The following is a 123,542-nucleotide window of genomic DNA, read 5'->3' on the forward strand; positions in this document are numbered from 1 at the left end:
CACCACTAGCTTAAGTGATTAATCTTTTTCAGATTTTCAGTATTTTATACAACTTACTGCCACATCCTTATACTTTATTACTTTTCTGTCGTCTTCAACCTGGGAGAGACCTTGAATTTAAATGTTTTCTAATCAATAGTATTTTAGCTTTCTTTATATTTCTATTTCACTCTTGTTTCTAGGGTTTCCTTTTTTGCAGTTTAGGAACTTTTAGGAATGTCAGGACTTTATCAGCAGGGGTAAAACTACCAACTAGCCTAGCCTAAGTAGGAAGTGAAAAGATAATTCACCAAACAATGATTAACCTGATAGAAGTTCTATTCAGGAGGAATATTGTTTAAATTACCTCTTTTAGCCTGAATACATGGATTCTTTTCAAATCAGGAAAGATTAGAAAAGGAACCCTAAAAATCTTTTAACAGCGTGAATCTTAATAGTATGTGAAAATGAGAAGAAGTAACAGATTGTAATTTGGTTTATTGGATGTGATGGACATGCTGAAAGGATGATCGAATGGGAAAAAAAGACTGCATAAAATTTGCTATAAGATAGATAGAGACTTATTTTCTTTCTTAAAGTATTCTCATAAGAAAACATGGCTGAGCACAGGTGGCTCATGCTTGTAATCCCAGCGCTTTGGGAGGCCGAGGCGGGCGGATCACAAGGTGAGGAGATCGAGACCATCCTGGCTAACATGGTGAAACCCCGTCTCTACTAAAAATACAAAAAGTTAGCCGGGCTTGGTGGCGGGTGCCTGTAGACCCAGCTACTCAGGAGGCTGAGGCAGGAGAATGGCATGAACCTGGGAGGTGGAGCTTGCAGTGAGCCGAGATCGCATCACTGCACTCCAGCCTGGGCGACAGAGCGAGACTCCTTCTCAAAAAAAAACCAAAAAACAAAACAAAACACAAAACAAATGAACAAACAAAATATATATATATTTGTAAAAATGACCAAGTGTCAAGTATTTGTGCAGTCAGAGCTAACTTGTAAACTATTCTTGTAATATCTCATTATTCTGAAAGATTTATGTAATGAATTCTGGATATATGACCAATAAAAATGATGAAACAAACAAAAAAAGTTATAGTAAGTTAAGGTTAATTACTGAAGAAAAATATGTTAAAAATAAATTTAGTGCAGCCTAATGTACAGTGTTTATGAAGTCTACAGTAGTGTAGCCTTCATGAGACGAACTATAATGTCCTAGGCCTTCATATTCACTCACTACTCACTCACTGATACCTAGAGCAACTTCCAGTCCTATAAGCTCTATTCACAGGAAGTGCCCCATATATGTGTGCCATTTTAAAATGTTTTATACTGAATTTTTACTATACCTTTTCTATGTTTAGATATATTATGATACACAAATATTTACCATTGTATTACAATTGCCTCTAGTATTCAGTACAGTAATGTGATGTACAGGTTTGTAGCCTAGAAGAAATAGACTATGCCATATAGTCTAGCTGTGTAGTTGGCTATACCATGTAGGTTTGTGAAAGTATACTCTATGATGTTACAAGGACAAAATTACCTAATGATGCACTTTTCAGAACATACTGCTTTCATTAAGTGACATGACTGTAGTTTAATTCACCACATTATGGGAAGAGGAAATTAAAATATACAGATGTTGAATGACTTACACAGGGACCAGGATTTTACTCCAGTTCTGCCGACTCCAGTACTGGATCTCTTAAGCTGGATCCTAGCAGATCTGAGAAAAAAAGGGAACTGTGTAAGGAAAGTCAGAGAGGTGGGAAAATGTTCTCAGTTTAAGTAGGTGAACTGACTTGCTTATGGCAGAGGGTTCGTTGAAAAGAAATTGGTGATTTGGAATTTCATAACTACATGATGGCAGCCTTTAGTATTAGGTTGCATTTGGATTTCATCTTTTAAGCAATAAAGGAATTATGGGAGGTTCTTTTTTTTAGACAGAGCCTTTCTCTGTCACCCAGGCTGGAGTGCAGTGGTGCGATCTCAGCTCACTGCAACCTCCCCTTCCCAGGTTCAAGTGATTCTCCCACCTCAGCTTCCTGAGTAGCTGAGACCACAGGTGTGCACCACCACGCCCGGCTAATTTTTGTATTTTTAGTAGAGACGGGGTTTCAGCATGTTGCCCAGGCTGGTCTCAAACTCCTGACCTCAGGTGATTCAACTGCCTCGGCCTCCCAAATTGTCGGGATTACAGGCATGAGCCACTACCCCCAGCTATGGGAGGTTTTTGATCATGGTAGTTAAGTCTGGCTTGAGGGTAAAGATTAATCTGGTAGAAGAGACTGTATGGTTCAGAAATGAGAGATGGTAGGCAGAAACTAGGTGGGAAGCTGGGGTTCTTAAAATAGCAGTATTGGGAAACAGAAGTGGACAGATGAGGAAACTGGTGTCTTTGTGCTACTACAACAAAAACTTGTGTGGAGTAATTTATAAAGAAATTTTTTTCTCACAGTTCTGGGGGCTAGAAGTCCAATGTCAAGGCACCAGACTGGTTGGTATTTGGAGAGGGCTTCTGTATGCTTTCAAGATGGTGCCTTGTTGCACAACCTCCAGAGGGGACAAATGCTATATGGCCTCACATAGGGGAAGTGACTGAAGGGCAAAAGAGGCTTAAAACTCCAGGCCTTTTATGAGGCACTAACCATTTGTGAGGAATGAGTTCTCATGATTTAATCACTTCCCAAAGACCCCACCTCCCACACCACCACAATGGGGATTAAGTTTCAATATACGAATTTTGGGGACGTTCCAAAAGCAAACAGAAAAAGAAAGATCCAGTGAAACTGGTGACTAGATACGGGCAAGGGACCAGTGGCTACATTCCTTAAAGTGGTATTGTTACTTAACTTACATGTAAGCTATTAGGGTGTGCAGAGGGGGATTTCTGACATATACTCAGTAGTCATGAACACAAAGCATAATGTAGGTTGAATGTCTGATGAAAATAGCCTATATCTTTAATACAAACTCAATAAGTAGAACCAGAAACTTTGGGGTTTGCAGTGAGGAAGTCCAGATAGAAGGCCTGAGGGTAAGAGTGATCCAGAGAAGTCAGACCTATTTTGAGAAGAAATTAAGGGTCTTTTAATGTGGCCCCAATTACTGTGACTTGGCTCTCACATTTAAGTAGAACATCTTCAAAATAATCTCCTATTTTACAAGGAGCCTATATCTAGGTGCTTGGCATGGGCCCTTACTTTTCTGTCAGCCAGCAGGTGGAGGAAGAGAAAGGCCCCTGTGGAGGCCAGCCGCCCTCCCTCCTCACTTGCCCAGGGCCCCTAGCCCATCCCTTGGTGGGAATCCCAGTAGGTGAGGAGGGGCATGACAGCTAATACTGCGGGGTGGATGAGGAGCCTCTGGGCACTACTCTCTGGACGTGCTCCTGGCCCGTCACACCCCCAGTAGGCTGGCTGGGACCACCGCAACATGGTGGCTGTGGGCACTCCTAGAAGATGAGGGCCGGCAACTGCCACAAACTCCATTTGACAGCTTTTGGGTGGAGCCGTGGGTGTTGGGTGGGGCGGTATTTAAAATAAGATCAGCGAAGAGCAAGAAGAGCTTGGTGTCCTGGAACTGGCCAGCATCTCCTAGGAAACATAGTCTGCGGGGTTGCACGCTCAGGGCCACACGGTTCCACAGTTGGTAGGAGTTGCCCCAGGCCACCATCAGCGAGGTGAAGCAAATGCTCAGAGCAGAGAGCTGGGCCGGTTGGGTCAGCACGCCTTCCCTACTATCAGGAGCAGTGTAGGGTTAGAGACAACCAGGTCCACGCATGTGTGTCTTTCCACAATGTCAGGCTTTTACTAATGCTATTCCAGTCACAAAAGTCATGAGCTACATGCAGTTCCCAAGGTGGCAATTCTCCTTAGTACTTCCCCTTCACTCTGTAGTCAGAGATATGGGCACACAGGCATAAGCCACTCCATAAGTCAGTCAATATTGTAAATATTGACAAAAAGAGTCAAACTCTAAAATATTTGAAGAGATTTATCCTAAGCCAAATATGAGTGACCATGGCCTGTGACACAGCCCCAGGACATCCTAAGAACATGTGCCCATAGCTTGGCTTTATACATTTTAGAAAGACATAAGACATCAATCAATACATGAAAGATGTACATTGGTTTGGTTGGGAAAGGCAGGGGCTTCCAGGTCATACATGGTGAGAGAATCACTTGAGCCCAGAAGTTTGAGGCTTCAGTGAGCTATGATTATGCCACTGTACTCCAGTCTGAGTGACAGAGCAAGACCCTGTCTCTGAAAATAAATAAATAAAAATTATATGGCAAAGGATATGAAGGAGATAGAAAGTATAATCATAGGATAATAAGATTTAAGAGGCTAGGCGTGGTGGCTCATGCCTGTAATCCCAGCACTTTGGGAGGCCGAAGCGGGCAGATCACCTGAAGTTGGGAGTTCGAGACCATCCTGACCAACATGGAGAAACCCTGTCTCTACTAAAAATACAAAATTAGCCAGGCGTGGTGGCAGATGCCTGTAATCCCAGCTACTCAGGAGGCTGAGGCAGGAGAATCACTTGAACCTGGGAGGTGGAGGTTGTGGTGAGCCAGAGATCGTACCATTGCACTCCAGCCTGGGCAACAAGAGTGAAACTCCGTCTCAAAGAAAGAAAGAAAAAAAGAAGAGATTTAAGAAAATGAGTTTGAGGGAACTCAAGATAGTTAAATCCATACCTTTTATGGTTTGGGGAAAAGCTTTAATTTTTATCTCAGATTATAAAACCAGTCAAATTCATTTTAATATTCTCTCAGAAATATTTAAATTGATAAAACATAATGTTCACTCATTTTTAATTATGACAAATTTAAAACATACACAAAATTAGAGAGACTAGTAAAATGGACTCCTCTATGCTCATTGTTCAGGTTTAACAGCTATCAAAATTTTGCCACATTTGTTTTATTTGTCCCTTTTTTTTCATTTTATTCTTTTGATATTTTAAATAAAACTGAGACATCATGTAGTTTCATTCCTACATATTTCATTATGCATTTCTAAAAACCATGGACAATTTCTTACCTAACCAAAATGCTACTATCATACTTAACAAAATTAACAGTAATTCCTGGTATACCCTTCATTTTGTAAATAAAACATAACTTGACTTACATCTTCTGTTTGGGAAATTTGGAAGGAACAAAGGTAGCCCTGGGTCTGGATGTGGATCCATGCTAAGTTTAGGGTTTGAAACTGGACCTTTCTTCCATTTGACTCTCACCTTTTCTATTCAGATCCTGGAGTAGAACTGCATTAGCTGAACTCAATGGATCCTTCAGAGCATTGGCTTCCTGCTGGGGAGCCGGAGATTTGAGATCTCAAGAACTACTTTCTAATATTCTTGTTCACTATGCATCTTCTCTGATAAGCCTGGTGCCATCATTGATAATTTCCTCACAACTTCATAGTCTAAAATTACTCATTGAACAATGAACACGTGGAAACCAAAATTAAAAGTATCTAAACCATCAGCAAATCCTGTTGGCTTTACTTCAAAATTGTTCTAGAATCAAGCCATTTGCCACCATTTTCACCCTGAACTAAGCTGCCACCATATCTCTGCTAGACTATTGCCTAACTTATCTCTTTGCTTTCATCCTTGTCCCTTTTAACCACCCCCATCGCTCATACAGCCTATTTTCAACACAGTAGCCAGAAGAATCCTTTTTAATTGTTCGTTAAATCATGCTGCTCCTACTCAGAATCTTCCAGTAGCTTTTCCTCTCACTCATAGTAAAAGCCAAAGTCCTTACAGTGACCTACAAGGCCCCACATAGTGTGGTCCTTCATGACCTCTTGAGTCTAATCTCCTATTGCTCTATTCTCTTTCACTTTACTCTAGCCACACTGGCCTCTTTGTTATTCTTAAACATACCAGGCCACTCTTGCCACAGAACTTTCACATACGCTATTCCTTCTGCTTGCAGGGCTTTTGCTCAGATATCCAGATGGCTCTTTCTTTCTCTCACCTTCTATGACACCTTTTTAATAAGCTGTTTCTTGTTACCCTATTTAAAATTATGATACATATCCCATTGGTGTTTTGTATCCTATCTTGCTTTATTTTTCTTCATAGTATATACTCTATACTTTTTAAAGATTTTATTATCTCCCCCTTCCATGAGACACAAGTGAGAGTTCCCCATAAGCAGGAAGGGAGGTTAGCAAACAACAGTGTTATCTAAATGCAACTTTAAATGATCTCTCCTGGCCTTTACCCTTTGGAAGTGAGTAAGGTACAGGAAAATTACCTAAAACACCCATGGGCTCATGCCTCATGATAGTATGTGACCCTGGGCAAATCATTTAATCTCTTTGAGGCTGTTTCCTAAAATGTAAAATGTTGTTAAAAGTATCTTCCCTTCCTACCTCACAGGGATATTTTGAGAGGAATATGAAATGACAGGAAAAGTCTGTAATGAGCAGTAACCATCTGTAATGAGTATACAATGGGTTGGTTGTAATCTCAGGCTATTGATGAGCTGGCTATAACTCAGTGGGGGCTGTTGGTGGGCTGAGCTACTCTACAGTTGGTTCGGGAAGCCCAAAGAGAAAAGGACTCTTACATAAGTCCTGAGTCAGACATCAACTTTATGCTTCTAATGAGTAATCGTTGCTTAGAAAGGTTATATGATACTCTATTTTTCTCTATCTTGGTTTTCAGCTAGCCACATTTTAGTAAAAAAAAAAAATTATCAAAGAAAAATTTTAATGTAGAAAACCTTCTGTAATTATATTTCTGTTACTGGAAAAGACTGACACTGTTGGAACTTTCAAGAAAAAAATGCTTTTCTCTAACTTTAGGAACTTCAGTGTTCTAAGGACATGAGTTTGAGAATTATTGGCATAAGAGTTTAGTATATGAGGAGAGGAGGTTTTTCTTGGATGCAATAAGGAATTAAAGAGACTGACTGTAACATGGAGTTAGTCTCAGGTTGCCAAGGTCTACCATATACTTTATGTTTTGGAACGTTTCTTACCTCAGAAATCCCATTACTTCCTTTGAAATACAGGGACTAAAAAGCTGTTCCAGGCTTCTCTTATCATGTAAAATGAGTCAAGACATTATAGCGGTTGAAAAAGTGGGCTCTGAAGTTGGAATCCTGGTTCTGTCATATATTGGCAGTGTGACCTCAGGCAAGTTATTTAATCTTTCTGTGTCTGTACTAGTTTGCTAGGGCTGCCATAACAAAGTACCACAAACTGGGTGGCTTAAACAACAGAAATGTATTGTCTCACAGTTCTGGAAACTAGAAGTCCCTAATGAAGGTGCCATTAGGGATGCTTCCTGCTGATGGTTCTGAGGGAGAATCTGTTCCAGACCTCTCTCCTAGTTTCTGGTAGTGTCAGTCATTATTTTGCTTGTAGATGGCATTCTCCCCGTATCTTCACATTATCTTGCCTCTTTACTTGTCTCTCTCTGTGTCCAAATTTTCCCTTTTAAAGGATGAGTCATACTGGATTAGGGCCCATCCTAATGACCTCATCTTAACCTGATTATCTGCAAAGTCTATTTTCACCATCTTTTGGGGAGGACACAATAAAACATATAACAGTGTCTTAGTTTCCTTGTCTATAAAATGAGAATGGTGATGGCTGCCTGATAGGACTATCATGAGAGACTTTTGAGTTAAGAGATGGCATATGTTTAGAATAATTTCTAGTCTATAACAATTACCCAAAAGGATAGAGGGTAAGGTTTACTTATGCAGACTTGGGAAAATGAATAAACCTAAATTGAAAGGCAGATCATCTAGCATGGATATCTGTTACCAGGGCAGATTTGGCTCATCACACTTCCTAGTCCTTTCTCCCTATCTTCTGTGGAACAAGCCTACTGCCCACTTCTCTGGTATCATGACAATATCCTAACAACCATGAGAAGGACTTGCCTTTAGTTTCGGGTGTGAGGATAAGTATACGTCTCTGTTTGAATCTCTCCTCCCCTTATTTTTCCCAATCATGGGACAATATTCAAAAGGCATCAGGTCCTTCAAATATCATTGGGTATTTTAGGAGAGCTGAGTGTCAACCTTTGCCAGTCATTCCCAGGGTGACCCTAGACAACTCTTTCTCTTATTTGGATCTCACTGACCCCTGCTATAAGAGTTTCATTATTCACATTTACATAGCACTTTGGAATTTTTAAAGTAATTTTGTTATGAATTTGTCTTATTTAAGCCTCACAGCATCCTATTGCAGTAGGGTTATTATCATTCCATTTTATAATAATATTGAGGTTTAGAGAGATGATTTAGTTGAACAAGATGACACAGATAGAAAAATCCCAAATTATCAAAATCTAGTCCCTCGACTCTTGAGTAGAGTGCTTTTTGCATTATCCTGCTGTGTCTGAGGGTTACTTTGTCTTCTCATTTGCCTAAGACTGAAGTAGTGGAACATCCCCTTGTTAGAATGGGAAGACCAATCCCCGAGGCATTTAGTCCATGCCTATCCCAATTCTGGGGATCATGAAAGAGTTAAGGCAGTATAGCAAAAAGAAAAAAACACTTCCAAAATGCTTTGAAAAATAAGTATTTTCTAGTTTCAAAGTGACTCTAAGAGGAAATTACTGCACATTGCAAAGCAAAAATGTCAAAAAATATATTTTTTCACACCTCTTTCTGATTTTGATCCCCATTTTTCCTATCTCCTTCCTAAACTCTTTATCAAAACCCTATTTCAGCCTAATTTTTCATTTGCTTGCTCGTTCCCTTTCTCTCTAGACAATTCTGGTTTTTTTTTTTCCTCAATCCTTTCAGGGTTCCAGGGATGTTGGACTTTTATCCCCCATTTTCTGAATTCCCATGTCTCATGAGACTGCCTCCCAAACTGGTGTTGGACAGAGGAGGGAGACTGGCTTTCCACTTCTTTTTCTGACCTTGGCTCAGAACTTTGAGAAATCCTGCAGAAGAGTCCAGGACAGCCTCTGCTTGCCAAACTCTATATAATCATGCACACATCCTTTCTTTTCTGGTCCTCAATTTGCCCATGTGTAAATAAAGAGATTGGATGGACTTCATTGCTTGAGGCCGATTCTGATTCTGAGAGTCTAAGCAGGACAACTTCCTCCAGACAAGCAGGGCTTTAATGGTGAAGTGAGAAAATGCTCATAAGAATATTGTTAAATAGAAAACCTGAACACTAAACTACGTATGTAGTATAATTTCAGCTATGTAAAACAAAATAATTTACTAATTCAACTTATATGTACTGAGCACTCCACAATCTACAACCTTTTCATTTTGCTTCATGTTGACACTATAGGAGATGCTTCACTAGTGTCATATGGACAGGGGCTGACCAACTAAACCAAGTTTCGTGGGCTGTGAACCTCAGCCCCATAGGTCCAGAAACTGGGTATTTTCCAGGGCACTGATGTTACAGAGTCTCTTGGGGACAACTCACAATAGCAAACCTCACAAAAGACAGTTCCTAAATATATTTTGCTGAATGCTAATGGAGGCTGTATCTTTCCAGTGAAATAATTCATGGGTTCCATGTTTTAAGGTGTCAGAGAGAAGACTGCTTGTTGATCCTTGAGTCAGAGGCCAGGGAAAAGGTAATCATGAGGGAGAGCCTATTCAGGCCACAGGGGCATGTTTATGTGTCCCCGTGCCATAACACAGTACACGTTGCTAGTGACTAATATGCTCCTGGGTGGACTCCACATCTCTCCAGCCCTGGATAGGACCTGGCAGATCCCAGTCCTTGAGTTCCAGAGTTTTTGGCTCCATGATGACCATCTCCATTTGTTTAATATATTTTGTCCTGAGATTGGCACATTCAACTTTTCATTTTTATTTCAATTCATTGATTAGGTAAATTTGTATTCGACTTACAGTATGTATTTGTGCTGTTTTCCTCCATACTTTTTCACATTTGATATTGACAATAATTTTAATTTTTTCTGCCTAATAGGGAAAATGGTATTTCATTGTAATTTTAACTTGGATTTTTCTGACCCTAGGGAGTTGCACATCATGGTATAAATTTACTGCAGATTTTTTTCTTTTCTGAATTTTAATTTATATTTTGTATTCTTTTTGCTATTTGGTTATGTGCCTTTTTAAAATTGATTTATAAACATTACTTATATAGTCTGGGTATTATGCCTTTATTTGTTCCACATTCTCTTCACAGTCTGTAATATATGCTTTAATTTGGCTTCTGTCATTTTAAATACAAAGGTGCTAAATTTTAATGTAGTCATGAGTGTTTTCAACTTTTAATTCATGAGTATTTTTATTTTTTTTTGGTCTCATGGTGTCTTCCCTACCCCAAAAATGTAAATCTAGTGTCCTATATTTTAAAATATATTTTAAGTTTGTTTCTTCACACTTAGAACCTTTAATCCATCTGATATTTATCTTGTTAATTGAGTAAGGCGATTAACTTTTTTTCTATATTCATAGCTAATTTTTCCAACCACTTTTTAAATTTTAATTTTAGTATTTATTTATTTATTTTGAGACAGTCTCACTCTGCTCTGTTGCCCAGGCTGTAGTGCAGTGGCACAATCTCGGCTCACTGCAACCTCTGCCTCCCAGAGGTTCAAGCTATTCTCATGTCTCAGCCTCCCAATTAGCTGGGATTACAGGCCTGCACTACCACCTTAGCGAATTTCTTTCTATTTTTCAGTAGAGACAGGGTTTCGCCATATTGGCCAGGCTGGTTTCAAACTCCTGACCTCAAGTGATCCACCCACCTTGGACTCCCAAAGTGCTGGGATTACAGGCGTGAGCCACCACACCCAGTTGCCTACCACTTTTTTAGAGATATTCATTATCTTCCTAAGATTTGAAGATCCTAATTCAGACCTTGTTTTGTGATTCTGTATACTTTCCCTGCAGGATACATATCTATTTTCAATATTCAAATAGATAGATAGATAGATAAATAGATAGATAGATAGATAGATAGATAGATAGATAGATAGATAGATTCATAGATAGATAGATAGATGATGTCTAAAGCTTTCTTAAGCCCAGGCTAGTATCTCCATACCTTCAACAGTGAAACCCAAAATCCTTGATTTATCAGTGACTCATCTCTTCTCACGCTCCACAACAATCTTACAGCAAATCCACTAAAATATATGTAAAATCTGACCACTTCTCACCACTTCCACTGTGACTACCTCTGTCTGGGCCACTGTTATCTCTCACCTGGATTCCTGCACTGCATTTCTCCCAGCTTTCTCACTTCCCCTCGTACCCCTCCACAGTCTCATCTCAGCTAGCAGCCAGAAAAAATCCTGCTAAAACTGAGTCCGATTGTGTCACTTCTTTGTCCCAAAGCCTGCACTGGCTCCACATCTCACTTGGCTATGCTCACTCCTTGGGTCCCGAAGCCACTATTCCCTTTGTCTGGAATCCTTTTCCCTTTCACATGTGCATGGCCAAATGCTTTATTGCCTGTCAATCTTTGCTAAAATAGCATTTTCTCAAGAAGCCTACACTGCAATTGCAACCCTGGTTACTCTCCACAACCAATCTTGATACTCTACATATTTTCCACAGCATTTATTGCCCTCTAAATTACTAAGTATCCGATAAATGTTTCTATGGATTATAATATTCCCAGGTACCCAACAAACATTTGTTTAATGAATGAAGGAACCACCTACTAAATACTTCCTTTTGTCTCTCAGGCATTTCACATTCAGCCTGTTCAAAATTCATTAGTTTTTCCCCAAAACTGTCTATTCCTCTATGCTAGGTGGCTAAGAGTCAGTTTCTTTCAACTCCCCCTTGCTCTCACCATGACAGTCTTCTCTGGCCACAACTGTGCAGTCTGTGAGCACCAAGCCCTGCTCCTTAATCCCTCCTCTCCCTACTGTCTCTCCATGCCCAATGTTAGCTACCCTGGTTGAAAGGCACATCACTAATAGTTGCTGGTGTCTGTGAAGAATGTCCCGCCACACCATATGTCCTCAGGGGAATATAAATTAAAATAATAATGAGATACCATCATACATCTATGAGAATGGCCCAAATCCTGAACACTGACATCACCAAATGCTGATGAAGGATGTGGACAAATAGGAGCTGTCATTCATTGCCGGTAGAGATGCAACATGGTACAGCCACTGTGGAAGACAGTTTGGTGGTTTCTTATAAAACTAAACATACTATACAATTCAGCAATCGCACTCACTGGCATCAATACAAAGGAGCAGCTTTATTCACAATTACAAAAACATGGAAGTAACCAGTATTTCCTTCAGTAGGTGAATGTATAAACAGCAGTACATCCAGACAATGGAAGATTATTCAGTGCTAAAAAGAAATGAGCTATCAAACAATGAAAAAACATGGAGACAACTTAAATGCATATAAATATGTGAAAGAAGCTAATCTGAAAAGACTGCATACTGTATGGTTCTAACTATATGACATTCTAGAAAAGGCAAAAACAGACAGTAAAAAGATCAGTGGTTACTAGGAGTTAATGAGGAGGGAGGGATTAACTGGTGAAGCACAGAGGATTTTTAAGTCTACTCTGTCCATACTCCAATGGTGGATACATGCCACTACACATTTGTTCAAATCTGCAGAATGTACATCAAAAATAAATCCTAATCTCAACTATGGACTGTGAGTAGTAATATGTGTCAATATAAGTTCATGAATTGTAACAAATGTACCATTGAAGGAAGTTGATAATGAGAGAGGCTATGCCTTTCTGGGAGCAGCTGGTATATGGAACATATCTATACCTTCCACAGTTTTGTCATGAACCTAAAACTGCTATAAAAAATAGAGTCTATATTTATCCAATCTTAGGACCAAAAATAAAAAAGAGATGAATTAATTAATCAAGGCAATGATCATCAAGGGCTGACAGCATAACCATTACATACCTCCCAATATTAGTATATGACACCACCTATGAAGTATCTGTCCATGTACATATATATGACGCTAATCAAGCCCCTTGAATTTATTAATTTATAGGAAACATGAACAAAGATATATGTTAAATGACATTGGAGGAATATAACTAACAAAATACAGTACAACTATGGGAAACTATATGACAACCCAGCTAATTCAACAAAAAACTGAAAGATGGAGTTTGGTGATTGCGTGGTCCCCTTGAACCGTCCGAGGCAACTAAGCATTTTCTCTAGAAATTCAGAGAGCAGGCCTGGTGTGGTAGCTCACGCCTGTAAATCCTGGCACTTTGGAAGGCTGAGCGGGAAGTGATCGCTTGAGCCCAGGAATTTGAGACCAGCATGGGCAACACAGGGAGACCCTGTCTCTACAAAATATTTACAAACTTAGCCAGGCTTGGTGGCACATGCCTGTGGTCCCAGCTACTCAGGAAGCTGAGGTGGGAGGATCGATTGAGCCTAGGAACTTGGTGGCACACGCCTGTGGTCCCAGCTACTGGGAAAGTTGAGGTGAGAGGATCGCTTGAGCCTAGGAGGTCGAGGCTGCAGTGAGCCATGGCTGTGGCACTACACCCCAGCCTGGGCAACAGGACGAGGCCGTACCTCAAAAAAAAAAAAAAGAAAGAAAGAAAGAAAGAAAAGAAAAGAAATTCAGAGACCACTGTGGCACATACAGCAGAGTCTAACGACAAATGGTCTGGACGACCTGATGTTGGGGGTGACTGTATAGATTCCACACATTCCACTAATACCCCAGCCTGAAGCAACAGAGATGTTCCTTTTCCATGCTCTTTTTAAGGATTCTGAGATGTCTGTTTTTCGCTTTTTTGCCCTTTGAAGATTGATTTCTTCTTCCCTTTAACCTTATCTTTCTGTAATCCATATCCTTCTGTGAGGCTTGGAAACAAAACGACAGAAAAAAATCTCCCACTCACCACCTCTTTGATAATTATGGAGGATTTTGCCGTTTTACCTTAATCCTAATCTTCCCTGGTAAAGCAATCAGAAATGGCTTCAATACCAGCAGTTTTTGGATATGTTCCTCATGTGATTCTCCTGTTTCCCAAAATCTCAAGCTGGAAAAGCTCTAGGTCAGGTCTGTTTTTCCTGGAAAAGATTCCTGTTTCCCAGAGGCAAATCAGCACTATGAACGCCATACAGTTACTATCTGTTCCCCGCAGTATCGCCCAAACCCGATACACTGAGCTGCACTTTTCCCCATTGTCAAACAAGGGCTCCAAACCTAGTTTCAGAGTCTGACACACAGGAACTTTCGTATACCAGGAATTTCTTTCGTATACAGCACCCGGTTATACACAGCTTTCTCCCTCGTCCGCCGGATTCAGTGTCTGCCGTTATTGGGTTCATAATCGAGATCCTAGGTCCCGCATTCCCTTTAATAGCAGGCAACGGCGCGCAGAGACTCAGGTCCCTTCTCCCAAAGTAGAAATGGCCTTGAAAAGAGGCTGAACTTCGGAAGTGGCCTCGGAGGGAGGCCTAGCAACCGCGTCCTCCTCTTTGAGCTGCCTCTTGGATGCTAGTCGGGTACGCGGCCTCAGTCTGCGAACTACAATTCCCAGAAATCTCCGAGCTGCTTATCGTCACAGTACCTTAGACTCCATTCCCCAGAAGTCTTAGGATTTCCACGCGCCTCAGAAACCCCGTGTGAGGTCATCGGCTTTCACCCTAAGAATCTAAAGGCTAGCTGGGTGGGTAAAGTGCTGTCTCTGAAGTGGGTCTCGTTTTGCGGGGATTGTCCAACAGGAATCGCTTCTTTTCATTTCTTTTTCTAACAAAGTGATAATTCAGAATGCTACCTTTGTCCTTTTTTTGTTAGATTTTATTCACATGTATTTTCCAAGCCTATTACATTCGTCTACATCTCTGATTTGTGGGCTGTGAGATTGAAGAAAGATGAGCCACTAGATAAAGGTTTTCACTATCATTATAATAATTCAGCCCATCAAAGGCGGCTTGATCCTTCCCCCAACATTTTCCTTGCTAACCCCTCCCCTTCTCTGTTCTCAGCAATACGCACAAATACACACCCTGAAAAACATAAAGGGATGAAAAGCCAAAAAAAAAAAAAAAAAAAAAAAAAAAACAACACCGCTCAGATCATCCCTGGGCATGTTAGTATATACTTTCAGCCCTTTAACAATTTAGATATTTATATAATCTATATACAATATATACAGAGAAAGGTTATGTGTATTAGGTTTATGCTTAACAAAAATGTCATAATTTATACTTAACAAAATGTTCACATATTCATTTTAAGCTTTTTCCGATGTTAATATTCTTTTACAATGTAATTTTGAACTCTTATACCACGTATCAGCATTTCTTTGCAGGCTTTCTGTTTATTTGGAATCTCTCGCACATGCTTGAGTCTGCTCTTGTTGAAACATTGTAAAATTATTTTATTAGTCGTTGTGTCTGGAAATGGTGGGTTTTTGGTCTCACTGACTTCAAGAATGAAGCCACGAACCCTCGCGGTGAGCGTTACAACTCTTAAGGTGGCACGCCTGGAGTTTGTTCCTTCTGATGTTTAGATGTGTTCAGTTTCTTCCTTCTGGTGGGTTCGTGGTCTCCCCGGCTCAGAAGTGAAGCTGCAGACCTTTGCGGTAAGTGTTGCAGCTCTTAAGGCACCGCGTCTGGAGTTGTTCGTTCTTCTCGGTGAGGTCTCTGGTTTCAGGAATGACGCTGCAGACTTTTGTGATGTTTTACAGTTCATAAAAGTAGTGTGAGCACAAAGAATAAGCAGCAGCAAGATTTATTGCAGAGAGTGAAAGAACAAAGCTTCCATAGGGTGCAAAGAAACCCAAGCGAGTTGCCACTGCTGGCCACGCAGCCTGCTTTTATTCTCTTATCTGGCCCCACCCACATCCTGCTGATTGGTAGAGCCGAGTGGTCTGTTTTGACAGGGCGCTGATTGGTGCGTTTATAATCCCTGAGCTAGACACAAAGGTTCTCCACCTCCCCACCAGATTAGTTATAGATACAGAGTATGGACACAAAGGTTCTCCAAGGCCCCACCTGAGTAGCTAGATACAGAGTGTCGATTGGTGCATTCACAAACCCTGAGCTAGACACAGGGGCTGATTGGTGTGTTTACAAACCTTGAGCCAGATACAGAGTGCCGATTGGTGTATTTACAATCCCTGAGCTAGACATAAAGGTTCCCCACGTCCCCACCAGATTCAGGAGCCCCGCTGGCTTCACCCAGTGGACCCCGCACTGGGGCTGCAGGTGGAGCTGCCTGCCAGTCCCGCGCAGTGCGCCCACACTCCTCAGCCCTTGGGTGGTCGATGGGACTGGGCGCCGTGGAACAGGGGATGGCGCTCGTCGGGGAGGCTTGGGCGGCACAGGAGCCCATGGAGGGGGTGGGAGGCTCAGGCATGGCAGGCTGCAGGTCCCGAGCCCTGCCCCCTGGGAAGGCAGCTAAGGCCGGGTGAGAAATCGAGCGCAGCGCCGGTGGGCTAGCACTGCTGGGGGACCCAGTACACCCTCCGCAGCCGCTGGCCCGGGTGCCAAGCCCCTCGTTGCCCGGGGCCGCCAGGGCCGGCCGGCTGCTCCGAGCGCGGGGCCCGCCAAGCCCACGCCCTCCCGGAACTCCAGCTGGCCCGCAAGCGCCGCGCGCAGCCCCCGTTCCCGCTCGCGCCTCTCCCTCCACACCTCCCTGCAAGCTGAGGGAGCCGGCTCTGGCCTTTGCCAGCCCAGAAAGGGGCTCCCACAGTGCAGCGGTGGGCTGAAGGGCTCCCCAAGTGCCGCCAAAGTGGGAGCCCAGGTAGAGGAGGCGCCGAGAGCGAGCGAGGGCTGTGAGGACTGCCAGCACGCTGTCACCTCTCATTGTGACAATGACCTCATGGTTATGTTTAAAGGAAGAAAAAATCCTTACATGCTAACAAGTCAAATAGTAAAATGTCTGGAACTTTAAAATACTTCAGGAATAAATGAAAGTGGAAAGTAGGGGCAGGGATTGCTGGCAAAGTATTGATCATTGTTGATGTTAGTGAAGGATACACAGGAGTTCACCATACTGTTCTATTTTGTGTCTATTTGAAATTTTCTGCAATAAACTTAAAAAAAATGTATACCAGCATTCCTCTTAGAACAAGTGAAACCAGCTAATTCTTTCCTGCCTCACGTTCAGGTCGTTCTTGGTCACTGCTCAAATGAATTTTCACCTCCGCTGTCATCTTACTTCTCAGTGATTCTTTTCCCTGGGACCCATCCTCTTCCTAGTGTTTCCACAGTACCTCTGAAACTAAATAAATCTTAACTCTTCCCAGAACACCGTTTCTATCTTCGGGCTGTCTCCCAGATCTCACTCTCTTCAGATACTGCTTCCTTATCAAGATCAGAGTTCTTATTCTCCTGAGTCCAAAGACTGTGGTGGTATCCCATAGATTGCCTCTACCAATTTCAAGCACACTGGTGTATTTCTACTACAGGTTTCTAAAACCACATCTCCTTTGAGGTACAAGGCACAATAAGGAACAAACCATCTGGCTCTTGTACCCCTTATCTCCCCTTGTCACCATCACCTATACAACTCCTAATCCCTCATACATACATCTAGCATACCTCTGTCATCTGGCTTATAGCCTTCCACTCTATCTCATGTCTCAGTTAATCCTGAGTGACATCAATGTGCCTGACAGAGTAGATGCCCAGTAAATATTGAATCAATCAATATCCACGTGTATGAATCATCCAGCAAACATTCGCTTTTTATTTGCATCCCTGGGATCTGGCAGGCAGGAATCCCCACGCCTGTGAGTGATGCAGCATCTGCGGCCTGTGCTTTTCTCCTCCCACTGGTGAATCTAATCCTTCTCTTTTTAATTCTTGTTCCAAAAGTCCTCCTCCTCCTCTGCCTTTAGAAGGTGCCTGCCATCTGCTCCCCACCCACAACCTTCTGTCCTTCACAGTGTTCACACCCACCACTTAGCTCCTATCCATCCCAACTGCCAGAGATACCATTTCTTTCTGCCTCCTGTGTGACTTTGCCCTCAAACTCTACAATTTTCAATCTCTCCTTTTCTAGTGACTTATTTCATTATCATTTTAAGCAGGTCTAGATAAGTCCCTACTATTTAAAAACATCTTTATTAAACCCACACGCTATTAGTCAGCAAGCTAATTCCTTTTAATACAGTCAGATTTCAGTTCCTTTGGACTATTACCATTTCCTTCATTCTCTTCCTTGCCATCCACTTATTCCATAGCCTCTTAAATTTGACCTATCTCTCTGAAACTCAATTATGTCCTATCTTAGGGAAAGGAAAATTAAAACTACACTGATAACATTTCACCAATCAGATAGGCAAAGATTCCTGAATATGACAACATAGTCTTTGTCAAGACTGTGGAGAAAGAATCAATTTCATGTGTTGATGGTAGGGGTAATAACCCCATGAATATCTGGCAAACTTACAAATTTCTCTACAGAAACCTAAATGGCAAACAGCTAATGAAAAAGAATGAAGCAACTCTCTATATGAAAAGATTTCTAGAACGTATTATTGAGTGAAAAAGAGCCAGGTATATAACACTCTATGTAAAAAAAAAAAAAAAAAAAAAAAAACAATTAAAACAAGAAAGTATATTTATATTTGCTTATGTCTTTACCAAAGCTCTGGAAGGATGAACAAAATAATTAAAGTGGTTACTTGGGGTTCTTAGACAGATGGAGAACGGGGTAGGAGTGACAAGTTTTTCGTTTTTGTACTTTATGATTTTTGAACCACATGACTGTTCAAATTTATTCAAAAACTTAACTTTTCTGAGCACTCCACTAACGCCTAGTTGGTAAAGCTATTCTTCCTGGTACAAATTCTAACTCAGTAGCATGCTATACCACCAATCCTTCCTTGGAATTTCCTCATCTAGCTTTTGAGGGCTTTACCCTCCTACTTCTCTGACTTACCTTACTTCTCATTCTTTGACTCTTCTGTTTCCTGAGTGCAGACATTTTCCAAAGTTCTGTCTTTAGCATCTTTCATCTGTCTCTCTCTAGTCTCTTTCTGCTGCAACTTAAACCATTACCTCTGTGTACTAGGTCTACATCTCTGCACAGGGCCTTCCTCCTGAGCTCAAGACCCACATTTCCAGCTACTTCCTAGTTGTCTCCAGATCCATATCAGCATTCTGTTGGCACCACAAACTAATGTGTCCAAAAAGGAGCTAATCATCTTCAATCCAGCTTTTTCTATTGGCTACCACGTTTGGTGGCATCACCTAGCCAAAAGAGGGCATTTTGGTGGTCACAATAGCTGGGAGTGCCACTCAAATTTAGTGGGCAGAAGTCAATGATGACAAACATCCTCAAAAGTCTGGTAAATGCCAATAGGGTAATTACCTCACCATCTATACCAACCTCTTGGTTCAAAATCTGATGTCATTTACAACTCTTTTCTTTTTCTTACACACATATTTAGTTGGTCATCAAGTCCCATAGATTCTATCTCTGAAATATCTCCTCCCCTTCGCTCCTGTCACTGACTTAATTCAAATATGAGCTCTCAGCTACAACTTTGTCAAAGCTTTCTAAACTGGCCTCTGCCTTGAATCTTCCTTTTCCTACTTTCACATTGCTGTCAGAGTTCTCTTCCCCCAAAACATCTGATCATGACCCTCTTCAATAAACAATATAACCCAAGCTCTAGCATGAAAGCCCAGTTTTTCATCTTTCTCTCCACTTCTAATCTGTGTGGGCAAAGGCAGTTATTTCCACTGCCTCTTTACTCTTTTCTGGAAAGGGATGAAGTCATGAGAAATAACTGGTCCTACTCAGGATTTACTAGGATTCCCATGTAAAAAATCACCATGCACACGTTTATTGGAATCTCCCTTTCTTCCCTACAAAGATCAAGGTTCACCTCCTTCTGGGACTTAAAGATGGACCAAGGACATAGCATCCAGTGTCAATGAATAAAGGTCAAGTCTGGGACACAAGACGTGTCTGCTGAATCTCTGTATCTATTCCCATCTGACCCAAACTCCACTGGTAAATGGAAGACACTCTTTCCTGAAACCTCCCTGACTCAAGAGACATTTGAGGAAACCAAATGCTAAGTAACTTACTAATTAGGTATGTGAAACTAAAATATTAGTTTCACCAACTGGCATGGTCTGGAAAAAGGCCGCAGGCTCAGGAAACCCACGTTTCTAGTTTCTGTGGTACTACTAACCAGTTATAACTAGTGATACGATATTACATAATGAGACCTGAGCCTCAGTTTTTCTCATCTGCAGAAATGGAGATAATACTCCAAGTCTTCCTGTGGGAATATGAGAAAATGAATAAAGTTATGATATACTGATAAGGCAAACACTCCCCCAACTTTCATTTAAGTCATAAAATCTGGCTAAGTGTTGGTGAGTGAGCAGGCTGTGTACTCCTTCCTGCCTCAGCAGCAGACACAAAGGGTCTCTTCTCAAATTTCAGGAACTTCCTCACATAAGGGAGAACTTGCTGGGAAAGCCTGGACTGGATACTGGAAGAATAATATTAGCTAAATTAGCTTATACAGGTAGTGTTTACTATGAACCTGGCACTGTTCTAAGTTTTGTCTTATCTAATCCTCACAACAGGTAGGTACAGTAGTGGTTTGGAAGATGTTTACAAATTCTCTGATACTTTCTTCAAATGGTGAAGCTTAACTTCCCTTCCCTGGAGTGTGGGCTGGCCTTAGTGATCCCTTTCTAATGCATAGAGAAAAGTGGATGTGGCAGGGTGTGACCTCAGAAGCTAAGTCATAAAAGGTGTTGTGGTTTCCTCCTTGCTTTCTTTCTTGGGTCACTTACACAGAATACCTCCATCCATTGATTATTGTGGTTATGAATGCACACACTTATGTACATGAACCTACAGAAGTAATAGGGTTAGGACCTCTGTCTCCACAATTACACATTAGAAGTCACATTCTTTGCCTCTCTTCCTTTTGCGACAAACTTGCTTCTACTTTGTTGTATTCATCATACTGGCAAGAGCCTGGCAGTCATTAGAGAAGCAGCCTGGTCTAAAGCATTCTTTCTCAGATTCACTGAAAGTTCTTCCCCTCTTTTCTGCACTCAGCAACGTTAACCTATGTCCCTCTCTGGATGCTTATTATCCTCTATCTTTTGGTGCCCTGTGTTTGTGCTTATCTTTTTCAGATTATGTTGTTAGCTTCTTGTGGGCTGAGCTCTCATCAGTCAGTGGTGCTCTGGTGCCTGGTGCCCCCAACCTGAAGGTTTAATAAATATTGTTAAGTAAATGAGTGAATGGTTGATGGATGATTGCCTCCTGACACTCCCACTGTGCCTCATTTCCTTACACACCCAGTTACAGCTTTGCACTATTCTCTTCTTTTTGCCCCTCCATGTGCATTCTTTACTCTCCTCTGAGCCCCAGCAAAAGGCTGATCTCTATGGATTCTGTGGGCAGGGGGGCAAACTTTTACCTCTATCCTCTTAGTGTACTTGTTTGTTTGTTTGGCTCGGCCTAAGAATTAAATTGACATAAGTCAGATCAATGGAGAAAAACATACAAGCTTATTTAATACAAGTTTTTTGTGGCACAGAGCCTTCATAAGGAAATAAAGACCCAAAGAAACAGTTAAAGTTGAAAACTTATATAGTGAATTGGACAAAGAGTAGTAACTTGTGAAAATGTGACAAGGCAAAGGGGGTTGGGCTAGAGAAGTTAATTGGGTGGAGAAGTGACTAGGAAGATAAGAGTTAATTTAACAGGGTTTGTTTGTACAGATTTCCCTCAGCCTCAACTTCTCATTCTTGATGACAAGAATTAAATTTTCCTTCCTGTATAGGGAGGACATCTTTCACATGGGGATTTTATCTTCTGCATTTAAGGTCAGAGTGATCTTATGCACCTGCTGTATTTCAAGTGCCTTTAACTCAAAATAGTCAATATCCCAGAGTAGCATATTTTAGGATGGTATGTTCTGAACTGTTTTAACTGCATAGGTGAGACAAGAGACAAGTCATGGTATTATTCCCCACCCACCCCCCCCGGGTCTGCTTACACTAACCCCTGGAACCCGTGAATATTATTTGTCAAAAAAAGGACTTTGCAGGCATGATTAAGTCAAGGATCTTGAGATAAGGAGGTTATCCTGGTTAGCAGCGTGGACTCTAAAAGCAAGCACATGTATTCTTGTAAGAGGGAAGGCAGAGAGAGATTTGCTGACAGACACAGAAGAGGAGGGTACAATGGAGGCAGAGATTGGAGTGATGCAGCCACAAGCCAAGGAATCCTGGCAACTACCACAAGCTGGAAGAGGCAAGGAATAGTCTTCCCTGGAACTTGCCAACACCTTAATTTTGGCCCAGTGAAACTTAATTCAGACTTCTGGATTCCAGAACTAATGAGAATAAATCTCTGTTGTTTTAACCAAGCATATTTGTGGCAATTTATTGCAGTGTTCATAGGAAACAAATATATTCTTCTTTTGCCCTTGCTCTTTCAGGGTCAGGAGTGTTCATGTTTTACTACAATTGCTAAAAGTTCGCGTCCCACTGACCTTTGTTTATACTTTCTTCAATTAATGTAGTATCACTTTCTTGCTGGGACTCTGCCAAGAGATGCAGTGAAGAAAATAAAGGCACAAACAACAAGAGGTCCCTGAAAATACCTTATTTCACCAATAGACCCATCCTTTAATTTTCATTCTTGGGCATTGCTGGGGCCATCAGCTCCTCAGAACTGTTGTTCCAGATTTCCCTTGGCCCTGTGTATTCTCCTCAGAACTACATTTCTCAGAGGCCACAATCAAGATGAATCCCCTCACCTCTATTCAGGGATGGGTTCATCCATGGCCTGGAGGGGCCTATCTGAGGCAAAGGATGTGTTCAAGACAGGATCTAGATACAAGTCCCATCCCACTGTGAGGTCATTCATGTTGGTCCCCCATTCCCTCCCCTCACCACATTATCTTCACAGCAACAAATCCAGAGATAGATACATGTCTCTGACCTTTCTCTTGTATCAAACTATTTTTCCTGGGAACAACTCTCTACCATCAGTTGGACAGAAATAAAAATTTAATAATTATAGTTGACAGGAGGAAATGTTAATGGATTGATTTTTTTCTCAGCATTAACTTATTCTGCGATATTTCTTAAACCTTTAGCAACTGCCAACACTCTCTAGTACTGATAGACCACAGAATAAAAGAACAGGAAGCATAAGTAACAGTATGTCTTGTTCCAATCCAGCAAGTAGGCATGGTTTTAATTTTACACTGTGCTTTCATAGTAGAGCCAGAATTTCTATAGGGAAACAATTTGATTCCTAACATCTGTGTGTGAAGATTTCCAGTTGAAATCATGAGCTGTGCTTAATCAAGGACTCACATTGGGGTGGTGGGATGGCACCCCACAAAGGCAGGATGGATGCCCAACAACCACCCCAAATTTGGTTTAGATGTCAAGACTGATGACTCCACACACACTAAAGGAGTAAGAAGGTTTATTATTCACACAATGAGACTCACAGGTAAAGTATGGCAGGCTCCCAAACTAGTCCGAAAATGTATTGAGAGAAAGCAGGGAGAGGTTTCTAGCTTGGAGTTTTATGGTGGTTAGGGGATGGGACTGGGATAAGGGTTTCCCATGCAAGGTAGGGCTTATATAGTTTGAACAACTCCCACCCCCATCTTGCTAGGACACCAAGGGAGACAGCATCCAAACTTTCTTATCAGCTGTCCAGATGTGGTACAGAAAGGAAGAAGGGTTGGCTTGAAAGCTGTCAGCATTAAACTATCATAAAAGGAAACAGACAATTACAGGTAGTTTCTGCATGATGGGCCAATAACTTGTAGAAAAGACATGAAAGTGGATTTGTAGCAAGTGTGAAGGACAGAGGGCCAGTAGCTGAAGTAAAGCATGATTTTGAATATCCACATCCTGTTTGATATTTATACAATCCTCTTTCTCAGCTGCCTGAACTGCAGAAAGAAGGAACAGTAATAAAGGCTAAGGAAAATTTCTTAATTAAAGAGCGGCTTCTTAAAAAAAACTCTATTAGCCCTTTAAGGCAAAGGTAACATCCCTGCTTTGTAGCACAAGTAACAAAAGATCTCAAGAGATGATGACAGGCCTTTTCTGAGATAGGAGAGGCTGCAGGGATAGGGGTCTTTTTTGTGCCTTCTTCTTGGAACGCTCTTTCTCCCAGATCTTTCTGTGGTTGCCTCTTCTCATCCTTCAGGACTGTGGGAGATTCTACTTTCCAAAAATGGCCACAGCAATATTTGCAGTCCCAAATGTTCTTCCAGAACCTTGCTAGTCTCTGGTAAGAAGTGAAGGCTATTCTCCCATTCCACCTCCCAACCTGGGTGGGATATTTTTACTGCATCCATGAATAGTATTTGACAGAAGTGCCAGTGAGTGACTTCCATGGCTAGGTTATAACAAGTGAGATGTCATCTGATACCTGACTCTCTCTCAGGATGCTCACCTTTGGAACCCAGCCACCATAACGTGAGAAAGCCCAGGCCATCTGGAGAGACAATCTGTGGATGTTTTGGCCTATGGCAAAACTAGGGACTCAGCAGATAGCCAGTGTCAACTGCCAGATATGTAATTGAGTGAGCCTATAGATGACTTCAACCCCAGCCTTCAAGTCTTCCAACTGAGCACCAGACAGACATCATGGGACAGAGACAAACTACGCCCTCTGTGCCCTGTCCAAATTCCTGACCCACAAATCCATGACCATAATAACTGATTGCTTTAAGCCACTATGTTTTGGGATAATTTGTTATATAGCTGTAGTAAGTGAAACTCAGTTAAGATGTCACCTCAGAGGCTTTCTTGACATTGCTCACCAAAATCACATGCACCAGTCATTCTCCATCACATTACCCTATTTCATTTTCTTTATATTTTTTACTGTGGTAAAATATACATAACACAAACTTTCCTATTTTAACCATTCTCAAGTGTACAATTCAGTGGCATTAAGTACATTCACAATGCTGAGCAATCACCACTGTTCATCATTCCAAACAGAAATTTTCTGTCTATTAAATAATAACTCCCCATTCCCCTCTCCTCCTAACTGCTGGAAACTGTAATCTACTTTATGTCTCTGTAAGTTTGCTTATTCTAGATACCTCACCTAAGTGGAATCATACCATATTTGCCCTTTTGTGTCTGGCTTATTTCACTTAGCATAATGTTTTCAAGGTTCATTCATGTTGTAACATGTATCAGAATTTCCTTCCTTTTCAGCTTGAATAATATTCTATTGTATGTGTATACCACATTTTGTTACCCATTCAATTATTAATGGACAATTGGGTTGCTTCTACCTTTTGGCTATCATAAATAATGCTGTTATGAATATGGATGCACAAATATCTCTTCAAGATCTTGCTTTCAATTTTTTTCCTTCCTTCCTTCCTTCCTTCTTTCCTCTTTCTTCCTTCCTTCCCCTTCCTTCCTTCCTTTCTTTCTCTTTTTCTTTCTTTCTTTCTTTCTTTCTTTCTTTCTTTCTTTCTTTCTTTCTTTCTTTCTTTTTCTCCTTCCTTCCTTCTTTCCTTCCTTCCTCTCCCTCCCTTCCTTCCTTCCTCTCCCTCCCTTCCTTCCTCTCTTTTCTTTCTTCCTCTCTTTTCTTTCTTTCCTCTTTGTTTGAGACAGGGTCTTGCTTTGTCACCCAGGCTGCAGTGCAGTGGTGCAACCATAGCTCACTGCAGCCTCAGTCTCCTGGGCTCAAGTGATCCTCCCGCCTCAGCCTCCTGAGTAGCTAGGACTACATTTGCTTTCAATTCTTTTGGGTATATACCAAGACATAGAGTTGCTGGATCATGTGGTAATCCTGTTTAACTTTTTTGAGGAACTACTGAATGGTTTTCCACATAATCTGCACCACTTTACATTCCCACCAACAAAGCATGGGTTGCAATTTGTCTGCATACTAGCTAACACTTGCTATTTTCCTTTGCTTTAATAGTAACCATCCTAATGGGTGTAAAGTGGTACCTCGTTGTGGTTTTTATTTGCATTTTCCTAATGGCTACTTATATTGAGCATTTTATTATGTGTTTATACAGTATATCTTCTTTGGAAAATTTTCTATTCAAATATTTTGCCCATTTTCGAATTGGGTTTTTGTTGTTGAGTTGTAGGTGTTCTTTATATATTCTGAATATTAATCCCTTATCAGATATATGATTTGCAAATATGTTCTCCCTTTCTGTGGGTTGCCTTTTCACCTTCTTAATAGTGTCCTTTGATGCACAAAAGTTAGAAACTTTGATGAAGTCCAATTTATCTATTTTTTGTTTCCTATGCTTTCAGTATCATATTCAAGAAATCACTGCCAAATCCAATGTCATGAAGATTTTCTTGTAGGGGTTATGTTTTCTTCTAATGGTTGTATATTTTTACATTTAGGTCTTTGATCCATTTTGAGTGAATTTTTTAGTGTGGTGTAGGTGAGGGTTCATCTTCATTCTTTTGCATATGAACATGCAGTTTTCCCAGAGCCATTTGTTGAATAGACTGTCCTCTGCCCAGTGAATGGTCTTGGTGCTTGCTCTTGTTGAATATCAATTGGCCATACCTGTGAGGGTTTATTTCTTTGCTGTCTAGTCTCTTCCATTGGTCTATATATCTGTTTTTATGTCAGTATCACATTCTTCTGATTACTGTAAATTTGTAGTAAGTTTTAAAATCAGAAAGTGTTACAACTTTGTCTATTTATTTATTTATTTATTTATTTATTTGCTATTTGGGGTCCTTTGAGATACCACGTGAATTTTAGGATGAGTTTTTCTTATTATCTAGAAAAAAAACAGTATTAGGATTCTTACAGGGATTACATTGAATCTGTTGGTTGCTTCGGATGACGTTATTCTGTTAGCAATATTAAGTCTTCCAATCCAATTCAATGTCTTACCATTCATTTATATCTTAATTTCTTTTGGTAGTGTTTTGTAGTTTTTAGTGTACAAATCATTCACCTCCTTGGTTAAATTTATTTTTAAGTATTTTATTTTTATGCAATTGTTAAGTACAATTGTTTTCTTAATTTCCCTTTTGGATTGTTCATTGTTAGTGTATAGCAATGCAACTAATTTTTGTGTATTGATTTTGTATTCTGCAACTTTGCTGAATTCCTTTATTAGCTCTAGGTTTTTTTGTGGAATCTTTAGAGTTTTCTGCACATAAAATCAAGCCGTCTTCAAACAGAGATAATTTTAGTTCTTCCTTTTCAATTTGTGTAACTTATCTTTCTTTTTCTTAACTAACTACTCTGGCTAGAACTTCCAATAATGTGTTGTAAATTCTGATGATTTTATGTTGCATGACCTCGGAACTCTTACCTGCTTGTTTTAAACCCATCAGTTAAAACTCCCTGAGAGAAATCTGTTTCGATAATGCTGTAGACCCAGTAAAGGTATTGGCCCAAGGGTCCCTCTTTCTCTCCCGCTACCTGCATTCCCTGACCTTCATATGCCTTCAGTCATGCCATGTACCTGTCAGGACCTGCAAGAGATAAAATCTTTATTTCCATCTTGTGTCTCTCTTAATCATTGAAGGGGGTGTCCTCCAGCTTAATGATCCTAAATTAAAGAATATGTTAAATAGATAGTGGGTCCAAGTAAGCATCTTTATCTTATTCCTGTTCTTAAGGGAAAGGGTTTTGGTCTTTCACCATTGAGTATGACGTTAGCTGTGTGTTTTTTATATATGGTTTTTATCATGTTAAGGGAGTTTTCATCGATTCCTAGTCTATGAGTGTGTGTGTGTTTTTTTGTTGTTGTTGTTGTTTTCTGAGACTGAGTCTCACTCTGTCACCCAGGTGGCACGATCTCAGCTCACTGCAACCTCCGCCTCCCAGGTTCAAGCAATTCTTGTGCGTCAGCCTCCTGAGTAGCTGGGACTACAGGCACACGCAATCACCCCCACCTAATTTTTGTATTTTTAGTAGAGAAGGGGTTTCATCATATTGGCCAGGCTAGTCTCGAACTCCTGACCTCAGGTGATCTGCCTGCCTTGGCCTCCCAAACTGCTGGGATTACAGGCATGAGCCACTGTGCCCGGCCTTATGAGTTTATTTTATTGTGAAAGTATATCGAATTTTTCAACTGCTTTTTCCTGTATTAAGGAAGGTGATCATGTAATTTTTTTTCCTGCATTCTATTAATGTGGTGTATCGCATTAACTTTCAGTTGTTAAACCATTCGTACATTCCAGGAATAAATTTCACTCATTCATGATGTATAATTCTTTTAATATGTTGCTGAATTTGGTTTGCTAATTTAGTATTTTGTTGATCTTCATAATTTTTCTCAGTATTTGCATTATCTTACTTATATATGTATGTGTCACTTGAGAATGTAAGCTCCTTGGAGAAAAGGAACACTGCTTTGTTTATTACAACTAGGATCATGACCAGCTCAGTACATTTTTCTTGACTGCCAAGAAATGGCAATTTGGCAATGAAACATCTGAAAAAGCAGGACATGAAAAAGGCATTTGTGGGTACCTTTGGAGGCACAAATAAAATTCTCCCTAAGGAATCTCAGAAGTAGGAGGAATTTGAGAAGATCATAGTTTTCACAAAGTAGGTAGAGACAGGACTATATAAACATTCTGTGTTAACCTTCAGGTTTTTGTGGCCTGATAAAATATATTATACAAGTGTATGTCAATACTCATAGTCAACTATTGTGGTAGGAAGAATTGTCAGATGATTCCCATGGACCCTTCCGTTTCTAGTATTACTTACATAATTATGCTAGGTTACATGGCAAAATAAATTTTGTAGATGTAATTAAGATTACTCATCAGTTGACTTTAAAATAGATTATCCTGCTGGGCCTATCCTGGTCAAATGAGCCTTTTAAAAGCAGAGAGCTTTTTCCAGCTGGTAGCATGAGAAGGATCTGACTGTGGTTCATAGTTTTGAAGATGAGGAGGACTCCGTGGAAAGGACCTGAAAGGGGCCTTTAGAGCTGAGATCAACCTCTAGTCAATAGCCAGCAAGAAAATAGGGATCTCAGTCCTTCAATTACAAGGAAGTGTATCCTGTCAATGATCTGAATAAGCTTGGAAGCAGATTCTTCTACAGATCCTTTAGATGAGAATGCAGCTTGATCAACACCTTGATTTAAGCCTTGTAAGACCCTACAAAGAGAAAACCAATTGAACCTACCCAGACTTCTGACCTACAGAACTGTGAACTATAAATTTGTGTTGTTTTAAGCCACAAAGTTTGTAGGAATTTGTTATGCAGCAATAGAAAGCTATTACAGCTGTCATCTGAACTGTCTTGACTTACATTATTTCTAGCTTTGGTGTCTTTGCAACTAAATCAGCTTCTTTAACCTCTTAAAAAATATGAAGCAATCTTCAAGGCTGAGAGAAATCAGAATCAGAGGCTGTGTCTTGCAGTGGCCTTGGGCTTCTACTTATCCTGGACAATTTGAACAAGGAGATCAAAAGGGTAATTTTTATTCTCTGTAGGAATAATTATCTGCTGGTATCAATGTCCATTTTATTCCTAGGTAGTTAGGTCAAATCCAATTACACAACATCATCTTCTATCACTCTATGCCATGTATCCCACACAACAGCAATTATAAGACTACAAACTCTTTGGGAATTCACCATAAACCTTCAAACCTTTTATCATGTTGATTTATATTCCCAGAATGCACTTCCTTCCTTTCTTTGCTTGAATAGTTTCATCAGGGCCCATATTAAAATGTTACCTTTACTGGGAAGTTTACCATGGAGTAAAATGGCTTGCCGTTTCTTAGCCAAGTACATCACTTTGTTTACATGTTTAGTACAGGTGACATTTCATTATATAATTTTAATTGTTCCATCTATATGCATGAATAGATTGTGAAGTCTTGAGAACTAATTATATTATATTTGTATCTGTAATTTATAAGAAATATGAGTGCTCAATAAACATTTGTTAAATAAATAAGAAAAACTACAGGAAAAGGAAATACTGGATTTGTTCTCTGAGGAGGAAGTGATAAATTCCACTGTAGGAGTACTTAATTGGACATGCCAGTGGAGCATTGGACATGCTTTTTTTAATTGGACATGCCATCTGAGTAGAAATGTCCAGTAGGCAGCTAGGAGTACAGGATGGCAGCTCACAAATGAGGCAGTACAGATCATACTGTCCTTTAAAGTAATCTCTTCTAGGCATCATGACTTTGTTTATACTGCTTTCAGTAATTTTATTCTTCCATGTCAGATCTTTCTGCAAACCAAGTAACTTGAAATATCCCAATATTAGCAAATTAAAATGAAAATTATAGAGCTTTATAATTAAGAATTTGGGGGCCATTTCTTTTCTGTTTTAGATGCTTCTAAATATCACCTTTTAAATATAATGTTAGTCATTTTTAGTACTTATTCAATTCCTCAAATTTTGTATTTCTAGCAGCCAAAATTATAAATTTTAGCATTCTATGTGTGATAGGATTTCTTTGGCCACTTTTGAGTTTTTTTACAAAGTTATTTTTCATTTTGCCAATCTCTAAAAGCTTCACTATTATTTTATCAATGTCTTAAATGGCACATTCGCTTTAATTTTTTATTTCTCAAAATTCATAGCCAAAACTTTGTTATTTCATATTGAAGAAGTCACTGTAGTAACTAGTATTTTAGAGTGTAGTATGCAGATCAGCAGCATCACCTATTAGAAATGCTGAATCCTAGACCTCTTTCCAGACCTCCTAAACAAGACCCTGAATGATTCATAAGTACTTTAAATTTTGAGAAGCAACACCCTAGAATGTTTCTTGGCAAATTTATGGTCCATGTCTACCAGATTTGTACAGTAGCCCCTGCACTATCTGTAGTTTCCCTTTCCAAGGTTTCAGTTACCTGATGTCAACTACTGTTCGAAAATATTAAAAGGAAAATTCCAGAAATAAACAATTTGTAAATTTAAAATTGTGCTTCATTATGAGTAGCATGACAAAATCTCATGCCATCCAGTTTCATCCCCCCGGGACATGAATGTCTTTGTCCAGCACATCCACGACATTGTCTGCTCCTGACATCCAACCATGGACATTGCCATGGCTTCATGATCCAGGATCACCTGAAGCAGATGCAACTCCTTCTGAGGTATTGTCAAAAGGTCAAGAGTAGCCTAGCACTGTGTCACAATACCTACCTCATTCACCTCAGTTCATCTCATCACACAGGTATCTTATCATCTCGCATCATCACAAGAAGTATGAGCACAATACAGTAAGATATTTTGAGAGACCACACATAACTTTTACTACAGTATACTATTATAGTTGTTTTATTATTGTTGTTAATCTCTTTCTGTGCCTAGTTTATAACAATTAGACTTTATCATAGGTATGTATGTGTAGGGAAAAGCAGTACAGTATGTATAGGATTCAGTATAATCCACAGTTTTAGACATCCACTGAGGGTCTTGGAATGTATCCTCTGTGAATAAGAAGGGACAACTGTAGTACTAATCTTGTATGAAAATTTTTTTGTTACTGAGTGCAATTTTACTTTTTGCATTATTTATTAGGAGATGAAACTGACTTCTTATCCTTAACTTTCTCCAAGTTGAACATTTCTTTATATGCTAAAAAAAAATTGGGCAGCTGAAATTTTAAAGAAATGTTTAAAACTATCAAAACTCATGTATCCAATATTTTCACTCTTATCATTGCCTATTTTCTCCTTTTGCCCATACTTTCCAGTTAAAGAAACACGTTTTTGGTAAATCGATAAAGTGGATGAACTGATTTTTAGCTAATTGTTCATTCATTGATTTTTGTCTAATTGATTTATGGATTTTACTGATTCCACAAAAGTGAAGCTCTATTGAGAGGTAGTGTAAAGTTGCTCAAGCACCCAAGAAAGTCAGTTTTGGAGAGTCTAACAATATTCATTTTATAATTCTGTAGCTCTCTGATGTACAAAAAAGTTAAAAACCTAAAGTTTCACTTATGGTAAGTGGTAGTCCTGAGATTTGATCCTGGATGTAAACAGCAATGGTACTCTGTTCATTTCATCATGATCATTACATTACAGACACTCATTAAATAAGCAGTGATCATTTGCTTTTTTAAATTAATTGAGGGTACACTGGCAATCCTCTGGTATACTGACACAATGAAGAAATTTTACCTTGATCATGATAATGTGATCTGTTTAGATTTGTAAAGGTGTTGACAAGGAACTTCACCAAAGTTATGATTTTCTTAAGAAAACGACACATTGGATTTGGGGGGAGCTTTGTAACAAGGGAAGTTCAGTGAGGATAGAACACTGGGTGTATAGAAGAGAAGGTGCAGGCCGGGCACGGTGGCTCACGCCTGTAATCCCAGCACTTTGCGAGGCCGAGGCGGGCGGATCACGAGGTCAGGAAATCCAGACCATCCTGGCTAACACGGTGAAACCCCGTCTCTAATAAAAAATACAGAAAAATTAGCCAGGCGTGGTGGTGGGTGCCTGTAGTCCCAGCTACTCGGGAGGCTGAGGCAGAAGAACGGCATGAACCCGGGAGGCGGAGCTTGCAGTGAGCCGAGATCGCGCCACTGCACTCCAGCCTGGGCGACAGAGCAAGACTCTGTCTCAAAAAAATAAATAAATAAAATAAATAAAATGAAAAAGAGAAGGTGCAAACTATCATGAAGTTTAAAAGAGGCACTTCGCTATGTGTCCTTGTTACTAAAAGAAACCCAGTTGGCTGACCACTCAGGATATAGCATTATCTTTGGTGATTTACTGATAGGCATTGTGATGAGGTGGAAAAGCATGAACTCTGAAGCAAGTCAGAACAGAATGTGGTTTTTCTGTTTGTTTGTTTTTCTTTTCAGACAGGATCTTGCTCTGGAGCTGGAGTGAATGACACAATCTCAGCTGACTGCAACCTCCACCTCCCAGGTTCAAGCAATCTGCCCGCCTCAGCCTCCCAAGTATCTGGGACTACAGCCCTATCACCACACCTGGCTAATTATCTGTAATTTTTCTAGAAACAGGGTTTCATTATGTTGCCCAGGCTGGTCTCAAACTCCTGGGCCCAAGCAATCCATCTGCCTTGGCCTCCCAAAGTGCTGGGATTACAGACAAGAGCCACTGTACCTGGCCAGAACAGAATCTGAATGCTGAGTCTACCACTTTCTATAAGATTGACCTTAGGAAAGTTACTTACCATTTTAATTTCAACTTTGTCACTTATAAGAATAGGTATGGTGACACAAATCTCCTAGGATTCTTATTTTAAAAATGAGATAAAGCATGTTAAGCTTACTGACATGTTGTTATTTAATAAATGGTAATTGTTATTGCTATAGTCATAATCCAGGGCCTTGAAACTAGATGTTGTCAGAAAATAATTGATAGGCTGATTCACATTAACCAAACTCACTTGAAACTGATGTATAAAACAATGCTAATTTATTAATTAACAATGAGAACTGCAACTATTATGAAGACTGAAATACTTAGTGAACACAAACATTGCATTCTCTTTTCGTAGTCATACCTATAGGGTAAACCAACTTGTTATCAGAAAAGAAGGGTGTATAGGAGAAAATCAGCCTAAAAAATGTGAAATTAGTGCAAGGGAAGTTAGATGTGTGATTCAAATTATTTTCATCATGCTAAAATAACCTGATAGAGATCACACCAACATTGTCATATGTGCCTCTAATTCTTTAAGCCTCCTAATTAATCTAGGCACTGTTCCTTCATGGGCCCTGTGCCCTTCTATTTTCTCAGCCTCTTCTTGGTTTCATTTCCTATTCTCTACAGCCTGGATTCTGTATATTACCTAGGGACTTGGGCCGTGATTACTTTCTCCTAAAACAATAGGATCATTATGATGAAAACTGAAGTCGTTTCCCCCAATAATGTATTTGCCGTACTTACCTTTCAACCAGTTATGCAATTTTAAATAATAATGGGGGTCAGCCAAACATGGTGACTCATGCCTGTAATCCCAGTATTTTGGGAGGCCAAGGCGGGAGGATTACCTGAAGCCAGGAGTTCCAGACCAGCCTGGGAAACAAAGTGAGACCCTGTCTCTACAAAAAATAAAAAAAAATTAGCCAGGCATGGTGGCACACACCTGTAGGCTCTGCTAGTCAGGAGGCTGAGGTGGAAGGATTGCTTGAGCCCAGGAGTTCGAGGCTGCACTCCAGCCTGGGCAACAGAGCCAGACCCTGTTGAAAGCAAGAAAGCAAGTACACTAGGAAGCAAGCAAGCAAGAAAGCAAGCAAGAAAGAGAGAGAAAGAAAGAGAGAGAGAAACAGAGAGAGAGAAAGAAGGACGGAAGGAAGGAAGGAGGGAGGGAGGAAGGGAGGGAAGGAAAGAAGGAAGGAAGAAGGAAGGAAGGAAGAAGGAAGGAAGGAAAGAAAGGAAGAAAGGAAGGAAGAAAGAAAGAGAGAGAGAGAGAGAGAAAGAAAGAAAGAAAGAAAGAAAGAAAGAAAGAAAGAAAGAAAGAAAGAAAGAAAAAAAAAAAAAGAAAAGAGCCCATCATTATGAGGTAGTGGGTCCAGGGGCTTGGCCCTCTTCCACTGCCTTTCTTCTGCCTTTTTACTGTAACATTTCAGAGCCCAGACTCTGTGCTCACTATTTTTGATTCAAAATGTTCCCAAATTATCAAAGCCACTTTCTCATTTGCATTTGTCACAATGATGGAATTCGCAAGAAAATATATTACAGACTCTGAAAACAATTCTCCAAATAATTTTGGCACCTCTTCTGGAACATTTCCTTCACCTTTGGGTTCTTCTTCTCTTGCATCTCTCTCATGTAAGCAGTGGCTGCTTTGTATTCCACACCTGACTTAACTGGGCCTGGAGGGTGAGGTAGGTGCCCTTTTTGCTCCTCATTGCCACATTCAGGCCATTGTTTCTCTCCCTAGAGCCCCCTAGCTCCTCTAAGACACCTGCTATCAAACTAAACCACTTACTACCCCTTGCTGAAGTAATCTACTAATTCCCAGTCACTTCTTCATTTGTGGGAGATGATAGCACCTTCCTCACACTTCCCATGACTGCTCAGACCATTATACTTGGTGATTTCGATATGTATGTAATCAATCCATTCAATATCTCAGGCTCTCAGGCCTTTGCCTTCCTCTCTTCCAATGATCTTGTTTTCCCTTCCACCTCAGACATCCACACCAATAGTCAACAACCTAGACCTCGTGGCATTACCAATAAGCACACTCCTCAAAACCTCAGTTTCAAGCATTCCACTTCCAAGCTACCAGGCCCTATCTTTTCAACTTACTCTCCTCCCTTTAATACTTCAACTATAATTTTTTCAGCTCCAACAAAACCTAAAATAATAAAATTATGGATTTATTTTTGCTTTTCTAACTCCCTTCCCACCTCCCTCCACCCCCACTTTAGCTCTTACTTTCACTTCTTCTCACTTTGAATTCCACAGGACATCACTATAATTTATTTCTCATAAGCACCCTTGCTCTCTTACCCCTCTCTCTTGGGTCACACTCTTCTGGCAAAATTCTAGCTAAATCCAATTTTCAGCTTACTCCACTCCTGCTCTCATGTACCTGAACATAGCTAAAGAAAACTCAGTGATGATGATTTGTCTCATTTTGAACTCACGACCCAATTATCTGAAAGGAGATACCCTTTGAGATAATTTGGTACTACCCTCCAATCCTACATTTCTTTAGTCAATTCACTTTCTTATTCTACAGGAGGTGACCTGATCTCCTCTTCTTAAACTTCTAACATCCCTTTATACCTACTTCTCATTCTCAGGTTATGATCTAATTTCTATGAAAAAAATAGAAGCAATCAGGACAGAACTTCCACATCCATCCTCCACCAACCCATTGCAACCATAGCCAAATACTCTTTGTTCCCTCCTATTTTAACCACCATATTATTTATGCTCCTATTTTCAGGCCAACCCTTCTGCTTGTGGCCTGAAGCTCATCTTATCTTGCTTCCTCAGAAACTCCAACCTATTTATCCCTTCTCCTTTCTGAATTATCAGTTTTTTTCTCTCTATTCATTCAATCCCAATAGGATTCAAACATACTATAACATTGAATATTTAAAAAATCCTCAACTCCATGTCCTCTTCTAGCAACTACCCCAATTTTCTTTTCCCATTATGGAAAACTCAAGTATTCAAATTTGTGTTCTCCAGTGTCTTATTTCCTATTCTCATATTAAGCCCTCCCATCAGGTTTTAGTTCCACCACTCTACCAAAACTGCTCCTAAGATCACCACTGACCTTCTCACTGCCAAATCCAATGTCAATTCTCTCTTCATCTTATTAAACCTCTCAGAAGTGTTTTACCTGAATCACTTTTTTCATTCAGCTTCTGGGGTACCACACTCTGCTGATTATCTTACTACCTCACATGCTGCCTACCTCACACATTGATCTTCATCTTTCTGATTTCTTTTTTTTTAGACCTCTTCCTCATACCCCAGACTTGCATATCCAACAGTCTTGATATCTCAGCTTGAAGGTCTAACAGGCATCTAAAACACTTTGCTTAGATAGCTAAATCACAATGAAAACGTTGGCAAAGATCTGGAGCAATGGAAACTCTCAAACATGGGTGGTGGGAGTGTAAATTGGTGCAATTCTTTGGCAAAACATTTGTCAATGTCAACTAAAGCTGAACATATGTATACCCCTGTGACACAACAATTTTACTCCTAGGTTTATACCCAACAGAAATGAGTACACACTACATCAAAAGACATGTATAAGAATGTTCTCAATGGCATTATTCATAATTGCCTCCAACTGGAAACAATCCAAATGCCTGTCTGCAGCAAAGTGGGTAAATAGTGAAACATTCATATAATGGAATATTACAACACCCACAAAAATAAATGAACCACAGCTATTTGCAATAACATGAACAAATCTCACAAACAGTAGGTAAAAAATGCTAGACACAAATGTATAGGGTATGATTGCTGTGGTTTGAATGTCTCCTCCAAAACCCATGTTAAAATTTAATTGCCATTGTGATGGTAATAAGAGATGGGACCTTTACAGGGTGATTAGGTTATTAGTGATCTGCCCTCATGAATGGATTAATGCCATTATTGAGAAAGTGGGTTAGTTAGCATTGGAGTTCTACTCACTTTTTCTGTCTCAAGTGCACTTGCCCTCCCTTGCCACATGATGCCTTCTGCCATGGGATGATGCAATATGAAGGCCCTCACCATTTGTTGGTGCCATGCACTTTGACTTCTCAGCCTCCAGGACCATGAGCCAAATAAACCTCTATTCTTTATAAATTATGTAGTCTGTGGTATTCTGTTATAGCAAAAAAAAAAAAAAAAAAAAAAAAAAGACTAAAACAGAAAATTGGTAAAGGCTATTTTAATGAGGTCCTAGATGGAAATGAGGAGCAAGGTATTGGAAACTAGAGTAAAGGCCATCCTTGTATACAGTTGCAAAGAACTTGGGGGATTGTGTCTGCGTTCTAGGGCCTTATAAAGTGCAGAACTTAACAGTGACGAACTGGGATATCTGGTGGAAGAAATATCTAAGCAGCAAAGCATTCAGACTGCTGTGTGGCTGTTTTTAACTGCATACAATGAGATGTGAGAGGAAAGAAATAAAGATGGAATTTATAATTAAAAGAGAATCAGGGTAGAAATATTTGGAAAATGTATAGCCTGGCCATATAAATAATAGAAAAGTATGTTCAGGAGAGAAAACTAAGTGTGTGGCTAAGTGACTTTTTACTAAGGAGATAAACATGGATAAAAGGAAGGTGCTATTCATTAAGACAATGGGAGACAGACCATAAAGCATTTCAAAGATCTTCAAGTCTGCCCCTACAATCACAGGCCCAGAACTCTAAAAGGGTAAAATGATTTAGGGCAAAGGCCCAAGGCACCCTCCATGGACTCAGCTCAGAGCTGCCTCAGGTCTGCTCCTGGGGTTCCAGAGCAGCACTCTGTGGCCACTCTAGCCATGGCTCAGGTAGGCCCAGATATGGCTTGATCCAGAAAGTGCAAGCTGTAGAGCTTGGCAGTGTCCATGTGGTGCTGATGCAGCAGGCATGCACAATGCAATAGCTGTGAAGACCTGGCTTCCTCCACCTAGATTTCAAAGGATGTTGCTGACAGTCTGGGGTCCCAGGCAGAGAATTGTGCAGGGACACAGCCACTGCAGAGAGCCCCTACGACAATGACAAGTGGAAATGCGGGGTCAGAGCTGACACAGAGTCTCCACTAGGGCTGCCTAGTAGAGCATGGAAGTAGGGCCACTCTTAGGACTCCAGAATTGTGGAGGTAACAGCATGCAACACCAGCCTGGGAGAACTACAGATACAAGACTCCAACCCATGACAGCTACTGCATGGACTGAACCATTGGAGCAGGGCTGCCTGAGGCCTTGGCTGCCCAACCCCAACCCCTAGATGTAGGACAAAGAGTCAAAGGAGATTATTCTCCCACTTTAGGACTTAATGTTGGCCAGGCACAGTGGCTCATGCCTGTAATCCCAGCATTTTGGGAGGCTGAAGCGGGTGGATCATTTGAGGTCAGGAGTTCAAGACCAGCCTGGCCAACCTGGTGAAACCCTGTCTCTACTAAAAATACAAAAATTAGCTGGGCACGGTGGCAAGTGCCTGTAATCCCAGCTACTCAGAAGGCTGAGGCAGGAGATTGTGCCACTGCAATCAAAAAAAAAAAAAAGTCTTAATGTTTTCCCTGTTGGGTTTTGGAAAATAGGTAACTTGTTTGATTTCACAGGCTCATGAATGGAGAGAATTTGCCTCAGGATAAATCATACCTTGACTACAACCCACATCTGATTCAGATGAGACTCTGGACTTTGGAGTTGGTGCTGGAATGAGTTAAGAATTTTGGGGCTACTCGGATGGAATGAATGTATTTTCTATGTGAGAAGAACATGAGTTTTGAGGGTCACGGGCAAAATTCTATGGTTTGAATGTCTCCTCCAAAATTCATGTTGAAATTTAATTGCCATTGTGATGGTTTTAAGAGGCGGGACCTTTAAAAGCTGATTAGGTCGGCCGGGCACAGTGACTCATGCCTGTAATCCTGGCACTTTGGGAGGCCAAGGCAGGCAGATCACCTGAGGTCAGGAGTTCAAGACCAGCCTGGCCAACATGGTGAAACCCCGTCTCTACTATAAATACAAAAATTAGCAGGGCATGGTGGCAGGTGCCCGTAATCCCAGCTACTCGGGAGGCTGAGGCAGGAGAATCGTTTGAACCCAGGAAGCAGAGGCTGCAGTGAGCCAAGATCACGCCATTGCACTCCAGCCTGGGTGACAAGAGTGAAACTCTGTCTCAAAAAAACAAACAAAAAAACAAATAAAAGCTGATTAAGTCATAAGGGCTTTGCCCTCATAAAGGGATTAATACCATTATCACAGGAGTGACTTAGTTATCATGGGTGTCTGGCCCTTTTTTCTGTCTCACACACTTTCACCCTTTCTCACCATGTGATGCCTTCTGCCATCAGATGATGTAGCACAAAGGCCCTCACCATATCTAATTGTTGGAATTAATACTCAGGATAATAGTCACCTTTGGGGAAGAAGAAAAAGGCTGTGATTTGAGGGGTGAAATAGCATTACTGGAATGCCAGTAGTGCTCCATTTCTTGACCTAGATGATAAGTTTACAGATATATTCACTTTGCACATTTATATTTTGTGTTCTTTTGTTTTTTATTAAGTTAAAAAGTTCCCAAACTGAATTCTGATTCCTCATCCCCTCTGTGAACCTACTGCGTACTTGGTATTCTCTATCTCAGTACATGGCAAATCCTTTCAAGTTGCTAAGGCTGAAGTCCTTAAAGCCACCTAACTTCTCTCTCACTTTTATAGCTAACCCATAGGCAAACCTTACCTGCTGTACATTCAAAATACAGCCTCAGTCCAACTACTTCCCATCGTTTTGTCAACAATATCTTTGTTTAAGCCACCATTCGATCTTACCTGGACTACTAGCATTCCAACTAAATTCCTGCCTGTACTCTTAACCCTTTATAATTTATTCCCTACATTACAGCAAGTGACCCTTTTTAAACAATTCAAATCTGTGCCCGACACTCTCCAATGACTTGCCATCTCATTCTGAATAGAATGCTAAATCCTTACCATAGCCAAGAAAGTCCTGAGGAACTACACCCCCAGCTCTCTCTCTGACCTCATCTCCTACCCTCACTTATTACAATCCAGCCAGTGTTTCTGAAACTGCCAAATGCTCCTATCTCAGGATACTTGTGGCTCCTAGTACCTCTGCCTGGAATGTTATCCTCTCAGATATCTACCTAGTTCATTCCTTCACCACCTCCAAGTGTGTGCTCCAATGACAAGTCATTAGAAATGCATTTCCTTTTTTTTCCCCCCCACATCAAGCATGCGAACCCAAGAAAGGCATTTCCTAACCATTCTGTCTACAATAGCACCACCACAACCCATGATGGAAGTCTTGCCCAAGCCCTTCACCCTGCTTTATTATCTATGTTTACCACCCTTGGCATTTTACAACTTTCTTTATAATAGGATGTGAGCTCTGCAACAGAATATTTGGCTTTGTCTATTTCTGAACCCCTGCAAATATAATTAATTCAGCCACCTCATAAGCATTGGCTGTGGTTGAATGACTTTTTAATGAAGACTTAAATGTTTAAGGATGAATGACTAAGTTATGTGACATTTTCTCTCTTTTCTGCTTCCCTCACAGTCATTTAGCAAAAACTACTCAAGTGGTTTAATATCTATAATCTGGCAGACATGGAAAGTGCCAATCTAGGACCTAGAGGAAAATGCTTAGTCTCTATATGCCCAATCTTGGACATTGAAACATCCAAATAAATTACACATGAAGGTATTAGAACTTTTTGTTAATAGTAGACAATTCCTTGCCTCATAAACAACTGGCTGGCTTTACTGATAACTTCCGAGGTCTTTTTATTTCTGGTCAGTTTGTTAGCAAATGTTAAACCTGTAAGGGAATCCTTCTGTTATTTTTCTGGATTCATTACAACTTCAAGGAAAAACTTATAACTTCTGCCAATTCTCCCCTTTCGATTTTAATTTGGGGCCAAGGGTGGTGACTACACCTGTAATCCCAACACTTTGGGAAGTCAAGGCAGGAGGACTGCCTGAGGCCAGGAGTTGGAGACCAGCCTGGGCAACATAGCCAGACCCCATCTCTACAGAAATTTAAAACAATTAGCCAGGCATGGTGGCATGCACCTATAGTTCCAGCTACTTGGGAGGCTGAGGCAGGAGCATCCTTTAAGCCCAGTTTGAGGCTGCAGTAAGTTATAATCATGCTACTGCACTCCAGCCTGGGTGACAGAGCAAGACCCTGTCTCTTAAATTAAAGAAAAAAAAAAAGATTTTAACTTTGCTCTACTCTCTCAGTATGGTAAATATTAAGAAACTAATGTTGGTATTATACTAGATGTTTATGGCATATATGACTTGTATATTACAATCAAGAAAAAAAGACCAAGAAATGGTTTAAAATAACTTCCTCCCTCTGCTCTTAAAATAGAGGTAAGGAGAAAAAATTGTAAATATGTGACTTAGTTCACCAAAGTGTAGTTAGATAGACATGTCTGAGCAAAAGGAGCAATTGTAAATCCACCTGCTTTGGGAAACAGGAATGTGGTCTGGAATAGCTAGTGGAGATGTTTTTGAGAAACACAAAAAGGAGATACAAAAACCAGGATCATGTGAACTTCTGTAATCTCACTGACTGTCAAAACAAATACAAGCCAATTTTTCTTTCCAGTGTACACATTAGGAATTTAAGAAAAAACACTTATGCCTGGGTCCTATCTCCTAAGGCAATTAGTCTCTGGAGTTGTAGGGCCTTGGCAAGATAATTTTATAGAGTTCTCCAGGTGTTATGGACTTAATATGTTCTCTCCAAATTTCTATGTTGAAAGCCTAATCTGCAATGTGATGGTATTAGGAGGGGGGCCTTTGGGAGGTGATTAGGTCATAAGGGTAGAGCCCTCACCAATGGGATTAGTAGTCTTATAAAGAGATATGAGAGGTTGCTGTGTCTCTGCTTAGCACCATGTAGGAACACAAGAAGAAGAGAGGTGTCTGCAAACGGAAATGGGCCTTCATCTGACACTGGATCTGCTAGTACCTTGATCTTGGACTTCCCAGCCTCTTCCAGCTTTAAACAAATTTCTATTGTTTAAGATACCTAGTCTATTGTAATTTAACATAACAGCACAAATTAAGACACCAGGTGACTCCAATATGCAACCAGGGTAAAATAACACCAGTTTAAGTTGTAGAAGTGGAATTCTATAGTTGTGGTAAACTCCTAGAATATTAAAAACAGACTAGAAGAAGAATAATAGTAAGTTTTAATATTCTTACTGAGTTAGGCTATTATATGCAATTGGATTGTTAATTTGAGGGTATTTTATAATTCTTTTTATTAGGAATCAGTTACCTAAACAATGTAAATGCATTAGACCAGGAGCATACTAGATCCCCGATCTAGTTACTGAAGCACAAATTCTATTGGCAAAACATGCATAAACACACACATTCTAGATGCAACACAGCAAAATGCTGATGTATAGTAAACCCATTCAAGAAAATATTGTAAATATACAAAACTGATTATAAAACTCCAAACTACCTTTGAAATAATCTACTCCAAATCCTTCATTCCATAAAGGAAACTAAAGCTTAAAACAGTAGAGTTTTCTAATGTCACAGAGTGGCTTAATAACAATTGGATTAGTTCAGCCCAATGTACTTTCCATTCCATAACATGATAGTGAAAATTTAAAAGATTTCAAGGCAGTTTCTAAATCCACTCTGATTCTTCAGTACTTAACAAAAGGACAAACTAAAGTAAATATCTCCCCTAAATTTATGATGTTCCTAGAATTGTCATATGCCAGGATGCAGTCTCTGATGTTTGTTGAGAGCAGAGCGATATCTGAAGGATTTTCCACAATCATTACATCCAAAAGGCTTCTCTCCTGAATGAATTCTCTGGTGCTGAATGAGATATGTGCTCTGGCTAAAAGTCTTTCTGCATTCATTACAGTTATAAGGTTTCTCTCCAGTATGAGTATTCTGATGTTCAGTCAGATGAGTGCTCCGGCTAAAGGCTTTGTCACATTCATTGCACTTATAGGGCTTCTCCCCAGTGTGAATTCGTTGATGCTGAGTTAGATGGGAGCTCTGGCTAAAGGTCTTTTCACATTTATTACACTGGTAGGGTTTTTCTTCTGTGTGAGTTTTTTGATGTTGAGCAAGAGATGAACAATGTCGAAAGGCTTTACCACACTCAGCACACTCATAAGGCTTGGCTCCTGTATGAATTCTCTTATGCTGTGTAAGGTGTATGTTCTGGTTGAATGCTCTCCCACACTCATTACACTTGTAAGGTCGTTCTCCAGTATGGATCTTCCTATGCTGAATAAGGGATGAACCATAACTGAAGGTTTTCCCACATTCATGACACTGATAGGGTTTCTCTCCAGTATGAATTCTTTCATGCTTAGCAAGAGATGAACTCCGAATAAAAGCTTTCCCACATTCTTTACATTCATAAGCTTTCTCTTGAGTATGAGTTTTCTGATGCTGATTAAGGTTTGAGAGATAACTGAAAGCCTTTCCACATTCACTGCATTCAAAGGGCTTTTCTCTCGTGTGAATTCTCCGATGTTGAGTAAGGGATGAGCAGTAACTGAAGGCCTTTCCACATTCATTGCATTTGTAAGGTTTTTCTCCAGTATGAATTTTCAGGTGTTGAGCAAGGGATGACCAGTAACTAAAAGATTTTCCACATTCTGCACAATCATAGGGTTTCTCCCCAGTATGAGTTTTTTGATGCTGAGTGAGGTTTGAGTGCTGGCTGAAGGCTTTCCCACATTCATTGCATTCGTACGGTTTTTCACCAGTATGAATCATATGATGACGGATAAAAGTTGAGGGCCCGTTGAAGGCCTTTCCACATTCATTACATTTATAGGTTTTTTCTCCAGTATGAATTTTTTGATGTTGAGTAAGGTGTGTGCTCCTGGTGAAGGTTTTATCACATTCATCACATTTAAAAGGTTTTTCTCCTGTATGAATTTTCTGATGTTCCATAAAGTGGCCTCTCTGGCTAAAGGCTTTTCCACACTCATTACAAGTGTATGGCTTCTCGCCAGTATGAATTCTCTGATGCTGAACAAGATGGGTCCTCTGACTAAAGGCTTTCCCACATTCATCACATTTATATGGTTTTTCTCCAGTATGAATTCTTTGATGTTGAGTAAGAGATGGACCCTCAATGAAGCCTTTTCCACACTGATCACATTTATATGGTTTATCTCCAGTATGAATTCTTTGATGGTTTATAAGGTTTTCACTCCGGCTGAAGGCTTTTTCACATTCATTACATTTGTAGGGTTTTTCTCCAGTATGTGTTCTCTGATGGCGAATAAGAGCTGAACAATAACTAAAGGCTTTCCCACATTCATTGCACTTACAAGATTTCTCTTTTTTAACTGGGTTTGAATTCTGTTTGATGCTTCTTTTAGTAGAGGTCTCTTCTGGAGATGGTTCTTGTGTTACAAGGTTTGAACTCACATTGACGCTTTTCCCAAATTCATTATTTACAGGGCCTTTTTCCCAACTGAGTATTGTCTTTTCAGTTACCTTTATTTCCTTTGGCAGTGTCTGTTGGTTTGCCTGCTGTCTCTCTAAACTGCCTTCATATTCCCAACTTTCTAGCAAGTTGGAACTCCAAGAATCATCTCTTTTGTGTTTTTCCACTATTACCTCTGGAGATAGCTCTTCTTCAGAAATGTCAGGCTCTGGGGCTGACACACTATTTTCAAGTCTTGTCTCCCAGTCTAAAAGAAAAAGAAAATTCCAGTGTTCTCTGAATAGAGAAAAAATAAACTGCTATTGTGGGAATAATATAATGATACTAAAAAATAAATCCCTCAGATTTATGGTTTTCAAATATATAGCCATATTATTTGGGGAGAAAGTTGGAAGGAGCTAAGGAGAATTATAAATAAAATACGAAAGTGGCAAAAGAATGTCTAATTCCATTTCATAGATAATCTTCAAGAACCAGTAAGGAAATACATTTAAGGTAATAGTTGATTAAAAAGGTGACAACAGAGATGGCTAAGAGTAGACAGAGATGAACTGAATCTGAAGGGGGCAGTTTGAATTGGGATTCCTTGCTAATAAACAACAAAACAAAAAATCCAAGAACCATGATTTAAAGACAGAACAAACAGGAAAGATTTATTAGCTAAGACCCCATGTGTTTCAGCCTGGAACACTGAAGAAATAATCACATCATTGCTAGATATGGGAAGAGTTGTAAATAGTAGAGAAATAATTTAGCAGGGAGAAACTAACAAGTTCAAGTCTAGGCATTTTAAGAATTAAGAAAAGAAATGGAGAGCTGGACTATAGTAGCATTTGTGGAAGTGAAAGATGCCAACATCAGAATAACAAGGATGTTCAAATGTAGGATGAAAAGTATCAGCTCAAAAAAGGAAGGACAAGAATAGCTAAAGCCTTAGAAATATATGTGAAAAAGAGCAGAGGCAGAGGGAAGATCCTTGAGAATAGTCAGGGTAACAGAATTAATAAAATATACCGATGAAAGAAAGCAGTTTATCAGCAAACACATAAAACAACAGAAGAAACATAACCAGGAAAGTACATAATCAGGAAGTAAACTGTTGCCCAAAACAAAAGAGATGACAACTAAAAGAAGCAGGGTAGTCAATGCTGGCAATATTCTTAAAGAACAGAGTCAATGGTATCAGGAGTTTATAGCAGACCCCAGAGGATCCTGAATCTTTCCCATATTGCAAGCCCAGTCACTATCACTACCACTACCACTATCACTGCAAGCATGAGCAGTGCGGCAGACCTCAGAGCTGCCTAGCATCCCCTCCACACCTGGCACTACAGGTAACAGCACAACACGTATTAGTGTAGGCAGCCTCACAGCAGTAGAATTTCTACAGGAGGGATGAGATCAATACAATACAGGGTTTGGAAACAGCCGATTGTTCAAGAAATAAATATGTTTTCATCAACAGAAATGACACCAAGGAAGGTATGTTTGCAAAGCAGGTAGCCATAAAGAATACCTCTGGAAGTACTTCACAATGAAAGATATGGAGACCATGGAGTCTGATGCTGTTAAAGAACAGTGCATGGAAGTGGCAGATCTCCAACCCTGGTTGGAGTTCCACTCAAAGGCAACATGAAACAGGCCATGGCCAATGTTATCTATATCGTCATGTCCTCTACTCAATAACCAACAGAATTACTAGAATATAAGGGGCAGGGCAAAAAATGAAGGGATGGAGAAAGTTCCCAAAGACCAGATTGAAAAATACCATCCCTATTGCAGAAGCAATTCTCCCTTTACTACAAACAAAGTCTACAGACATTGACTATACTATTCTGATGTCCCATGTGTGGAGAAGTAATCGAGGGTGTTGACAACCAGGGGACAAGAAAACAAGATAGACCAGTGAGACAGATACATATCAGGGTTATAGATCATGATCCTGAGGGTCAAGATCATCAAGACAGCTCCGAGAAGATGGCAATAAAGAGGATGAGGGAAATTATGTAGACTAGGCCCAGGGCTAGTGGCCAACTCAACATAGGTACTGTCACAATATCACTAGCTGTAAAGATATCTACAAAACTATATGACATTTTTATAAAGACAAAAGCAGCCAACTCACCAGCTAAGAATAAATCTATTCTAGATGCTGATAAAGATAGACTTGAGGGCTGATTTACCAAGACTATCATCATCAGGTCAAATTCCAGCAATAAAAAGTAACCAAAAGAATGGAGCTAAATATCTCAAGTGCTTGCCTTCTGTTCACTGACCAGGTAAGTGGAACTATAAAAATTATCTATGCAACATGGGGGTGGGGGTTATTATTTTTGCCTAAATAAATCTTTCTGGTAAAAAGTAGTTTTTGAAAAGCCTAAGTTTTTCAATATACATTTTAATGGTTTAAAATGGTTTTCTATCTGGTCAAGTAAAACTTCATTTTTAATTTGTAATAAAACTTGACAACTTGCTTTTTCCAAAAGTTAACTAACCATAAGCCCCAGTTATTAAAGTTCTTCTTCTTTTTTTTAAATTAAGCTTTCTAAAGTATGTTCCATGAAACCATTCTAAGAGAAAGATTTTACAGATGTGATATGAAAAAAAGTATTCATTGTTGGAGGCAGGGCGGGGGTTGGGGGATGTTACATTCTATGCAACCCTGTTGAGCATTCATAACACCTAACTGCCTATTTAAAAAAAAAATCTCTGAGTGGTACTCCAGTTAGAAACTTGCTAAAGTTTGAACATGGCATACATTTTTCCCCCATAAAGAAGAACCTCACCTACAACCCATTAACTCTAGAGACGTATCCCTTACCTAGAATGACTAGGTTTGTTTGTTTTTCCAGGGTCAGATCCTTAGGTTACTTCATGCAGTTTGGAAACTGATGATTTAGAAGAAAGTTATTCATAATTTCAAAAACTGTATGATGAAGTGATAAAATCAGAAGCTAGCTAGGTGCAGTGGCTCACACCTGTAATTGCAGCACTTTGAGACGCTGAGGCGGGTAGATCACTTGAGCCCAGGAGTTCAAGACCAGCCTGGGCAACATGGCGAAACCGTGTCTCCACTAAAAATACAAAAATTAGCCAGGCATGGTGGCGTGCACCTGTAGTTCCAGCTACTCGGGAGACTGAGGTGGGAGGATTACTCGAGCCTGGGAGGCAGAAGCTGCAGTGAGCCAAGATTACGCCACTGCACTACAGCCTGGGCAACAGAATGAGACTTTGTTTCAAAAAAAGAAAAAAAAAAATCAGAAGCTATACATGTTACTAGGTAAGAATTAGGTGATAAAGAAACGAAGCCTGCAGTTATGGAATTCATTTTTGTTGAGTTTGCTTGGGAAAGAAAAGAGAAACTGAATGGTGGCCATAAAGATTCATATTGTGGAGTAAATCTATTTGGAAATATAGGTTATGTATTTCTATTTAAAAGTACTGGGAATGGAGCCCGTAGATCCAAAATAAAAAATTGTAAGGACTGAAAAGTACGGTGATAATTATGAGATCATGGTCCTAAAGGAAGTAGAAAGAGATGTAATTCAGAGTCCAGTTCAAGAGGTGGATTTCATAAAAAGGTAGGAAGGACATCTCCTCAAAAAGGGGCATAACATAGAATATATATTGCAACAATTAGTGACATAACAAAGCATAAGAAAGTCCAGAAAACAGATGTTTTCCCATTTCTCCACAGGAAATACTTTAAAGGGAAGAAAGTACATCTACACTTCAGACATAAAATCCTCTCTTATCAGGCTGACAGTCGGAGTTAATGATATTCATCTGCTGGCATCCATGACTTACCTGCACAGGTACCTACTGGAATGCTTGGCTCCATGATCCATGGCTCTGTCCCTTGCTCTAACTGGGAAATCACATCAGGTTTAGAAACTTGGAGTCCTGTTCATTAGGGAAAAAAAGAAAGAAACCTGCAGTAAGGGGAAAGTACCATATCAGAATTCAATCACCACTTTGTCTTTAGAAGAAATGATATGTAGTAAAAACCTGATGGGAGTGGATAGCATATCAAGCTTTAGTGTTACCAGTTCCCAGACATGGTGGGAGTATAATTTGGGAACTGATTGGGGTTCAGGAAAATTATTATTTTGTCCCTCTGCTTGCTAGGATGGTAGAAACCTTTTCAAAAACTAGAAATTTAGAAATTGTTGGTTACTAAACTTAAAGGCAAACTCCCCTGAGCACAAGAGAGAACCCTCCTCCTGCACACCCCTTGATATTAACTCAGAGAAATTATCCTTACCTATAGAGACCAGGTGTGTATAATTTTCCAATGTCACATCCCTGAACAAATCTCTCTGGCCAGGGTCCAGCTGTTTCCATTCTTCCTGGGTAAAGTCCACTATCACATCCTTGAAAGTCACCGATTCCTGAAATACCAAACATATTTCTGCTTAGCCGTAAGCATTTACTTAGGAAAGGGGTAAAGTTAGCAATACTGACAGAAGTAAGGCAGTCTATAGGATGTCTGCAAAATAATCTTGACATTTTCTCCTTTATGAAATAAATGTAAAAACAGTGCCTTATCCATTGGGTTATTGTAAGAATTAAATAAAACATTCCATGTGAAATGCTTAATTTAACGTCTGGCATATAATAAGTGCTCAGTCAATATGGCCATTGTTGTTGTCCTTCATCATCATCATTACCATCATCATCTCTGTGTTCCAAGGTCTGCTAAGTATTAATGGTTTAACTATTATCATCAATATTTTTTACTACCTACAATGTGCAAGAGCACCCAAAGGTTTTTTGAAAAAGAGAGGTGGAAAGACTTGCCCTAATACATTTCAAAAGATAAAGTAATTTAAAAATGGCCTAGTCTGGAATAAAACAAAATGAAATAAAATAGAAAATCCAGAAAGAGATTCATATTTATAAGAGTTAAAAGGCATTAAGCAGCTTTCAAATTGGTTAAAAGTTAGTTAAATTAAAAGTAAGTTAAAAGCGAAATTAGTTAAGATGGATTAGTCACTAAATCATGCCATAACAAACGACTGTCTATGAAAAAAAAATTAAGGTGAGATCCTTACTTCACAACACACACAAAAATTCCTGCCAACCTAAAGATGAAATTGTAAAGAAAAAGTCAAAATAAAATAGAATAAAAAACAGGAAAATATTTGTATAAGCTTGAAATCTGGAAGGCCAAATTTACATGATGGAGAGAGAGATCGATAGATATAACCACATAACAATGTAAAACATCTATAAGACATCATAAACAAAAGGCAATTTAACTAAAAAGCTTCTGCACAGTTAAAAAAAAAAATCTACAGAGTTCAAGACAACCTGCAGAAGGGGCAAAAATATTTGCAAACTATTCATCTCACAAGGGACTAATATCCAGAATATACTCAAATCAACAGCAAAAAAATAAATAATATCATTAAAAAGTGGGTGAAGTATCTGAATAGGCATTTCTCAAAAGAAGACATATAAACACCCAAATATATGAAAAAATGCTCAATATCACTAAATGCAAATCAAAACCATAATAAGATATCATCTCACCCCAGTTAGTCAAAAAGACAAAAAAAAATAACAAATGCTGGCAAGGATACACCACTGGTGAGAATGTAAATTAGTACAACCATTATGGAAAACAGTTTGGCACTGTCTCAAAAAAACTAAATATGGAACTACCATATGATCCAGCAATCCCACTAATGGGTATTTATCCAAAGTGAAGGAAATCAGTATACCAAAGAGACACATGCATCCCCATGTTTGCTATGGCTTTACTGACAACAGCTAAGATATAGAATCAACCTAAATGTCCATCAACAGACGAATGGATAAAGAAAATGTGGTATATATACACAATGGAATACCATTCAGCCATTTTAAAAAAGAATAAAATCTTGTCATTAGTGGTAACATGGATGTACCTGCAGGACATTATGTTAAGTGAAATATGCCAGGAACAGAAAGATAAATATCGCATGTTCTCATTCACATGTAGGAGCAAACAAAAACAAAACGAGCTCATAGAGAGTAGAATTGTGCTTACTAGAGGCTGGGAAGGGTAGAGGAGGGAAGGCTAGGGAAAGACTGGCTAACAGTTACAAAGTTACAGGTAGATGGAAGGAATAAGTTCCAGTGTCTATAGCACTATAGCGTGAATATGGTTAACAATAATTTAGTGTATAATTATAAGAAAGTAGAAGAGAGGATTCGGAATATTCACAACACAAAGAAGTGATAAATGTTCAAGGTGATGGATATGCTAATTATCCTGATTTTATTATTACACATTGTATTCACGTACCAAAATATCACTCTGTATCCCATGGATATGTACAATTATTACATGTCAACTAAAAATTAAGGGAAAAAAAAAAAAGATCAACTACCCACAACAATAGCAACAATAAAGGCCAACAACCCAAATAGGCTAGTCACCGAGGAAAATGTGAAACCATGAAAAGATGCTCCCCTCCCCTAAAAATATAGTTAAACAGTAAAATATCAGACTGGGTAACACTGCTAAAGTGCTCATGTGTACTATGGTGGAAACAGAACCCAAATGCAATCTATCTGGGGGCAATCTGACAAGATCTATCAAAACTTTAATGGATACACCATTTGATCTGGTCTTCCTACTTCTAGGAATTTATTCTTCAGAAACACTTCTAGGTACAAAGACATATGTACAATTGCCATTTCAACATCATTTGTGTGGAAGGAAAAAAAATCAAACTTACATGTCCATTACTAGGATAGTGGTTAAAAAATATATAGTACACCCATACTAAAACACTTTATATAGATAGTTATCAAATGATGTATATCTATACGTACTCATTAGAAAATATGTACACAAGAGGACAGGCATGGTGGCTCACACCTGCAATCTCAACACTGTGGGAGGCCGAGGTGGGAGGACTGCTCGAGCCCAAGAGTTCAAGACCAGCCTGCGCAACACAGTGAGACCTCATCGGCACTAAAGATAAAAATAGAAATAAGCTGGGCGTGGTGGCACGCACCTATAGTCCCAGCTCCTCAGGAAGCTGAGGTGGGAGGATTGCTTCCACCCAGAAGTTCGAGGTTGCAGTGACCTATGATCATACCACTGAACTCTAGGGTACAATCCTACTTTTCTTTTTATGAATAGGAAGAACGTTTATATGTAAATGAACAGAAAAAAATCTAAAAGAATACTCAACCAAATACTATTGGTGGGACTGGGTAGTGGGACCTATAGGCAATGCAGGCAACTTCCTGCTTTTTTTATTGCTATGTATTTAAAACTAAGTGAGAGAGCAATAACTTTGTTTAAAAACTATAAATATATTAAATCATTAGGACTTTTCCCTGTAACCATGACAAAGCAACTGGACTAGCTCTTCCAATATAAATAAAACTGAACAATATATCTGAAACAAGTGTTTTCATATTTTGAACAGCAGGCAGGACAGAAGTGATACGGAGAGAAGGGAAACACTAACATGAGCCCCAGAATCCCCTTAACTTTTTGCCTGAGGCACTGTCCAGACTGCAGAGCAGGGAGGCAGAGCTCTACCAAAGCAGTGGTCTTACTGAGCTGAGGAGACAAAGTTGAAAGTTCAGAACTACTGAGACAGGGAATTTGCAGGATAGATACTGGAGAGGAGGGAGCTGCAGAGAAAAGGAATACCACAAATCTGGTGTAAATACAATCTCCATGGGCAATGCAAAGTTACCAACATGACATAACTGAATAGAGTTGAGAAGTTATGTGCACAGTCGGCTCCCACAAACAGTTCCAGGACACTTTAGGAGCAGGGCAAGTCTAGACTGTGAGGAAAGAATATAAGCAGCAGGTCTGGTTGGCTCATTCCTTGCTAAATTCCAGGGATGCCTAGATCCTTGGTTCTGATCCTTGAACAAGCTCTGAAAACTAAACCTTTGAACATTTCCATGGTCACTAATTATCGACATAATTCTGTGTGCCTAGTCACTGATTAATGACGTTATTCTGTGTGCCCAGTGCACTGGGACAAGATGTACCAAACTGTCAACATCGTTTAAAGAAACACGGAAATTTATGAGTGTACCAGGTGCCGAGTGTGGGGTCTATACTATAGCTGGTCATATGGCAGGTAAAGGCCAATGTGATCAACAACCTTTATGAATTCGGACTCCAAGACTCAAGCAGGATTCCCTGGGTAGACATTTTTCATGTTTCTGTGGCTCACAGTAACAGAGAAAGTGTATCTGTATAATCATCACAGAGGGAGGACTCAGAAGCCTGTACCTGATTTCTCTGGACTCTGATTATGAATACCCTTTTCCTTCTGATCCTCTTTTGTATGCTTTGCTGTAATATTTGTTAGCCATGATTTATGCTACTGAGTCATATGAATCATTCCAACAAATCACTGAACTAAAGCGTGGTCATGGGTCCCTGAAACACAGCCCTAGATTAAGGCTACACTAGATCAGCCCTAACAATGCTTACAGTTTAAAATACAAATGTCAATGGAATCAAGCTGTGGCCAAGATGCAATTAACAATAATTGGATTTACTCTCCTACATGAAATAAACAATACATTCCAGACAAAATGAAACAAAAGTTTCCATCACACTGAACCTCAGGTAGCAAAGAAAAGTGATCCCTGAGAATCAGGAAACAAATGAGGTGAGCCCTACAATTGCTCTAGCTTACTGCCTTGAGAGTTTCCAAACACTGGTGTAGGGAGGTGGAACCTAGGAGGAGCCCAGCAGATTTCTGGAACTCAAGAGATAGAGCTGAGAGTTTGGGAAAATCAAGGTGACTAGAGTTCACAAGACACAGTACTGGAGCAGAGAGAGCTACACAAAGAGAGAAGCAAGGAAAACTGCAGAGGTTCCCTCTTGAGTATTCAGAAAAGTACCAATCTGTGCATGGGTGTGATGAGACTACCTGAGGCCAGTGAAAGAATCACCTAAAGGAGTCAAGGGACCAGAACCAGCACTCAAAAAGGGTTAGAAATACATTAGCCAAAATGGAAAACTTCATAATTCATGAGGCATTGGGTAGAATACTCAATGGTCCTGACTCTATGGTCGGGAATAAATAGGCTGAGACTAAATGCTGTTCTGGGCCCACTTAACAAATCTTTTGGCCTGAAAGGAACACACTGTTTCCAGTAACTTAACTGCATCCCAGAATAAGGTTCAAGAATTTTTTTTTTTTTTTTTTTTGAGACGGAGTTTCTCTCTGTTGCCCAGGCAGGAGTGCAGTGGCGTGATCTCGGCTCACTGCAAGCTCTGCCTCCCAGGTTCATGCCATTCTGCTGCCTCAGCCTCCTGAGTAGCTGGGACCACAGGTGCCCGCCACCACACCCGGCTAATTTTTTTGTATTTTTAGTAGAGACGGGGTTTCACTGTGTTAGCCAGAATGATCTCAATCTGCTGACCTCGTGATCCACCCACCTTGGCCTCCCAAAGTGCTGGGATTACGGGTGTGAGCCACCGCGCCTGGCCAAGAATATTTTATATGAATATAAAAATATTCAGAACCCAATAAGGTAAAATTCAGTGTGTGGCATCCAATCAAAGACTATCAGGCAGCTGGGCACGGTGGCTCACACCTGTAATCCCAGCACTTTGGGAGGCCGAGGCAGGCAGATCATGAGGTCAGGAGTTTGAGACCAGCCTGACCAACATGGCAAAACGCTGTCTCTACTAAAAGTACAAAAAAATTAGCCAGGCATGGTCTTGCGCACCTGTAATCCCAGCTACTCAGGAGGCTGAGGCAGGAGAACCGCTTGAACCCAGGAGGCAGAGGTTGCAGTGAGCTGAGATTGTGCCACTGCACTCCAGCCTGGGCGACAGAGTGAGACTCTGTCTCAAAAAAAAAAAAAAAATTATCAGGCAATGCAGAGAAGCAGGAAAATATAACCCATAATAAAGAGAAAAGTCAATCAACTGAAACCAACCCAGAAGAGATGTTAGAGTTAACAGACAAGAACATCAAAAGTTTTTATGACTGTATTCCATATGTTCAAAATGTTCAAAACGTTAGGCAGAGATATGAAAGACATTTAAAAAAAAAAAAGAGAACACATGGACACAGGAAGGGGAACATCACACTCCGGGGACTGTTGTGGGGTGGGGGGAGGGGGAGGGGGTAGGGGGTAGGGATAGCATTAGGGGATATACCTAATGCTAAATGACGAGTTAATGGGTGCAGCACACCAACATGGCACATGTATACATATGTAACAAACCTGCACATTGTGCACATGTACCCTAAAACTTAAAGTATAATAATAATAAAGAAAAAAAAACCTAAATGGAACTTCTTAGAGCTGAAAATGAGAATGTTTTGAGATTTAAAAAAATTCACCAGTTAGTATTAACAGAAGAGTAAGCTTTGAAGAAGAGAGATTAGTAACTTCAAAGACACAGAAATCAAAGCTATTCAAAATAAAAGAAAAAAATAATTTTAAAAAAAGAGCCTTGGGGAGCTCTAGGAGAACTTTAAGTTGCCTGCTTTATGTGTGATTGGAGTACTGGGGCGGGAGGCGAAAGATGAGAGGGGACCAGAAATCATTTTTGAGGAAATAACAGCTGATTATTTTCCAAACTTGATTTTAACCACAAAAAATTGCACCAAAATACATCATAATCAAATAGTTTAAACTCAGTGATAGAAAAAAATCTTACAAGTAATCTGAGGAAAAAAGACACACAAATATAAAAAAACAAAGATAAAAACAACAGTAACTTTTTTGTTAGAAACAATGGACACTGGAGCAATATCAAATACTGAAAAGAAGAAATCTGTCACACTAGAATTAATAAACAAAGGCAAAATAAAGACTTCTTTAGACATAGAAACCTGAAAGTATTATTCACAGCAGACCTACACTACAAGAAATGTTAAAGGAAGTCCTTCGACCAGATTAAAAAAAAAAAATACCAGATGAAAATATGGTTCGACACCAGGGTTTCTCAACCTTGGCGCTATTGATATTTTGGACCAGATGATTCTCTTAGAAAAGTGTGGGGGCCTGTCCTGTGTATGGAGACATCACTGGTCTCAACCCACTGGATGCTAATAGCACTCCCTACCAAGTCATGACAATCAAAAAAGTTCCCTAACACTCCCAAATGTTGCTCCTTGGGGAGCAAAATCACTCACGACTGTGAACTACTGATTTATAAAAATGAATAAAGAATACCGAAAATGATCATTACACAATGAGCATTGTAATAATTATACACAATTATTTTCTTATTACTTAAATCTCTTTCAAAGATAATTGGCTGCTTAAAGAAAATAACAACAAAGTATTATGGGATTTATAACATATGTAACAAGTAAAATATATGGCAACAATAGCATAAAAACTGTGGTGGGGGGGAATGGAAATACACTATTCTAAGTAAAATGGAATATCACTTGAAAGTAAATGGTGATTAAAACAAATATGAATCCCTAAAGCAACGAGTAAAATAGCAAAGAGTTATGGCTAATAAGCTAATGAAGGAGATAAAATAGAATCATAAGCATATTCAATCCAAAAGAAGGTAAGAATAGAAGGAAAAAAAGAAAAAAGACAATACAAATAGAAAACAAACAGCAAGGTAAAAGACTTATCCATATCAAAAGTCACATTATATTTAAATGTAACACATTACATGTAAGATCATACTGAATACAAATGGTCTAAACACCCCAAGAAGCAGAGATTTCCAGACTGGATAAAAAAAGCAAAACCCGGCCGGGCACAGTGGTTCATGCCTGTAATCCCAGCACTTTGGGAGGCCAAGGTGGGCGGATCACGAGGTCAGGAGATCGAGACCATCCTGGCTAACACGGTGAAACCCCGTCTCTACTAAAAATACAAAAAAATTAGCTGGGCTTGGTGGCGAGCGCCGGTAGCCCTAGCTACTGGGGAGGCTGAGGCAGGATAATGGCGTGAACCCAGGAGGCGGAGCTTGCAGTGAGCCGAGATCGCCCCACTGCACTCCAGGCTGGGTGACAGAGCAAGACTCTGTCTCAAAAAAAAAAAAAAAAAAAAAAAGAGCTTCTATCATGTGAGGACATGAGTAGAAGGCACCATCTACGAACCAGACACAGAATCTACAGGCAGTTTGATCTTGAACTTCTCAGCTTACAAAACTGTGAGAAATAAAGTTCTGTTATTTTAAAAAAAAAAAAAGAAAAGAAAAGAAAAGAAAAACTTCGGGAGGGCGAGGCGGGCGGATCACGAAGTCAGGAGATCGAGACCATCCTGGCTAACACGGTGAAACCCTGTCTCGACTAAAAATACAAAAAAATTAGCCGGGCATGGTGGCAGGTGCCTGCAGTCCTAGCTACTCGGGAGGCTGAAGCAGGAGAATGGCATGAACCTGGGAGGCGGAGCTTGCGGTGAGCTGAGATCGCGCCACTGCACTCCAGGCTGGGCGACAGAAAGAGACTCCATCTCAAAAAAAAAAAAGCAAAACCCAACTACATGTTGCTTGTAAGTAACTCACTTTAAATATAAAGATACAAATAAGTTAAAAGCAAAAATATATAAAAATATATACCATATGTCAAAGTAAATTTCAAGGCAAAAGATATTACCAGGCATTAAAAACACTGTTTCTCAACGATAAAGGAGTCAACTGATTAAGAGAACATAACAATCCTAAATGTTTATGCACCTAATAACAGCGCTTCAAAATATATTTGCGAAAATTGGTAAAACAGCAAGGAGAAACAGACCAACCCACAACAGTCTGAGATTTCAATATGCCTTTCACAATAACTGATAAAACAAGCAGACAGGAAATCAGTAAGGATATAAAAGACTTGAACAACACTATCAACCAAGTTGACCAAACTGATATCTGTGGTATACAGAACAAAGCCCTCCCAAAGATGGCCATGTCCCAACCCCTGAAACCTGTGAACTTGTTACCTAACATGGCAAAAGAGACTTTACAAATGTGATCAGATTAAGGGCCTTGAGTGGGGAAATTATTCTGTATTACATAGGTGAGCCTAGGGTAATCACAAGGGTCTTTATAAGAGGGAGGTAAGCATATCAGAGTAGGAGACAGAAAGACAGAAGACAAGTCAGAGTCAGAGGGAGAGAGAGAGAGAGATAAATTTGAAGATGCCACAGTACTAGCTTTGAAGATAGAATAAGTAGACAAAGAACACAGCAGCCTCTAGAAGCTGGAAAAGGCAAGGAATAGATTCTTCCCCTAGAACCTTCAGAAGAATGCTGTCCTGACAACCTATTTTGGACTTCTGACTTCTAACACTGTGAGTAAATTGTGTTATTTTATGCCATCTAAGCTTATGGCAATTAATTATAGCAGCAATAGAAAACTAATACATCTATAGAACATTCTATAAAACAATAGCAAAATATACATTCTTTTCAAGTGCTCACTGATAGTTTACCAAGATGTACCACACTCTGGACAAAAAAACAAGTCTCTATAAATTTGAAAGGATTCAAGTCACAAAAGGTATGTTCTCTGATTATGGATATTTTCACTCTCTTGCTTGTGGTAATGGTTTCATGAATGTATATATGTCAAAACTTATCAAATTATATATTTTTAAATATGTGCAGTTTACTGTCACAATATACCCCCCAATTAAAAAAAAATACCAAAAGTACTTGGGCTGAAAGTGGGAAGAACTGGTACCATTTCTTTGTTAAGAAAATTCAGTTATGGGACATGAATTAAGCAGGGGGGAAATTTTAAGAAGGAGGAGGGCTTGAGGTTGATTATGGCTGGTGAGCAATTGTTACCTTTTTTGTCTAAGTTCTCAATCAGTCCAGGTCACTTTTCTTCCATTAAAAATCATTAATGGTTCATAAATGGCCTACACAATAAAGCCTTCAACTTCTCATCCAGGTATTCAAGGCTTTCATATTCTGACTTCATTCAATCATTTGTGTACCACTTGCCATAAACCATCTCTTTCAAATTTTTCTGAATCTTGTGTAACATCTGTTAATCCTTACTTATGAACTTCTGCTTATAATCTTCTCTATACCTAGAATCCACACCTCCAGCCCCACCACCTTACTTGTTCAAATATCCAAATGTCACCTATTGTTTTAGAGGCATCCCAAGTCCCCCATCCTCCATGAAACTCTCCTAATCCCTCCAGACCACATACATTTTTCCATTCTCTAATATCCACATTACTCATTTCACCTTTCTTACATTTACCTGTTTTATTTTCTAGCAGTCATTTTGGCCTATTAAAGGATCAAGTTTTGGGGCCTGGCGTGGTGGCTCACACCTGCAATCCCAGCACTTTGGGAGGCCAAAGTGGATGGATCATGAGGTCAGGAGTTTGAGACCAGCATCACCAGCATGATGAAACCCCGTCTCTACTAAAAATACAAAAAATTAGCCAGGCATGGTAGTGTGGGCCTGTAGTCCCAGCTACTCGGGACACTGAGGCAGGAGAATTGCTTGAACCCGGCAGGCGGAGGTTGCAGTGAGCGGAGATCACCACCATTGCACTCCAGCCTGGGCGACAGAGGGAGACTCAATCTCAAAAAAAAAGGATCCAGTTTTGTACTTCTTTTGCTCTCCCATCCCTGGAGCATAGCAAGATACTAAGCAAGTGGTAAGTGGTGAATGTATTAGTTAAAGCTGGAGAGGCACAGCTAGGAATGCGGTTACTAGACAGATGAGAGCCCAGAATGAACTGCCAACATTGATTTTTGGATAAATAGAAAAAACAAAACAAAACAAAAAAACCACAATCACCCTCTAAAGAATAAAATGGCATTTCAAGAAACCACATCTTACCTGAAAACTGGCTGATGAGAGTAGATTATGTCCCCCTTGGAGAAGGGTGGAGTCTGGAGAGGACAGATCTAGGGGAAGAAGCAGGAGCCATATGACTTCTGTTCAATTTAGCTATTCCCAGCAATCCATAAATTCCATTTACTCTTCTATTTGAAAATAACAGAAACTATGCCATTTCCTTTATATTTTAGAATGCAAAAAAAGTTACAAGATAACTGGGGCCCTGGTACCCTCCTCAGTAGGCTTAGGAGGTAAAGCATTGCTTTATGATTCAGTTTTGTACCTAGACACTTAGAAGTCATATGTATTATATGACTCAATCTATGTTCCTCATTAAATGAGGCAAACTATTTCTGCTGGCCTTTCTCTGCTACATATAAAATATGAAGAAGTAATCCGATTACTTTCCAAAAGCCTTCATAGGCCCTTTGAAAACTTTGCTATTAATGCAAATTAAATATCACAATGACATATGCTACTTACTCTACCCACCCAACAGAATGTCTTAAATTAAACAGACATGGTCAATGCTAATTGCTGGCAAGAATATAAAGCAATTAGAACTTTTTAGATTGGTATACGGTATAAATTTATCAACCACTTATGAAAACTGGTAGTTTATACTAAGCTAAACATATGACTATCCTATGACTCAGCAGTTCCACTCCTGTCCTTACATCCATAGAAATGCTTATGTCCACCAAAGACTTCTACAAGGATCTTCACTGCAGATTTATTCATAATATCTCAGAACTAGAAACAACCCAAATGCCTTTCAACAGAACACAGCATAAACAACCATGGTATTTTCATACAATGGATTATTTCAAAATATAAGAAAGAGCTACTAACATAATTAACAACATGGATGCATCTCTTAAACATAATGTTGAGCAAAACAAGCAAAACAAAATAATGCATACTGTATGACTATATTTATATTAAGTTTAAAAACCAACCAAACTGATCTACAGTAATGAAAGTTAGAATAGTACTTCTGGAGGGACAACTGACTGGGCAGAGGCACAGGATACTTCTGGGGCATTAGAAACATTCCATATCTTGGTTATACTAGTTTATACATACATGAAAATTTGAAAAGCTATATATACTGTACAGTATTTGTGCACTTTACTGTATATAACTTATACCTTAATAAACAAAACAAAAAAAAGCTTTGCTCTTGGGGGAATCCACTTAGAGTACTGGTTGACAGGAAAGCCTGATTCTCAAAATGACTCGTCTGGTAATTAATTATGTATAATTATGCAAGTCCCTTGTCTTCTTTAGGCTTCAATTTCCTCATCTTTAAAAGACTAGAGGCAAATGTCTGACAAACATACCTTTCAAAATCCTCTTGAAGAGGAGATAGCGGTGAGGAAAACCAAACTAGGCACACCTGTTTCCACAAAGAAGTAAGACAAGAAGAATTTTCTCCTCTTAGAAATTTAATGTATGCAGAAAGACTAGTGAGGGAAGATGTCTCTGGATATAAAATTTGAATGAGACTGGCTGGGCAGAGTGGCTCATGCCTGTAATCCCAGCACTTTGGGAGGCTGAGGCGGGCGGATCACAAGGTCAGGAGTTCGAGACCAGCCTGACCAACATGGTGAAACCCCATCTCTACTAAAAATACAAAAATTAACCAGGCGTGGTGGCGCGTGCCTGTAATCCCAGCTACTCAGAAGGCTGAGGCAGGAGAACTGCTTGAACCCGGGAGAGGGAGGTTGCAGTGAGCCGAAATTACGCCACTGCACTCCAGCCTGGGCGACAGAGCAAGACAGCGTCTCAAAAACAAAAACAAAAATTTGAATGAGACATGAGGTATGAAATAGACTAGCAATGCTGTAAGAGATGCTTGGTAAAAACTAAGAAAAAACAATCAAACAGGTAAGGGTCAAGATGGATATTTATGACCACACAGAGATGCGTGAGATAGTGGCAATAAGCCAAGTGAATGTACACCTGAAAAAAAGAAGGGAAACTCAATATTTTAAGCATTAACCAAGGCTTGTTGGGTTGGAAGACCTAAGACCTTAAAACTATAAAAAAAAAATCAACTAAGGGACTAAATATAAAGACAGTGGGGAACATGAAGAATAAAAAGAAAAGCTAAACAATCAAATGGACAGAACCCAAGTAATTTCAGGGAATCTAAATTGCACCACTAAGGTGCAAGGGCAATCTCTTTGGGATACCACCATTAGGGTAGGTCAGTGCCATCTGATTTTAGTTCCAAGATTCAAATTCCAGAGACAGCTAACTGGCCTAGTGTGGGTTTTATGACCAAGCCTTGTTTAAAAGAGAGCTGGGTAAAATTTACACAAAATGATCTGATATAAAGAGACAGACTAAGAGATGGATTATTGTATGTGATGCAATAATCCTGAGTGTGAAACCTGATGGAAATTGTAGATAAATCGAAAGAAAGAAAGAAAAAAAAACAAAAGTAGCGCCATGCTGGCAACAGTGTGCCATAGACAGCTTAGGCAGGTGGGGGTGATGAATAATATGGAGAAAAGCAATTTCAACTGTTTGGCTAAGTATGTAAGTTTCATTTTGTAAAAAATGTATTAATCAAGAAATTCTTAATTTATATTAATGGTGTCATGCCTCAGAAAGTAGAGGAAGCAATAAAGGGAACTATTATGCTCAACTTGATCTTGACCAGTAAAGAAAAACTGTTTTGTAACAGAAGTCTTAAGAAAAAAATGAAGATATTATCTTGGAAGTTCTTAACAGTGAAAGAAAATGTTCTAAATGCACAGACAGGTACCTAAGACTTTAGGAAAACAGAATCAAGAGAAATGTCTCAGGTAAGATGCTTTTTATTCCAAATAACAGCAACCAACAGAACCAAAAACAGCAACAGTTACAGAAACCAACTGTGTGCTTGGCACATAGTAAATGCTCAGTATGTGCTACAAAAGTTATGATTACAAGGAACAGAGGCTCAGTAAAGTTAATCCTAATGATAAAATTGTGAGAAATCCACAAAATAAAGAAAAAACAAAGGCTTTTAATGAAACTACGTTGGCTGATTTAATTCTGAGAAACTTAGAATATATATATAAAAAAATCCACTGTAAAAAAGACTTGAAGTACAAAAAATTGAAGAGAAGTATGGACCAAACCTACATTATTCACATGACTAATATGAATAATGTTAAGACTTCTAATGATATTATCTTTAACAAAGGCAAAAAAAGGACTGCATGATAATAGTTAGGTTAAACCAAACTTGATTGCACAGCCATACCTAAAGAATGTAAAGACAACACCAATGCAGAGAGAACTCTATAGGGACACGTCATAAGCCTCTGTCCTTACCCTGACCTGTTCAATGACATGTAGGAAGAAATAGAAGGAATATTCATCAAATCCACTAGTGGCATTAAGTTAGAAAGGACAGTTAAGGCACTGAATAACTACATTAGGATTCATAATCATTCTGAAAGCCTAAAACATGTGACCAAAAAATTGAACAATCATAAATGTAAGTCATGACATTAAGGATAATAATAATTCCATTACACAAAAATGGTGTAAATCTAGATCACTGCAGTTTATGTAAAAAAGATCTAAAGTTTACAGTACATCACTGATAGTTTTTAAAGCAAATGTGATCTAATGCCAAACAGCGGAAGTATAATCCGAGTCAAAGGAAGTAGTACATTATTCTCTCAGGTACTTTTCAAAGCACATCCAAAGAACTATGTTTACCATTAGGCACTGCATTTTAAGAAAAATGCTGACAAGCAGGAGAGTTTTCAGAGAAAGGTCTAGATACATCACATAGACCAATCAAAAGAAGTGAGGCTATATTGCTTAGAAAAGAATTTATGAGGAGGAGTTGTAACAGCTGAATTCACATATCTTAAGGGCAGCAGTGTGAAAGAAAGAACAGACAGTTTCCTTTTCTTTGGAGGACGAAGTACTAAGATCAACACAAAAGTTACAGGGACAAGTACATCTGTTTAATAGAAGAAACTAAAAAAGAAAGCCAACAAGGGAATAGTGTGCACCCAAAATGGCGAGTTTAATGCCACACTAGTTCGGGTACAGGGTTGACAGACAGCCATCTGCCAAGGAGATTTCAAAACTGACTCTTTCATTGAAGGGATAATTGCCAAGATGTCTTCTGACTTCAAGATTATAATTTTAATATTTAATATTCAGAAATCATGTGGGGATCACAGATATTCTGAATGACTATGTCTTTTCATTCCCCAATGGAACGAAAGAAAAAAATAAACTCCTCTCCCAAGTATCTCTCTATAAAAAAGAATCTCTCCCTACAATGTAATTCGGTTTCTTTGCTAATCCCTAAGCATACCGTTCCTTCCTTCCAAATCTCCTGCTCTGATCTCAAGTATTTGATCCTCCAGTCATGACTGTTCTCAAGCCTCCATCACCCCGCTCTCCCCCAAGTCGACCCCACTACCTTCCATCTCAGGAGCTCATCCCGTTCCTCTGGAACTTGAACACCAGGGTTCGCCAGGCAGCGTTCCTTCAGCTGGTACCTCGGTCTAGGACTCAGATGTCTAGCTCCCCTTGCAGGGAATCTGCAACACGCTGAGGTTGTCTACCCTAAAAGACACAGGATGGCGTCAGCAGCATACGTCACACAATCACACATCAGAGTCTTGCAAAGTGACCAAGAGGTGCTACACAAGAGAAGTGCCCCAAGAGAGCACTAGAGAGGTGTGTGGCACTCCGATGAACAAAACAGAGTGGAGATCGGGTACGCGGGTTCTGCTTCAGATCCAAAAAACCCTTGGTGCCCACCCTAGAATCTGGCCGGGGCATCCACAGACCTGGTGTGTTCCCTCTGTGCACACTTGTGACTCACACCCCTGCGAGCTTGGATAACACGAAGACACACCTGTTGCAGAGCGTTAAAGCTGGAAGGTGGACAAGCAGGGCGGGGCCCGGCACCCGACTTCCCCTTAGGCCAGAACAAAAGAACAAAGCCCTCCAAGGGATCAGGGCGGGACCGCCCCGCACAGAAGGAGGCGAGGTGCGCCCCCTTCGAGGACTCCCCAGCTTTCTCCCGCAGAGGCCTCTAAGCGCGAAATCAGAAGGGTGACGTCACGAGTCCGGAGGGCTGGCTGTTGCCATGGTGATACCTGAGCTCCCCTCCCCCTATAGCGATCCACACACTCCGATCCCGGGTCCGGAAGCGCATTGACCGCCACCAGACCTAATGCAGGGAGCCGAAGCAACTGGACTTCCAGAGCGCCAACCTCTTTCCACGCCTACAACCGGCTTCAACGGTCACTTCCGGTCGTTACGAGCGAGCCCCGCCCCGCACGCCGGCGCCGGGCGGGCACACTGGACCAGCGTTCCCAGAACACTCCGCGAAGATGTTCCTGAACTTCATTTCCCAGAGGCTTTAGCTAACGTGTACTTTCGCCCTGCGATGGGCCGCACATTTTCGCCGCCAGTCATTTGCTCCTGTTTCAGGTATGCGTGTGCATTGTAAACTTGTCTGACTGAACTGATTATAAGAAATGCACGTCTACTGACCGGGCGCAGTGGCTCACGTCTGTAATCTGAGCACTTTGGGAGGCCGAGGTGGGTGGATCACTAGGTCAGGAGTTCGAGACTCAGCCTGGCCAATATGGTGACACCCCGTCTCTACTAAAAATACAAAAATTAGCCGGGCGTGGTGGCGCGCGCATGTAGCTACTCAGGAGGCTGAGGCAGAAGAATCGCTTCAACACGGGAGGAAGAGGTTGCAGTCAGCCGAGATCGCGCCACTGCACTCCAGCCTGGGCGGCAGAGCGAGACTCCGTCTCAAAAAAACAAAACAACAACAAAAAAAAAAAAAAAGAAAAGAAAAAAACAGAAATACACGTCTACACACAGTTTTAAAACGCAAACAATCGTTACCTTTATTACATGTTCTACCTTCTATTTTCTGTTCTACTCTTTTGTCGTTTTGAAAATACTGGTAGTTACCCATTAAAATTGTTTTCGCGACTTTCAAATGAGTGGCGACCAACTTTTTTTTTTTTTTTTTTTTTGAGACGGAATCTAGCTCTGTTGCTCAGGCTGGAGTGCAATGGCGCGATCTCGGCTCGCTGCAACCTCCACCTCCCGCGTTCAAGCGATTCTCCTGCCTCAGCCTCCCGAGTAGCTGGGATTACAGGCATGCACCACCATCCCCGGCTAATTTTTGTATTTTTAGTAGAGACGAGGGGGTCACCATGTTGGCCAGGCTGGTCTCGAACTCCTGACCTCAAGTGATCCGCCCGCCTCGGCCTTCCAAAGTGCTGGGATTGCAGGCGTGAGCCACTGCGCCCGGCCCCAACATGTTTTTCTAATGCTTAAGGAAACCCGGAGATAATATTCCCATGTTTTGCCACTTAGTAAAGCATTTTATATGCCTGTGTCAGCGAGCACATAGCTGCAAGTGTAGCCCATGGCCAGTCTGTCACTGTGTCCTTGGCAGAAAAAAAGAATCCAACAAATCGGTAGGTTTTTATATTTAAGACATGGCACTTGCATTTTATTATGCTGGCGTGCATCCTCAGCATTTGGATAAGGGGCCAAGGTCAAGTCTCTCAGACTGTTGGCTGACAAACATTAAACCTGGAAATCCTAACACTGAGTGTATGAAAAACAATTACAGTCAAGGGAACATGATAGAGAAAGCTTCGGTCATCTTAGAGAATGCATATATTGCCATGAAGAGAACATTGGTTTAAAAAAAAATGTTCAAGAGAATGAAAAGACAAGTCACAGACCGGGAGAAAATACTTGCAAAGTACATATCTGATAAAGAACTGATATCCAAAACATATAAGAACTCTCAAAACTCAACAATAAGGAGACAAACCGATTAAAAAAATAGGCCAAAGACCCTAACAGATGTCACCAAAGAAGATATGCAGATGGAAAATAAGCATATGAAAAGATGCTCCACATATGTCCTCAGTGAAATGCAAATTAAAACAATGGGATGCCACTATGCACCTGTCAAAATGGCCAAAATCCAGAACCCTGACAATACCAAATGCTGACAAGGATGTGGAGCACAGGAACTTTCATTCATTGCTGGTGGGAATGCAAAATATTAGAGTTACGTTGGAGGACAGTTTGACAATTTCTTACAAAACTAAACATACTCTTACCATATGATCTAGTAATTGTGTTCCTTGGTATTTATGCGAAGGAGTTGAAAATGTATGTCCACACAAAACGTGCCCAAGAATGTTTATAGCAGCTTTGTTCATGATAGGCAAAACTTGGAAGCAGCCAAGATGTCCTTCAGTACATGAATGAATACATAAACTATGGTACATTCAGGCAATGAAACATTCAGTAAGGAAAAGAAATGAGCTATCAAGCTACCAAAAAGGAAGAACAGAAGAACATTAAGTGCGTATTGGTGAGTGAAAGAAGTCAATCTGGAAAAGGCTACATACTGTATAATTCCATCTACATAACATTCCTGAAAAGGCTAATCTATGGAAACAGCAAAGATTGGTGGTTGCCAGGGGCTTAGGGGGAGGGAAAAAGGGAAGAATAAGTGACATTCAGTGGATTTTAAGAGGGAAGAATAAGTGACGTTCAGTGGATTTTAAGAGGGAAGAATAAGTGACGTTCAGTGGATTTTTAAGGCAGTGAAACTATTCTGTATGATATTGTAATGGCGAATACATGTTGTTATACATTTGTTAAAACCCATAGAATATACAGCACAAAGAGTGAACCGTAATATAAACTATGGTCTTTAGTTAATAATAATTTATCAACATTGGCTCATCAATTTTAGCAAATGTACCACACTAGTGCAAGATGTTAATAATAGAGAAACCGGGGGAGGAGGGGAGAAGGAAGGAGTATACTGAAACTCTACTTTCTGCTCAATTTTTCTATAAACCTAAAACTGTTCCCAAAATTTTCTATTAAATTTAAAATATAAGAATGTTAAATATGCTTATGGTAAGGTCTCAGAAGGAAATTAATGACATGCAATTAGAAACTGAAGGAATGGTTATCTTGTTATAAAGTGGGAGAGACTTGGCTGAATTGTATTCTATATTTGGGTAGAAAACAGAATTTGTACATGATGAACTTGAATATTTAGTTAAGAAGACTTCCAAGTAAAATGTGGAATGTGCAACCTGGTTAGTTATTGCTGCTTATGGTGAAATGCATGAGGAAAGAAATAAACTGAGGAAGGAACTATTCAGCACAAAGGAACCACCACTCATGATTTGGAAAACTTTTAGCCATACCTTATACAAATGAGGCTTTCAATACATGTTGAGGACACAGAAAGATATAATTTTTGTCTTCAGTGACTTCTCTATATGTTGCCCAAAGTGGCCTCCAACTCCTGACCTCAAGCAATCCTCCCACCTCGGCCTTCCTAAATGCTGGGGTTACAGTCCATAAGCCACTGAACCCAGCCCTCAGAAACCTTTTGTGCTTAAAAAAATACCTCAGCAAAATACAAAGCAACTAGTGATATATTTGAACTGAAATTACTAATCAACTTTGGCTAGTTTTACTGTAACAATGACTAGGGACTGGCCACAGCTGCAATCTTACTTGTTTTACTGGGCTGAAAACAAAAACATAGTAGAATGGATCTCAGTAAAGGTAGAGAGTCAGGACTTAGTTGCAGGAAACAAAAACCAGTCCAGTTTCTACTTTAGCCCTAAATTGGAAACAAATCAAATGTCCTTCTATACTTAAAAAGGCAAATTGTCAGTTTTTCTTCAAATACAAGCAATACAAAGAAAATACATTTTTTTCTACAAAGAAAAAAAAATTAGCTAGGAGTGGTGGTACATGCTTCTATTCCTAGCTACTCTGGAGGCTGAGGCAGAATGATGGCTTGTGCCCAAGAGTTCAGGTTACAGTAAGCTATGATGGTGCCACTGCACTCCAGTCTGTGTGATAGAGTAAGACCCTGATTCTAAAATTTTTTTAAATTTCTTAAAAGAGATTTGATATTTCTTTTGTATCTAACTTTATTCAAAGCTGGAGTTGCAAATGATTTCATCAAAAAAAAATAAAGATATGCTTGATAAAAATATGTCCACCAAATAAAAAGGATGTGATATGCATGAACTATGAACAACAATCTATAGCACAACTTATATTTGTATGGACACCTGGCTACCCCATCAAACTGCTTCATGTCTATTCCCTCAAATTATGGTCTTCCATAAAACTAGTGAATTTCTTTTAGTCTTCTTTTGAGCCTGTAGGGGTGAGAGAATCTTTTTTCTCCCTTCTGGAGGTTGGATATTTGAGTCTGAGAAATAAAGCTGCTAGTAGACAGATTAACAGAAGAAAAGGCATACACATTTATTATGCGCATATGCACAGGGGTCCCAGAAAGTGTAAGTGAGACTCAAAGAAGGGGCAGATGGTTGAAGCTTAAATAGGACTTGGAGCTACATAAAGAAATAGGAGCTTGAAGGCTCCTGGAAGGTGGTGGCGAGAAGCAATGTGAGGGTCAGGGCATGAACAGCTCTGGGAACAAAGCTTGTCTTATTATACAGATAAAGTCTCTCAAGTAGCAGCCCTCAGAATAGGTGGTGAAGAAAAGAATTGAAGTCTGGCTGGGCGAGATGTCCCGGGCATGGAGACATTTAGTTTTCTCTCCTGGGATCTGAGTTAATCTTCTCTGGTTAATACAGATTCCAGGAGAGGGTTCATGACAATCTCTTTCCTTCTGGAGGAACTTCCGTAAGTCAAATAAGGGAAACTTCAGTGAAAGCCGCTCCCTGCCATTCAAGAAAGAAAGAGGATCAGGAGGCAGTGGGGCTGCGGAAGGTCAGAGAGACTTTGATTCTGAGGTTGCTTCTTTAGTTCAAAGTACTCAGCACTTCCAAGAGCCATACTTTGGGGTATCGTTTTCTGAGCTCTAACAAGGGTCCTCAGAAAATCTCTGTCTCTTCCCTTCCCGCTCTTCCTTCGTTTCTCCTCTTCCTCTTCCTCCTCTTCTTTCTCCTTCATCCTCTTCTTTCTACCTCCTGTCCCTCCTTCCTTTCTCTCTTCTCCTTTCTGGTCAGTTTCTTCTTTTCCTCTTCCTTCTTGTCCCTCTTCCTCATTTATCTACTTAGTCGACATGATTTCTTAGCTTGCGATTGTTTCCCTCTTTTCTTAGATTAGTATATGGTTCCAAGAAGTAGATGAAAGCCAATTACAATAATCTGTGCATCCGAAGGGCTCAGGGAAACTCCAGGACCGGCAGCTTTAGACTTCAAGACGGAAGCACAAGAGGAAAAGAAAACATACTGCGTGGGTTAGAGTTTGAGAGAAGGAGCGTCTGCCTTGGCCAAAAATCAAAGTAGGATCTTCCTTTTGATAGGTAACCTGGTTCTATGGGAACTCATGAACAATCTATAAATTTCTTTCTTAACCCAACTGAAGCGTGGAAGCGCATTGTGAAATGCAAAATGCCGTGCAAACGCGACCGGGTAGATATACTCCCTTGGGTTGGTGTGAGCGTAGAGACTTAGGGACCTCATCAGAGCAAGAAAGTGCAAGTAGGCTTTTCTGCATCATTTTCTGGCCCTCCAGTTCAGACACAAATCAAAAGTTAGTCCCTTCTTGAAAGCCATTAGCATTCATCAAGGAGCCTCAATGAGAGGAAGTTTCAAACAAAAACTAAATGTGTCAGGCCCAGATTTAGGGTGAGGGTCTGATTCCACTTCCTTGCGGGGTCAGTTTGGGTCCGGGTGAGAGAGGTACAGTGGTCTCTAGTTTTCTGGAAACGGTACTGCTGATAGGGCAAGGACTCCTTGCGGCTGACCCAGAGAGGTTGGCTTGTCTTATCCAACTTGCACTTCACGTCAGAGTTTCTAATGAACTCGCAGACTCCAGTTTCTTGCCCAGGAAACCATTTTTACCGTATTTTGTTCTTTTGACCTTTCCTTGTTAGCTGGTGTAAATTCTGTTTAAAGACGTGAAGGGCGCTTTCTCCATTCGTGTAGTCGTGGCCGAGTGGTTAAGGCGATGGACTAGAAATCCATTGGGGTCTCCCCGCGCAGGTTCGAATCCTGCCGACTACGCGATGTTTTACTGAGAACAGTTCTGCGAGGAAATAGGATCTCACATTTGTTTTCAATTTGGGAGTAAAGGAACTCGTGATAGAGCCTCTGCGTGCCACCTAACATAGCCTGAACTTTTGCCGACTTCGGGATGTTTTACTGAGAACAGAGAGGAAATACGATGTCATATTTGCTTTCAGTTTGGGAGTAAAGGAACTCGTAATAGAGCTTCTGCGTGCCACTTAACGCAGCCTGAACTTTTGCCGACTTCGGGATGTTTTACTGAGAACAGAGAGGAAATACGATGTCATATTTGCTTTCAGTTTGGGAGTAAAGGAACTCGTAATAGAGCTTCTGCGTGCCACTTAACGCAGCCTGAACTTTTGCCGACTTCGGGATGTTTTACTGAGAACAGAGAGGAATCGTATTTACTTCAGAGAGGAAATACGATGTCATATTTGCTTTCAGTTTGGGGGCGAGGGAACTCGTGATAAAGCTTCTGCGTGCCACTTGACGCATCCTGAACTTTAAAAATACATCTGCAGACTCTATCTATTTTACCTCAACGGAGCGCAGGTATTGGTCCCACCTCTGCTTTTTCTGTCTTTGAAACCAACCGATGCACCTTTCGGGATTTGTAACTCCTATGTTAGCTAGGGCTCCAACCATGGTTGAACATAGACGGAAACCAGTGCGTCACAAAGGAGGCTAGCGAGAGTTCTTTTTTAAAAGGGTCTGACAAAGCGTCCGAGGAATGAAGGAGGAACTGGAGAGGATTCGCGGTTGGGCGGAGACACTTTCGCTGAATTGCCTTGCGTATATTTGGTAGGGGAAACGTGTGACTACAGAGCAAAGAAAGATGGACAATAGCGAGTAACTTCACGGGGATTTCCTAAGAACGCTGCTTTCATGTCAATTCCTCGTTAGTATAGTGGTGAGTATCCCCGCCTGTCACGCGGGAGACCGGGGTTCGATTCCCCGACGGGGAGGAGGTATGAATTTTTTTAGAAAAGCACACTTCCGGTAAACACAGTCTCTAGTCTTCTGGGCAAATGTTGGGTTCTCTCTTTCTTTAGCAGAGTTCTTTCAAACCAACGAAATACTGATCGCAAAAACCATAAGCTGTAGAAATCATGAGGTTCTGTAATAGCAAGAAAATCTCCACTCTCCACTGTAATCTCCATCACAGTGGAGAAACCGGGTAGATACCATCTTAACCAAGTGATTGAATCAGTATTGGGACGAATCTACATTATATACCTTTTTTATAGGATGTGCTCATGAGAGCACAACGTCACTTTTGTGGTATTCTTGGCAAAAATATGTAATCTAAATCAGAAAACATCAGACAAACCCATATTGAGGGAGATTTTAACAAAATAACTGACTTGTACGCCTCAAAAACTGCAATTACTTTTGCATCAACCTAGTAACAGGCAAGCAGGGAGGAAAAATAAATAAATAAATAAACAAATAAATAAATAAAATAACAAAGTTACAGAACACAAAGAAAGGCTGACTAAATAGTCCACATTATAGAAGATCTTAAAGATATGACAGCAACATATGATCTGGAATTTTTATCTTAAAGGACATTATTGAAATAGTTGGTGAAATCTCAATAAAGTCTATAGATTTTATATTATGAATGTGAATTCCTGATTGTATTAATTGTTCTATGGTTATAGAACAAAATGTCTTTAAGAAAATTCACACCTATTTACAAAATACGTATTTAAGGGTAAGGGGAGGTATGTGTCTTCAAACTCACTGTCAAATAGTTCAGAAATGTAAATGTATGTATATATATGAGAGAGAGAAGGAAAAGAAAATATAGGAATATCCTTAATGTGCTAATATTGAGGGAATTGGGGTGAAGGGTGCTCAGGAATTATCTGTATTATTCATGTACTGTGTCTGTCAGTCTAAAATAATTTCAGAATGGAAAGTTAAAAGGAGAAAAGCCTAATAAAACTATAAATGAAAATATACGAATTAAAATGTAAAAGGGCAAATATACAATTTTGAACAATACATATGACAAGAGTGATGACTACATTAATGAATAGGAATTTAGAACTGATGAAGGAGTGGGATTCAAAATGTTATGAGTGAGCAAGAAAATTCATAACATGTGACAAAAGCTACATAAAGAGTGAATGCCTGAAACAACATTGTTTCGTAATGATTACATGTTGGAATACGAAAACAAATGGTACTAAATTTCAAAACAGCAACGACAATATAAAATGGAAAGGTATGGTGAAATCCAAATCATTCTAAGCTCCTTTATAATAAGGTAGGAATTAGAAGTGTACCTAGTATATACCCTCGACCAACGCTGAATGGATGAATATTAAAAGCAATATTTTTGTGAGCCATAATCAAAGCCAACAGCATTGCTTCTTTAATGAAAGAATACTCTTCCAGCATATAATAATACGTCTGATTTTGTTTTAAAAATACTTATTGGCCAGGCGAGGTGGCTCATGCCTCTAATCCAAGCACTTTGGGAGGCTGAGGCGGGTGGATCACCTGAGGTCTGGAGTTCGATACCAGCCTGGCCAACCTGCTGAAACTCCATCTCTACTAAAAATACAAAAATTAGCTGGGTGTGGTGGCGGGCACCTGTAATCCCAGCTACTCGGAGGCTGAGGCAGGAGAATCACTTGAACCCGGGAGGCGGAGGTTGCAGTGAACCAAGATTGCAGCATTGCACTCCAGCCTGGGCGACAGAGCAAGACTCTGTCTCCAAAAAAAAAAGAAGAAAAATAATAATTATTAACATTTTGTCATGAAATTTTGGCCATCAAATTTAAAAGTTAATATTATTGTGCAACACTTTCAGCCAATGGATTCTTCTTTTCGTTAACACTATTGCACAGTAGAGTGATTGATGCCCCATCCTTTTCACCTAACATTGAATCTCGTTTGTCTCTATTACTTCCTTTTAATCTATTATTTCTTTTTTAATCTAGAAGAAAAATGATTCTTCGTGGATAAGAACTATAAAGCAATTGTTTTGTTTGTTTGTTTGTTTCTGGCTTTTTTTTTTTTTTTTTTTGAGACAGATTCTCGCTCTATCGCCCAAGCTGCTGTGCAATGGCGCAATCTTGGCTCACCACAACCTCTGCCTCCTGAGTTCAAGCCATTCTCCTGGCTCAGCTTCCCGAGTAGCTGGGATTGCAGGCGTGTATTTTGAGTAGAGACAGGGTTTCGCCATGTTGGCCAGGCTGGTCTTGAACTCCTGACCTCGTGATCCACCTGCCTCAGCCTCCCAAAATGCTGGGATTACAGGTGTGAGCCACCAAGCCCGATTTAAAGCAACTGTTTGAAGGCACTGATAAGCTGTCAACCCAGGCAAGGCTTGACAAACTACAATCCTTGAGAGAAGGGAAGCACATTATATGAGTTTGCACATTTGAAAGTGCTTTCCTCCTGAAGGTGTGTCCCGTATTGCACCATTGTGGAATAGACCTCATGTGGAAAGAGGCAGTTGTGCTGGACTAAGGAGATACTGGTCAGAGTTTGGGGCTACCAACGTGCATAGAACTTGATGATCAAAATTCAAGTGATGAGGGAACCACAGAGAAAGATCTCAAATTTGTGTTATAAATTCTCCTTATATTACTGGCTAATTCCTAAGTTGTACCTACACAGGAAGATGTTCCAGTACAGGAAAGAGCAACTGGAAGGCTAATGATCTGTAGAGATCCAGTAGCTGCATGGTTCTAGGGAGACAGAGGTTGATGATCATGCCTCTCCCAGTTGGAGCCCCATTGGTAAAATGGCTGTTGTTTTGAGACTTCAGAAATACTAACCCTTAGCACTAAGTGATAAACCTTTAAAGTAAGGACCACATAAAAGGAGTAAGGCTATGCCTTCACAGCAAGGAAAAACTAAACTAGACAAATTGTAACAAAGCTTCAGTCTTTGTTGTATCCCGGAAAAACTACCAGAAGACTCTGAATGTTTGGAAATAAAGCAGTTTGTGTCCTACACTCTACAGGTCAAAGAAGAAAACACAATATAAATTTTTAAATGTTTTAAGCTGAAAGATAATGAAAATAAGACGTATCATAATTTGTCTAATGCATCTAAAGCTGTTTATAGAGAACAATTTTTACTTTTAACTACACGTATTACAACAATAGAAAGATTGAAAATCAGTGATCCATCTCAAGAGACTATAAAAAGCCAGCAATTTAAATGCAAAAAGTACAAGGAGCTATTAAAAATAAGTGCAGAAATCAATAAAATGGAAAGCAAACATACATCACAGAATATCAACAAAGTAAAAGTTTGGTTCTTTGAAAAGATTGATAAAATGAATGTACCCTGAATAAGACTGATTTTAAAAAGAGGGTAAGATAACACATGAATACTAGCATTGGGAATGAAACAGATTATATGTGTGTGTGTGTGTGTGTGTATATATATACATGCACACATATATACACCCTAAAGATATTTTAAAAACGAAAGAGGTATTATAAATGTGTTTATGTCAATATATGTGAAATATTTGATGAAATAGATACATTCCTTGAAAAACACAATATGGCCGGGTGCAGTGGATCACGCCTGTAATCCTAGCACTTCGGGAGACCGAGGCAGGTGGATCACCTGAGGTCAGGAGTTTGAGACCAGCCTGGCCAACATGGTGAAACCCTGTCTCTACTAAAAATACAAAAATGAGCCAGGCGTGGTGGCACATGCCTGTAATCCCAGCTACTCTGGAGGCTGAGGCACAAGAATTGCTTGAACCCAGGAGGCGGAGGTTGCAGTGAGCCAAGATCGCGCCACTGCATTCCAGCCTGGGCCACAGAGTGAGACTCCGTCTCAAAAAAAAAAAAAAAGAAAGAAAGAAAAAAAGAAAAAAAGACAAACAATATGCCACAACTGACACCAAAAGCAATAGGAAATCTTTATTGCCCTGTACTTATTGGAAAAATGAAATCCATAATTTAAAGAGCCACTCATATGCACCTCCAGGCGTAGGTAGATTCACTTGTGAATTCCCACATACAAGTAAGAGATAAATAATATCAGTCTTTCAGAAAGCTATTCAGAGAACTGAAAAAGAGAAAACAATGTTCAGCTAATTTAACTACACAGACATAATTCTGATACCAAAACCCAGAAAGAGAGTACAAGAACAGAATATTACAAGCCAATATTTCTTTTAAACATAGACTCAAAACTTTTTACCAAAATATTAGCAAAGCAAATAAAGCATATTATTTTAAAAGTCAAAACATTATATTCAAATCAGATTTACTCTAGAAATGGAAATTTGGTTTAACTTTTTAAAATGTAATTTGCCACATTAATAGAATAAATATAAAAACCAAATTTTCATCTTAGTAGACATAGACTAAGCATTTGATAAAATTCAATAATTCATGTTTAAAAACTCTCAAAATGAGAATAAAGGGGAATTTCTTTAGTCTAATAAATCTTAACTACAAAACACCTACGATGAACCTGAGTTTGGGAACATGACAAGAATGCCCACGATTATCACTTCTATTCAATACTATGGTGGCAATAGTAGCTACTGCAGTAAAATAAGAAAAATAAATGATTGATATTAATATTGGGAAATACAGCCTTCATTATTAGAACTTGATTATGAGTGTACAAAACTGAGAAGAATCTAAAAAATGATTGGAATTAGTAAATTTAGCATGTTACTGACTTCATGGTCAACATACAAAATATCAAATATACTCACATATACTAGCAACAAACAAATGAAAAATGAAATTTTAAAAAGTCAGATTTTGAGGATGAGTGCAGTGGCTCCCACCTGTAATCCCAGCACTTTGGGAGGCAGAGGCAGGAAAATCTCTTGAGCCTAGGAGTTTGAGACTAGACAATATAGTGAGAGCCTATCTCTACAAAAACATTGTTTATAAAAATTAGCCAGGTGTGGTGGTGCACATTTGTGGTCTCAGCTACTTGGGAGGCTGAGGTAAGAGGATCGCTTGAACCTGGAAGGTCAAGGGTGCAGTAAGCCATGACCATGTCACTACACTCCAGCGTGGGTGACAAAGTGAGATACTGTTTCACAAAACAACAACAAAAAGTTCCATTTACAACAGCATTAATACATGTAAAAAAGTGTGCAAAAAAACTATAATAAAAACTAAAAAACATTACTGGGATAAATTAAAGAAGACTTAAATAAATGAAGTGATGTATCAGGTTTATAATTAGGAAGATTTAATATTGTTAGGATATTAATTTTTCCTAAATTGATCAATAGATTCAATGAAATCCCAATCAAAATACCAGCATGTATTTTTGTGGAAATTAAGTATATTTTTGTAAATGCAAAGGAATTTGAAAAATCATGTCAATATTGTAGAAGATTAACTAAGCTTGAAAACTTATGCTGCCAATTTACAAAATACATAGGTCAATTCAGTCAAGTAAGAATGATCTTTTTAATCACATAGAGTAAAAATAAACCTTGACCCCTATGTCACATTATAAACAAAATTATTTTATTATATAATAGACATCAATGTGATAGAAAAAAAGATAAAATTTCTAGAAGAAAACACAGTAGAACATCTTCATGATCTTAGGCTAGGCAAAGATTTCTCAAACAGTACATTAGGAACATAAATCATAAAATAAGATGCATTGGGCTTATTTTAAATAAGGGATGTATTGGCTGCAAAAGACAGCATTAAAAGAGTGAAAACACAGCCAAGGAATGGAAACGGCATTTACAATATCTATATCTGTATCTGTATCTATATCTATATCTATATCTGAAGCCATCAAATAATTAATATCTAGATTAATATCCTATATAGCCTAGGCTGGTCTCTAACTTCTGGGCTCACAAGATCCACCTGCCTCAGCCTCCCGAAGTGCTGGGATTACAGGCAGGAACCACTGCACCAGGCCCAATCTGTTTTGTTTGTTTGTTTGTTTGTTTTTGAGATAGAGTCCCACCCTGTTGCTAAAGCTGGAGTGCAATGGTGTGATCTTGGCTCACTGAAACCTCCGCCTCTTGGATTCAAACAATTCTCCTCCCTCAGCCTCCCCTGTAGCTGGGATTACAGGCATATACCACCACACCCAGCTAAGTTTTGTATTTTTAGTAGAGACAGGGTTTCACAATGTTAGCCAGGCTGGTCTCGAACTCCTGACCTCAAATGATCTCCCTGCCTCAGCCTCCCAAAGTGCTGGGATTAAAGGCATGTGCCACTGTGCCCGGCCTAAACATTTATTCCAATCACTGTACGCAACTCTTTCACTTTTTTTTTTTTTTTTTTTGAGTCTCCCTCTGTTGACAGGCTAGAGTGCAGTGGTGTGATCTTGTCTCACTGCAACCTCTGCCTCCCGGGTTCAAGCTGTTCTCCTGCCTCAGCCTCCCGAGTAGCTGGGACTACAGGCGCACGCCACTATGCCCAGCTAATATTTTGTATTTTTAGTAGAGATAGGGTTTCACCATGTTGACCAGGCTGGTCTCGAACACCTGACCTCAGGTGATCCGCCCGCCTTGACCTCCAAAATGCTGAGATTACAGGCATGTGCCACCGCGCCCAGCCAAACTTTTAATTTTTAATTTTCACTTGTTTGTTTTTAATATACAAATACATTTGAATTTTTGTATCTTGATCATGAAACCAGCTACCATGCTAATTCTTTTATTAATTCCAACTTTCAGATTTTTCGTTTTACTTTAGCCTCGAGAAAACCCTTTGTTGGCCGGGCGTGGTAGGTCACACCTGTAATCCCAGCACTTTGGGAGGCTGAGGCGGGCGGATCATCTGAGGTCAGGAGTTCGAGACCAGCATGGACAGCATAGTGAAACCCTGTCTCTACCAAACATACAAAAGTTAGCTGGGCATGGTGGCGGACCCCTGCAATCCCAGCTATTCAGGGGGGTGAGGCAGGAGAATCACTTGAACCCGGGAGACGGAGGCTGCAGTGAGCCGAGATCATGCCACTGCACTCCAGCCTGGGTGACAGAGCAAGACCCTGTCTCAAAAAAAAAACAAAAACAAAAAACAAACAAACAAAACCTTTATTATGTCTTGTAATACACATCTATTAATGAGATATTGCCTCAACTTTTGTTTGACTTAAATTATCTTTATTTTTCACCAGTCAGATCACATTAGGGCCCACCTTAATGGTCTCATTTAAACTCAGTCACTTCTTTAAAGGTTCCATCTCCACATACAGTCATATTCTGAGGTACTGGGGGTTAGGACTTCAACAGGTAAATTCTGAGGGGACACAATTCAACCTATAACACCTTCAGACAAAGCAGGCAAACACTATGCAAAAATGGCTTCATTGCTGAAATCTTAAAACGTTAAGGAAGATCTAATATACACATACTCTTACGGAAAATAGAAAAAATGAAAACTCTTCACAATTCTTTTTATAGGGCCAGCATAATCTTCATACTAAAACCTGACAAGGAATTACTAAAGAAGAAATTACAAGTCAATCTTTGTGTTAAACATTCTAGATATAAAACCACTAAAGATGGTAAGAGCAATCAGACCCAGTAATATGCAGAAAGAACAGTCAAATGTTAAGCTGTAATGTGTGTTTCAGTAACACGAATTTTTTAATATAAAAAATCAATCACTTTAAATTTACCACAAAGTATAAGAGAAAAAACCAAATAATCATATCAGTAGATGCAGTAAAAGTATGTGACAAAATTCAACACCATGTTGGTTAAAAAAAAAAAAGCAATCTATGTATAGAAAGGAAATTTCTTAATCCCAGAATGCATATATATACAAAATCCTACATTTAATAGCCTAATTATAGTAAATATTTAACACTTTCTCCCAGATATTGGGACCAAGACAAGCATGACCACTATCACCACTGCTATTCAACATTGTATTGGGGATCTTAGGCCATTACATAAGACAAAGTATTAAAAGATATTAAAATTGAAATGAAGAAATAGGACTGCCATCATTGGCAGATAATGTATTTATGTATTTGAAAAATCTCTAAAATCTACAAATCATTAGAATCATTAAGTGAAAATAAGTTTGCTGGGTACAAAAACCAATATTCAAATATATGTTGTATTCATATATACTTTGAAAAAATAGACAATACATTTTAAAACTGTGATTTACAATATCAAGAACACTATCAATAACCTAATAATAAATACAATAATAAATGTAATAAAAATATGTGAGTGGTACATTAATAGCTACAAATCACTGTGCACAGAAGTTTTTAAATATCAAAATAAGTGGAGGGATATAACGTATTCATTGATTGAAAGGCTCAGATTCAATGTAATTGAAATAAAATATTGAAACAGGACTTTTGGTAGAATTGACAAGTTGTTTCTACAACACATGTGCAACTGGAAAGGACCTAGAATCACCAAGGAAATCTTTCAGAGGAAGAGCAAATCTGAAGGACTTTCACTACCACATAATGAGATTTATTTTATTCTGAAGATACACTGATTAAGAAAGAGTGTTACTGACATAAAGATAGAGACCAGTGAAACAAAATGGATCTACCTATGTAAAACCACATACAATGCAATTCAACCAGGGAAAGAGAGATTTTTCCAAAGGTGGTGCTGAATCAACTGGATATACAAAGGAAGACAATGTGGGCACTGACGTCTTCCTTAAATTATTCCCTAAAAAAATTCAAGATAGATTAAAAATCCAAATGTTCAAGTTAAAACAATAAAAGTTATAAAGGAAAACAATGAACTATCTTCATGAACTTTGGGTTGGCAAATACTTCCTGTTTAATAAGCACAAAAAGCAATAACTATAAAAGAAACAGATTGATAAACTGACTTTCTTTTAGACTTCAGAACTTCAGTCATCCAAAGACACCATCAACAATGTAAAAAGGCAAAGCACAGAATAGAAGAAGATATTTGTAATACATATTTATGACAAAGGATTCATGTCTAGTGTGATGGTTAATACTGAGTGTCGATTTGATTGGATTGAAGGATGCAATATTGATCCTGGGTGTGTCTGTAAGGGTGTTGCCAAAGGAGATTAACATTTGAGTCACTGGGCTGGGGAAGGCAGACCCACCGTTAATTGGGTGGGCACCATCTAATTAGCCACCAGCGAATATAAAGCAGGCAGAAAAACTTGAAGGGACGAGATGGGCCTAGCCCATCAGCCCACATCTTTCTCCCATGCTGGATGCTTCCTGCCCTGGAACATGTGAAAATGGACTAATACACCAGTCTGTTACACTGGGTCCTCTTTCAAGGACAGTGAAAGTTCCCCCTCAGTGCAATACTGACATTATTACTTTTAATCCTCTGGGAAGGCCCTCTATTTTGGCAAAACATTTCAGCCTCAACATCTGTACAGGGTATAGTAGATTGGTAGTAACCATCTCCATCTCCTTCAAGTGAGCCTTCCTAGACCAGAGGCTAGAGAGAACAACATTTCTCCAACTCTTGCAGTTAGGGTTCTGGGTGTGATTTAAGCTTTGCCTCAGGATTTTCAAATATGGAAATAAGGAGCCTTCTGTTTCTGTTTTTTATGTTCACAAGCATTGTCATGGACTCGAGGTTTTCTGCAGAGGAACACAACATAAGGAGCATCAGTTTGCTCATTCACATCTGGGAGGCATGCTGTGCTCTGCAAAATGTGATTCTCAAAGTATGGTTCCCAGACCAGTAGCAACAGAATTTGGCAACTTGTTTAGAAATGTAAATTGCTTTCTGACTGCTCTGTGTTTTCTTTGAGCCTGTATTTGTCTATTTGGCATCCATTGATCCATTTGGCATCGTTGATCAGAGGGGCCAAACTATAGCCAAAGTTATTTACTTCTCCTGCTATCCAGAGCCCATACTTTGAATGACCTCCTTTATCTAACTCACACACTAAGCCAATATTTCCCCTGGGGTAAGTCAACTAAGGGCCAAATATCAGACAACCAGGGACAGCCTCTATATCCAAAGCCTGCCAGAATTATTCAAACTAGCCAATTCTAAACTGTTTACCCTGATCTGCCCTGCCTTTCCCATGGAAACCCCAACAAAGACTTTAATTTATACCTTCCTTTTCACTCCTTTCTGCCTCCTGGGTGACACTGGTACTTCCCAATGTGGCCCTGCGTGGTGTGCTGCACTTCTTGTTTCTGGGGAAACTGTGAATAACATTATAATTTTCTTTCAATGGCATTGACCTCTCTGTCTTCACTCCATCATCTTTATAAATTAAGACCTGGGCACAAATCACTGACAGACTTACCTGAAATGAACAATTCTAGTGAAAGCATCTTGAGTTCCTACTTTCTTGATTGTGGGAACAACAACAGCCTCGATGGAGACTATTTCTTCGAGGTTATTTCGGGAACAATTCCTGCAGAATCAAATTAGAACTGATACCTTCCTCCATCCCTCTCTTCTAAAAATTTTGTAAGCCTCTATATTCTTTATTAATCCTGTTTTATTTAAAATAGTTTGAGAGGTTTTGATTCTTAGGTACAGTTTTTTTATTATTTAGTTTGGCCGGGCACAGTGGCTCATGCCTATAATCTCAGCACTTTGGGAGGCTGAGGCAGATGGATCACCTGAGGTCAGGAATTCAAGGCCAGCCTGGCCAACATGGTGAAACCCCGTCTCTACTAAAAATACAAAAATTAGCTGGGCGTGGTGGCGTGTGCCTGTAATCCCAGTTACTCGTAGGGCTGAGGCAGAAGAATCCTTTGAACCTAGGAGGCGGAGATTGTGCCACTGCACTACAGCCTAGGCAACAGAGTGAGACTCCATCTCAAAAATAAAATAAATAAATCAATTAATTAATTTAATTAATTTTTTTTTTGTAGAGATGAGAGTCTTGCTTCGTTGCCCAGGCTGTTGCCCAGGTTGGTCTTGGATGCCTGGCCTCAAGTGATCCTCCCACCTCGGCCTCCCAAAGTGCTGCAATTACATATGTGAGCCACCACACCTTGCCTAAGTACATTTTTAGTTGACATATAACACAATATTGATACAGAAAGGTATCTGTATCATAATTATACAGCTCAAGAAATTTCACAAAGTGAACACAGCTATGAACCCAGAACTCAGACTGAGAAATAGAACCATTCCCACGATCTCCAACAAGTCTCTTCATGGCCTTTCTCAGTGTAATTACCTTCAACAATCACCTTCCTGATTTCTAACACCACAGATTAGTTTGTTTTGAGCTACAGTACATATGAACAAAAGCATGTATGCCTTTGTGTATGGCATCACTTCAATATTATGTTTGTGAGATTCTTCCAATTTGTGTGTAATTGAAAATTCTTTGTTCTTATTGCTCTACTGTTCCTTTGTATGAAAAACAACTATATTTTCTATTGTTGATGGACTTTGGACTGTTTTCAGTTTGGGACTAAAATGTCTAGAATAGTTTTGTTTCCTACAAGTGAACGCGGATTCATTTGTTTTACCTGAATCTATTCTGCCATGCTTTGGTCCACACATATGAATGAGGAGAAAAAAAAAAAAACGATAGAAGCTATCACAAGTCTCTGTTCAGTTTATTCTAAGCAAAACAAGAATTGATTCAATAAATTCAGTTCATATTAATATTAATCACAGCAAGTTTCCTTTTTTAATGATTTTTTTAAGCCTGAAAAGTCTGTTATTTCTTCAGTATTTAACTCCCTTCAAACTAGAGTTCTGAAGGAATCTAATTAAAATGTTATATGCTTGTTAAAATGTGTAGACCAAATAAAAGGCATATGATATGACTATGGAAACACCTTCTATCACAACTTATATTTTCCTTTAAATTTGTATTTAGTCATTTCATAACTTGACACGATTTTTAAAGGAGGTTTATGTGACTGATACTTATTTTAACAAGAAAGTTTAAATAACAGACTCCTCAGTTAAACACGGACTCTGGTTCTCTTACTCCAAACTCAGCTTAATACTCCCCTCAGAGCAGACTCCCTTTCGTTAAACCATGGGATTTCTTATAGTTGGTTTTATTAATATTTCCATAGCAAAGCAATATTTCTTCACTCCCCCTTACCCTGCCTTCACTCTTCTCTTCACCCCACTCCTCTCCTTCGTTCAGATGTCACAATAGACCCCTCTGTCATCGTTCTCTTCTCCTCCTCTGCCCACTCTCCCTTTTCTCCTCTTCCTCTACCTCTCTTTCTTCTTTAGAAAATTAGATTAAGATTCTCTAAGCGGGGTAGACAAAATCACTCTTAGGTCTTAGGAAAACACTGTTATTGAGATATTAAGGTCAAAATGTAAGAGGGAGAAAAAGAAAACTTGCTGAGTTGACTAAATTTAGGGCAACGCGGGAAGCGCTTGTGTCGGCCAAAACTCAAACCAGATTCTGAGCCTAAAAGACTTAATGTCACAACGAAGGGACACAGAGGAGACTTTTCCACATAATTTTTCGCTCCCACCACCTAAGACACAAATCAGCGGAAGCGATTCCTTGCCTGGAATCCCCTACGAACACCGTCATTCACCGAGGAGCTTTGGGCTCCTGGAAGTCAGAACATCCCGGATCAGAGGAGAGTTGGCCATGACTCCCCGTCGGTACCGGCTAGGTGTGGTGCCAGCGATGGCGAGTACAGAAGCCTGGCCGGTCCCGGGGCAGGCAGGCGCTCGCTGGATGTTATTCGACTGACTGGATATTTGCTGGAAACGTTAATGCTTATGCGATGAGGACTCTCTCTAATTGCAGGGCGCTCAATTACCAAGGATATCCTGACTTCCTTTCCTAGAATTCTCATTTCACCTTAGCATTTCCAAAAAACTCACCAAAGACAGAAGTTTGCACACGTCACCTGACACGTGATTTCACCAATCTATCAAAGGCTGAAGTTTCACAGCTGTAGTCGTGGCCGAGTGGTTAAGGCGATGGACTAGAAATCCATTGGGGTCTCCCCGCGCAGGTTCGAATCCTGCCGACTACGGGCTGATTTTTGCTCCCAGTGAGCTAACTTAATTAACCCATCCGTTTGACAGTGTGAAATTACCTAACAAGGAAATCCTTACCACCCATTTCCTACCACAAGGGTGCAAACTTCTTGACTTGACTTGTCCAGATGCCTCGCTCATTCAAACCTCTACTGCCACTGGGTTCCCATCGTGCCAGTGATCCCAACATAACTTCTTATTTGCCTAAAAATAAGCAATATTTTCTATGAGCAAAACGCAGGTCTTGGCGATGCTGCCTCATTTCCTGTCTTCGAACCCCCTGCCTCGAATTTCCCTCACGGAATTGCGCCCGGGAAGAAAACGAATGTTTATATTCATAAGGTGTCTCTCATCTTTGTGTTCACAAATATGTCTCACTTGGAAAAGTAGGGCTGGGCGCGGTGGCTTACGCCTCTAATCCTAGCACTTTGGGAGGTCGAGGTGGGCGGATCGCTTGAGGCCAGTTCAAGACCAGCCTGGCCAACATGGCGAAACCCCATCTCCACTAAAAATACAAAACTTAGCCAGGCGTGGTGGCGCGCGCCTGTAATCCCAGCTACTTGGGAGGCTGAGGCAGGAGAATCGCTTGAACCCGGGAGGTGGAGATTACAGTGAGCCAAGATTGCACCACGGCACTCCAGCCTGGGCAACATAGCGAGACTCTCTCAGAAAAAAAAAAAAAAGGTAGGTCCCCTCAATCCCTCAATTTGAATTTGTCTGCTATTTCCTCCGAGTTATATTCAGATTATTTTGGCAGCAATACCACAGAAGTGAAGCAAGGTCCTTTACCATTCTTCAAATCCAGTGGCACATGATGTTAATTCGTACTGATACTCGTATGTTAACTGTGATGAATTAAGATGATGTCTATTAAGTTTCTCCACTGTCAACTTACCTTTTGTATTACTCATTACGTGATTTATGCAGCTTACTTATTTTGCATTATATTTGGTTATTTTGAAAAGCATAAGTTAAAGGAAGAAGAAATTGAAGAAGTGCATTGAATTCTGAATGTTAAATCAGCTTTTCTGTGAAGCCACCGTTGAAGTCTGTAATCAAGGAATACCCTTCTTGCATATAAAATAAATCTGAAATGTTAATCAACATTTTAATTTAATTTTTAATTATTACCATTATGTTATTTAAATGTTAGTGTTTAAAATGTAAAATATTGATATTGATATTATTGTGCAGCAGAGTTATGCACAATTATTTCTTCAGTCACTCTACCTCACATTTGAAATAATACATAGATGCTCACTTTCAGCTATAATTGAACATCATTTGTCTGTTTCTTCTTTTCTTTACTGACCATATCCAAAATGTGTATATGCATAAGTGGAAATTAAAATTAAAATATTCCATTCCCAATAGCAGCAAAAATTTTAAAGTTTGACAATAAATCTAACTGCCAGGCATAGTGGCTCACACCTGTAATCCCAGCACTTTGGGAGGCCGAGGGGTTGGATCACGAGGTCAGGAGTTCAAGACCAGCCTGACCAACATGGTGAAATCCTGTCTGTACTAAAAATACAAAAATTAACCGGGTGCGATGGCATGCACCTGTAGTCCCAGCTACTCGGGAGGTTGAGGGAGGAGAATCACTTGAACCCGGGAGGTGGAGGTTGCAGTGAGCGGAGATCATGCCATTGCACTCCAGCCTGGGCGACAGGGCGAGACTCTGTCTCAAAAAAAAAAATAAATAAATAAAATAAAATAAAAATAAATCTAGCAAGATACGCAAGAAATCTACACTTAAAACTATAAAACGTTGCTGGTGGAAATTAAATGGAGGAAGTGGAGGAAAAATAACATGTATGTCTTGTTAGACTCAATTTCATCAAGATGAAAACTATTTCCAAATTAATCAATAGGTTCAATGAATCCTAGTCAAGTTCTGAGCCTGTATTTTTTAAAGTTTAACTAGCAGTTTCAAAAATATATTTAAAAGGTAAAGCAAGTTTAGAAAACAAGAAAATCTCTAGTTTACAGATTCAAAGAAAAGAAAAAATAGAAAAAAACAAGAAAAGATTAAAGAAGATAGCAAAGTTGGAGGACTTATACAACATGTATATCATGACTTATTGCAAACCTACAATTAAGCGTTATTAATTATGTATGTAAATATTAACACATTTTTTAAATTTAAATTTTATTTTTAATTGATACCAAACATTATCTTCACTGCTATGGTATCAACTTGGCCAGGCTGAACTACATTCCCCAGAATTTCTTTTTCTGTGTGTCTCTGGTTAGGATGGTCCCCAAGAGATATTCTTGCAGAAGATTTGAGAAAGAAAGCTAAGTAGCAGTCATTTTGTAGCTCATGTTAACTCACCTGCTGACTTATCTTGTCACATGGCAGTATTTGTGCCTGCAACTACCCCACCTTCCTGTGGGTTCTCCTTCAACCTCTGTAATTTTTGAACCAAATGTCTGTGTTTAGCTTCAAGCAAAGGACCCTGTCTTCTGTAGAATACTACAACACCAAGGAGAGGCAACAAGAGCTGACACAGATTTCAGTTCATCCTGTGGGGCTCCAGTTCATGCTTGTGGGTTCCAGCTTGTTCTAATATTCCCCACTTTACCTCCTTCTTCCTTTCTTGATAACCTGCCCCACAGTCTTTATAATGCTGAAGCTTGAAGTGCATCCCAGTGGTTCTGCTTCTTTTATTGAATCCTGACTGCTACATATCAATGACTCAACTAAATGATCAAAAACTTGAACAAACATTTTATAAAAGAAGATATCCATGTATCTAATAACCAATTATTTTTCATGGACCTGTTGCAATTGTTGACTCTCACAATGTTAATTATGAATAAAATTAGGTGCAGTAAAGTGTATAGTCAAGAAAAGGATCATGGAGGAAGAGGATCAGTAAACACAACTCAAGGGAAAGGATGATATCCCACCAGGATTAAAGTGAAATTGGTCATTTTAAGACCAGTGCCAAAAGGACTCCTGTTTCTTCCCCATGGTAAAGTAGTAGAAACCAGACTTACCCTACCACCTTAAACAACTGGAAAACTGTACAAAGTATATATAACAATTTTCTTCAGATAGACAATAGGCAGTGGCTAATTTTGATACCTGGGAAAAGGGAAAAAATGAGAAAGAAATTGCCCTATTTACTGCCTATAATCAGATTAAGAGGAACATTTAATAATGATAAAGAGGTCAATACACCAAGAAGCCGCCACAACAACCCTACACATGTATGCACCTACAAATAGTGCTTCAAAATATGTGTAGCAAAACCTACTAAACTGCAAGGAGAAATAGAAAAATTACTCAAATATAGTTGGAAATTATATTTTTTATTATTTATTTATTTATTTATTTATTTATTTATTTATTTATTGAGACAGTCTTGCTCTGTTTCCTAGGCTGGAGCACAGTGGTGCCATCTCGACTCACTGCAACCTCTGCCTCCCAGGTTCAAGTGATTCTCCTGCCTCAGCCTCCTGAGTAGCTGGGATTACAGGTGCCCACCACCACACCCAGCTAGTTTTTGTATTTTTAGTAGAGACTGGATTTCACTATGTTGGTCAGGCTGGTCTCAAATTCCTGACCTCAGGTGATCCACCCCCCTTGGCCTCCCAAAGTGCTGGGATTACAGGTGTGAGCCACTGAGCCAGGCTGATAGTTGGAAATTTTAACACTTCTTTCTCAGTAATTGATAGAACAAGTAGTCTGAAAATTCAGTACGAATACAGAAGATTTGAACCACATTACCACAAATTTGACCTCATTAACATTTATATAACGCTTTTCTCAGCAATAACAGAAAACTTTCTTTTCAAGCGCTCATAGAATACTTACCAAGACAGACCTTATTTTGGACTAAAAAATAAGTCACAGTAAGCTTAAAAGGACTGAAATTACAGAAAGTATATTTTGTGACCACAACAGAATTAAACCAGAAATCAATTAACAGAAATTAAACAAAATAATCTAAAACCAAATAATATATCACAAGGGAAATTTAAATTATTTTGAACTAAATAAAAATGGTAACAAAATGTAACAAAATGCAGCTAAAACTTTTCATAGAAGAAAAGCTTTTATAGAAAAAAGAAAAAAAGCTTATTATGAAAAAAGTGGCCAGGTGCTGTGGCTCATGCTTGTAATCCCAGCACTTTGAGGGGCTGAGGCAGGAGGAGTGCTTGAGCCCAGGGATTTGAGACCAGCCTGGGCAGCATGGCGAGACCCCGTCTCTACCAGAAGAACAGGAAAACAGGAAAGAAAGAAAGAAAGAAAGAAAGAAAGAAAGAAAGAAAGAAAGAAAGAAAGAAAGAAAGAAAGAAAGAAAGAAAGAAAGAAAGAAAGAAAGAAAGAAAGAAAGAAAGAAAGAAAGAAAGAAAGAAGGAAGGAAGGAAAGAGAGAGAGAGAGAAAGAAAGAAAGAAAGAAAGAAAGAAAGAAAGAAAGAAAGAAAGAAAGAAAGAAAAAGAAAGAAAGGAAGGAAGGACAGAGAAGGAAGGAAGGAAAGAAAGGAAGAAAAGAAAAGAGAAGGAGGGAAGGAGGGATGGAAAGAAGGGAGGGAGGGAGAGAGAGAGAAAGAAAGGTCGGAGGGAGGGAAGGAAGGGAGGGAGGGAGGGAGAGAGAGAGAGAAAGGGAGAGAGGAAGGGAGGGAGGGAGGGACAAGCCAGGCTGGTGGCTGGCGGGTGACTGCAGTCCCAGCTACTCAGGAGGCTGAGGTGGGAAGAATGCTTGAGCTGGAGAAGTGGAGGCTGCAGCAAGCAGAAATCGTGCCACTACACCCCAGCTGCTCCCCAGCCTGGGTGACAGAGCCAGACCCTTAAAAAAAGAAAAGTGTCAATCAATCATCTATAGTTTCACCTTAACAAACGAGAAAAATAAGAGTAAATTAAATTCAAAGTAAGTGGAAGAGAACGAATATTAAAGAGCAAAAGAGAATGAAATAGAAAAACAATAGAGAAGATCGATGAAATCTAAAAACCAGTGCTTTGAAAAGATGAATAATATCGATAAATCTCCAGTCGGACTGCTCAGAAAATAAATGTAGCAGGAAAGAAACAGGGGACACTTACCTAGATTATACAAAAAATAAAAGAATATTTTGGATAATATGCCAATTAATTTGACAAATTAGATGAAATATATCAATTTCTCAAAAGGTAGAAACTACTAAAACCCACTCAAGAAATAATCTGAATTGTAATATAACTGTTAAAAATATAATTTATAATTAAAAACCTCTCTAAAAGAAAAATCCAGGCCTAGATGGCTTCATTGGTGGAGTCTACCAAACCTTTAAAGAGGAAATAATATCATGTGTACATAAACTTTTCCAGAAACTGGAAAAGTAGAGAACACTTTCCTACTCATTTTATGAATTGAATATTAGTTGATATCAAAACTTGGGAGGGATGAAGGGAAACAAATAATATAAATGTATTTATTTCTACTGAACTGTACACTTAAAAATGGTAAAGATGGTAAATTAAACATATATATTTTACCTCAATAAAATAAGCTACCATAAAAAATAAAAAATGAAATAGCCCTACCTCAGCAAAAACAAAGTGAACAAACACCAGATCACAGTTTGAGAAAAAAAAAATTACAAACCAATGTTCCTCATGAAAATAGGTGTAAATATTCTTAACAAATGTTAGCAAATTGAATCAGCAATTTTAAAAAAGGGTGATATGCTGCGACCAAGTGGGATTTATCCTTTGAATGCTGAGAAGACTGTGCCTTTCTTTTCTTAAAGGTGTCATTTTCCATCTCTATAAGGAAAGAGTAATTGATACAGAGTAAGATGCTTTGATTTCAATACTCAGCTCTGTGAATGTACAAACTTCTCTTATCCGGACATTTTTCTTATTGTAAAAGTGGGTGGCAGCACCTCATGGAACTGTTCTGAGAGTTACATGAGATCCTGAATGTGAAGGCATTTTCTAAAATGTGAAATTTAGAATAGTTAGATAGTAGCATTATTTTTACTGGTTCAATATCCATGCCACACCAATCCTTATTTCTTCAAACAGATAACAAGGTATTACAATCATCCTGTAGTCTTAAGGAAGAGTGGGAACACTTCAAGTAAAAATACAAATAAATACATATACTTTGCTTGAAAATTTGAAAGAGAGAAGAGCTAAAAGAAGAAAACGATGAGGAGCTACGATTCAACACCTCAGATAAATTAGTATTAACTTTTTTGTTTTTACACAACCAGTTTTTAAATGCGTAAGTATGCAATGGCATATTTTAGCCTGTTTTTCCATTTTTAATTTTCCAGTTATATAATTAATGCGTCTGTTTTTCCATTTTTAATTTTCCAATTATATAAATAATGCAGATTGTTTTTATGACAAATGTAAAGAATACAAAAGTAATCGAAATTGATATTTTAGTCTCTAACTTACATTCCATTTTGCTCTTTTGTTAGATTGGTGAGCGTCCCTTCGGATGTTTTTAATGGACTTTAATTTGGGGGTTCATTCGATATAAATAGAACTATTTATGTTCGCTATTTTGTGGATTAAAGTTTACACACATTTCCAAGTAAAACGATAAGAATCTAATTCTTTAACAGCTGCATAGTACCCTGTGATAGGAATGCATCACACCATTCCCTTACTAGTTAGCATATTTATATGCTATATACAAACAATGCCACAGTGGACATCCTTGCGTCGTAACCATGTAAATCATGTAAATCACCAGCTGTTTCTGCCCATTTTCCACTTTGATCAAAGTGCTGATTTCCCACAAGTTATGCAATCTTCCACTCTGTCTTCAGTTACCTACAAGTGTCCAGGGCTATCGGAAGACAGGCTGTTCAAAGGCAATAGATAAGTGGGGGCCGTAAGTTAGGGTCTCAGTCCACTTCTTAATTAGCAAAGTTTAGTTCCAGTTGCAGAGACTCCACTGCCAGAGCTCAGACCACAGCCTACTTCCGGGCGCCGACGGGAGCTCGCTCACTGTTTACTAACGTGAAGTTTGTATTCTTTGTTTGGAACGCTGATGATGCTCATCCTCACGCGGGAGTACTCTCATTCCAGTGCTCTTGTCCAGGTGGCACAGGAGGTTGGCTTTTTTTGTTTTTGTTTTTGTTTTTTAACCAAACTCTCGTTGTACCTGAAAGTTTGCGTTCAACTCACAAAGCCCATTTTCTTGTACCTAGATAGTAATTATCCTGATTTGCATTTTCTCATGTCTATACCGTGAAAAAAAACGTTGGGATTCGGTGTAGTCGTGGCCGAGTGGTTAAGGCGATGGACTAGAAATCCATTGGGGTCTCCCCGCGCAGGTTCGAATCCTGCCGACTACGAGTTCCAGGTTTTAGATAATTAACAACAGAAAATTTAGAAGAAAGAAATTTAAACCAACTCACGTGTTGCGAACTGAATTTGTTTGGTACTTCCCCGATCCTGAAACCCCACAACAATGGAGGGTGGAAGTTATTGAATACCTACTATTTTCATAAGATTATGGGTGCCTTAATTAGCAGATACCTAGTCATTTTCCCTTTAGCGGTACCTTTGTACGGTTCTTGGGGACGCCTCTCGTTTCCCTGCCTTCCAAACCCTCCTGAAGCCTATACCTGTTACAAGTCCTGATAGTGCTTTCCTCTTCATGGAAATTTAGTCCTAGTCAGAGGTCCAAGTCTTTGGTCAATTATCAGTTTCTGTGGAATCAATGGTTCAACTGCTTTGGTCACCCGGTCTCGCTGGTTGCAAATGACTAGAAACACTGTCAGAGATCTCGACACCACCACAATCGAAAGAGCAGGCTGTCCTGACAGACCCCGTCGTTTTGGCTTAGGCGGCAGATTAAAGTGTAAATTCGCCAAGTATAATCAATTTAATAGAATACAAACTTACAGACTTAAAAAAGTGGACAAGAGTACTTAAGTTTATTAGAGGTACTCAAAACTCACTCCTCCCGAGTTTTTCCTCGTTAGTATAGTGGTGAGTATCCCCGCCTGTCACGCGGGAGACCGGGGTTCGATTCCCCGACGAGGAGAAAAGTCGCTTTTTGCATCTTCTGCCCCGTGATGGCCCCTACCTGGCTCTGAGAACAGAGCTGCGGTGGGACCCCTCTGCCATTCCTCCTTAACTGCCACTGGACCCTCTCGACTTTCCTCACTCCTAAGACCAGCTGCTCTGATCAGAGAAACAGTCCAGTCAATTCTGAAACCTCAAAGTCACAGTTACTTTAAGGCCCATAGGAGAATCTAGGTTTAAATGACACAAAATGTACTCATTAAAAGTTAACGAGAATACAGTTGTCTAGCATCTGCCTCTTATTTGCATGGTCAAAAAGCTCATGTAAATGTTCAAGTCCTCCATCCTTCTAGACATCAAATCTTGGAATGAAGATATCGACATGGCCCAGCTGGGGGCTCGTGTGTGCCCCAGCTGCAATGGCTGACCTGGGCAACTCCAAACTATAGAATCCACAAGATGTCGATCAAATGTATGAGGGAAGATGACAAAGTGGCCACAGACTTTTGAGGAGATTCCCAAGTTTCAGGAGCACATGAGGAATGTCAACACTGCTGCTTTCAACAATATCTGAAGCTTCAGGCAATGTGTTAGTGAATGTATGTCAGATTTAAAATAAAAATTGAGCTACCTGAAATGGGGGGGGGGGGGGGGTACTTAAAAAGCCATAGCAATCAGGACAATGTGATACTTGCTCAGGGGGTGTAAATTGGCTCAATCACTTGCGAGAATGACTTAGCATTATATATTAAATCTTGAATGTATACATGTACTGTGACTCTGTAATTCCACCCATAAATATATCTCTCCAACAAAAATATTTATTTATATTCACTGAAATACATGTACAAGAATATTCATGGCAGCACTAGTTATAATAGCCAAACTGGAAACAATACAAATGCCTCTGTGGAGGAGTTGGACTTTAAGAAGTGCCTTGACATCAGGGGCTGATTTCAAAGAGTGAGATAGTGGAAAGTTGCCTGTCAGAACAAGAGCAAGGGCATTTAGGGGTTGCTAAGACAGAGGAAACTCAGAATAAAAGTGGGCAAGAGGGGTGAGAACATTCCTATATTTGGCACACTGCTAGCTTCTCTTTTGTTCCATTCCTTCCATCTCCTGGCCTTTCTCCTCTCTTCCGTTTTCTTGTTTTTCCACATCTTTTCGTCTTCTCCCTCGACCTTTTCTTCCCAACTTTATTCTGTATGAGAACCAAAGTACTGAGTGTCTGAAGTTACACTGTTTCCTGAATCTACTGTAAAGCCCAGATAAGTGTTCTTGGTCTTTGAATGTGCTGGAGAAGATTGGAAGAATAGACTGGGGCCAGAGAACTTCACCCTGAATTTTTCTAAGCTGTAAGATGAAGACATTTAACAAAATCAATAGAATAAAAATAATAAGGGCTTGGCAGCCGGAGGCTAGCTTTAACATCCACTTACTGTGGTTTAATAAACCTTTCCCATTCTTGGGCTCTCGAATTTCTAGGCCGAGAAGATACAGTGTGTGTGGTACTGTCTACAAACCAACGATTTATATTGAAGCTGCAATCACAATCATTGTTATTGCTGCAAAACAGGTAATGCCTTGTTGCTGTTGAATGACAGTCCCTAAACTTGGGCTAACAAAACACTTAATACACTATAGGCAAAATCTTCACACACCAGACAAGCAACTTAGACTTATCTACAGAGAAAACTCGATGGAGTCTGACTTCGATTCTCAGAGCTTGTAGGTGAGAAAAAGAGAATTGCCTTCCTCAAATCAGGATTAACGTTAGGTGGTGTTTACACCACAGCAATAGATTCTCTCTTACTCGAGACAAGGTTATCTCGGATGTTGGAGGAGGAGGAAAGTAATGGACTCAGAGAAAGAGGTAAACTACAACGCAGGGTTAATAATGATGATGACAGCTAGAATGCAGAGTTCAACGCAGTGTTACCAAAGGAGATGACACAATTGTAATCCAGGAGACTCAGTTGCCTTTGGGGTGCAATTAGAAGGAAACCATTTGGGAGAAGTCAGGCTAAAACCGTAGCCGGCAGGATTCGAACCTGCGCGGGGAAACCCCAATGGATTTCAAGTCCATCGCCTTAACCACTCGGCCACGACTACGCACCTGTGTAGCGATCTTGGTTTAAGCTTTTGAAGATGTGAGCAGTGTGCCATTCTTGGGTAGTATGGTAAGTAGATACTACAGTAAAAGATGTTTTGGTGCCTGGTTACTAAGTCTAGTAACAAAGAATTTTCTAGGTGCATTAAGAGCTTCCAGCTTTTAGATGAAATAAGTCATCCATAGTGAATTGGAATTCAGTTGAGAAAAGTGGAGTTCAAAGGAGCATTCTGAGACAAGAGACTTGGATTTTCTCTCCCCCTAGAACTCCACTTGCTAGTCACGGTTGATGCACCTGTTCACAGGTATTTGTGAGAAACCAGCAGAAAGGGAGTTTGGAGCTGAGGGTCTGATCCTAGTAGCTTCACAGCCTCAAATGACAATGGCACAGGAAACCTGCTAGAGGAAATTTGAAGGAATTATGACCTTGGAGTCATTTGCTTTTGCTTTCAGTATTGAATACTAAACCAGAAATATCTTCAACAGCTTTGAACTGCTTTGTCCTTTCTCTGGCTTAAAGAATTCGTTGAAACCCAATCTGAGCAGGGGTGCAGGATGAGAAGGGGCAGGGAAGACCTAGCCCTCGTGGACCCTCTGAAGAAAAAGTTGATGGGAAGGTCTCCATCCTCTCAGGAAAACTCACTCCTTTTCACCTTCCCCAGGGAGGGAAGCAGGCAGTCCCAGGAGCCAGGGGAATATGGAGAAGCTTAGATAACATGTTTTCCAAAATTTTGCAGCTTGAGAACATTGTCTGTCCCTCCTAACGTAAAAGAGCTTGTGAATGCCACATTAAATCTAGCTATATTAATACCTTTTTACCCCCTAGGATTAAAGACTGTTGATTCAGGAAAACACTACAGAACCAGGCTTTTATTGTTTATTCTTTAATGGGGAATCTCAGGGATTACAGCTTTGAGTTCTGGGAATTGAAATGCTTGGCCAAAGTACCACCAAGTAGATTCAGACAGACTTTCAGATACAAACGGGAGAATCTCTTTTACACCTGAGACCCTCGAACTCTCTTGCAGATACAGTTTTCCCACATGCATTTTCGTTTAGGGCAGACAAAAAGGCAGTTGCTCCTGCAGTGAATTGCATTGTGTTGCCCAGAAAGATATGTTGAAATCCTAACCTGTGGTACCTGTGAGTGTGACCTATTTGAAAACAGTCTTCGCTGATTTAATCAAGTTAAGAGAAGGTCATGCTGGATTCAGGTAGGCTCTAAATCCAGTAATCCAGTGACTGCTGTCTTTATAGGAAGTGAGAAATTTAGAGACACAGACACATAGTCACTAGTTCAAAAGCTATGTTGAGAGGGAGGCAGAGACTGGAGTGATGCAATTACAAACCAAGAATGCCAAGGATTTTCTTCAACCATCAGGAGCAAGGAAAGAGGTCTCAGATTTTCCCTCAGAGCACCTAGAAAACAACCAACCCGGCCAAAATCTTAAGAATAAATCTGTCTTTTTAAGTTACCCAGTTTATGGTAATTTGTTAGGGCAGTCTTAGGAAACTAATCAGCTCCCTTACCCATGTTCTTGGAAAAAGATCCTTGCTGATGCTGCCTTAGCACTTCTCCATTCCACCAGGAAGCTCGTGCAAATGGTGACTCACTTCTTTTTTTCTTTTTCCTTGAGATGGAGTCTTGCTCTGTCGCCAGGCTTGGAGTGCAGTGGCAGGACCTTGGCTCACTGCAACCTCCAACTCCCTGGTTCAAGAGATTCTCCTGCCTCAGCCTCCCGAGTAGCTGGGATTACAGGCATGCGCCACCGCGCCCGGCTAATTTTTTGTAATTTTAGTAGAGACGGGGGGTTCTCCATGTTGGTCAGGCTGGTTTCAAACTCCCGACCTCAGGTGATCCGCCCGCCTCGGCCTGAGATTTATGTCTTACTCATGTAACCGTCGATTGCAGATTTTTGTGTCAGCAAAGAAAGAGGAACCTGTTTTGTGTCCTTGTGGTGATTCAAGGTTCCAGGCCCCTTCCATCTTATGAATCTATTATCCCCTAAAGCTTGGGAAAGTTCACACTTCTTAAAGGCCTGGAGAAAAACAAGCTACTTGCATTTATGATTTATTGATTATAACTAATCATATGGCCTCACTGAGGTGTAAGGAGACCTGGTAAGTACAGACTTTGGCTGGGTAGCTTATTCCCACAGACAACACTGTACTATGGAGGAGGAAACATGAATTCAGGTGGATACCACAGTTATCAACAAAATTTGGAAGACAGAAGGGAGTTGGATAAATAGTAATTGAATTAGAGTGGATAAAGTTGAAACCTAAGTGTTTGCAAGGTGGGAAGCCGACAATAATGAAGCTGACATCACAGATTCCTGGAAAGGCTTAAGAGTTGGAAGAACTGGACGGGCGCGGTGGCTCATGCCTGTAATCCCTGCCCTTTGGGAGGCCGAGGTGGGTGGATCACGAGGTCGGGAGTTCAAGACTAGCCTGACCAACATGGTGAAACCCCCGTCTCTACTAAAAATACAAAAATTAGCCAGGCGTGGTGACGTGCGCTTGTGATCTGAGCTACCTGGGAGGCTGAGGCATGAGAATCGCTTCAACCTGGGAGGCGGAGGTTGCAGTGAGCTGAGATCGTGCCATTGCACTCCAGCCTGGGGAACAGAGCAAGAGTCCATCTCAAAAACAAACAAACAAACAAACAAAAAGAGTTGTTAGAATCATGTAACCTTAGGCTCATTAGTCTGTACTGCCCCTCCTTCATAGAGGGTTTATTTTGAGAAAAAAAGCTCCGGAGATGCTCTTGACTTAAGGATACCAGGTATAATTGAAATTGGGAGTGAAGTGCATGTTGAAAATTGGGAGATGGAATGAAAGTCTCTTTAGGACACCTGAAGCTCCCTTTCTGTTTCAGAAAGTATGGACAGCTAAGCTTTCTCTACCTCTAGCCCTAAACATGCAGAAGATTGAAAGACTCTGCTCCCCAAGAAAATGGACCATCATAAGAAAACTGACCCATAGATATGAACATATCAAGGGTCTGGACTGAAATGGCCTATCATACACAATCATTCTAGAATGAGGCCTATTTATTGGCATACCATGCCCATAGTACCAATTAGGTTTTGGGGTCTACCTCCTAAATATGACTGAACTGCTATGTGCCACCAGAAACTGGAGAAAAGATAGGTACCAAGGCAAACAAATGAAAGAAAGAGAGCCTGGTGGAAATAGAGATAAATAGGTAACAGAAGCAAAAAACGAAAACATCCTCAGGGAAATAAGAAAGCATTCTGTATATATGAGAATAATAAGATACTATTCTGTTATTATTATTATCATTTCAAGACAGGGTCTCACTCTGTGGCCCAGGCTGGAGTGCAGTGGTGCTGTCATAGCTCACTAAGATGCTATTACTTTTTAAAGAGCATTAAAGGGAACAAGAACCCTTGAAAATAACAAATATGGGCACAGGGCAGGAGTATGTCAGCCAAGAAAATTATGTAGTGTTAGGGAAGCTCTGAAAGTATGGCTGTGGAAGCACGCCACTGTGGTTTGAATCTACAGGGTATATCGATCACCCTGCCCATGCTGAATGTATTAAACTGCAAATTGAAGGTGAAGGTGTAAAATCTCAATTCATTAAAAACAAAAATTTCCAGAAGGTGTCTGACCAGAAAGGAACCCCCAAGTTGCTGCAGGCAGAAGCTGAGACCACTGAGTTATTTCCAAGACTGTCAGCAGCCTTTTTCTCATGTTTCCATCATTCCCCTCCTTGGCAATCTCCATGAAGATGACAACTGGATCTTTATCTCCAAGCCCAACTTCTCTCCTGAATCCTCCTAGTGGACAGGTCCACTTGAATGTACTACAGTTACATCAAAGGGCAACATCTAAAGGAGCAAAAGAAATGTGCTTTTCCCTTTGGCCACCATTCTAATTTTTTTTAAAAAATCCTTCCTTTTAATCCTAAATAAATATCTCTAAAGAATAATATTAAAAAAAAAAAAGGAAAAGAAGCCTGGGCAACATGGCAAAACCCCATATCCACGAAAAATACAAAAAAATTAACCAGGCATGGTGGCACACACCTGTAGTCCCAGCTACTTGACAGGCTGAAGCAGGAGGATTGTTTGAGCCTGGGAGGCTGAGGCTGCAGTGAGCTGAGATCACTCCGGCCTGGGTGACAAAGTAAGACCCTATCTCAGAAGAGAAAAGAAAATAACAAATATGATGATAGAAAAAAGTTTAACAGAAGGGTTAGAAGACAAAGTTGAGAACATTTCCCACAAAAAGGGACAAAAAAGAAAAATGGAAAAATAGAATAAAAGATAAGAAAATTAGAAGACAAGTCTAGAAGTTTCAACAACGTGATTGAAAGTTTCATGGAAAGACAACAAAGAAAATAAATAGGGAAAACTATTAATGAATGCAATAAAATTTTCTTTTCTCTTTGTTTTTTTAAATTTTTTTCATTTTTTTTTATTTATTTTTTTGAGATGGAGTTTTGAGTTTTGCTCTTGTTGCCCAGGCTGCAGTGCAATGGTGTGATCTTGGCTCACTGCAACCTCCACCTCCCGGGTTCAAGTAATTCTTGTGCCTCATCCTCCCAAGTAGCTGGGATTACAGGCATGCACCACCACGCCCAGCTAATTTTGTAATTGTAGTAGAGACGGGGTTTCTGCATGTTGGTCAGGCTGGCCTTGAGCTCATGACCTCTGGCGATCCGCTCACCTCGGCCTCCCAAAATGCTGGGATTACAGGCATGAGCTACCGCGCCTGGCCTTTTAAATTTTCTAAACCTAAAAAGGATCCAAAGGATCCACCTACTGCCCAGCACAAGGGATCAAAACAAACAACAACAACAACAACAACAACAAAAAACAAAACAAAACAAATACAAAAGCAAAACAAAACAAAAAACCAAGAATTATCCAGAGTGTCTATTTTAGAATGGCATTTAAATTCATTACCACACTGACAACAAGAACACAACGGAGTAATGCTCACAGAATTCTAAGATAAAATTATTTTCACACTAGAAATCTCTACCTGACCAAACTAAAATCATTTATGAAGTTTGAATAAATATATTTTCAGAAATGCATCATATTTTTTAGATCATAAGCAGGAAACAGAGACCTCATGAGGACTTAAACTCCAGTGTCTTTCATGCAGGGAATTGGTTACAGAGGGGGTGGAAGATCAAAGAAGCCAGTTGGTGTGGGAGGTAGAAATCTGAACCCAAGGGGTGGGATCTCCCTCTGGAGCAGGCAGGTCTGGGAGGATCTGGAGCCATGGAGGAGACACAACTGCTGCCAGAAATGCTGCAAGAAACAGGGAGGGAAAGCAAGAAATATCCTGACTTCTTCTTCCCTCTACCTCTCAATATTCCTTCATTGTCTTCTATTGGCTGAACTCAGGCAGAAGTCAGCAGCCATCAGTGGAAATGCAGCAGCAGGGACCAGACACTGGCACTACAGAGATGACCAAGGGAGTGGCTAGGAATGCATGTGAGCACAAACAGGCTTGAGATTGCCAAATGCAAAATCTCAAAAAATTTCTCTTTTCTCAGAAAGCTGTTGGAGGATCTTCTCCACCAAAAATAGGGAGTAAACCAAGAGATTTGTGACTTAACAAAAAAACAATTCAATACAGGTGAGCGATAAAGAGGTTGCCTCTTCAGCCGATGGAGAAGCATCAGCATGATCTCTATAAAGCAGACCTAGAGATTAACCAGTTCAGGTTGGACAAGTTTTAAAAAAAGGAACTGAAAAATGACCAAATTCAGAAGTATTTTGCAACACTGGAAGAGAGTTGTAGGACAAATTAGTATTAGAAACACAGAAAGGAGGCAAACAAACAAAAGAGGCAGTATTTTCAAATCAGGAAAAACAAGAGAATGTAGTTACAGTATACAAGTGATCCTGCAGTGAACAATATTTCCATGGACATAATAAGGAAAACACTTAACATTATTTAGCCACAATACTATGATACAAATACACTGAAAGATGAGGGTAGATAAGTGTATTTGTGTTTTAGGCTATATAGAAGAACTATATATCTTTTCTTTCAGAGTGGGAAGTCTTTAGATATCTGTATCAATCAGGACATGAGCAGGAAGTGGAATGTTTACTTGAACTAGAAAAGTTGAGGATAATTTATTTAAATTATTATTTACAAATAAATAGGCAGCATGTAGGGCAATAACAAGGGTTTTGCGGATTACTGGAGCTAGTAATCCGCACTACCCTTGAGCTTGATGGGCATGAGATGGAGCCTGGGACCTACAGCTCTTTGGAGAGGGCTGTGTAGAGAGGCTTCCTGGCAGATGTTGGGACATTTCCTGGGGGATTCAGACTGCAGCCAACAGATCCAGAGGATAAATATACCAGCCTCACTCTTCACCCTCCCTCTGGATCTCTCGTAGGTATTCTCTTGGCCAAACTCAAGCAGGAGTCAGAGGATAAAGAAGCCCATTGAAAATGTCCATACTGATCAGCGCCAGGGCAGGCAACAAGATGCAGAATGGGGCCAGGGTACCTGGATGATACGCAGCACGAGGTCTAAAATTGAGGAATCAAGAAATAGCAAGACCGCCAGGTGCGGTGGCTCATGCCTGTAATCCCAGCACTTTAGGAGGCTGAGGTGGGCGAATCAGCTAAGGTTAGGAGTTTGAGACCAGCCTGGCCAACACGGTGAAACCCCATCTCTACCAAAAATACAAAATTAGCCGGGAGTGGTGGTGCGTGCCTGTAATCCCAGCTACTCCGTAGGCTGAGGCAGGAGAAAGGCTTAGAATCCAGGAGGCAGAGGTTGCAGTGAGCTGAGATCACACTAGCCTGAGTGACAGAGCGACATTCTGTCTCAAAAAAAAAAAAAAAAAAAAAAAGAGAGAAACAGAGAAAGAGAGAGCAGGGCAACAATAACAACCACAATCAGTTGTGCTTATGAAGTGTCAGGCACTGTTCAAAGTTCTCGTTGAATTCTCTCAATAACCCGTAAGTGTTCTTCTTATTCCAGTTTTACAGTTGAGGAAACTAAAACACAGAGAGATTAAGTTCCTTGCCCAAGGTCATAGAACTAGGAGTGAAAAGCAACTGGACAGTTGCCACTAGGAAACCTAAATTCAGTTGAGAGAGAGTTTGGAACAGGAAAATGCTGTGCCTCTGTTTTTCTTATGATTTTATTTATATGAAAGATCCAGAATAGGTCAATCGATTGAGACAGCACGCAGACTGGGGTGGTTGCCAGGGGTTGTGAGGGAGGGAGGAATGGGGAGAAACTGCATAATGAGTAAGGGGTTTTACCCTGGAGGGATAGAAATGTTTTGGAACTAGATAAAGGTGGTGGTTACACAACACTGTGAATGTAGTGAAGGGTATTGAATTGTTCACTTTAAAATGATAAATTGTGAAAAAACAAATAAACAAAAAAAGGCTGTCTTCCTTAGCACTCCTGAACAATGGCAGTGTTAATCCACTGAGTATAGGTACTGAGGTGTCAGCCTAAATCAGTGGTTCCCAATCAGAGGTGATTTTGCTTCCCAGTGGACATCTGACAGTGTCTAGAGACATTTTTGATTGTCATAACAAGAGGTGGGGAGGATACTACTGAGATATAGTATGTAGGGGCCAGGGATGCTACTGAACTTCCTACAATGCACAGAATAACCCCCACCACTAAGAATGACCTGGTCTAACCTGCCAGTAGTGCCAAGGTTAAAAATCTCTGGAGTAGACGATCAGGGGCTGAGGGTGAGAGGGGAATAAGGGCACTGAGGTATAAACCGACTAAAAGAGCTCCCTTCTATCACCCAGGAAAGAGGTTGAGAGTGGAAAGGCAGGAGACTGTCTCTCCCTTTCTCTTTCAGAATAGCCCTGAAAATCAGTGCAACCTCGGACATCCATGGTTAAAAGTCAGACCCTGTTTTGGAAATGGCTGGGAAGCGCGGCTTTCTGTTCCTTCTCAAGCCAACGAAGTTGCTCTTCTTTCTTTGCTCAGACGCTTTTCTTCTTCAGACTGCCTTTCCTGACAAGAACAGACTCAGACAGTCTGTAGAGTGGTTCCGCCCCAAAGCTGAAAAATAGTGTACAAAGCTGTCACGAAGTTTCCACTGCACAGCTCCAATGTTCCATTTGCTCTGGCGACAGATCTTTCGGTGACCTTCGAAAGCGACATCGAGATTGACGATGTATAAGAATCTGCCACCAGAAAGCACTGCATGTTGCCCAAGACAGTCACAGACATCGCAGTTGCCTGGGAGTCACGAAACTCTACCACTACGTTCTCGCTGCTCCATTGCGCCGCCATCTCCCACTCTCGGCCGCCACGGCCCCAGGACCGCGCCCTCCCATCCACCAGACCCGGGTCCCCTGGCCCTCTGAGCCCTACACAGCCCGCGAGTCAGCCCTGACACGTCCAGTCCCCTGCTTCTTTGTGTTTTGATAGAAAACAAAACAAAACAAAACAAAAACATCTTGCCAATCCATTTGGCTTATAAAATAATGTATTGTGCACATTTATTATAATGATAATAATTACATAAGAAGTAATTTGGGAGAATGGGGTCCAAAATCAGCTATAGTATAGTCATGAGGGTTGCACCTGGAAGAGACTGCCTCTCTGATGTTCAAAGTTTGAGAATTAGTCCTTAATGAATAAATGTATATAATGCAATTTTGAAGTGTATACTTTCCACGTTTGAACAGCATAGAATCAGCACTAAACAGAAACCAGTACAATTCTCAATAACAAATTATCTCAGTAGAGGTCCAATAACCCTGTGATAAATATGCGCCTGTTCTTCTCCACTGTCTGACCTACTTATGTCTGCATCAAGTATCCCCAAACTGCTCTGTCAGGAATATACACCCGAAGAGCCCTCTGAGAACTGGTTTAACTAGTATTTTGGCTTGTTTTGGGTGCACCTGTGACCTAATTTACAAGACCAAGATTAATTAAATGTTCATGCACAATTAAAAGACAATTTTACTTCAGTAGTATGATGCTTAATTTCTGGTTATAGAATTCATTTTTTATTAGTTAAAAATTACGCTAGATGACATAGAGAGGAATATCAAATGCAGAGGATTCTTAGCCTGAGATCCATGGACCTCAAGTGGTTCATGAACTCCTTGAGATAGTTTTCAAAATGGTATATGTGTGTATCTAGGGGCATCTTTCTGAGAAAGGGATTTCCTAGATTTTATTCAATATGATCTGGAGTCCAGAGCAAAAAAAATATTGTACAAATCTTTGCTCTACTAACTTCTTGACATTGGGAATTTGAGGGAGAGGAATTTTCCATCAGCATTTTGTTTTTTGGGAAATAAATAAAATGACTATGAGCAAACATGAAGACAATTCCCAAACCAATTCCCAAAGACTGGTACCAGTAGCTCCTGGTGCAGAACCAACTTCAGCATGGCAGGGAACAAAGAAATGTTCAGTTACACTGACGGCAAAAGGACAATGAGAATCTCCTAAGTTCCTCAAAGTCACTTCTGTTGCTCCCTGATGTTTACAGTTCAAAGCAGATACTTGTGCTCCTAAAACAAACAACCTTGAAGCCCTGGCCTGATCCATGGTCTCAGTCTATCCTTCAACTTTTTCTCAGCTCTTCTTTTACTTCCACTATGGTATGGCCACCCAGACAACCAGTCCACAGACTACGCCCCTATCTTGTATCTCACAGTATGTGAAAAGGTTTGGGCCAACACTGTCTTCTAAATACCATCTTCAATCCCTGCCTAAACTCAAATATCCAGCTTATTTCAGCTTCTCAGTTTATCTAGGCTGTTAGCTTCCAGTCACCTGCAGTTTTCCCTAACTTTCTCTGTGTGGGTGTTACTTTATTCACAGTTTTTAGCCAATATCTCATCACTACAAACTGAAATCTCCACAGGCATGGCCAGTGCTTAGTGTCCTGCTCAATTCTATGTCCACAGCACTAAGGGCAGCAGTGGCCGTGGCACAAAAATTTGTCCTTCCTATTTTCAAGTCCGTATACTCTCAGGTCAGTTGTAGGCTGTGCAAGCTGTACCACTAGGTCTGATATGTGGCTCATTAAGCAAAAACAGGAGAGAATTGTACCGATGCACATTGCAAGCCAGAGTTCTGAATTCATTTTGAAGAAATAACTTCATTTGGTCACATTTTTGTTCTTATTCCCATGAGCAATAGTTTCCATTTAATTGGGAAGATATAAAGGAGAGTTCCCATATATCCCCACACTCAGTTTTCCTTATTATTAAAATCTTACATTGGTATGGTACGTTTGTTACAAACAATTAACAAATATGTATACATTATTATTAACTAAAATGAATATGTTAGATTTCCTTCATTTTTACCTAATTTCCTTTCTCTGTTCCAGGATCCTATTCAGAATTCCATGTTATTTTTAGTCATCATGACTCCCTAAGCTCTCTTGGCTGTGGTAGTTCTTAGACTTTCCTTGATTTTGATGATCTTGACAGTTTTGAAGAGTGTTGAGCAGGTATTTTGTAGAATGTCCTTCAACTAGGATTTGTCTGATATTTTTCTCATCATTAGATCGGAGTTAGGGGTTCGAGGGAGCAAGACCGCAGAGGTAAAGTGGAGGTTTTTTGTTTGTTTGTTTGTTTTGAGACAGGGTCTCCCTCTGTCACGCAGGCTGGAATGCAGTGGCACCATCTCGGCTCTCTGCAACCTCCGCCTCCCGGGTTCAAGCGATTCTCCTGCCTCAGCCTCATGAGCAGCTGGCACTACAGGCATCTGCCACCACGCCTGGCTAATTTTTGTATTTTTAGTAGAGACAGGGTTTCACCATGTTGGCCAGGCTGGTCTCGAACTCCTTGCCTCAAGTGATCCACCTGCCTCGGCCTCCCAAAGTGCTGGGATTACAGGAATAAACCACCATGCTTGACCTAAAGCGCCATTTTTATCACGTTATATCAAGACAATATACTATCAACGTGGCTTATCACTGCTGGTGTAATGCTTTTGGGATTTATTCACTGCTTACTTTCCCACCCTTTTTCATACTGTATTCTGTAGAGCAATCACTATGCAGAGCCCACAATGAAGGGGTGGAGTTATTTGGAATTCTGCTCAGGAGATTCCTTGAAAAACTGAGATTTGTTGCACATCAGGGAAGCTGTAGGGATTGGTTTGAAGTCTTCTATTTATTGTTTCTCAAATTGTTTCAGCTTTGACCATTACAGGCATATATTTTTAATTTTTTTTTTTTTCAGAGAGCACAGAACTTGGTACAAGCCCTAGCCCTTAGAAATGCTCATCTTAAATTTGTTACATGGACCTTCAGTTTTTCAAAAGCCTCCGGTGGGCTAGATGTTTATTGAAAATGCTTAGGATCCTCATGCTTCTTGTTCCCGAGGCTCCTGGAGACCACCTTTAGTTATACCGTTTGGTAAGAGGGTTTCATTCTGTCTTGCTTTCTGGTAGTGAGTGGATCAGAAAGTCATAGGGCTGGGAGAAGATGGACTGGATGAGATATGTACGGATATTCTCTTTGCCACTGTACAGCGGCCATTGCAGCTCCTGCCGCAGTGCACACGGCCCTATGGGCGGGACCCATTTTAACCTGGTAGTGACAGTGCCGCCTCATTGAAGCAGGAAGGATTTTTGTCCATGACACTAGACGTCTCTAGGCAATAAAGTAATTTTGGCAGATGCCGATACCTCTCATGTGATCTTGTTGGGAAGGTTCAGATCCTATCACCTGAGATTATTTACTCGTAAAGACCCTCTGCCTCCTTCCTCAGCCTTTCTGTTTGACAACATAAGATCGCTTTTATCTCCTGCAATGAACACTCCTAGACAAGTCATGTCTGGGTCTTGGCATCAGTAAATTTTTACTGCTGAATATTTTGGGAAAGGTTCGCTGTTAATCCCATTGAGAAAGACCAAGTTAAAGCTTTATCAGTGAGAAACTAATTACAAAATCCTGCCTTGCAAATATTCGAGCTTTTAACAGTGCTTTACTCTTTGATATCCACGAGGAGCCTTCCCGGGAAGCAGAAAGCATCTTTTGGTGTCCTGTTTTTTGTTTTTTACCCTCGGCAATGCCACGGCCAGGACTAGTTGACACGCCGCCTCAATTGAAGTCATCCATAATTTATACGTTACGAAATTGAACTTTCAAAAGTGTTCCTAGCGTTAGGAGCAAAGAACGCCGGACAAACGCTCGGGAGGCGGCGAGCCTCGCGGTTCTTCCAACAACGCAATCTGTCAGCGCGGCTTGGTTGGTGCCCTCTTCCCCTGTATCGGGGCAGCCCGGCTTAGGGCCGCAGAACCGAGGCTGGGGAGCCCCGCAGGCTGTTGCTAAGAGTCCAGGGGAGGCACGGACTTACCTTATCTGCCCCTGGAAACCGATTTGCTCTTGGATCTTGCACGAAGACCCCTGTGCGAAACGAAAAGGGAACTTGTGTGATGGCGGCAGATAACGAACATTAGGGTAGAAACTTAGGTTCTTAAAGGGAACACAGCTTGAGTTCAGAAATGAAGATATATTCTTTCAGGAAGGGCTGTTAGAAGAACAAACTAACGCGAGGTTCCATGGTGTAATGGTTAGCACTCTGGACTCTGAATCCAGCGATCCGAGTTCAAATCTCGGTGGAACCTGTGGTTTTTCTCTTGCTTCCTCACTATTTTTTTCTTTCTAAAATAAATTTCCCTCTTAGATATGATTGGCAGGAATCTCCAGTTCATATGAACCCAAAGTATGACGCGGGCTCTGTACAGGGCCCACTGACTCTCTGCTCTATGTTCAGAGCAGGAGACCCTTCCTCATACCTCCTTCATTTTACTACCCTCCTCACCACCACCTAACAGATATTCTAATACCCAAAATAATTCGAGTTGAGTTAAACTTTTTATTTGATTTATTGCTTTATGAAATGCAGTTAATTCACTTCAGAGGACAAAAAGGACTCAACAGATTTGAGGGAGAAGAAAGATTCTTGTATGTATCTTTTTCCCAAGAGAATGAGGCTTTATAATGCCTTTTAGGTGCAATCACTAGAATTTATAGGTGTTTCATTTGCAACTGAGAAACAAGGATTAGTGAAAATAAATCTGTACTTTAAATAAAAATTGCTTAAACTCTCTTAGGTATTTGAACACTATTGGATCCTCACATGGTAACTTCAATCACTGTCAACAGGGTAAGTAGATATCCAGATACACCTTCTAAGTGCTCTGTTGGTCATTTCTGTGACATTAACCCGCCACACAGAATTGCTGTCAATGCTGAATACGTCCCATAGAATGATAGAGCTTTAAAATTGTATCCTAGGATGCCTCTGTGATTATTTTGTCTTCATAAAACTAAATGTCTCTTGTTGCAAGTTAGTTTATTTTCTGGTAAATGTTTGGATTTGTCACAACTTAAGGAAAGACAAAGAAGTTACTGGGTCTCTGAAGAATTAAGGCCAAAGTGCTTTCCTTAGTTTGATCTTATCTATTAGTATTTATAAAATTGTGTCTTTTAATTGTGGATACAGGGTATCAGGCTATATGTTATAATCTTTTTTCATTTTATCTTATATTGCTAAAATTAATCATTTCTTTTGTTGTATGTAGCTACCATTCATTCATTGATTTCATGTTAGCTGCTGTGTAATATGAACATGCCACAGCTCATTCATTCATCTTTCCATTAATGGGAAACCTAGAGATGTTTATAATATAAATTTGATTTTGAATTATGGCAATTCTTGGGTCACAAAAATTAAAAATTATTTTACTGCAGAGGAAATTCCTGATTCTGCAAACATACATTTAATGGAGAATTCATAACTTTGAATTGTCATTTTCATTTTCCAAATGCTTCCACACATAATGATTATTCGCCCTTTTATATTGTACTACCCATTCCTTCTGATTCCTCATGCATTTTCTAGTGTTAACTGCTAGCAGCATGATGTTCCCCAGCATGGAATGCCTTTGCTAGGCCTCATGCCACCACTGCCTCTAAAAGCTTAAATATCTACCTGCATTTAGCAGATATCTATTCATTACCCTTACCAAGGCAAATGTTGCAAGAAAATAGATGCTTACCTTTAATTTAGATGGACCTAATTTGCTTCTAAACATTTCTTCATAGACTTCATTATACTTGCATAAAGATGTATCATGATAAAATACATAATTTTGGAGTTTTTCTCCCTCGTTTATATACATCTTTCTTCTGAAAGAAGAAATACATCTGACTGGCAAAACTTAGGGCATATGTGTGCCATCCTAGCTACATAGAAGCCTAGGAAATTGTTTTAGACAGTTTGGACTACTATAACTATATAATGTTTGTTGACTTAAACAACAAGGATTTATTTCTCACAATTCTGAAGGCTGGGAAACCCAAAATCAAGGTTCCAGCTGATTCAATGTCTGGTGAGCCCTCCCTTCTTGATTTGCAGCCTACTGTCCTCTTGCTCTATCCTCACATACTGGGGGGACAGAGAGAGAGAGAGAGAAACAGAGAGAGAGAAAGAGAGAGAGAAGGAAAGAGAGAGAGAGGCTTCCACATATGCATTTGAGTCCATTCAGTCCATAGCAGGAATTTAGTTATCACAGAACCATTGAGGATGCACAGTTCATTGGTAGAGAATTCTCCCTAGTCATATGAAGTCTTAGGCATATTAGACCACTATGTTCATCAATATGATTATCTATAATTTCTTTTCTTCCTAAACTTTTCTTTTTCCATCAATTTTCTCTTTCATTATGATTCAGCCACAGAATCTGTTTTTTTTTTTTTTTTATAAAATTTTTTTTTTTTTAATTTTTTATTGATCATTCTTGGGTGTTTCTTGCAGAGGGGGATTTGGCAGGGTCACAGGACAATAGTGGAGGGAAGGTCAGCAGATAAACAAGTGAACAAAGTTCTCTGGTTTTCCTAGGCAGAGGACCTTGCGGCCTTCCGCAGTGTTTGTGTCCCTGGGTACTTGAGATTAGGGAGTGGTGATGACACTTAAGGAGCATGCTGCCTTCAAACATCTGGTTAACAAAGCACATCTTGCACCGCCCTTAATCCATTCAACCCTGAGTGGATACAGCACATGTTTCAGAGAGCACAGGGTTGGGGGTAAGGTCACAGATCAACAGGATCCCAAGGCAGAAGAATTTTTCTTAGTACAGAACAAAATGAAGTCTCCCATGTCTACCTCTTTCTACACAGACACGGCAACCATCCGATTTCTCAATCTTTTCCCCACCTTTCTCCCCTTTCTATTCCACAAAACCGCCATTGTCCTCATGGCCCGCTCTCAATGAGCTGCTGGGTACACCTCCCAGACGGGGTAGTGGCCGGGCAGAGGGGCTCCTCACCTCCCAGTAGGGGCGGCCGGGCAGAGGCGCCCCTCACCTCCCGGACGGGGCGGCTGGCCGGGCGGGAGGGCTGACCCCCCCACCTCCCTCTCGGACGGGGCGGCTGGCCGGGCGGGGGGCTGACCCCCCCCACCTCCCTCCCAGACGGGGTGGCTGGCCGGGCGGGGGGCTGACCCCCCCCACCTCCCTCCCGGACGGGGCGGCTGTCTGGCCGGGCAGAGGGGCTCCTCACTTCCCAGTAGGGGCGGCCAGGCAGAGGCGCCCCTCACCTCCCGGACGGGGCAGCTGGCCGGGCGGGGGGCTGACCCCCCCACCTCCCTCCCGGAAGGGGCGGCTGGCTGAACCCCCCCCACCTCCCTCCCGGACGGAGGGGCTGGCCGGGCAGAGGGGCTCCTCACTTCCCAGTAGGGGCGGCCGGGCAGAGGCGCCCCTCACCTCCCGGACGGGGCGGCTGGCCAGGCAGGGGGCTGACCCCCCCACCTCCCTCCTGGACGGGGTGGCTGGCCGGGCGGGGGGCTGACCCCCCCACCTCCCTCCCGGACAAGGTGGCTGCCGGGCGGAGACGCTCCTCACTTCCTAGACGGGGTGGCTGCTGGGCGGAGTGGCTCCTCACTTCTCAGACGGGGCGGCTGCCGGGCGGAGGGGCTGCTCACTTCTCAGACAGGGCGATTGCCAGGCAGAGGGTCTCCTCACTTCTCAGATGGGGCGGCCGGGCAGAGACGCTCCTCACATCCGGGACGGGGCGGCAGGGCAGAGGTGCTCCCCACATCTCAGACGATGGGCGGCCGGGCAGAGACGCTCCTCACTTCCCAGATGTGATGGCGGCCGGGAAGAGGCGCTCCTCACTTCCTAGATGGGATGGCGGCCGGGCAGAGACGCTCCTCACTTTCCAGATTGGGCAGCCAGGCAGAGGGGCTCCTCACATCCCAGACGATGGGCGGCCAGGCGGAGACGCTCCTCACTTCCCAGACGGGGGGGCGGCCGGGCAGAGGCTGCAATCTCGGCTCTTTGGGAGGCCAAGGCAGGCGGCTGGGAGGTGGTTGTAGCGAGCCGAGATCACGCCACTGCACTCCAGCCCGGGCGCCATTGAGCACTCAGAATCTGTTAAAATAGGCCGGGCACAGTGGTTCATGCCTGTAGTTTCCACAGTTTCAGAGGGTGAGGTGGGTGGATCACTTAAGGCCAGGAGTTGGTGACCAGCCTGAGCAAGATGGTGAGTCCCTGTCTCTACAAAACTAATATTTGTTAAACAATCTGTTAAAATATTAGTTAATAATTACTAAATTTTGAGATGTAGAAACAAAATGGAACTAAAATGATGAATAACAATAATACACAAAATGGGATGTTGTAATAAGGATCAAATTATACTGGAGTCATTTATCATAATAAAAGATAATTTTTAGAACTGTTTACTGAAGTTATAATTCATGCAAATGCTGAATGAATATGAAATTAGTACTTGTCTGAGGTCATGGCCAAAGCTACACAGTAGTGCCTCTTTGCTGTGAATAAAATGCCAGGATGTAAAAATTTAAGAATTTTATTGAAAAACTAATTATTATTAGCATTATATTTAATGTATTGTATTTTATGTTAATATATTACTATAAGAACTGTATTATAATCAAAACTTTACTAGTCAAAATTTCAAAGGTTGATATTATTGTGTATTGATATCATTTACTAGATTTTTCTTCAGTCACCCTACAGCACAGCTGGGCCAAAAAATAGATGCCCACTTTTAACTTAGATGGACTTCATTGCTTCTAAACATCTCCTCTTTTCTTCAAAGACTTTGTTATACTTGCATAAACAAAGATTTGTCATGATATAATACAAAATTTTGGAACGTTTCCCCCTTGTGAAAGTTTAATGTGACAAAATAGACATTTTGCTTTTAAGTTATTTTGACAAAATGAAAAAAATTGTCAAATAGAACTTTTGTTTAAAGACTCAAGGCTAATATAGGAAATAGTTTTTGAAGGTATTTTTAAATATTCTAGAAATGAAGAATTAAGATATAATTACAACTTTATTATTCTTCATTTTATTCTAATGTAAATATTTATAATATTTGTTGAGAATAAAAGTATGTGATGTTCTTCCTATACAGCAATCTAAAGAACTCTTATATTTATATTAACTTCCTTATATTAATTTCAATTTTATTAATTCTTAATATTACATAAAATATAAAGTTTTTCACAAATTATTAATTATTGAAGCATTTTATCCCTAAAATAGTAAAAATCCATTCATATTTCAATGATTGACAGTATCTTAACAAAGCTCACAAGATTTTCACTCTATGCTTAATAGCTAAAATTCTTATTCTTGTACTAAACAATAACAGTACTAAAAAATAAATAAATAAATAAAATAAGACATCTATACTATTCAGATACTAAAAGTAAACCTAGCCTTTTCTGCCTGTGGACACTGCTGAGGAAGCACTGTTAAACGTCTTTCTTCCCACTGCCATCATATCTAAGTCAGCGTCTCCTAAAGAGCCCGAACAGCTGCTGAAGCTTTTCATTGTCATTGGAGGGTTGAGTTTTGGTTTTTTTGTTTTTGTTTTTGTTTTTTTTGAGACGAGTCTCCTTCTGTCGCCAAGCTGGAGGAGTGCAGTGGCGCAATCTGGGATCGCTGCAACCTCCGCCTCCTGAGTTCAAGTGATTCTCCTGCCTCAGCCTCCCAAGTAGCTGGGACTACAGGCGGGCACCACCACGCCTGGCTAATTGTGTGTGTGTGTGTGTGTGTGTAGTACAGACGTGGTTTCACTTTGTTGGCCAGGTTGGCCTCCCAGAGTGCTAGGATTACAGGCATGAGCCACTGCACCTGGCCAGGAGGTTTAAGCTTTGAAACAACTGATGAGAGCCTGAGGAGCCATTTTGAGCAATAGGGAACGCTCACGAACTGGGTAGTAAAGAAAGATCCAAACACCAAGCACTCCAGGGGCTTTGGGTTTGTCACATATGCCGCTATGGAAAAGGTGGATGCAGCCATGAATGCAAGGCCACACAAGGTGGATGGAAGATTTGTGGAACCAAAGACAGCTGTTTCAAGAGAAGATTCTCAAAGACCAGGTGCCCACTTAACTGTGATAAAGATGTTAAAGAAGAACTGAAGAACATAAACTAAGAGATTATATTGAACAGTATGGAAAAATTGAAGTGATTGAAATCATGACTGACCAAGGCAGTGGCAAGAACAAGGGCTTTGCCTTGTAACTTTTGATGACCATGACTCCATGGAAAGGATTGTCATTCAGAAATACCACACTGTGAATGGCCACAACTGTGACTTTAGGAAAGCCCTGTCAAAGCAAAAGATGGTTAGTGCTTCATCCAGCCAAAGAGGTCGAAGTGGTTCTGGAAACTTTGGTGGTGGTGTTGGAGGTGGTTTTGGTGAGAATGACAACTTCGGTCGTGGAGGAAACTTCAGTGGTTGTGCTGGCTTTGGTGGCAGACGTGGTGGTGGTAGATAGGGTGGCAGTGGGAATGGCTATAACAGATTTGATAATGATGGAAGCAATTTTGGAGGTTGTGGAAGCTACAATGATTTTGGCAATTACAACGATCGGTCTTCAAATTTTGGACCCATAAAGGGAGGAAACTTTGGAGGCAGAAGCTCTGGTCCCTATGGTGGTGGAAGCCAATACTTTGCCAAACCATGAAACCAAGGTGGCTATGGCAGTTCCGTAGCAGCAGTAGTTACGGCAGTGGTAGAAGATTTTAATTACTGCCAGGAAACAAAGCTTACCAGGAAAGGAGAGTCAAAGAAGTGACAGGGAAGCTGCAGATTACAACCGATTTGTGAACTCAGCCAAGCCCAGTGGTGGAAGGGCCTAACTGCTACAAAGAAGACATGTATTAGACAAATACTCATGTATATGGGCAAAAAACTTGAGGACTGTAATTATGACTAATTGTATAATAGGTTATTTTAGTTTCTGTTCTGAGGAAAGTATAAATCATTTCAACAAAGTGTTTTAATGTAGTGGTTTTTTTTTTTTGCACCTAGGCTGTTGGATGCCAAATGTAATAGTCTAATCATGACTCTGAATAAATGTGTCTCTTTGAAAAATGTGCTATGTAAAGTTAGTCTACTCTGAAGCCATCTTGGTAAATTTCCCCAACATTGTGAAGGGAATTCCTTCAGGGTGATGCCACATTCTATTTGGAATTTGTATATGACCTGCTTGGGTGGAGAAGCCATTTTCTTCAGTAACCTTGGTGTAGTTGAACTGATAGTTACTGTTGTGACTTGAAGTTCACCATTAAAAGATTTCACCCGGCCAGGCGCGGTGGCTCACATTTGTAATTCCAGCACTTTAGAAGGCTGAGGCAGGAGAATTGCTTGAACCCAGAAGGCAGAGGTTACAGTGAGGAGAGATCTTGTCATTGCACTCCAGCCTGGGCGACAGAGTGAGACTCCAACTCAAAAAAAAAAAAAAAAAATTAGGCTCAAGGATTCCAGAAATAACATGGAAGTAGGTATCTGGCTATTCGACTTTCATTCTGGGCTGGGGGTAGGGGGTTCTTTACAGCCTGGGGCAATGAAAGTCTCAGCTCCCTATTCTGCTTTCTTCGAGAAGTGTGTGTGTGTGTGTGTGTGTGTGTGTGTTGGAGGTAGAGGGAATGCACCTTGTTACAGCTTGATGGAAGTCTAGATTCGAGAAGTGTGTGTGTGTGTGTGTGTGTGTGTTGGAGGTAGAGGGAATGCACCTTGTTACAGCTTGATGGAAGTCTAGATTCCCCACTTTGCCTTTGCTGTTGTGTGTGAAGGTTTGGACGACAGTTTTTTTCTTTTTTTCCTCTTCCAGCTTCCCAACAGCAGAAGTCCATAGAAATGGCGTTTGTAACTCCACTGAACACACAAAATTAGCTAAAAAAAATAACAAGTCACAAAACAAAACAAAAATTTTAAAAATGTAAAACTTTTAGAAGTAGAATCAGGCTTCGGCCGGGTGCGGTGGCTCAAGCCTGTAATCCCAGCAGTTTGGGAGGCCGAGGTGGGCTGATCACGAGGTCAGGAAATAGAGACCATCCTGGCTAACTCGGCTAACTCGGTGAAACCCCGTCTCTACTAAAAATACAAAAAATTAGCCGGGCGTGTTGGCGGGCGCCTGTAGCCCCGGCTACTCTGGAGGCTGAGGGAGGAGAATGGCGTGAGCCCGGGAGGCGGAGCTTGCAGTGAGCCAAGATCGCGCCACTGCACTCCAACCTGGGCGACAGAGCGAGACAGTGTCTCAAAAAAAAAAAAAAAAAAAAAAGTGGAGTCAGGCTTTGGTCCAAGAACTCATTAAAATATTATTATTATTATTATTATTATTATTATTATTATTATTATTATTATTATTTTGAAACGGAGTTTCGCTCTTGTTGCTCAGGCTGGAGTGCAATGGCATGATCTCAGCTCACCGCAACCTCCGCCTCCTGGGTTGAAGCGATTCTCCTCTCTCAGCCTCCCGAGTAGCTGGGATTACAGGCATATGCCACCACGCCAGCCTAATTTTGTATTTTTAGTAGAGACAGGGTTTCTTCATGTTGATCAGGCTAGCCTCAAACTCCTGACCTCAGGTGATCCGCCTGCCTCGGCCTCCCAAAGTGCTGGGATTACAGGTGTGAGCCACTGCGCCCGGAAAGACTTATTCTTATTCTTATTCTTATTCTTATTATTTTGAGATGGAGTCTCGCTCTGTAGCCCAGGCTGGAGTGCAGTGGTGCGATCTCGGCTCACTGCAAGCTCCGCCTCCTGGCTTCACGCCATTCTCCTGCCTCAGCCTCCCAAGTAACTGGACTACAGGCGCCCACCAACACGCTCGGCTAATTTTTTTGTGTTTTTAGTAGAGACGGGATTTCACCGTGCTAGCCAGGATGATCTCGATCTCCTGACCTCGTGATCCGCCCGTCTCGGCCTCTCAAAGTGCTGGGATTACAGGCGTGAGCCACCGCGCCCGGCCTAAAAGATTATTTTATATTAGGGAAGTGTTCTCAGCCTCCTGTTCATTTGCCCTTGCTTATTTTGATTCTGTGTATTATGCAGCACAAACATTCACTGCCTTTTCTTTTCTTTTTTCTTTTTTTTTAGACAGAGACTCGCTCTGTCACCCAGGCTGGAGTGCAGTGGTACGATCTCGGCTCACTGCAACCTCCCCCTCCCAGGTTCAAGTGATTCTCCTGCCTCAGCCTCCTGAGTAGCTGGGATTACAGGCGCAGGACACCACGCCCGGCTAATTTTAGTATTTTTAGTAGAGACAGGGTTTCACCATGTTGGTCAGGCTGGTCTTGAACTCCTGACCTCCTGATCCACCCGCCTCGGCCTCTCATAGTGCTAGGATTACAGGTGTAAGCCACCCTGCCCGGCCTCCCTTTTCTACCCTTAGGGACACTATGCTGTATTAACTATCTTCACAGCTCTGTAGGTTAAGCCCCCTCTGCTTACATAGCCAGATAATCATTATTGTATGGCTTGTCACCCATGTTTTCAACTTAAAAACACATGAATCATCACACAAACATTTTACAACGTCATCCGCACCATAGAGATTTTTAAAACATCTATCTCAAGAACTCATATAAAAACCAGAAATTTTTAGCAATTATATGTCACTTTGTTTCAGAGACTCCTTGAGCACTCATACCACTCAAGCTGGGGTCCTCCTTGCCAGCTTGGCAGTGAGTAGTATAGTTGTCAAATCACATTTTACTATCTGCTTTCACAGACTTCTTCTGATACCAGCTGTGAAAGTTTGGGATCTCTGGAAAGCAAACACTAAGATGCATTACAAGAGCAAGAGGTTATTGACAATAATGCCCATAACAATAAACAAAGAGGAGAAGGAAAGATGAATGCAGGAAGAGCTTTCAGACCATGATGTGGGTCTGGCATGGGCAAAATTAGAGAAGGAAGAAAGTAGGATTGGGTAGAAAAACCCTGAGGTTTTGGCACAGCTCTGAGAAAGTCTCGTCCAGCTTTGGTGTAAAAATTGCCCATAGATGAGACCCCAGTCAAGCGGAAATGGCCAGGCTTTAGCGTACACCCACTCTGCTCACCAAGAAGAAAACAACCTCAGTTTGAACACTGTATAAGACGGTAAAAGTGTTGTAGCTGAAGATGGTAAAAGTGCCTTGGAGGCTGTCAGCTGACAGCATTTCTTGCAACTGAAAACAAGTTTTTCCTTGAAGGAAGATCTGAGCAGCGCACCTCCATGGCCACAGAAATTTTACAATACACATTTAATGATATTTCAGTATAGATAAAGATTATTTAAACAAATCTATTTACCTAAATGACAAATATAGAACACTACCCTCAACTAAAAAATATATATTATTTATTTATTAAAAGATATTGTATTGTGCATATTTGATGCTTACAACATGATGCTATGAAATATATGTAGATAGTAAAATGATTGTTCCAATGAGGCAAATTAACATGCATCATCTCACATAGTTACATTTTTTTTGGACAAAAGCATCTAAACTCTACTCATTTAACAAAAATCCCTAATATAATACAATTCAATTCACTAGAGTCTTCATGTTGTACATTAGCTCTCTAGACTTGTTCATGCTACATATCTGCTACTTCGTATCCTTTAACCTACATTACCCTATTTCTTTTCTCCTCAGCTACCCCTGGCAACCAATTTTTTATTCTCTCTGTATGTTTGACCTTTTTTTGTTTTTAAATATATATCCACATATAAGTAAGATCTCATAGTATTTTTCTTTCTATGTCTGGCTTATTTCACTGAGCATAATATCTTCCAGGGTCATCCATGTTGTGGCAAATGGTAGAATCTCCTTTTTTAAGGCTGAGTAATATTATACACACACACACACACACACACACACATACACACACACACAGAGATTCTTTATCCATTAATCTATTGACAGACATAAGTTGTTTCCATATCTTGGCTATTATGAATAGTGCTTCAGTGAATGTGGGAGTGCAGATGTCTTTTACGAGGTAGTAATTGTATCTCCTTTGGGTTTATATCCAGGAGAGGAATTGCTGGGTCATATGGTAGTTCTATGTTTAATTTCTTTAGAAACATCCATGCTGTTTTCCATAATGACTGCACAAATCTACATTCTCACCAACAGTGTACTAGGGTTCTCTTTTCTCCACACCCTTGCCAACATTTGTTCTCTTGTCTTTTTGATAATAGCCATCCTAACAGGTGTAAAGTAATATCTTATAGTGGTTTAATATTGCATTTTCCTGATGACTAATGTTGTTGAGCACATTTTCATATGCATATTGGCCCTTTTATGTCTTCTTTGAAGAAATTGTTCAGATCCTTTGCCTATTTTTCATGAGACTGTAGTGCTGCCAGCTGTGCTCAGAAGGTAAGTCTCTTTGACCATTTTTTAATCAGGCTATTTGTTTTTCTGCTATGGAGTTATAAGTGTTCTTTATAAATTTTGAATATTAACTCCTTTTCCCCAGTCCGTAAGTTGCCGTTTTATTTTGTTGATTGTTTTCTTTGCTGTGCAGAAGCTTTGTAGTTTGGTGTGGTCCCATTTATTTATTTTTGTTGTGTATCCTGGACATTTGGCATGATATCCAAAAAAATTATTGCCAAGGCCAATGACGAAGAGCTTTCCCCGTTTTCTTATGGAAGTTTTGTGTTCAGGTCTTACATTTAGGTGTTTTATCCATTTTGAGTTGATTTTTGTGTATGGTATAAGAGTCTAATTTCATTATTTTGCATGAGGAAATCCAGTTTTCCAAGCATCATTTATTGGAGATTATTCTTTTTTTTTTAATTCTCTGTGTCTTTTTTTAAATTTTTTTAAATAGTATTTATTGATCATTCTTGGGTGTTTCTCGGAGAGGGGGATTTGGCAGGGTCATAGGACAATAGTGGAGGGAAGGTCAGCAGATAAACATGTGAACAAGGGTCTCTGGTTTTCCTAGGCAGAGGACCCTGCAGCCTTCCGCCGTGTTTGTGTCCCTGGGTATTTCAGATTAGGGAGTGGTGATGACTCTTAACGAGCATGCTGCCTTCAAGCATCTGTTTAACAAAGCACATCTTGCACCGCCCTTAATCCATTTAACCCTGAGTGGACACAGCACATGTTTCAGAGAGCACGGGGTTGGGGGTAAGGTTATAGATTAACAGCATCCCAAGGCAGAAGAATTTTTCTTAGTACAGAACAAAATGGAGTCTCCCCTGTCTACTTCTTTCCACACAGACACAGTAACAATCCGATCTCTCTTTCTTTTCCCCACATTTCCCCCTTTTCTATTCGACAAAACCGCCATCGTCATCATGGCCGGTTCTCAATGAGCTGTTTGGTACACCTCCCAGACGGGGTGGCGGCCGGGCAGAGGGGCTCCTCACTTCCCAGACGGGGCGGCCAGGCAGAGGCGCCCCCCACCTGCCAGACGGGGCGGTGGCAGGGCGGAGGCCCCCCCGACCTCCCGGACGGGGCAGTTGACCGGGCGGGGGCTGCCCCCCACCTCCCTCCCGGAAGGGGCGGCTGGCCGGGCAGGGGCTGCCCCCCACCTCCCTCCCAGACGGGGCGGCTGGAGATTATTCTTTCCCCCATTGTGTCCTCTTGATGCCCTTGTCAAAAATTAGTTGGCAGTATATGTTTGAGTTTTTTTCTGGGCTGTCTATTCTGTTGCATTGGTCTGTTTCTGTTTCTATGCAGGAATGATTATGCTGCTATCAGAACAACATGTCTTGATTATTTTAGCTTTATAATATAATTTTAAAGCGGCAAGTGTGATGCCTCCAACTTTGTTTTTCTTTCTCAGTATTGCTATGGCTCTTTGGTGCATGTGTGTGTGTGTGTTTGAGTGATTCCATATGAATTTTAGGATTATTTTTTCTACCTCTGTGAAGAATGTCCCTTTGGAATTTTGATAAGGACTGTACTGAATTTGTATATTGCTTTGGATGGCATGGACATTTTAACATTATTAATTATTCTAATTCATGAACATTGGATATCTTTCCATTTATTTATGTTGTCATTAATTTCTTTCAACATTTTATAGTTTTCAGTGTAAAAATCTTTCATCTCATTGGTCAAATTTATTCCTAAGTATTTTATTTTTTGATGCTATCATAAGTGAGATTGTTTTCTTGATTTGTTTTTCAGTTAAGTCATTATTTTTGTATAGAAATGCTACTGATTTTTTTATGTTGATTTACATATTATTTTTAAATACCCTTGGTGGGCCCTAATGCAAGTCTTTAAAAATGTACAAGGATTGAAATGACACAGAATATATTCTGTGAGCCCAGCATAATAAAAGTAAAATCAATATCAGAAATAAAATGGAAAACCCCAAAATGTTACTAAATGAAAAAACACTCATCCAAAGCCATAGCTTAAAGAAATCACATTTAGTTAAAATGAATGATAAAATAAGATATATAAAAATCTGTGTAATGCAGCTAAACTGTGCCCAAAGTCTAATTTATAGTTCTACTTGCATATATTAGAATAAAGATGTTTCAATATTTGATGTTAAAGCTTTTTTCTCAATAATTTAGAGGAAAAGAGCAAATTAAAATGTTAGAAGCAAGATTATAAAAAGATAGAACACACACACACACAAACAAACAGAGAATATCAACAAAGCCATAAACAGGCATTTAGGGATGATTGACAAAATTATTGTTCTAAATCAAGGATTGTTCAACAAAAGGAAGAGAAAACAGAAAATACTAATACCAGGAATAAATATAGGATAACATTACATTTTAGTATATGGACATCAAGAATATACTAAGAATACAGTATGAACAATGTTTTGTAAATAGATTTGACAATTTAGGACAGATTTCCTTCAAGAGATGATTTACCAAAACTGACAGAATAAGAAATTAAGACCTTGAGTTTACTCCTCATCTCTTTCTTCTACCTGGAAACCACACTAAGTGAGTAAATCTACTTTTTGTTTCCCAGAATCGTTTGTGAAGCTCAGATAAGCATTCAAGGGGCATTTAATAAGTGGGAACTTAAAAAAGAAAAAAAAAGGTAGTAAAAATCTACCTTTGATTTGAGATGCAGGGGGAGTCCTTTACTGGAGGTCAAAGGGGGAGTTGTCAAGGCGAAAAGATGAAGTTTCTTAGAGGTAATACCAGGCTCTCAAACTGACAATAAGTGGATTTCTAGTGTATCCTCTTACTAAGTGTAGCCTCTTACTGGGCTACCACTGAAATACTAGTGCATTTCCTTTCAGTAAATAGAAGTGTATCTCATTCCTTTTATCAATTGCAGAATCTTCCATTATATGGATCTTCCAAAATTTATTTTAAAAGTCAAACATCGATGGCCATTTGAGGTTGTTCAAATCATTGCTATAACTCAAAATTCTGCAGCAAATGTTAGAGCTTGTCGCAATTGTTGCGGGTGTTTCCTGGAACACGATCAGAAGCGGATGGAGCAGGAAGCTTGGTCTCTGGGAATGCCTCCCGCGTAGTCTCCTTCCATCAAAACATCAGAATAAGGGGTCCTTCTAGGTCCGAGGATAAAGTGTTACTTGTCAGTTTGCCACAACAGCATGATAGTCATCTAACTGATGTCAAAAAATAAGAAACATTGACAGCGAATACACTTTTTGGCAGAAAATTTGACCTTTCCAAGGGAGCTAAAGTTCAGTATGGTGACTTATGCTAAAGGGCAAAGCGTCCTTCACGTAGTCGTGGCCGAGTGGTTAAGGCGATGGACTAGAAATCCATTGGGGTTTCCCCGCGCAGGTTCGAATCCTGCCGACTACGGTCCCTTTCTTGTTGGAAAGGGAGTCTACTGACACCTTGCCAGGTTGAAAGTCTGGTGTCTTGCCAGGTTGAAAGTCTGTTATTGTCTCTCAGGAAGAAGCTTGCTTGTTCCAACCGGCTTTTCCTCTTTATGGACCCACTAAAAATACTCTGTCTCTGAAACAATGAGGAAAAGTCATACCCAAAAAAAGTACTTCTATCACAGTCGTATTATTGATGTTTTCCTTTGCCCTAAGAAGAGCTCAGGGTGATGTTTTTCTGTTTCCTGAAACAGATGCCCCATTTTGAAGACAGCTTTCCTTAGAGAAAAAAATTGCTAGGAGTGTTTGTGTCTCACAGAATTGTCCCCTTATTAGGGATCTTCTCCAGTCAAGCAAATGCCCTGGTTTAACGTAGAAAAGGAAATTCCAGGAAATCCATGATCAAATACAAGTGAAAGTGGCGCACAGGCATGGTCACCAAGATGAGAATCTATATTGGGCATTTATAAGCAAACCACTACATAATAAAAGATAATTGAGTAAAGCAATTTTTTACATAACCCAATTAAAAAAAAAATCAACCATGTCAAGTGGAGTGGCGGGTCCTGGGGTCCAGGACAGTGGTGAAGCAAGAGTGACTAAAACCGAGGTGAGGTTGCGATTATATCCTGAGCACGGAAAGAGCCCCAGCTCAGATGCAGAATCTCATTGTGATGAACAATTATGGGTTAACGCATTGACCAAAAGAATGTTGACCACAGCTGAGTACCTTCCTAGGAATTCCTAGGGGAATTCATGCATCACTGCCTTGGCAGCTTAAGTGGAGCTTGTCCTCACCTCTCTTCTGCAAATCTTCAAAGAGTTGTGATTTATTTTACCTCATCCAAGAATGATTCTAATATTTTTTCATAAACAGAGTGCCGGCCCTGTTCATTGATAAAATACCAGATCCTTTCTTCTTTTATGTGTCTCTTTAGAGCACTGCATTTCAAAATTAGTGGGGCAGTGACAGTAAACTGCCGCAAATCCTCTACTGAGCAGTGCAGGCAGGAAGAACAAGACTTGTCTCAGTGTACGGAGACTCAGGTTTCCAGAGGAGGAGCCTGATCAGTTCTCCTACCCTCTCCCACATCCAGCATGCAGGTTCCTTTGATTCGGAAAAACAATCTAATAGAATTCTAGAATGTGAAAGCTAATGAAATGCTAAAGCCCTTTTGAGGAAATAATTCCTAATAGTAAAGTATTCCATCTGACATATATGATCAGAAATTGAAAATATAAATTTGTTCAAAAAGATATCTTAAATGGGTGGGCGCAGTGGCTGACGCCTGTAATCTCAGCACTTTGGGACACCGAGGCAGGCGGATCACCTGCAGTCAGGAGTTCAAGACCAGCCTGACCAACACGGAGAAACCTCGTCTCTACTAAAAACACAAAAATTAGCCGGGCGTAGTGGCGTGTGCCTGTAATCTCAGCTACGTGGGAGGGTGAGGCAGGAGAATCGCTTGAACCCCAGAGATGGAGGTTGCAGTGAGCCGAGATCGCGCTGCTGCACTCCAGCCTGGGGGACAAAGCAAGACTCCGTCTTAACAATGATAACAACAACAGAAACATATCTTAGAGAGGAGTGTTGGTAGCATAAATAGGAGCTTCTCTCCTTCTGGATGCTTTTTTCTGGACAAGCCCATGCAGACTCAAGTTCAGGTTTTGGGGCTGGAGCAGAGATCTTGAGCAAGGATTGATCTCACAGAATTTTGCCTTGTAGAAGAACAGCATGTGATCTAGTTTCTGAATAATGCCATCGAGTTCTAGAAGGGTTTTGTTTTGTTTTGTTTTGTTTCTCTTCCTACTACTAAGGAAGAGAAAAGATGTCTTATAGACAAGAACGTAACATGGAAAACGAGACACACTGATGGACAGTGTCATGAAAACCAGTGTTACAGTCAGTGCAGAAAAATAAGGAAACCCAGTATGGTGCCCATAGTAAATAATACTGTAGTGTATATCTCTTTTAAAAAATTTCTTAATTGAAATAGAGATGAGGTCTCCCTGTGTTGCCCAGGCTGGTCTCAAACTTCTGGCCTCAAGTGATCCTCTCACCTTGGCCTCCCAAAATGCTGTGATTACAGGCATGAGGCACCTTGCCCA

General features: G+C 40.3%; 1 protein-coding gene, 8 non-coding genes and 1 pseudogene across 12 annotated transcripts; 8 read left to right on the plus strand and 2 right to left on the minus strand.

Annotated features, from left to right (window-relative positions):
- Positions 1 to 42,253: 42,253 nt before the first annotated feature.
- ZNF184 (zinc finger protein 184) lies at positions 42,254 to 64,852 on the minus strand. 4 transcript variants are annotated; one of them, XM_004043459.4, is made up of 6 exons: positions 64,181 to 64,852; positions 63,740 to 63,885; positions 59,296 to 59,363; positions 48,790 to 48,916; positions 48,333 to 48,428; positions 42,254 to 44,772 (listed from the first exon to the last, which is right to left on the minus strand). In XM_004043459.4, exons 2-6 carry the CDS (start codon positions 63,744 to 63,746, stop codon positions 42,815 to 42,817), a joined length of 2,256 nt encoding a protein of 751 aa, XP_004043507.1. In that variant the 5' UTR covers positions 63,747 to 63,885; positions 64,181 to 64,852; the 3' UTR covers positions 42,254 to 42,814. The 4 variants fall into 4 exon arrangements, with proteins under 4 accessions (XP_004043507.1, XP_004043508.1, XP_004043509.1 ...); XM_004043460.4 differs by having other exon boundaries at positions 64,425 to 64,797; XM_004043461.4 differs by having other exon boundaries at positions 64,113 to 64,558.
- Positions 64,853 to 70,255: 5,403 nt separating this feature from the next.
- On the plus strand, positions 70,256 to 70,337 carry TRNAS-AGA (transfer RNA serine (anticodon AGA)). Its single transcript has one exon. It is a non-coding gene; the product is annotated as a tRNA-Ser (tRNA).
- Positions 70,338 to 71,233: 896 nt separating this feature from the next.
- Positions 71,234 to 71,305, plus strand: TRNAD-GUC (transfer RNA aspartic acid (anticodon GUC)). Its single transcript has one exon. It is a non-coding gene; the product is annotated as a tRNA-Asp (tRNA).
- Positions 71,306 to 84,169: 12,864 nt separating this feature from the next.
- Positions 84,170 to 84,251, plus strand: TRNAS-AGA (transfer RNA serine (anticodon AGA)). The gene has a single exon. It is a non-coding gene; the product is annotated as a tRNA-Ser (tRNA).
- Positions 84,252 to 91,481: 7,230 nt separating this feature from the next.
- On the plus strand, positions 91,482 to 91,563 carry TRNAS-AGA (transfer RNA serine (anticodon AGA)). Its single transcript has one exon. It is a non-coding gene; the product is annotated as a tRNA-Ser (tRNA).
- A 623-nt stretch (positions 91,564 to 92,186) lies between these two features.
- Positions 92,187 to 92,258, plus strand: TRNAD-GUC (transfer RNA aspartic acid (anticodon GUC)). Its single transcript has one exon. It is a non-coding gene; the product is annotated as a tRNA-Asp (tRNA).
- Positions 92,259 to 94,269: 2,011 nt separating this feature from the next.
- Positions 94,270 to 94,351, minus strand: TRNAS-UGA (transfer RNA serine (anticodon UGA)). Its single transcript has one exon. It is a non-coding gene; the product is annotated as a tRNA-Ser (tRNA).
- Positions 94,352 to 100,002: 5,651 nt separating this feature from the next.
- On the plus strand, positions 100,003 to 113,390 carry LOC101145076 (heterogeneous nuclear ribonucleoprotein A1-like 2; annotated as a pseudogene).
- Positions 106,872 to 106,943, plus strand: TRNAQ-CUG (transfer RNA glutamine (anticodon CUG)). The gene has a single exon. It is a non-coding gene; the product is annotated as a tRNA-Gln (tRNA).
- A 7,941-nt stretch (positions 113,391 to 121,331) lies between the features above and the next one.
- Positions 121,332 to 121,413, plus strand: TRNAS-AGA (transfer RNA serine (anticodon AGA)). Its single transcript has one exon. It is a non-coding gene; the product is annotated as a tRNA-Ser (tRNA).
- The last annotated feature ends 2,129 nt before the right edge of the window (positions 121,414 to 123,542 follow it).

Source organism: Gorilla gorilla, chromosome 5, assembly GCF_029281585.2.
Source record: "Gorilla gorilla gorilla isolate KB3781 chromosome 5, NHGRI_mGorGor1-v2.1_pri, whole genome shotgun sequence".
In the NCBI taxonomy this organism is placed as follows: Eukaryota; Metazoa; Chordata; class Mammalia; order Primates; family Hominidae; genus Gorilla; species Gorilla gorilla.

Bases quoted from the DNA above. Each gene is read 5' to 3' on its own strand.
- ZNF184 (XM_004043459.4), bottom strand. The intron at 48,917-59,295 runs GTAAGATGTGGT...TTGGTATTTCAG, and splicing joins TCTCATCAGCCAGTTTTCAG to GAATCGGTGACTTTCAAGGA. The intron at 44,773-48,332 runs GTAAGTCATGGA...TTTTTCTTTTAG, and splicing joins TCCAGTAGGTACCTGTGCAG to ACTGGGAGACAAGACTTGAA.